The sequence below is a fragment of the Pelophylax lessonae genome, assembly GCF_965119305.1.
Source record: "Pelophylax lessonae genome assembly, chromosome: 4".
NCBI lineage: Eukaryota > Metazoa > Chordata > Amphibia > Anura > Ranidae > Pelophylax > Pelophylax lessonae.
Window position 1 is genome coordinate 585,854,104 of NC_138771.1, and position 144,179 is coordinate 585,998,282.

The window sequence follows — 144,179 nt, forward strand, 5'->3', positions numbered from 1 at the left end:
GTCTTGTAGACCTTACTCCCTTATTGGGTTATACTGGCCACTGGGGGATCTCTCCTGACCCCGGTATTTTTTCACTCTATAGCCCACAAGGTTGCATAAATAAGTCGGGTAACCTCCTATATATGTGTAGCACCCTCCTAGGTAGGTGCTAATAAGAGAGTATATAGTTTTGAGCTCTGTTTGCTTACCAGAGAAGCTGCAGGTAAATCTATATTGCTTTCTGCTTACCAGAGAGCAGGATCTATGAGTGAGGTCTGCTCATTGTGCTCAGTATGTGATTCATTCAGTCTAAAGAGTGTTTCATGCTGGTCCAATAGGGAGGCATGTTGGGACAGTGGGAGGAAATCTGATGAATGGGTGCATAGGCTTTTGATACAGTCCTGATGATTGGCAGAGGGCAGGTTGCCTCGGTGCATTCTGGGATACTGTATAAAAGCCAGGAGCACATGTGCTGCGGGGTCTTTGGCGGGAGAGCAGAGTCCCGGAGGGAGTGGGCAGCTGCCTCCTCCTCTGTAGAGGTGTCATGCAGTGGCAGAGGGTCGTCCTGAGGAGCGGTTGGGAGGAGCTGAACCTAGAGGTCCAAGGAAGTTGACTGAGAGGGCAGACACTGGAGACCCTAGGACTGCAGTATCGTGAGTACAGGGACTCGTGTCAAGGGGCCTGACCTGAGGGGGCCACCCCTGCTAGTAAGACAGTCAGTAGACGGGTGTCAGCGGAGGCTGAGAGAGAGGGGATACTAGAAAGAGTGTCCTGAAGACAACTAGTTGTTCCCCAAATTATCTTAGGGATAATAGACTTAATCCACATTCATCCGAAGTGGCAGGATGAATCAACAGCCTGGCTGTTCTACACCTATAAAGAAGCAGAGAAGATAGGAGTCCTCAATCACTGTGAATAGTTAGTCAGAGTATCCCACTATTTCCTTCTCCTATCCCCATTTTACAATAAACTTTAAAAACAACCAACTACTCCTGGATTGATTATTGGAGTGTGAGCGAAGGGGAAATAAAGGACCTGTCTTTACTTATGGCTGGGTGCTGGGAACCAGGGGGCACCTACAGAGTGAATATCAAGCAGTCCCTACGGGGCTGCGGTACATTTGTTGGGAACCTTGGAGATGTCTCCACTGCGCCCCCTTAGTTACGTTTACACCTGTCCAACTTGAAACTTGTTTGTTTTGTGTACTCTCCATTTTGTTGAGCTGCTTTTGTAGCTCTGATGCTGTTTGTTACCAGTATACCAATGTAAATGTATCTTGCATTATCCTTGTCTTGGTTTGAGTAATGCAACTTTTGGTACTGTCAGGCCGTGTTGTAACGGAGAGCAAAAGGCCTCTTCTACGATCGGGAAATACTCCTCTGTTCTTGGCACATCCACAGCTGAGCGGAAGCCTTCTTTCTGCCACTGCATGCCAGGTTTCCAGAATCTGGTGAGTTTGAGGGGGAAGGTGGTCTTCAAGGAGGATGGGCCTGTACTGTGGGGTTGGCTGAGGGGGCCTGTACTTAGGGGGTGGTCTGCACTTGGGGTCTGTACTGAAGAGTTGCGCCAGGTAGGGGGAGTGTCTCTACTGATGAGGTGGGCTGGGAGGGTAGTCTGTGGTGGTGGGGGAGGCAGGGGGGGTTTAGGGCTGTGGGGGGAAATCTATACTGTGTGGAAATTGGGGAAGATCTGTACCGTATGGGGATTTGGGCTTGGGGGGTATGGGGAATGGTGATTTTTTTTTTTTTTTTTTACTGGGAGAAGAGGGTCATTTTTTATTGTAATCGGTCATAATCCTGTGCATCATGCAGTCCTGACCCCTGCACTCTGTATTATGTACCCCAACCCCTTCACTCTATGCATTATGCACTCTTGAGCCCTGCACATTGTGAAATAACCACTCCTGAGCCCTGCATTCTGTGTGTTATGCACTCCTGACCCCAGAACGCTATGTGCCATGCACTCATGACTCTTGCACTTTGCATTGTGCACTTCTGAGCGCTGCAATCTGTGAGTTTTGCACTCCAGACCCCTGCACTTGGTCTGAAATGCGATCCTGAGCTCTTTACTCTGTGCATTATGCACTCCTGAGCCTGCAGTCTGTGCATTATGCACTCCTTTGCTCAATTGCATGCCATTCCTTATTTTAGGAATATATAATCCCCCACTGGCTACATTAGACATTATTAAAGAGGCTATGGTATTTGCAAGCTCCTGAAGCTGCTGTGTTATGCATTGGGAATTTTAATCTTTTTATGGATCCCCTCATGGGGCACCTCTCTCTACACAACGTTCCTCTACATTTAACATTTAGGTGGAAGAATTCGGCTAGCAAGACCTGTGGCGCTCTAACCCTCGGACCTGTGCCTACTCGTGGGCCATCCCAGGTAGGGGGTGTCTGTCTAGAATAGACTTGGCACTAGACAACAAAATTATTGTCATTAGAATACCCTAAAATATCATCCATAACTTGCCTCACATCATTCTTTCTCTTAGATCAGTGTTTTTCAACCTTTTTTGTGCAAAGGCACACTTTTTTCATGAAAAAAATCACGAGGCACACCACCATTAGAAAATGTTAAAAAAATTTAACTCTGTGCCTATATTGACTTTATATAAAGTAATTCTCTTGAATAGGAATCAAATAAACACAAAGAAATTATTTTATAATTACTTTATTATAAAATAGTAAAGTATTTTATAATTTCTCATATTTCTGTTTACTTACTGCGAAACCTGGGCCTGTTTGGCTGAACACAAAGCTGATATTCTGGCTGGGACCATAGCACTGTTAGATAGCTTTTCACCACACACCACGCACAGTGGAGTTGGTTTGTTTGCATCTCCGGTGAAAGTAAATCCAAATGAAATATAGCTTTCGCTATATTGCCTGTGCCAGAGAATTTGCTTGAGCTAACCATCTTTGCTTTCTTTTGATCCCCACTCATACTTGGGCTCTCACCTGGCTCCGAATTTTGTTTAGAGTCCAGTTCTTTCCTTTTCAAAAACTTGTCCATCACTGCAGTATCTCACTGTCACTCAGTACTTACTGCGCTTGTCTCCTCCAGATAGCCGCTGTCCGTCACACTCAGCACTCTTCTGCGCATGTCTCCATCCAGATCCATCAGTCAGCGCTCTTCTGCTCTTCTGCTCATGTCTCCTCCAGATCCATCAGTCAGCGCTCTTCTGCTCTTCTGCTCATGTCTCCTCCAGATCCATCGGCGCTCTTCTGCTCATCGGCGATCTACTGCGATGTCTCCTCCTGTCCTCCTCCTGTCAGTGTAACCGTGACACCGGAGCTATTTATAGTCCTTAACATGCGCTTCGGATGAAATTGGAATTTTTCCCACGGCACACCAGGCAATATCTCACGGCACACTAGTGTGCCGCGGCACAGTGGTTGAAAAACACTGTCTTAGATCATGTTTTCTCTTAAAATTGACACTGCTGGTGCAAGGCAATCTTGGAAGGTACATCCATTCTGGTTAGCCCTGATTGGACCTCATAATAGAATTCTGGATCAATTACAAGTGTTTTTGGAGGCCCATGGTCCTCTCCAGGGGTTTGTTTTTTTTGGACACCCTCAAGGCTTACTTGAGAAAAGCCCTTAGATCCACTATCTCCTACATTAAACGCTCTGCCTGCCAGGAAGATGAGTTAGAAAGGGCATGCCGTACAGCAGAAGCTGAATTTTTGACTTCTCCATCTGACTCTACTCAGGCAAGATGGGAAGTCTCGTCCATGTACATGCTGAACGCATGTCAACAAACGCTAAACGCAAGACCTTCTATTCACAGCAAAAAATATTTCGAACAAGGCAACCAGTCTAGCCACCTGCTCGCCCCTATGGCTCAGCAATAAACCAGCAGCCTGGTGGTGACTAGTATAAAACATACGAATGGTGACTTTGTGAGAGATGCAGAAGCAATATTGTCTTGCTTTCATTACTTTTATACCAACATGTATGCCACTTCACTTACATATAACTCCAAGGAGATAGACATGTGTTTACATGACTTGCAGTTCCTATCTCTGATGGCTGAGCAGATTACACTACTAAAGGGAGATTTCACTGAAGATGGGGCACGAGAGACCATAGCCTCATTGGCTGCTGGTAAAGCATCCCAATGTTTAAACTCTGTGATCCTTAATAACATCATCTGGACCAAACCAGATTCATGCCAGGGAAGTCCACCTCTATAAATCTCCGTAGGACACAAATTATTGCACAACTTAAAGACCATCTACCTAACACCTGTGCATTGGCCACCCTTGACACGGAAAAGGCCTTTGATTCAATAGAATGGCCATTTCTACAAGCAGCCCTGTGCGCGTTTGGCTTTGGAGAGAAATTTCCTAAATGGATCACAATTTCCTCAATGGCCTATTGTCTGATCCCATACAGCTCCACAGGGGCACGCTCCAGGGTTGCCCCTCATCCCCGCTTCTGTTTATAATGGCTATTGAGGCCCTGGCTCTACGACTGTGGCAGTCCCCCTCTCTCGCTGGCATTACATTAGCCGATGGAACCGATGATTGATAAATGTACAGATATTAATTTAGATCTACCGCTGTGGAGAAACCCTATATTCCCACATTTGATACAATATGTGGACTATCAAAAACCACAAAAAAATCTGCGCTACTAAAGTGATAAACATAAAAGAGTGAATGAATAGATAAACCGTAGTAAGTGGATCAGCAGCTTTCACCGGTCAATAGAAAAACCAAAACAGCAATATAACAATAAGTGTAGTGTAAACGAAATGTGATACAAACATGTCGCTAATATAACTGTGATAAAGAATAAAGCATAAGTAACCATATTTCTGATCATGAATAAAAAATAGTGTTCAAGTCCAAACAAAAAAGGAAAACCAACTCCAGTGATGAGCAAGAGTAAAATTTGGAGGAGGAACCACAAGTCCCAGCATGCACAGTGATCCAAACTTCCTGGCTTTCTGACTACAGAGGAGCACCAATATGTGAGAGAAAACAAATTTGCCGCTTACCAGATGGGTGTGAAGTTTGATGTCAAGACTATAACGAAACGCGTTGGGTGGGACCAGACGTGATGTCACCACGCCCCTCGGGCGAATTGTATTGGAACGCTGCAGACATTTTCTACTATCAGGATCTTTTACCCATGCTCGTTTTTTTTTTTTTTTTTTTTTTTTTTACACATGAGTGCATCTCTTTTAATAAATACTAGCTTTTTGTACTGTATTAACCGCTTGCCAACCGCCGCACGACTATTTACTGTGGCGATCAGCCCCGTACAGGCAAAGTGACGTAGGACTACGTCGCTAGCCTGTGAGCCTGTAGGGGGCGAGCACGCGCCGCCGGAGGCGCGCTCCCGTTCCCGCTCATTCCCTAAGAAGTCCATGCGTGTGACCGGCGGACCCGATGTCCGCCGGTCACTCGCGATCTCCCCGTGGAGAGGAAGAAAGGCAGGCGGCTAATGTAAACAAAGCCGCCTGTCATTCTCCCTGATGTAAGAACAGAGATCATACGATCCTTCTATATAGGATCGTATGTCTCTGTGCTTACATCACTAGCCACACCCCTTTACAGTTAGAAGCACGCCCCTAGGGACACACTTAACCCCTGCATCAACAATAGAGTTAACCCCTTCCCTGCCAGTGACATTTTTACAGTAACAGTGCATATGTATAGCACTGATTACTGTAGTAATGTCGCTGGTAACCCCAAAAGTGTCAATTGTCAGTCAAGGGTCCGATCTGTCCGTCACAATGTCGCAGTCCTGCAAAAAAAATCGCAGATCACCGCCATTACTCGTTAAAAAAAAAAAACACCAAAAATGACAGAAATATATCCCTTAGTAAACGCAATAACTTTTGCGCAAACCAATCAAAATACACTTATTGCGATTTTTTTTTTTTTTTTTTTTACCAAACATATGTAGCAGAAAACAAATTGGCCAAAAATGTTAAAAATTTTTGATTTTTAAATTTTTTTTTGGGGGGGGGGGAGAATTTCATATAAAAAAATTAGAAAAATGTTGTTGTTATTTCAAAATTTACGCTCTTTTTTTGTTTATAGCGCAAAAAGCAAAAATCACACAGGTGATCAATTACCACCAAAAGAAAGCTCTGTTTGTGGGGAAAAAAAGGACATCAATTTCATTTGGGTACAGCGTCGCAAGACCGCGCAATTGTCCGTTAAAATCACGCAGCGCTGAATCGCAAAATAGGGCCTGGTTCAGGAAGGGGGTAAAATCTTCCGGGGCTTAAGTGGTTAAGCTATGAATTTCCTTCATTTATCTTTATGGTATATGGAGCATATACATCATGGATTTCCTTACTGAACACTATGCCTGGATGATTTTCACCTTATGAGGCTTACTTTTTAAAAGCGCTTAGAGGCGTATCCATTAACTCGGAAGCCACACCCATCTGGTAAGCGGCCAATTTGTTTTATCTCACATACTGGTGCTCCTCTGCTGTCAGAAAGCCGGGAAGTTTGGATCTCTGTGCATGCTGGGACTTGTGGTTCCTCCTCCAAAGTTTCCTCTTGCTCATCACTGGAGTTGATATTTCTTTTCCTTTTTTGTTTGGACTTGGACACTATTTTTTTTCATGATCAGAATTATTGTTACTTATGCTTTATTCTTTATCACAGTTATATTATCGACATGTTTGTAGCACATTTCGTTAGCGCTGCACCTATTATAATATGTTGACTATCACTATTGGGAAAACATGGGCACACACACCCTAGCTGAAGTATTTATTAATAATGTCCTCTACTCGTTTTCAGAATCACAGAGTAAACATGATTTGGCACATACAACCTTTTAGTCCCGGCTCACACTTGTGTGATGTGGGAAGGCTGCGAATTCGCAGTGTGTTCCTGCATCGCATCTGCAACCCTGGCAGTTCACACTGCCATATGCGATACGCTGGGGGGTGTCAATTAAATATTAACGACACCCCCAGTTTGATCGCATATCGCAGTGCGATCTGACAGTTCGCACAGAATCGGATTGCACAAGTGTGAACCACTGTGCGATCCAATCCTGATGCGGCTGTAAAAAAGGGTCCTGTGTGTCTTTTGTGCGGGTGCAGTGCGAATTTCAGCCATACAAAGTGTATGGCTGAATTTGCATTCCGCACATCCGATCGCATGTAATGAAGGAACAGTGCGCTCCGAATTACATGCGATCGCCGCACTCGCAATAGTGTGAACCGGCCCTTATAGGTACTTACAACTGCGCCATGCGCTGCACGCACAGGTCGGTAGCGTTGGTATAGTAAGTTTTCCAATTACCCAATGATAGGTATACTAAGATCACACCGTCCCAAGGGGCTAATATCGGATATATACTCTCACTTGTTAAATGCCACCTTAACAACCACCCGCCTGGAGATCCGCTGTAAATGGCAAGCACTTTTCCCCGAATTATTAGATGAGGACTGAGATAAACTGTATTTGTACACTTTGCAATAAAAATAATAAAAAAAAAAAGTGATAGTAAACGTTCACCTTATAACACAATCCATACAGTTTTAAAATAGAAAGGCAAAACATCTATGTGTATCTATGTATGTGTATATATATATACATGTATGTGTGTATATATACACTCACCGGCCACTTTACTAGGTACACCTTGCTAGTACCGGGTTGGATCCCCTTTGCCTTCAGAACTGGCTTCATTCTTCATGGCAAAAATTCAACAAGGTGTTGGAAACGTTCCTAGTGACATGCTAGACTCATGCAGTTGCTGCAGATTTGTCGGCTGCACATCCATGATGCAAATCTCCCATTCCACCACATCCCAAATGTGTTCTAATGGATGAGATCTGGGGACTGTGGAGGCCATTGGAGTACAGTGAACCCCTTGTCTTGTTCAAGAAACCAGTGGTGAGATGATTTGTGACATGGTGCATTATCCTGCTGGAAGGAGCCATCAGAAGATGGGGACACTGTAGTCATTAAGGGGTGGACATGGTCAGCAACAATACTCAGGTAGGCTACGGCGTTTAAACAATGCTCAATTGGTTGCTCAATTGGTACTAAGGGGCACAAAGTGTGCCAAGAAAATATCCCCCACACTATTACACCATTGATACAAGGCAGGATGGATCCATGCTTTCATGTTGTTTATGCCAAATTCTGACCCTACCATCTGAATGTCGCAGCTGAAAGCGAGACTCATCAGACTAGGCAACGTTTTTCCAGTCTTCTATTGTCTAATTTTGGTGAGCCTGTGCAAACTGTTGTCTTAGTTTCCTGTTCTTAGCTGACAGGAGTGGCACCCGGTGTGGTCTTCTGCTGCTGTAGCCCATCTGCTTCAAGGTTCAATGTGTTGTGAGTTCAGAGAGGGTATTCTGCATACCTTGGTTATAATAAGTGGTCATTTCAGTTATTGTTGCCTTTCCATCATCTCGAGCCAGTCTGGCCATTCGCCTCCGACCTCAACAATATATTTTCCTGCACACATCTGCCGCTCACTGGATATTTTATCTTTTTTCTGTAAACCCCAGAGATGGTTGTGTGTGAATATCCCAGTAGCAGTGTTTGAAATACTCAGACCACCACCTGACACCAACTACCGTGCCACTTTCAAAGTCACTTAAATCCCCTTTCTTCCCCATTCTGATGCTCCGTTTGAATTCAAGCAAGTTGTCTTCACCACGTCTAGAGGCTTAAATGCATGGAGTTGCTGCCATGTGGTTGGCTGATTAGCAGTTTGTGTTACCAAGCAATTGAGCAGGTGTACCTAATAAAGTGGCCGGTGAGTGTGTGGATATATATCTATATATACAGTATATATATATATATATATATATACATATAGAGAGAGTTTTTTTTCCCCTTTTTTTTTCAATAAATGATTACATTCCCCACTGTTCTCAGCTGCGTAAGAGTTGGGGGGAAAAGAAACAGCAGTACACTTATCTTCCCAGTGAGTGGCGGTGCAGGGTGGGTGTGTCAGGACAAGTCTTATCATTGGAGGAGAGCAGACTGAATTTCTGGCATAACTAGAGAACTGACCATGGTATGTTCTCATGCTTGGTGTGGTCAGTCCCAATTGGAAAGCAGAGTGTCTGGCAGGATCACTGGAGATTTCACAAAAAGGAAGCAATACAAAGTAAGCAGGATGCTTTCTCTTATAAGTACATGGTACAGCAGGCACAGATCAGTAATATGAAATATTGGGTTTACATATTCTTTAAGCTTGTTGAGTAAAGTTTTGCCTGTGAAGACAGAATTGGTGGGCGGCTTTTGCCATAACCTGAGCCGTGAGTGTCGGTTGTTCTAGTTGTCTTTTAAATCTTGAAATAATTAAAAAATATAAAGTGCCTAAACATATTAAATGTGACGGCATGTTTCTTCCTGACTTATGTAGCCACAATGTTGCGTGTCACTTAATCCTCTTGTTTGTCTGTTAGTTGACAGTAGCAGCTGCAGCTAGGTCAGCAAAAAAACTTGTTTCCGCCCGGTTTCGAACCGGGGACCTTTCGCGTGTGAGGCGAACGTGATAACCACTACACTACGGAAACTGCTTGGTGGTTGTGGCCAGAGAAATGAAGGAATATCAACACCATGGTAAAATAGGACACCATTTGTAGATGCAAATCGGGCAGTTAGCAATTACAAACTGGAGAGTGAGTATTCCCACATTGATAGCAATGGAAGGTTCACAGCACCTGCAGCTATGTGCGGCCGCTAGCATTTAATCGCTCAAGCAGCGAATACATACGAATGATCGCCCTGGATGCAGACTGTCTGCTTCTAGGGCTGATCAATCCCAGGTGGTCACTCCATAAGCAAAACAAAGGGTGACCTCTACCCATGCCACATCCCAAAACGTATACACAAAAAAAAAAAAAAAATGCTCGTCCTACACCTTATTGACTTTACTGGCAGCAATATGATGATACAATTTTTTGTATAAAAATCTCAAATGTTTTATTTATACACATATTTTAAAAAGGACGCTTGCAAAGTATCTAAAAAACGCAAAAAGGAAAACACTTAAAAACCATGCATGTGACATATGGATGCACAATGTGACCCTTATACAGCACCTCCCCAACTTGATACAACACGGGTTACAGTATGCAAAGAAGGTGTCTGTATATTGGGTCACCTCCGCTGGTCAACGCGTTTTGCTTTAGTGCGTAGCTTCTTCAAGACCAACGTTGGAGGAAATGTGATTGGGTACACTCCATAAGAAATGACATGTAAGTGCTAATTATTAGTTGTGGGAACTGTTAGCTTCCAGTGGCTGTTAGTGGGGGTTCGTTCTGTAGCTAAAGTTGACCATAGACCATTCATATCCCAGCAGGAACCAACCAAGATTCGAACCCTGTGCGGGCAGGCTGAATTTACCAAGTTGATTGATCAACTTGGGTACAACCAGCTTGCCGGATTCACTTGTGATTCTTGCTAGCGGCTGCTATAGCCGCTAGCAATAATCACTGTCTTCTCCCAGCGGGGACGGCTTCAAACAGTAATATGTATAAAAATATTTGTACAACCACATAATTGGGGCTTATTTGCCTAGATACATTTAATGTGGATACAGTACTGATAGTTCCTACGCATTTCGCAGACCGTTCTGCTCATTCAGTTGCTTCCTCAGGGACCGCATATAGTATTTCTACAGGCAATAATGAGAAGATCACTCGCCAAGCATGCCAGACACTCCAAACAACCCATGGTCCAGGTAGTGGGTATACCTCCAATGGCTCAACACCCCCCACACAAAGGCACGGTACCAAATGGCCACCACAATGGGGGTAGGCCCATTGATGTGCACTGGACCGCGCCGGTAACTCTCAAATAAGCAGGGGTGATGGTGAGAGTAGGGACCTAGCAAATGTTCACTCTTACAGGGAGTCCGCCTCCAATATGATATATTGTAGCCAGGAAAAACTATCCCAATCTCACTGATCTGCAGACTCTGAGGCCGCTGGTCCTTACCAAGATACGGATCTTCAGTTACAGGGCTATAAGAAGTGTCAATGGACTGCAAGCGTGGTGACGTTGCAGAATTGTGCTCCATTGAGACTTCCAAGTCGCTCGGCTGCAGGGGCATTTGGGACTCAGTTGCTTTGTTCACATATTCCTGTGAATAAATGAGGGGGCTGTGCGGGCCACACTGGTTTCAAACTTGACATTGGCCAGTGTGGAGAAGCACCCCAGGCTTCTGTAAGAGAGGGTGGCGGTTTGATGGTGGGGGGCTGCACACTCTCACCATACTTCATGTCTCATCCTAAATATGGGTATAATATGAAAGGTCCTCAGATAGATGGACTTATCCTTTAGGCCTTATGCACACAGGACATTTTTAGGGCATTTCTGGCGTTTCTTTTCTGCCTCTAAATGTCCCCTGCATGTTAGCCTATTTAGAGACAAGGGCATGTAGGCAGGTGTATTACAGCCTCCCTGCACAGGCAGCGCTGTGACGGCTGTCGCCATGCAGAGAGGGCGGAGGACAGAAGGAACTCTTGTTTCTCTGAGGCCTCTGTCGGTGTCATCAGGAGGGCAGCTGCCTGATTGGACACTGCTGCCCTGGATGAACTTAGTAGCCATCTTTAGTGTGGGCAGTGCTAATAAATATCACTGTTCCACAGCAATAGGCGCGCATTTGCGAAGTGTCTAGGTCAGGGACATGAACCTGCTGGTCAGGGACAGCATGTCAAGCTTAGGGAAAGGTTCCAGTGGAGGGGGGGGGGCAGAATAGGGACAGCATGCCGGTGTCTCCAGCAGGAGCTCTTCCCATCTTCAGGTGCCGTGTTGCCAGACCGCCTTCCAGCCGCTTCCTTCGTTAGAATTAGTCATTTAGAGTTTCCTCTGTAATATTGAGATTATGCAAGATTTTCTGTAATGTACTGCAAGTGCCATACTCATAGCATCATCGGCCCCTGAGCACAAGGGCCCCTATTAGCCTGCATTGGGTGTCCCCATGACAGTGCCTCCATACTTCAGGTTCCCCCTTCACAGTATCCCCATATATCATTTGTCCCCATCACAGTGCCCCCATACTTCAGGTTCCCCCCCTCACCCTGTCCCTATACATCAGAGTTGTGTATTGTCGTCCACCCTGTACTCACAGATCACAAATGCTGTCCCCACCTGCAATAAAGGCAGCTCGTTCTTCCTCTCCCACGCTGAGACTGAGGTGAGTTCTCAGTCTCAGTGCCTACTCTCTTCCACCCCCTGCAGGAGGGAGGAGAAAGCTGAATCCTCTCTCCAGCAGAAGCCAGCTGCTACTCCTTCTGACAGGAGTGACATTGCAGTTACTCCTGTCAAAGAAGACCCTAGCACTAGCAGAAGTACACTAGCAACCAAATTTCCAGTGCACCCCCAACACAGCCCCCTTTTCTGGGCCCCTATGCACCTAATCATGGACCCCCTATGTACCTGGAGCCCCTGGGCAGTGCCCATGTGTGCCTATTCATTAGGATGACCCTGTGTACTGCTTTGTCTGCCTCGGCCATGTTACACAGATCCTGTTACCACGTTGTTGGAACTTCTATATTAATACACTTTATTGCACTCATGTGCATTCTCATTTCGGGTACCAACCGTCTGGCCCCACCTACAGGCATTTAGAGGCAAAAAAATAAAAAATAAACCCACTGCCAACGTTATTAGGAGCAGCTGCGTTTTAGCAGAAAAAAACGCTTGACACATACAGTAAACCCTTCTAAATGCACGTCAACTCTAGGCGCATCAAGCGTTGATGGTTAAGTCATTTCAATGGCCAGAATATATTGTTCTGCCCAATTAAATGAATTAACGCCCAAGCGCACCAAAACTTGTAACAGGCATTTAAAAGTCTTAGGGGTCTTTCACACGGTCCGCCTCCGTAGGCGGATCCGTGTTGCTCAGCGGGGATCGATCCGCGATCCCCGCTGAGCCGGCGGATGACAGCTCCGTCTCCGCTTGCAGAGCGGAGAGGGAGGTGTCTCAGCCCCCGCTGCCCTCTATGGGGGATCGGATGAGAGCGGACCGCTTGTCCGCTCTCATCAGATCCGCTCCGCTCCGATTACTGAACGGATGGAAAAATAGGGTTTCCATCCGTCCAGATTTCACGCACAGGATCGGATACGGATGGCAGCGGGTGTCAGCGGAGGTGTCTCCGCTGACACCCACTGCCCCATAGAGCTGCATGGAGGATCCGATCAGATCCGCCTAAAAAACTGACAGGCGGATCTGATCGGATCGCCCGTGTGAAAGAGCCCTTAAGCGTTTTTTCTGCCAAGGAGGAAAGGTGTCTGGGAGAGATGGGCAAATGTCCAGTCTGCATGAGGCCTCAAATGGTCAAATACATTTTTTTCTTTTATACCTCAGTGTCCTTCACCCTCTGTGGATAGGACAGCCAGTGAAAACAATGACTAAACTTGTAGCCTGTCAGGGACTTACCAGGAAGGTGAAAATAATAAGCACTAGGACATTCACTAACAATTTACATTTATTTTAAATGAAGTAATGTAAAGCACATAGACATTCTAAAGGAGAACATTTCGGGGTAATTTCTGATTTATGGTGTATGAAAATGATGAAATGCAACCACAGTGTTGTGTATCACTTTATCCTATTTTTGTCTGTTAGTTGACAGTAGCAGGTGAAGCATTGCCCTGGAACTTAATACTCTGACATCATAAGGAAAAGTTGTTTCCGCCCGGTCTCGAACCGGGGACCTTTCGCGTGTTAGGCGAACGTGATAACCACTACACTACGGAAACTTCTGGTTGGGGGCTGGAAGGTAAAATAAGAGTATTTTAAAACTACAATAATGATCAATACTATTATGTAACACAAAATAATATCTTTATTCTCTAAAAATAATTCATACACATCCACTACTTATTGGCCCTGTAATCTATTTTTCATGTAATTGTTTCCTACTGTGTTTTTCTTCTTTCTTGTAACTTTCTCTGTGAGCTCTTGACCCTCTCCAGTGCATGTTAGTTGCGGTCATGTGCACTCCTCTATGCACAATATAAATCCTATAGTCCATCTCAACAAGACAAGACAAGAGAAGGTGGCTACGTTCCTACATACAGTGGAACCATGGAGAACAACCGTAGCCACCCTCCAATAGGAAGTCAGATCACAGCAGCAAGAAAAAAAAAAGGAGGCTGACTTTTTTGAGTTAAGAATACATCAGGGGTCTCCAAATTTTTCAGTCTGAAGGCCACATCATATATTTTATAAATATTTGCAATTGAATGAATAGGTTTTACTTTGAGGTTCTTTGCAATCAGCATGATATGATTCAGAACAACAGAGAGAGAACTTCAGTAAAAGCAATGAAATTGATAATAAATGTGTGCCACAGTCTGCTCCTTTCTCACCAGAGTCCTCTTTACATCAAAATCCTCCTTACATCAAGGTCCCCAACCGAGTCTTACCTTACATAAGAGCCCCCCTTACATCAGACTACACATCAGAGGACTCCCTTACAACAGGTTTCCCATCAGAGTCCCATTTATATCAGGGTCTCATTAGAGTACCCCCTTACATCAGCATCCCCTCAAAGTATCCCTTTACATCAGGGTTCCCATTAGACCCCCTCTTACATTAGGGTCCTCATCAGAGTCCCACTTCCATTGGGGTCCCTATCATATTTCCCCTCATATCAAGGTCCTCTTTAGAGTCCCCCCTTACATCAAAGTCCCCATCAGAGTTCCCCCTTACACCAAAATCCCCATCAGAGTTCCCTATTACATCAGGGTCCCCATCAGAGTCTGTCCATACCTCAGACTTACAGCATCGCTGTAGCAGCAGGGCAGACGTCAATAGCATGGCTGTAGCTGCAGGACAGGAAATGGGAGACAGAACAGTTCCCTGGTATACATACTTGAACAAAAGTTTTCTTTTTTTTTTTAAATCCAGAGTGTGGATCCTGTCTGCTCTCTCCTTCCATTGCTATCTGCGTGAATCACTTCTGAATTTTTTTTTTCCAGACACCAGGCAATCCTTGGAGACAGCCCAACCCTCCACTAGCACGCAGCAGGTAATTGACAGCCTCAGATGTGCATCAGTGTGGTGGGTGTGTCCTATGACTCCACTCAGACCTCAGATTACGCTCAGCTCTGTGCAGTGTGTGACATCTGATCCCTGCCTACTGCCAGCAGGATAAACCCTTTGATCTATGTATTTGGAAGGCTGCAGAGGAGAGAGGGCGGCAGATAAACAATCACTTTAGTAGGCTTACATAAGAATTTATTAACAATTTAAGGAATGCCATTGTGTCTAAACAGAACTCTGGAAAATGTATGTCTTGTCTTGAATACCTCCTCAAAAATAGCAGTGCACTTCCTGGCATGCAATGTTCTAGCTCTGCTATACCTTTTGCTGGGGAAGAATCTGTACCCGAGGACCTGCAATGCAAGACTCCCTTGACTATGCTTCATCCATTCTGCAGATCTGTGCCTCTTCCAACTTACCTGCTACGGTTTGAATATTCCCCCACCAGTCATCAATTTACCAATCATACAGGGAGCAGCTCTGACAAGAGCAGGTGAAGCGCTACCTCTATCAAGATGGTCAACTCCACACAGAGACACAATGTGGAACAAGACATGGTACTGAAAGTCAGTAATGGGGGAAAGATCATCCTAGGGAGGTCACTGGTTACTAGTTTTTGTTCTCTGCTCCCCTTATTTGGGAACAGCTTCTACAGATCAAGTCCTCTTTAAAACCATTTTGCTAGACAAATTAATTCAATATAAAGTATATTGTTGCTACGGATATTATAAATATATATATATATATATATATATATATATATATATATATATATATATATATAATTATTTCTAGTTCATTCTGCAGCCAACTATTATTTTCAAAGACTGGCAGAAAATGTAGACATCATTTTCTTGGGAAAGCTCAACAGCAGTCATTTCTTGCTTATAAGATTTCCTCGATATTGTTCCCAGAAGCAGGGCCGGTGCTACCACTAGGCAAACTAGGCGGCCGCCTAAGGTGCACTGCCACCCCTAGGGCGCAGCCATGGCCTGTGCCCCATTCCTCTCCTGTCACCTCCTCATCCCCAGGGGTGGTCACCTCTAGAGAGGGGGGCACTTTGTATATGAAGGGGTGCGCAGGGTTAAAGGGGGGCAGTGTGTATAGGAAGGGAGGTGTAGGGTTAAAGGGGGGCAGTGTGTGCAGGAAGGGGGTGTGACATTAAAGAAGGGCAGTGTGTGAAGGAAGGGGGAAGGGGCAGTGTGGACAAAAAGGGGTGTGTAGGGTAAAGGGGGGGCACTTTGTATATGAAGGGATGTGTAGGGTTAAAGAAGGGCAGTGTTTATATGAAGGGGGTGTAGGGTTAAAAGGGGGGGCAGTGTGTAAATGAAGGGGGGTGTAGGGTTAAAGAGGGGCAGTGTCTACAGGAAGGGGACAGTTTTTTTTGGGGGGCGGTGCAAGGAGCTGGTCTTGCCTAGGGTGCAAAATAGTCTAGCACCAGCTCTGCCCAGAAGGTTTCTCCTATTACAACACTTGGACTGATCGTGTAATTATAGCAGGAACACTATCTCAGTCAACTCTTAGGAATTAGGAAGTGACTGCAGGAAGTGAGTGGAATCCACGTGTGGCTTCTAATACAAAAAGCAGCAATAGGGATGAGCAAACTTCTGAAAACTTCGATCACTTGCATTTCAGCCAGATTTCCAAAATTCTGAATTTCTGAACCAAAAGTTAAGTTGAAGTAAAAAGTTGTGTAATACAAAGTGGTAAATGATGCAAAATTGTAAAGAATGGTTTGGGAAGCTCCAGACAGCCCTGCCTGATGAAATGATGGGGCAGAAAACAACTCAAGCCACAGAACTTTTACCATGGGTAATAAGATAGAAGTGTGGGACCTGGTGACACTGGTGACAGTCAAGCTATGGTTGCCCAGGCAATGACAAAAGTAGATATAAGGCAGAAACAGCCCTTGGAATAGCATTTGGTCCATTTCTTAAAAAGCCCTTGGAAATCCAAATTGCCAAACATAACACTGAACAGGGGAGTTTCTTTGTGCCTAAAAGATCTGGGGCACCCCTGGAAACCTAGACTAAAACGATGAAGGGTGTGTAGTATACCATAATAAAAATTGGGTGAAGTTGTGTCTCATACCTCATGACTGAACATATAAATCAAACATATAAAGAAGAAAAAATACATTAACTAATACGTTGATAAGCGAAAAGATGTTCTAAAAAACTCTAACGAGCAGGGCCCTCTAAATCCTCCTGTATTAAATTGTATTGTAACTGTATTGTCTTCCCCCACATTGTAAAGCGCTGCGCAAACTGTCGGCGCTATATAAATCCTGTATAATAATAATAATAAAAACATAATGTGCATATAGATTGTTCATCAACGGGCTAATATTGTTATAAAAAAATAAACGAATATGCATTGTGAGGTTTACCTAAAGTACTTAAAGTATAACTAAAGGCAAAACTTTTTTTAAGTTTTGCCTAAGTGGAGAGAGATTTGAAAACCTGTCAGGTTTTTATTGCTGTCTGTGCCCCAGCTAAGGAGATTCACCCTCTCTATTTGTCCTGTTTACAATTATCATTGAAAGTGAAAGTAAAAGAAAATCCCTAAATTTTGGGTTGTCCCCAAAAAACGAATATTGGGGAAATCTACCAATGGGGACACTTGTTCTGGTGACCTTGGGGCTCCAATAAATTCCTTCCATTTGCAGTGATTTCCTCTTACTTTACTTTGGCTTTGGGACAGGAAGTGAAGGGAAATCTACGCAATGGGACACAGATGGTGAAAAAAAAAAAAATCAGACAGGGATTATAACCCTCCCTTGCTTGATCCGCAATTAAAGTTTTGCCCATAGTTCTACTTTAACTAAAACTGGCAGGTTCTTTAATTTCTACCCAATAGGACTGTAAATAATTGTAAGGGGAAAATACAGTCAATGGCTGCAGTCAAAATGGATTACTAAAACTAAGCATACTTGGGATGATGGCAACTATTGTGTAGGACACTTGGGAGACTCAGGAGAAGATCTGGGGCATGTACCCTGGGTGTCAGTGTCTAGCAACACCTCTGAAACTGAAATTTGGATTCAACTCAGGACATCTGAATTCATAAAACTATAAAATGAATTCCAAATATAAAGTTATCTAAATGTCTGGATCAACTCTACGCACCAAATAGGACTCTGAAAGGATGTTTACTCTTTAAAATGTAGGTAAGTAATCAGGGGAGGAAGATTTTTTTTTTCTTTCAGGAGAACAAGCATTATGTGTACCCGGTGTACACAGGCTTTAGAAACACTATCTGAATGACATTTAGTTGGCTAAAGCTCTGCGTATCATAAACAACTGCCTTTATTTAAAATGGCTGTAAAGGCTGAAGGTTTCTTACCTACATGCATTCCATGCACGAAGGTTAAAAACCTTCAGTGTTCAGCTGCCCTCTCAGCCCCCCTAATACTTACCTGAGCCAGATCCTGATTCTAATCCAGCGATGTGCACGAGAGCTGAGGCTCTCCCGGGTCTCTCCTTTCTTATTGGCTGAGATGCAGCAGGAGTCATTGTCTCTTGCTGCTTTCAATCACAGCCAGTGAGGTGGAAGCGGGGTGTGGGGCTGAGCCACACTCTCTATGTCCTATGGACAGAGAGAGCCGGCTCAAGAGTGAGCATGCACGAGTGCCCCCATAGCAAGCGACTTGCTATGGGGGCACTCGGCAAATGGGGAGGGGCCCAGAGCACCGGTGGGGGACCCAAAAAGAGGAGGATCGGGACTGTTCTGTGCAAAACCATTGCACAGAGCAGGTAAGTGTGACATGTTTGTTACTATTATTTTTTATTTTTTTTAATTTTACTTTACAATCACTTTAAATAAAATACTTGTATTCACCTTTTTCCATTCCTTCATTAAATCTCAGTGCTGCTGATCACCTGTACCTTCTACAGCCACTTCCTGTCCATATGCAATCCAGTGATGGCTCCATGGCATTTTGCATGGTGGGTTTCCTCATGGTGGCAAGAGTGGACCATACCTGTGTAATGTGTGTTGAAAAAGCCACTTGTAGTCTTCATCGGAAAGCCTGTATGACTGGGTAACCAGGCAGGAACACAACTTAAACATAGGGACAGAGCAATGTCATCGTATAACAAGAAGTACTTGCACAAGGATCTTTGTAACTGGATCATCAAGTAAATTATTTTAATGAAAGCTGCAGGTTTAAAATTTTTAATTCTTACATTTAAATTTTCTTTAACATTGCTACAGCTGAGATTTTAGTGGTTGGGTTTACATCAAATTCAAGATAAATATGAGATCAGTTTGTGCTTTTTCTATTATTTCTCCATTCAATTCATTGTGAATGCATGGTAAGGTAAGATTATGCTAAATTAATCTCAAATACATCACCAAAGCCCCTGCACACCAGCTGCAGGCTGGGCAAGGCTTAAGTAAATGTGTCCACTGCTCCACATTCAGGATTCTGGGGACTCCACACATTTTCCTCTACTTTATGGAGATCAACAGAAGCAACCACAAGAATATGCATAGAGGCTTCCAATTCTCTTTATCCATGGCTACATCACAGGTGCAACATGGTGATGTCATTGCCCTATGGAGTGATTTTATCTTTGCACCATGCAATATAGGTACAGCAAGTTCTTGGGCTAAATAGAAATTATTACTAAACCTAAAACAGACAAATCTATTGATAGTATAGTTCATGTTTCAAATTTGAAAATATTTTTCCAGTACACCATCTGAAGCATCCACAAATCACGTCATTCATCATGTCAGGAGGCAAAATAGGAGCTCTGCATGGAGTACAGGCGGTCAATGGGTCCAATGCGGGCTTGTATGTTGGTGCTTTCCGAAGATGTCAGCAAAGATCCTCCAAGATAGTTCAAACCTTCACTGTCCATGTCGTGGAAAACACTATCTGTGTCTGTCGAAATAAAGCAATTCATTTAGAAGACTGTATGCACATTCTGATGGCAACTTCATTAAGGGCCATATAATCATTCTTTGGTAAAATTACCATTATTTATGGTAGGAACCCTGCCGATGGAACTGTGGTTCCCGGACCTGAAGGGTGTCGTCCCGGTGTCTGTCCACTAGCAGGTGTCTCCCAGCAGCCAGCAGATCTGAGCAATTTGTCTTCACCTGATGCTGGCTGATGGTAGGGTATTAAGTCTTTCCTCTACTATTCCATAATGCCTTAGTGTTTTACCTGTGCATCCCATGTACTTTGCTCCCTGTGACCTGTGATTTGGTTCCTGCCTCCGTTCCTGCTCCCGCTCCTGCTCCCGCCTGCTCGTTCCTGTTCCCTGTACCTTTTCCCCATTTTGGCTTATTCCTTGCTCCTCAGCCTGATCCTGCTCTTTCCTATTTATCCTGCCAGATAGTCTAGTTAAGTTAGTTAGTTTAGGTAGGTTCCTTAGTTGTTATCACCTCCACTGATTAGGTACAGTATTTTGGGGTTTACTGGGTTTTGTATTCTTTGGTGTATTAAATGTTTGTATTTATTGTGATATTTATAATTTTTTGTTATTTTCTTTAAAAAACACATTAACTTTCATGAGTTTCAGTGTGGAGTCTTGTGATCTTTGTGCAGATCCTTACATATTTGGTTACGCCTGTTTTACAGGATACCAGCACTTGGTTTCTTGACACCCTGCCTTAAGCAATGGCGCCCCTAGTTCATTTGTGTCTGCTTGACACAGTTTGGTCCCTTTCACAACAATGGACCGATTGGGTCCGCCTGTCTGTTTTTCAGGTAGACCCGATCAAACCACCCATTGTTCTCTATGGGGACGGCGGCAGGGGCATATCATGAAACCCGTGGGTCCATGTGCAGGATCAAAAGTGGGCCGTAGGCATCAAGTAAATGCGACAAGCTTTGGGCGCCGTGGTGAAAAGTGGGCGTGGTTTAAATTGTGCTAAATATTGGGTGTAGTTTAAAGGGTGTTGTTTAAATAATGTCTCCAAAAGTAATTGCCTGAAACCTGCTGACAAATATTTGTTGTGTCCAATCACAGCACAGGTTAGCAGGAGTCCCCAGTCTAACATCAGAGTCCCCCGTATACCATCAGAGCCCCCCCCGTGCCTTCAGAGCCCTTCCTGTACCTTCAGAGTCCCCCCATACCTTAAGAGTCCCCTCTGTAACATCAGAGTTTCCCCTGGAACATCAGAGTCACCCCTGGAACATCAGAGTCCTCCAATGGTGCTGGAACTGTACACGGCAGGTAAGGAGAGGAGGGGAGAGATTGTAGCTGCAGTGAGAGCACCGAGATTATATACCGGTCAGATGAGACCCAGCGTGACAGGAAGTTAAGGTTGGCACAGTGGCACCCTGTTCACAGTGCCTGCAGCACATGTCCCCCACTATTTTCAGCCTCGGCTCAGTGAGTGCCCCTGTACAGCGTTGGATACCGAGGGAGGAGGGGTGGGGGTTATGTAGGAGGCGGCGAGGCAGACTTACTGGAGGAGGGTGGCAGGGAGACCTGAAGACAGGTACATATCCCTCCGCCAAGGCAGCCAGTAGCTGTGGGCGGCGGCTGGAACTATAGTTGTACTATTGGCAAATGCGGCTGGCCGCTGCCACCTTACAGGACAATGAAAAAAAGTTCCATGGCTACAGTGGTAGCCACTGCATTTTGCTCCATTCTCCTGCAATACTGGGGCCAAGGAAAATGTTGTGGCTCTATTCACTCCTTGTGTGCAGTGTGTGTCAGGGCACCCTTGGGGGCCCGCATGCACCGAACACTCTGCACACATGGATGATACGCCACTGGGTGGCGGATGTCAGCCAACATGTGTCTGCTGTCACCTGCTGGCATTCCGACATAAAAACAGATGGATGGTGATACGTTCACCATACATCTGGCGGATCAGATCGAATGACAGATGGAAACAGACATGCAGTCCGTAGCCCTAGAGAACAGTGTGCTGTGTCTGCTCTGCATACAGAGCAGACTTGGACCTATCATCCGCCTGTTCAGTGGGGATCAGCGGAGAGATCCCCTGCTGAGCAGATGGATCTACTTGGACAAATTCCACTCTGTTTGAAAGGGGCCTTATGCTGTAAGTAGCCTAAGCTCATGCAAAAGTGAAGACAAACAGGTTAATCATTGCTTTTGGCCGCTGCTGTTCAGTAGTCTGAGTAAGAAGGAATTTATAGCTTGGGTTATGAATATTTATACTAGCAGCCAAATTTTGATCAATGTGTGGCAGTCCCTGCTTGACAGAAACCAATCCTTTGATCGACTTCTGTCAAAAGAACACATTGGCAAATTTTTCTCAACCAGTGGCGGCAGCCAATCAGGGTGCTGCTGCTGTCAGAATACAATGGGGGGGGGGGGGATTTCTCCATCCACCTTGCTTGTCTGCACGGGGAATCGAAAACTAACTATGTAGGCAGCTGTGTAAATGTTACTTGTTTTTTGCATGTAAAGGTTTAATGTTTGGTGACTCAAGGGTTAACAGTATGTGCTGTGGTGTCTGGTGGCTGTATGGTCTACCCTTCTTGCAGGATCCCTGTGTTAAGGCAACTGTATAACGCAATCCTCCTACGAACTGGGCCTCGCAAAATATACAGCAGCTTTCCTCCATGCCTTTGGGCTGCACAAGTGTGTCGGATAATGAGTGTGTAGCGCTACCCCAACAGGAGCCGCTTGAATTTTTGTGTGCCCGGGACTCCCACTGAATTATCCACAGCCAGTCAAAGGGTATTTTCACACAGCCAGGTTCACACATTCTTCCGCTCGTTGTCTCCAATGACAAGTTTAGGGGATTTGTTTTTGTGTTTTTATTTGGGAACTTGGATAGAAGAAGGGATTTAGTAGGATACTCCAAATAACTTTTCACAGGTGAGGACAACTTTCTCAATAGCAGGTTATCAGTAGGACCATACAGCAGCTGTACAGAATAAACAAATCCCTATGTAGCAGAAGTAACTCAGTGAACTTTGCCTCTTCAAGACACTCGCCAGTGTCCCCTTTAGATTGCACCCAGCAACTGACTTCTAGCACCAGCAGGGGAGTTTCCCAGGAATCCCCTGTGGGGGTCGGTACTCACAAATCTCCTGAAGCACCAGCGGCAGCCTTCCTTAGTAGTACCAGACAGGATCCATGGACATCCTCAATCAATCAGCTCTCATAAGAACCATAGATTGCAGCTTCAATGTTTTAGGCGCTCAGGTCACTGACCTGAGGCTGTATGGCAGCCTGTGCCTGAGGAGGGGCGCAGCCCACTCCCACCTTGACTTCTTTCTCTAGAGGAAGACTCAGAGCCCATGTGCTCATCAAACATAAATACAGTCACCAGGCATGCCTTGGGGCACCTCCCCTTCAAATTGGCCAGGGCTGCAAAGACATTCATGCTCTCATCTTCAGGGTTTCCTCCCACTGTCCAATACATTAAATAGCTACAAGACCAGTGTGAAACTTCTCAAGACAGCATGAGCAGCACCAGAGCACACTGAGCAGACTCTGCCAAACAATCACAGCCTTTCTTAAGCACATAAATCCACCTGCTGTCTCCCTGTTAAGCAGAGAAACCAAAACCACATACACTCACTCTAGCACCCACCTAGGAGGGCGCCATAAGTGTAAAAGAACTGGTGGAGGAAAATCAGTGTTCTACTGTTCAATTTTAATCAAAATAACTCTGTAGTCATTGCCGGGACAGGTGACACTAGCAAGTGAAAAGACAATATCATTCTGGTGTGAGGCCTGGTGTAGTAATTTGACCATTAGCCAAGAGCGGCAATAACTCACACATGCAAAAAATTGGGGGAGCAAACCCTGAACATGTATATCTAAAGCCGGTGCAGCTATGGACCAAGCAACATGTATATTAAAAAAGAATAGCGCACACATGCAAAAGAAATGACTATCAAATATGGAGACAATCCATAAATAAAAATGGGGATTTAGTCCCACCATATGGCCATATCGTGCTCAAGCCCACCACTGCGTCAAAGTACCCCATTATCAGTGGGTCCTACACTATCCATAAAAAGGGGTGAATCCAGCCTCTCTAACCCTTGGAGACAACACTCCTTGCTGGGATAGATGTGCTAATGCACTACAAAGGACTCCTCCTATATCTACTTGATGGTGGACTCTGATAGAGTACAGGTGTGTGTGGGGGGTGGGTTGCTCAACCTCAGAAGTCTGGTCAGACCGAATACATAATAAACAAGCAAAAAATTGGGGGAGCAAACCCTGAACATGTATATCTAAAGCCGGTGCAGCTATGGACCAAGCAACATGTATATTAAAAAAGAATAGCGCACACATGCAAAAGAAATGACTATCAAATATGGAGACAATCTCAGAGTCCACCATCAAGTAGATATAGGAGGAGTCCTTTGTAGTGCATTAGCACATCTATCCCAGCAAGGAGTGTTGTCTCCAAGGGTTAGAGAGGCTAGATTCACCCCTTTTTTATGGATAGTGTAGGACCCACTGATAATGGGGTACTTTGACGCAGTGGTGGGCTTGAGCACGATATGGCCATATGGTGGGACTAAATCCCCATTTTTATTTATGGATTGTCTCCATATTTGATAGTCATTTCTTTTGCATGTGTGCGCTATTCTTTTTTAATAACTCACACATAAGCTGTACCATCATGCTAACATTTGGCTAAAGTAATCATATGCAGTAAGTCCCCTACCTACAAACAAGATCTGTTCCGGGCGCTCGTTCCTAAGTCCAACTTGGTCATAAATCCAACAAAGATCAGGACTTGCAGACAAAGGCTGCGAGAGCTGATTAGTATGTTCTGGTGGGGGGGAGTCCACCTGTCAGAACCCAATAACACAACACGGAGATCACTGCAACAACATTTTTTTTTTTTTCGTTCAGCCTGCTGGGTGCCGAGTGTGTGTACACAGCTTTACACTATTGGATATGCAAACACGTTTGCATCTTTGAAAGTTTGCAAATTAAATTTTCGTATGTAGGGGACTTACTGTATACGCTGACAGCTTGCAGTTCCCCCCGTATATCAGCAATTGTGTATGGCCAGCTGGCGTGAACTGGGGGAAGTTGATAAATGTATGTAGCCTTTCAGAGTTTTCTTTTTCAGAGAGATCTGTGATATGTTTTTTTTCTCTGGGATCCTGTCCAGTGTGTGCTGGATGTTCTATCTCTGTTTTCTCTATTGTGTTAGCTAACCAGAAGATATTTGCCTGGGAAGTGTCAAATTTAGGAAAGTGGTCCTGTAGACACTCAATACTTTCCTCCTTTTCATCTCATTACCACTAGCGAAGTTGCCAAACTCCTTTCGGAGGCCCACCTTACCACCAGTCCCCTTGGTCCTGTCCCCTCACAATTACTATGACCCCCTTCCTGTTCTATCTTATACTCTCTAACCCACATCTTAAACCTCTCCTCTGGCACCTCTCCCTTCCCGCTCAAACATGCACTGGCTACCCCCATACTTCAAAAACCCTCACTGGATCCCATCTGTATGAATAACTTAAGACCTATCTCCTTTCTCCCGGTTGCCTCCAAGCTTCTTGAATGCCTTGTCCACAACCGTATGAGTCACTACCTCACTGACAACAACCTCCTTGATCCCCTACTGGCTTCTGTCCACAACATTCCACTGAAACTACCCTACTAAAATTTACTAAGTAACGACCTGCTAACTGCTAAAACCAACAGCTATTACTCCATACTCATACTCTTAGGCATTTCCACTGCCTTTGACACAGTTGACCACTCGCTCCTTCTCAATAAACTCCATTCCTTTGGACTCCGCGACTCTGCTCTTTCCTGGTTCTTACCTATCTTAGCGCATTTTTGTGTCACATACAACACCATCTCCTCCGCTCCTCTTCCCTTCTCTGTTAGGGTACCCCAAGAGTCTGTCCTCTGCCCCTCTTATTCTCTCTCTACACCTCTTCCCTGGGCCAGTTGATAACTTTCCATGGGTTCCAGTGCCACCTCTAGGTCGATGACACACAGATCTATCTCTATTCCCAAGTTCACACCCTCGGCCTCCTCACTCATCACAAATTTACTGAGCAACATCTCAGTATGGATGTCACACTATTTCCTCAATCTCAATCTTTCTAAAACTGAGCTTGTAATATTTCCACCTCCCCATGACTTTACTATTAAAATCAACAGCACAACCATTCGTCCATCCACACCTGCCACGGTGCTAGGTGTAATCCTAGACTCTGACCTCTCCTTATGCCTCCACATCCAATCACTGGCTAAATCTTGCCGCCTCTACCTCCGCAACATGTCCAGAATTTTCCCCATTCCTGTTTATTGACACCACAAAACAACGTATTCACTTCTTGGTTATTTCCCGCCTTGACTACTGCAACTCCCTCCTTACTGGCCTTCCTTTACACAGTTTATCCCCCCCTTCAGTCTATTATGAATGTTGCTGGCAGGCTTATACACCTTACTAACTTATCCATGACTGCTGCCCCTCTCTGCCATTCTCTTCACTGACTTCTACTAGTCCAACACATTAAATTCAAAATACTAACCACAGTGTACAAAGCCATCTGCAACATCGCCCCCAGCTGTATCACTAACCTCAAAACAAAACAGAAGGCGCTTCGACCTTGTGCATTATCCTAAAATCAAGGTTTTTATAATTTAAAAAGTGGTACGTACTTTACTCTGTTTTATGGTTTCATTGATTGCAGAATTTGCCAGTCTAATGAGGGCAGCAAGACAAGACTTATCCATGAAAGGCAGGATGGAAATATAGCCTACTAAGTATCTTTGGGCCCACTCTCAAGCACAGGAGACTTAGTGTTTGTCATTATTTGGAATATCACCAACCTGATCTGCAGATATGACCCAAATTCTCCTCTCCACTCTTCCCAGGACGTCTTTCTCTCTAGCTCCCTTGTTACCTCCTCTTACACCCACTTCCAGGACTTTTCCAGAACCTTCCCCATCCTCTGGAACTCCCTGCCCCAATATGTCCAGTCAGCTCATACCCTGTCGGCCTTTAGGCAATCCTTGAAAACAGATTTATTCAGGGAAGCCTACCCCACCTCCACCTAAAAAGCCATACCTGAGTCACCTCCACTAGATCATCCCCTGCAGCTATTACCCTTTATACCATCTCCCTCTCCTTCTCCCTTTAGATTGTAAGCTCCATGAGCAGGGCCCTCCTATTCCTTCTGAATTGAACTGTATTGTAATTGTACTGTGCCGCTACTGTAAAGCGCTGCTCAAACTGTTGGTGCAATATAAATCTTGTATGATAAAAATAATAATAATGATAATAACAATAATAATGTGTAGCTACTGACCTATGAAGCTCGAGGCTGTCCTTGTAAATTTCATAAGATATGGGACTTGGGGGTAACATCTGATCGTACTATCTCACCAAATTCATAGAGTATTTAGAAATAATAACAGAGTCTTTGCTGCATCTTTTTATAATTTTTTTCTGGAATGTTGTATTTTTATACACTGTTTTGAAGATGTTTCTTATTGTAAACTGGCAAGTGAATATACAGTATGTTCCATATATGGTCCTTTCACCCGTGATCCTAGCAACCAATCAGTTTACTTGGGTAGCTCCCGCCCTCTGTCTAGCGCTGTTCTGTCTCCCGATGTCAGTTCTGAAAAGATGAAAGTACAAGTAGTGGCTTAGGGAAAGAACCGGCTTCTAAATGACGCATCTGCAGCGGGTCCGGATGGGACAGTGACTTGGTCCGCATCAAGACCACGGTCCACCTTTAAGTGATACCTGTTTTATAGGGTAGGTGGACTGGGGCATTTAAAGTGGGTGATACTTGGGGGTTATTTCACTTGAGCCTGGGGTAGTAGTGATAATTATGTATTGTCTGTTTCTGAACATTAGATTTGAAATACAGACCTAATACATACAGTGTTTCTTTTAGATAGATAGATAGATAGATAGATAGATAGATAGATAGATAGATAGATAGATAGATAGATAGATAGATAGATAGATAGATAGATAGATAGATAGATAGATAGATAGATAGATAGATAGATATTCTTTGTGAAGTTTTGTTTTTTAAATTCAGTGTAACCTATATTAACAGTATGTCTCAAGTTGTGCAGCTGGGAGGGCAGTTCTTATGTGAATTAGACAATCCCTTAAAGAGGAGTTCCATCCAAAAGTGGAACTTCTGCTGATCTGCTTCCTCCCCCCGCCAGTAAAACATTTGGCACCTTTCAGGGGGGAGGGGGAACGGGTACCTGTTTTAGACATATACCCTTCCCCACTTCGGGGAGATGGTGCAGCGGCGCCATCCCTCGGAAGTTCCGGCCCCCTCCTCTTTCCTCCGCCGCTGGGACAATTAGAAAGCGTCGTAAGGCTTTACTGCCGGTTTCCCTTATGGCGAATGGCAGCAGCAGCACCTGACAGCCGATCTGAAAATCGGCTGGGGTGCCGACATCACAGGCTCCCTGGACAGGTAAGTATCTATATATTAAAAGTCAGCAGCTACAGTATTTGTAGTTGCTGGCTTTAATTTTTTCCCCAGGCGGAACTCCTCTTTAAGCCTGTAGTATTGTCTGCACCTGTCATTCTTAAACCTCTTGCTGCCCTCGTATTTGTGCAGCAACAAAGAGGGTGGGTTTTAATGCCCACAAACTGCACATACGTGTCCATGGGTGGAACATCTTTCTGTGCTGAGAGCTCCAAGCACACTTACTGAGCTGCCAAAGACAGCTCCTGGTATCTGCAAATAATCAGTAGCAAGCAAGAATGGCTCTCGATTATGTGACCACTGTGACAGCCAATCATGTTCAATCCTTCCTGCCCCCAGGGAAAAGACCCTGTTAAAGGGACGCTGAGGTTGGATGGGAAGGGGCTAATGGATAACATAACCCAAAAAAAACAAAAATGTAATTTATTGCAGCTTACTAGTCTTTGAATGTGGTGGCTGGCTGCATTAGTTTTCATTTTTCAGGATAAGACCATTTTCAACAAGTACAGAAAATACCTGTCTCCAGAAATGTGTCCTTGTCACTGAAATAAAAAAAACAATCTTATCATTTTCTTATGCTACTAATGTCCCCACCTACATGTAAATGAGATGCTCAAAGACAGACATGTTTGAAGTTCTGCTTGTGTTACAACCATTCCTGCCTCCAAAGATTCAGTGCAGGGGTTATGGAAGACACCTAGGGACAGGGAAGTGCGTTTTCTGCAAGAATACCACACTAAATAGAGTAAAAAAAGGCCCAAAGAAAAAAAATGAATGCAGCCACAAAATCTAAAAACTGGTATTCTGCAATATTTTACATTTTTGTTTTTGGGTTTAGATATGCTTTAGGATCATTAGATGTCTAGGGGGGCTATGCTGTATTTTGGCCCATTCCCTCCCCCATTGCATCTTCATGAATTATATAATATATAAAGTGATGAATGCGGATATTTTTATTGTTCTTTATTTAGAGTTGGTCACCAATAACATCCTTAGAAAGAGTGACCCAAAACAGGTATTTTTTTGTCAGGTTTGCTGTTTCTTTGACATAGATACTGGTTTATTATTTGTAGCTAGTTTGAACACAAGTAGATTTTTGTGTGTCATTGCTGTTCTGTATAGTTCAATAAAAGAACTGCCACTTCAAAATACTCACCATATGGATGAAGGTGGTCCCCGGGCATTTGTGGAGGTGTTAGGCCATGTCTGTACAGGTCTGTATTGAAGACACTCTGATCCAATGGAAGAAGAGACTGTTGGACCATTCTGGAGTATGGCAAAATAACACCTTCTATACCACTGCCACCATCTAATAAATTAAGCAAAGAACACGAGATAGGAAAAGAAAAGGGAAATGTAGTCTGTCTCTGCAAGCTAAAGCAAGGTCCCACAGTAGCCATGCAACGGAATAATAATTTTGTTTTTGTCTGAATAACAAAAGCAATTAATAGTAATAGTTATAGCTAATCATAGAGAATATCATAGCATGCCCAATCTCCCATTGTCACGCTGATAAAATGCAGAACCCAGAAATGTTATTCCTGGGAAATTTGGAAGGGTTCGTAGGGGTTAACTGCTCGTTAAGTTTTGAACAGACTTAAAGTACTTTTACTTACTAAAGCCTCGTACACACGCACCGATTGTTGGCCGACCGATCGGCCGACTTTTGTCCAGTGTTGTTGTGTTGGTTGAAATGTGCTCTAGACTGCACACAAATTTTTTCGGCCAACAACAACCAACTTCAGAAGTGATGTCACGTGATGGTTTACTTTCCGTGTGTTTTTTCTTCTCTGAGCATGCCCAGTCTCGCTCATCTGATTTTTGTCGGCCGAAATCTGTACTGACTGACGAACAATCGGCCATTCTGTTGACGGCCAACAAAAATTTTATAGCATGCACAACAGATTTTGTTCGGCCGAAAAGTCGCAGTCGGTTGTCGGAAGCATCATACTAACAAGCCGACAATCGGCCGATCGGACGTTGGCTGAAAATTTACGGCCAACAATCCGTGCGTGTGTACGGGGCTTCAATCATCTGCTGTCCTGGCAGACTGCACTCCCTCACATTCAACAGTGGACTGTCGCTCTGCATCCTCACATCCAGCTAAGGACCCTACTTCAGTCTTGATGATGTCAGGACCTTAGACCATTAGAGCACGGGGGAGAAGATGCTGCGGGGTCTAGCATCAGGAAGGAGCGGAGGATTGCATTAGTAGATCTATTTTTTATATTTCCTGGAGTTAAGCTTTAGGTATGCCTGTAGATTATTTGAGGATGTTAATCTACCTATTAAGCTAGGTGCTAGTCTGGATAGCAGATCTGGGCAGGTGCATGTTTACTTGTCACTGCTAGGAGGTCTAGATATAACTTTATTCCATTAGAAGTCAGCCAAAAAAGCTGCTGAAAAGACCTGTGCTTATATTTCACACTGAAAAAAATACCATTGTAGGTCCAGTTCACTACTGGTGTGTTCACATTGAAGTCAGTCAAGACCTGATGAAAGGCATGCTCTTGGATGCAAAAAAAAAAAGCATTTGCTTCTTTTTGGATTGCACCCCTGACTTTTAATGGAATAAAGTTGTATCTGGACCATCTAGCAGTGTTGTGGCGCTTCAATTTAAATTACACTACAAGCCAAAGAGACTGTGGAGATCCTCTGGAGTGTAGAAGCCGCCTGCCCAGGAATCAGATCATTTACACCAACATCAATTCCCTAAGATTAAGATAACAGTACCAGCAGGATAACCCTATGGGTCCAGTGCTATCTGTCCACTTTCCTCAAATGCTTCGTTTCTAGGAATGCTAGCAGCACTAGATTACAAGGGAATATTCTTTTAAGGCCTCATTCACACAAGCGTACCTATCCGTACCTAAGTAAACAATTGACTACAAGTGCAGTGAAGACACCACAATTGTGCTACATTGAGAATTATAAGTCCCTCTGCGGTGGTGGCAGATGGGATTTGTAGTATTTCATTCATAGATCCCTGTAAATGGATTTGAAAATGGACAATGCAGAGGTGGTTGTTGAACAGAGCCAGGCACAGTTACACAGCAATAAAAAAAACAACAGAAGAGTGCAAGGAGAAGCACCCTGTGATTCATGAGTGAGGATGGGAGACTGTGTTGTCACTGTTTTGGCACAGTTTTTCATGGGGCACCCTAAATATAAGTTTAAGAAATACAGTGCCTTGCGAAAGTATTCGGCCCCCTTGAACTTTGCGACCTTTTGCCACATTTCAGGCTTCAAACATAAAGATATAAATGGGAAAACCCCCAGCTAGTGGGGATAATATAGCGCTTGCTTGCTTTTTGGAAAAAAAAAAAAATATATAGCGCTTGCTAGTAAAATGCAAATATATAAATCTAAAACCATAGGATAAAATAATTGCCCTTAAATGCACAGTAAAATGCAAATGTATAAATCTAAGACCATAGGATAAAATAAATTAATATAAATGCCCTTAAATGCACAGTAAGACCATATAATAATATTAAGAGCATATAAAAAACATTGGTGCAAAGTGAAGTCCAAAAAATGTGCAAAAGTGACTGTATAATAAAAGTCCAAGGAGAAATTGTGCCAAGAAAAAAGTGCGAGTGCTTGAGGCTAAATCCTCCAGTGATCCAGGTGTGCTGGTTTCTGGAAGAGGAAAGAATTGTCTGATGGTGCTAAAGCCAAGTTGGTCCGATCTGCCATCAAATAAGAAAGAGAAGAGACGCAAGGAAAGAAATAACAAGAAAACCAGAATAGCACTGAAAAAAAAATCTATCCTCCTCAATCTGCTCCTGAGGATTAGCATAAGAAGGGGACCTTGGGAATTCGATCCATATTTGGGGAGTACCCGGTCTAGAGGGACCTGAGCCTAGCAGTCACCTTACCCCTGACCTGGATGGTCACAAAGCAATACTGGCCTCATTGTCATATGACATTTGAGACCTATCGCATCTGGTGAGTGTACATCTAACCTCCCCTTTGAAAGTCACCTGTGTGATTGGATCTCCTGGATCACTGGAGGATTTAGCCTCAAGCACTCGCACTTTTTTCTTGGCACAATTTCTCCTTGGACTTTTATTATACAGTCACTTTTGCACATTTTTTGGACTTCACTTTGCACCAATGTTTTTTATATGCTCTTAATATTATTATATGGTCTTACTGTGCATTTAAGGGCATTTATATTAATTTATTTTATCCTATGGTCTTAGATTTATACATTTGCATTTTACTGTACATTTAAGGGCAATTATTTTATCCTATGGTTTTAGATTTATATATTTGCATTTTACTAGCAAGCGCTATATTATCCCCACTAGCTGGGGGTTTTCCCATTTATATCCACTTTTATCTATAGCAGCTGCTTTGTTATTTATACCACTACACCATATATTAGGTACTCCTAGGCGCGAGGCATATTCTTTGAATATATATTTATCATAAAGATATAAAACTGTAATTTTTTGTGAAGACTCAACAACAAGTGGGACACAATCATGAAGTGGAACGAAATTTATTGGATATTTCAAACTTTGTTAACAAATAAAAAAACTGAAAAATTGGGCGTGTAAAATTATTCAGCCCCTTTACTTTCAGTGCAGCAAACTCTCTCCAGAAGTTCAGTGAGGATCTCTGAATGATCCAATGTTGACCTAAATGACTAATGATGATAAATAGAATCCACCTGTGTGTAATCAAGTCTCCATATAAATGCACCTGCACTGTGATAGTCTCAGAGGTCCGTTTAAAGCGCAGAGAGCATCATGAAGAACAAGGAACACACCAGGCAGGTCCGAGATACTGTTGTGGAGAAGTTTAAAGCCGGATTTGGATACAAAAAGATTTCCCAAGCTTTAAACATCCCAAGGAGCACTGTGCGAGCGATAATATTGAAATGGAAGGAGTATCAGACCACTGCAAGTCTACGAAGACCTGGCCGTCCCTCTAAACTTTCAGCTCATACCAGGAGAAGACTGATCAGAGATGCAGCCAAGAGGCCCATGATCACTCTGGATGAACTGCAGAGATCTACAGCTGAGGTGGGAGAATCTGTCCATAGGACAACAATCAGTCATATACTGCACAAATCTGGCCTTTATGGAAGAGTGGCAAGAAGAAAGCCATTTCTTAAAGAAATCCATAAAAAGTGTTGTTTAAAGTTTGCCACAAGCCACCTGGGAGACACACCAAACATGTGGAAGAAGGTGCTCTGCTCAGATGAAACCAAAATCAAACTTTTTGGCAACAATGCAAAATGTTATGTTTGGCGTAAAAGCAACACAGCTCATCACCCTGAACACACCATCTCCACTGTCAAACATGGTGGTGGCAGCATCATGGTTTGGGCCTACTTTTCTTCAGCAGGGACAGGGAAGATGGTTAAAATTGATGGGAAAATGGATGGAGCCAAATACAGGACCATTCTGGAAGAAAACATGATGGAGTCTGCAAAAGACCTGAGACTGGGATGGAGATTTGTCTTCCAACAAGACAATGATCCAAAACATAAAGCAAAATCTACAATGGAATGGTTCACAAATAAACATATCCAGGTGTTAGAATGGCCAAGTCAAAGTCCAGACCTGAATCCAATCGAGAATCTGTGGAAAGAGCTGAAAACTGCTGTTCACAAACGCTCTCCATCCAACCTCACTGAGCTCGAGCTGTTTTGCAAGGAGGAATGGGCAAAAATTTCAGTCTCTTGATGTGCAAAACTGATAGAGACATACCCCAAGCGACTTACAGCTGTAATCGCAGCAAAAGGTGGCGCTACAAAGTATTAACTTAGGGGGCTGAATAATTTTGCACGCCCAATTTTTCAGTTTTTTATTTGTTAAATATGCAATAAATGTCGTTCCACTTCATGATTGTGTCCCACTTGTTGTTGATTCTTCACAAAAAATTACAGTTTTATATCTTTATGTTTGAAGCCTGAAATGTGGCAAAAGGTCGCAAAGTTCAAGGGGGCCGAATACTTTTGCAAGGCACTGTAAATGATGAAAGAAAGTCAGAAATGTGGAATAAGCGTTTAGGAACAAACAGGGACATCAGGTGTGAGGTGCTAAAGGCACTGTTCATTAAATTGGTTGTAAAGTTAGGATGATAAAACTGCCATCCCCTCTGTTCAATCAAGATGTACAGCACTATGTGTCTGTATTTTAAAACATTCTAATTGTAAATACCTTATCTCCCAGCAAGGACTTGTCAGTGACGGGCTGAGATAACCCTCTGATATCAGCCTGCCAGCAGAGGAAGGTCATGTGACCACTGTGAGATAAGGCATTTACAATTAGGCTCCGTTCACATACTGGCAATTCGGATCGCGGGTAGAATCGCCACGATTCTGCCCATGATCCTGAATCATTGCAAATCGGGGGACGCCTGTGCGATTCCTATGATTTGCAATGGTGCCCCAAACGCGGCATGATTTTGCCGCAATTGTTGCCCGATGAATCGCTGTAAAATTGCGCAAACAGAATCACCGGACACCTGTCACCCAAAAAAAGTACAAGAACTTCTTTTTGGCGACAGGCGTCCCACAATTCTGTTTGTGCAATTTTGCCTCGATTGAGTCGCAGTGGGGCATGCACAGCCTGCCATACAACTGAATGGCTGGATGCAGCGCTATCCTTGTAAATACCAATGCATCTTTGCATTGGTGTTTACCTGCATGTGTGCTTGACATATTTCCCAAACGAAACTCTTCCATGTTCAGGGCATACAATGAGCATGCATGTGCAAGTGGAAACTTATACCAAGAAGCATCAGCGTTTAAATGAGCGCACAGCCATTCATTTGTATGGCAGGCTGTACATGATGTGCTGGAAATTTACACAATATAAATCACCTATAAATCTCTGTGTGCATGAACTTTTGTAGTGTTTTGACTTTTCTCACCTTCACTGTCTTCATTGCTTTGTCTGCTGTTCGTACGGTTCCTGCAGGTGGATCCCAGGCGTTGTGTTGACAGCTGCTCGTGATCTTGTTGTTGCTGCCTCCGTGCTATCTTCTTCATCTAAAAAGAAGTGGTTGCACAGAAAGTGCATCAATATGAGCAGTTAAATCCAAGGCACTATAAAAATGATTTTTGGCATGTATAGGCAAGTATAATTGAAGTGTATTTAAAGTTAAAACGTTTTCAAATGTATTTTGGATAGAGTAAAGAATAGTTCAAATACATATGCATGTTTTTGCTATCCCGGTCCAACTGGGGACATTTCCCTTCACTTCCTGTCCTGTAGCCACAACAGGAAGTGAGAGGAAATCTCTCTAAAGTAAATGCCTTTTTAGTCCGTTGCCCCAATATAAAATTTTCCCCTATTTCTGTGCTAGTGCTAGCTCAAAATTTTGGATTTTCCATCATTTCCAATCACAGAGACAGTTGTCACCAAGTAGAATAGAGATTGTGGATCATGCTGGCAGTAACACAGACAGCAATACACCTGACAGGGGTTTAACCCCTCACCTTTCTATCCAAACTAAAGAAAAGGTTTGGTTTTAGACACACTCTAAGTTTAGCTCATTGAGAATTGGAACGGCAAGTTTTGATGTTCCAGTGCACTGGGATTCCTAGTGTAAATTTTGCCCTTTCTTGGACCCAAAAAGATGTGTGTCTGACTGAGGATAATGAATTGCATGGACTTCAAAAACTTATCTTTGGGTCCCAGTAGGGTCTTGACTCACAGAAGGTTTCTCTCTGGTCTAATGCACCATGGTCACTGGTGCTTTGACATGTACAGCATATGCAGGACTAGGGGAACAAGTGCTATTTTGCTCACCCCGTCTGAGGTCAACTATTTTGAGAACATTACAAATCTCCTATGCTCTGAGAGATGACTAGTTACAACAGACTTTAAAAATCTTTCAAGAATAATGGAAAACCAAGGAAAGGTAGAACTGGACTGTTTTTCTCAACCTCAGTGGCGGCTGGTGCTCAAAATTTTTGGGGGGGCGCAAAAAGAAAAATGTAATAGGTATTGCTTCGCGCCAAAAAACGCAGTAAAAAAATTGCGTGACTTTGAAGCTGTGCCCCCTTCAATGCAATGAACACTGTGCTGTGCCCCCTTCAATGCAATGAACACTGTGCTGTGCCCCCTTCAATGCAATGAACACTGTGCTGTGCCCCCACAATGCAGAGTTCAGCGTGCATGCCCCTTTCAATTCAGAGCGCCACAGCATTGTCCCCAATCACTGCAGAGCGCCACAGCATTGTCCCCAATGATTGCAGAGTGCCCACAGCATTGTCCCCCAATGATTGCAGAGTGCCACAGCATTGTACCCCAATGATTGCAGAGTGCCCACAGCATTGTACCCCAATGATTGCAGAGTGCCCACAGCATTGTACCCCAATGATTGCAGAGTGCCACAGAATTGTACCCCAATGATTGCAGAGTGCCCACAGCATTGTACCCCAATGATTGCAGAGTGCCACAGAATTGTACCCCAATGATTGCAGAGTGCCCACAGCATTGTACCCCAATGATTGCAGAGTGCCACAACATTGTACCCCAATGATTGCAGAGTGCCACAGCATTGTACCCCAATGATTGCAGAGTGCCACAACACTGTAACCCAATGATTGCAGAGTGCCACAGAATTGTACCCCAATGATTGCAGAGCGCCACAGCATTGCCCCCCAATGATTGCAGAGCGCCACAGCATTGTCCCCCAATGATTGCAGAGTGCCCACAGCATTGTACCCCAATGATTGCAGAGTGCCACAGAATTGTACCCCAATGATTGCAGAGTGCCCACAGCATTGTACCCCAATAAATGCAGAGTGCCCACAGCATTGTACCCCAATGATTGCAGAGTGCCCACAGCATTGTACCCCAATGATTGCAGAGTGCCCACAGAATTGTACCCCAATGGTTACAGAGTGCCACCAAATTGTACCCCAATGATTGCAGAGTGCCACAGCATTGTACCCCAATGATTGCAGAGTGCCACAGAATTGTACCCCAATGATTGCAGAGTGCCACAGCATTGTACCCCAATGATTGCAGAGTGCCCACAGCATTGTACCCCAATAAATGCAGAGTGCCCACAGCATTGTACCCCAATGATTGCAGAGTGCCCACAGCATTGTACCCCAATAAATGCAGAGTGCCCACAGCATTGTACCCCAATAAATGCAGAGCGCCACAGCATTGTACCCCAATAAATGCAGAGCGCCACAGCATTGTACCCCAATGATTGCAGAGTGCAACAGAATTGTACCCCAATGATTGCAGAGTGCCACAGCATTGTACCCCAATGATTGCAGAGCGCCACAGCATTGTACCCCATAAATGCAGAGTGCCCACAGCATTGTACCCCAATGATTGCAGAGTGCCACAGCAATGTACCCCAATGATTGCAGAGTGCCACCGCATTGTACCCCAATGATTGCAGAGCGCCACAGCATTGTACCCCAATAAATGCAGAGTGCCCACAGCATTGTACCCCAATGATTGCAGAGTGCCACAGCATTGTATCCCAATAAATGCAGAGCGCCACAGCATTGTACCCCAATAAATGCAGAGTGCCCACAGCATTGTCCCCAATTAAATGCAGAGTGCCCACAGCATTGTCCCCCAATAAATGCAGAGCGCCACAGCATTGTACCCCAATAAATGCAGAGTGCCCACAGCATTGTACCCCAATAAATGCAGAGTGCCCACAGCATTGTCCCCCAATAAATGCAGAGTGCCACAGCAATGTACCCCAATAAATGCAGAGTGCCCACAGCATTGTCCCCCAATCAATGCAGAGTGCAGCGTGCGTGCTCCCTTCAATTTAATGCACTTACCTGGCGGCGGCGGCTTCTTCCCTCCTCGATCCATCCGTCCTCTCTGCGGCGGCGGCGGGAAGGAGAGCGGCTTCTCCCTCGTCCTCCGAGCGGCGGTGACGGTGAGTGACTGACTCACGCACCGGCACCGCCCCCATTGTGACGTCAGGGATCGGATGTCCTGGATGATGATTGGTCCAGGCTGGAGACTGGACCAATCACAGCCAGGATATCCGAAAGTTGGGGTGTCCAATCGCAAGGACTTGCGATCGGGTTACGCCCCCAGAAGGCTGCCGATCGGCGCCTCTTCTGGGACGTAACCCCACCCCCCCCCCCCCTAGCCACCACTTCCATTACAAAGGCCGGCGAACCCAATTTTTTTTTTTGTAAAACTTTATTTGTTCGCTTTGTCATTTTTTATTTTTTTTCTTTTTTTTTTTTCTTTTTTTTAGGGGTAGGGGGGCGGCGCCCTGGCGCCCCCTATGCACGGGCCACCACTGCTCAACCTGCTGCCTCCTTAGTCCCCAATTAGAGAAGTAGAATGATGACGTGACAATGGTAGCGATGATGATGATTGATGAAAAACTGGTGATGGTAGCAATAGGATTCCTGCAGTGACAGGCCTGTTGGGTTTTCTGGATGTTCGACTGCATTACGGTCAAAAGGCTGGTGATGATGTGTGGAAGGTAACTAAACATTTCAGAACATTCAGTGCAAGTATATATACAGGTAAAAAATATCAGTACACCCAAAAGTGATATTTTAGTGGATTTACAAATAATAATAATAAGGTTTAAAGGGTCAGTCCACTCAAAAGTGATCTTTTAGTGACAAGTGGTGGGCCATGTCAACCCCTGGTTCTTATACTGTATGTCTTTGATGCTTTTAACCACTTAAGCCCCGGAAGATTTTACCCCCTTCCTGACCAGGGCCTATTTTGCGATTCGGCACTGCGTGATTTTAACGGACAATTGCGCGGTCGTGCGATGCTGTACCCAAATGAAAGTGATGTCCTTTTTTTCCCACAAACAGAGCTTTCTTTTGGTGGTATTTGATCACCTGTGCGATTTTTTGATCATGCGCTATAAACAAAAAAAGAGCGACAATTTTGCAAAAATAACAATATTTTTCACATTTTTTTATATGAAATTCCCCCCAAAAAAATGTAAAAATCAAAATTTTTTTACATTTTAGGCCAATTTGTTTTCTGCTACCTATGTTTGGTAAAAAAAATCGCAAAAAGCGTATTTTGATTGGTTTGCGCAAAAGTTATTGCGTTTACTAACTAAGGGAAAGATTTTTGTCATTTTTTTTTTTTTTTTAACGAGTAATGGCAGCGATCTGCGATTTTTTTTGCGGGACTGTGACATTGCGGCGGACAGATCGCACCCTTGACTGACATTTTTGACACTTTTGGGAGTACCAGTGACATTACTACAGTAATCAGTGCTAAAAATATGCACTGTTACTGTAAAAATGACACTGGCCGGGAAGGGGTTAACTTTATTGGAGAAGGAGGGGTTAAGTGTGTCCCTAGGGGCGTGATTCTAACTGTACAGGGATGTGGCTGTTTGTGTAACAACAGAGAAATACGATCCTGCATAGCAGGACCGTATGATCTCTGTTCTTACACAGGGGAGAATGACAGGCGACTTTGTTTACATTAGCCGCCTGCCTTTCTCCCTCTCCACCCGACGATTGCGAGTGACCGGCGGGCATGGGGTCCGCCAGTCACACGCGCGGGGGGGTCCCGCGAACGAATGGGCGCGTGCTCGCCCCCTAGAGCCTCACAGGCTACTGACTGCCGCCGTATATAGTCGTGCGGCAGTCGGCAAGTGGTTATATAGATGAGATTTTCCTGCCACAATTCCTGACTCTGTTCCTGTCCACCTGGGAGTTTTGGGTTTTGTCCTAGCTCCTCTTGCTTCATTCATCAAACTATAAAAGAAATGCTAAATTCAACTGAAGAATGTGAGCCTCTTATATTGGCCACAGCAGGTGTTCCGATCCAGGACTTTAAGTGGAAAGATCTCACCACTAGAGTCCTGTGAAAGATATAAAAAATTGTCAGGAGCTTTATCTTTCCAGCATCAACCAAAAAACTGAAGTTTTAGTTTTTAGTGGACTATTCCTTTAAAGAGATTCTGTTATAAAAACAGTCATATCCTGACTCATTAGTTCCAGGATAGCAGGCCAATGAGTAGGCAGCCGCTCACTATTAAAAGTCAATGTGAAGTTTTTTGAAACAACTAATGCACCATATAGTCCACCTTATACAAACAAAACTCTAATGTGTTTTATTTCTTCATGCAGCTTATTCTTAAAAGGATGAAGAAGCTCTATGTAGGAAATGCGTTAGGATTGTTTGTGTTAGGTGAACTATATGGTGCTTTGGTTATTTGAATAAATTTCACATTGGTTTTTAACATGAGCAGCTGCCTTCCCACATGGAAGAAAAATATATTTAAAATATATTTTTTAAAAAAAAAATCATTTTTTATTTTTCCCAAATATATTGGAAATATATTTAAAATGCTACAATTTTGGCCATATTCAATATATTTCAAAATATTTTTTCCCTAAATATATTGGAAATACATTTTTCTTCCATATGGGTTTCCTCTTTTCTAAGGACTGGAGTGATGAATGTGGAGCAGTTCATAGCCAGGTTAAGCCTGCTCCTAATGCTAGTGGACTGTAGAGAAAGGGTAAGCCTGTAGTGGAACAGTACTTACTGTACAAGCCAATAAATAGGTTTAAAGTGGTTGTAAACCTCAGTCTTGGAATCTGAGCAAAGCACATATATCTGTAGTGTTTTTTTTTATCTCTCGCTAAAGCACTACGTGTCATTTCTCTCTGATGCTTCATTTCTCTGTCATCAGCATGAGCCATTTCTGAGAAGTTTTCCCGACACATGAGATAAAGTTTGTGGTGTGGGGGGGGGGGGGGGGGGGGAGCTCATTAGACAGGTTGTCTACTCAGAACAAAGTTCTTCTGCTATGTGGAGGGGGGGAGTGTGCCTTTCCTCCAATCAGCTCTCACACACTGTAACTGCAGCCTATCCGCCCCCTCCTCTGTACTCCTGACAGATGAAGAATGATTTGAACACTTTTTTGCCCTTTTGAAGGTGTGTAGGAAAGGGAAGATTGCAAATAAACAAGCAAAACCTATGTAGAAGGGTTTGTTTAACCTCTGTGTATAATTTGAGGCTGTTCACTTCATTGGGTATATGTGAGGGTTTACAACAACTTTAACTTTACTGCCTCATTAACTATTAACTAGTATGTGCTACATAATATACATGTGCACTACCGAAAAATTTGTTTTGTTTTCGTTTCATTCGTTTTTTGTTTTTTTTGGTTTATCGGATCATTCGTTATGATTACTATTCGTTACTTTGGATCATTCGTACCTTTGGATGCATTCATATTCATTCTGTTCCATTTGTTTAGATGCAGCATTTGTTACTTCTAATAATTTGTAACTTTGGAGGCACTCATATTCATTACGTTCCATTTATTTAGATGCGGCATTCATTACTTCAGATGCATTCGTATTCATTCCATTCTATTAGTTTAGATGCGGCATTTGTTACTTCGGATCATTCGTAACTTCGGATCCATTCATATTCATTCTTTTACATTTGTTTAGATGCAGCATTTGTTACTTCGGAAAATTCGTAGCATCAGATGCATTCGTATTCTTTCCGTTTCATTTGTTTAGATGTGGCATTTGTTACTTTTCGGATAATTCGTAACTTTGGATGCATTTGTAACAATTTAGCTCTCACTCTCTGTGTCACAAGAGACTCATAAATCCAATCACACAATGCCACCATCCAGAGTCCCAGTCTGGACTCTGGATGGAATGCAGTCTGACACAGAAAAACATACAAGGGAATAAGGGACAAGCTCATTGGCCGTAGATAACACACTAACACTGGCCGTCCTAAAATCAAATGAATCTGAATATATCCAAAAGAAATACGAATATGAATGCATTAATTAATTATTTTTTATATTCAGCAATAGCAAATAGTCAGAAAGAACAAAAATTAGAAAAATGAAATTATCCGAATGTAATTGATTCATTAAACTCCTAGGTTGAATCGTTTTTAGTTTTTCATGTTTTAGTTCTTTTGGATTTTTGTTCTTTCTGATAATTCGTTTTTGTATGCATTCGTCAAAAGAGTCTTTTGTTCATTTGGATGCTCCTGAATGAACGAATATGCCAAATTTTGTCCAAAAACAAATTTGTAACAAAACGAATTGCACATGTCTAATACATAGGTACCGGAATGTTTGGTTCCATCTAGTCTAGATTCAATTTTTTGATTTGATACATTTCCTTATATAGAAGGAAAAGTGGAATTTTAGGGTTACGCTTTGGTCCATTGTACCTTGGCTCTCTGGTTCTGGAACCAAACCTGAACAACGCGAACAGTCAGCCCTGTCTCTGCTGCCAGTGTCTCCCTCACCTGCACAGAAAAAAAGAAGTATTTTGGTATCAATGATAGATACATTTATGTATATCGATACAAATCAAACACAGCATTTTGTACAATATATAAGAGCATGTGGTCAACATGTTTGCTAAACACTAAAAACAAACATCAGGAGAGCCAGTATTTTTGATAACATAAATGGCTAAAAAACAAAAATGTTGATTTACATTGATTAGGTGAAGGTAAAGACCTTATACGAAAGGCTTCATAAAAGGCAAAATCTTTCCAGTTTTTCTGTTCTTTGTTATTTATGCCAGCAGCTGTTAGTGAAATTGTGGTTTTAGAACTAAGAACACACACAGGTGCATGCTCCTAGTTTAAAATGGAAGGTAGAGTGACATTCTTTCTGCACAGGAGTGTTAGGCCGAGTTCACATATATGCGACTTGGATGCCCCCCAGATTGGTTTGAAGAAGGAGAGACTGGACATGTTCCAAAACATGTCCCGCCCATTCTGACATCACTTCCGGTTGTCAGTTGGAACTTCCACCCGCAACTCTCTTAACTCTCAGGAGGCAACCCGCTGGACGTTATGGATTCATTAAAATACCTGTTTTTCACTTCCATCTTGTAAGTGTTTTTAACCCTTTCTTGTCATGAAAGTGTTTTATTACTGCACTTAGAAGCGCCTTCTTCTCTGCTTTGTATCCCCTGAATGGTGCATATTCAGGAGATATTCCTTGTATCTACAGGTAAGCTTTATTAGAAGGTTACCTGTAGATAAAAGTGAACAAGCAGTGTTTATAACCGCTTTTAAACCCCCCAGGGGTTCCTGTGCACATAGTATTTGTTCACATGTAAATTTGTGCAGGTTTTTCTGAGCTAGGTTATCAGATTCTAGCCCCACACACTTGCCTAGGTATCCAACGAAACTGATCAACAGAGCCAGAGTTCTGAGTGGCAGCTCAAGAGGAAAAGTGGCAATGACATGCAGTCCACACTGAGCCCACACATCCATCTGCCCCTTCTCCTTCTAAGCCGCCAGACAGAACTTTGTTGTACAGTGTTGTCTATTCATCTCTCATCTTTAATACATACAGAGTATGAAGCTGTAGCCTGCTATTTAGGGTAAATGGGAAAATGGAAACTATTAGCTTGTGTTGTGAATGATTGCAGCTCGAGAAAATGGGCGGAGTCTCCGACGTCATACGTCACTTCCGGTTGTCGGCCGTGGAACGCGGAAGCATCCCGGCGCACACTGTACTTTGATCTCGATCATCTTACGAGTGAGTTATCTACGCCTTGCTTTATGCTATGTATGATTTGACTATTCACCATGGGGTTTCTTCTTCTATGAGCATCTAGGCCTCCCGCCAGCGGCTATTGATTGCATCATTTTTCGAAGGGGAACCCCTCATCATCATACAGGTTGTATTTGCAAAAACGCCACCCAGTGGCCACTACGGATTTTACACAACAAAGTTTTTTTCAGTTTACTATCACACTTTGTGTGGCACGTTTATTTACCTATCACCAAGTTCTTTTCACACAATGTATGGTAGTGGGTTTATTACACTCACGGTATCTGTTTATAGCACTGTTTAAGATTTAATTTGGAATAAGCACTCAGATTTGCATTTCTGACTATCATTTTATAATACTTTTTGGCACATTTCACCATTTGTGGGTTTTTACACCCTTTTTATCCCCACTCACGTTATTTGGGGTATTTATAAAGGTAGTGCCAACACCAATCGTCACATTCTTATTTATCAGCTCGAGAAAAGCACTTTCATTAAAGAAAAAACACAAGCTGATCACAGCCAATCCTGCTACTGCACTGTTTTGGACAAGTGTAGTACCTGGCTTGTGCTGTTGTCAGCTTGTGTTTTTGTCAATGAAAGTGGTCTTCTTGAGCTGCAATCATTCACAATACAAGCCGACACATTCCACTCTCTCCCCTGAATAGCAGGACTCTGACTGGCTTTGGGAGGGGGTGGAGCTACAGCCCATAATGATATTAAATAAATATACATATTTTTTTAACATCCATTGCTTGGTTTTTAACAGGGACAGGTGCTATGTGCTCAGGGACTCCTGGGAGACATTTTTTTTATTCCTGGTAATAGATCTTCTTTAAGCTTGTGTAAGCTCTGATGTAAAATTGACCATAAACTTACACAGGGACTTTGGAGGAGCCCTTGCAGGTGAAACAGGGGAGTGAGTTTAGGTGACAACAGTGTGGTGTATGCTAGAAGTAGAGCAGGCAAACCATACTCTGACTCATGCTGTAAATTTGTGAATCTACAATTGGATCAGAGGTATTAGAGTTTAGGGCTGGATGACTCATCTCAGCAGCTCTCTGGTGCCTCCCCCTGTTTCCAGATTGTTAGAGAACATTCTGGAAGACAGTGGGTGGAGACTAAGAGGGGCTGCTCAGCATATTTATCGGTCTCTGGCCAATCACCGGGAGTGGGCCTGGCAGGGAGCCTTTTAATATTTATGAGTCATGCCAGCAGGGGCAGTCAGGTGGAAGATGGAGAAGCAGTGTTGAGGAGGCTGTCAATGGCCCTGAGGGGTACCCCCTAGTCTAGGGGGGGGTGTCTTGCCTTGGTCCAGGGCTCTGGTGCTGGAAGTATCTTGCAAAAAACATGGAGGAGGCTTTCCTGGAGGCATGGGAGCAAAGAGAGGGCAGAGTGAGTAATTCAACACTGATGGGGACTAACAAAGGGGGGAGACTGCCACATGTATCCAGTCTCCCTTGAAGACAGCGGTGGGCTTAAGTATTCTACCTTTTCCCTGGGAGATCTCCGAAGAGTCAGCCGGGTGGGCTGGTGAAGAGTCAGCCGGGTGGACTGGTGTAGAGGCAGTCTGTATATAGGAAGTTGTCCCTGAAGTTCCTGTTAAAGTCAAGTGGGCACCCCAAAAACTCCCTATCCTCATCCAAGTTGATAAACCCCCTAATGAAATAACGAAAAAAAAAAGTACAGACTGTTTTCTGACTGTTGTATGCCTGTGAAGAATTATTATGCCTGGCTGTGCCGGGTGGGGGATCCCTGTTTATTTGCAGTTTCTACGTGGGGTGTGCTACAAAAGAAACCTATCACTTTACCTTGAATGAAAAAGTACAGTTGTGCATTAATTCTTTAAATCCTCTGAAATAAGTTATATAGTAAAACAAACATTTGATGACTTACTAAGATTTTTTTTACCTTGTACTATACTCCAAAATAATTAATTGCATCATTCAATGAAAGGCATACATTTATTGCAAACTGTTTATTGATTGTGGAGGTAAAAGGGACAGATGGATTAGTTCCCAGCTCTTGGATGGGGGTGCCTTTTCACCTTGGATGCTAAAGGACTTTGCCCTATTGCTAATCAGCTCCTGTGTTTTCTGGAAATCATCATGTGCATTTTGCACTTATTTAGCAGATAAAACAAAACTATTTCAATAATATCTTTATTTGTACAATAATATGTACATTTGTTCTGTGCGAATGGGGGGCAAAAATCAAATGTAATTATACTATTAGGCTATTTTCTCCCCAATTCCCTCCTCCAAGAGAGAATTTGTTAATCCATAAGAAGGATCATTTTGAACTGCTTTAGTTTCAAGCAGCAGCAGAGGCAAGTAACACCTAGCCTGGGTAATACAAATGTATTTTTCACAACTCTATTATAACAGATATTTGCTAGATTGCATCTACCTTTCTGCATGGCTTGGAAGACACTTCAAATGATGCTTTGAATGCCCTTCTCTGTTGTGTGGTCAGTATTGTCCTTGGTCTTTTTGAGCGTTTAACATCTTTTGCATCATCGCTTCCTTTACCATTGGTGTGACATCCATCTTCATCCTCACTTTTAACTGAAAACAAAAAATAATAAAAATCACAGGTGAAATGGAACATTTGTTGCATAGTCATGTCTTTCTTTCCCTGTTTTTTTTTTTTTTTTATCCTCCTATATAATATGTTCCTACCTTCACCTTTTAACATGACAACACAGCTCTAAATTTCTAGGCACATGGTGTCAGCCCTGCCTACTTCATTTCTGATAGATTACAAAGAACACAGACCTCTCTTCATCTCCACTCCTTCCTATCTCCATAACAACTCCTTGTTCACAGACAAAGAAAACAGAAGTTATCAGCACAAAGGCTAGACTGAGGGGTAGGCAGAAAGGGCAGCCACCTTGGGCATTTCAGCAGGACAGGAGTGTAAAATGGGCAGGGCCTGAACTCTATACTAGACATGTGCAGAACGAAAACATTTGTTTTGTTTCATTTTGATTCATAATTTACATAAATACGGTTAGTTAAATTAGTTTAATTCGTTTTTGGAATTTGTTTATTTGAATTTTCCTGATTTCGGTCAAATTAAACTCAATCAATTCTTAGAAATCAAATTGATTCTATTCGAAATTCAAATATTGGAAGATGGATAAATTCTTTCTATTCTATTGTTTTTTTAATACCATTCCAGTCTTTTATTTGCTATTCTATTATTTTCTATTCTATTCAAATTTGAATTTATTCCATTCGAAATTCAAATTTCGGAAGAAGGAGATATTCTTTCTAGTTTATTCTATTCTATTATTATTTTTTTCCTATTCTATTCTATTCAAATTCAATTTTTAAATTTGAATTTCAGAAGATGGTTATATTCTATTTTATTCTATTCTTGTTTTATTATATTCCTTTATTTTCTATTTTATTTTATTATTTTATTTTATTTTTATTGTACTCATTGGAAAGCGTAGGGTACGACTTGTCATGCGACTTTGCAGTCCCAAGACGCAGGAGAAGTCGCACAAGTAAGAAAGGGGCCTTAATAGGTTGATATAACTCTCTTGGGTCTGTTATACCTTTAACCACTTACCGCATACTAACGTAGGGCTACGTTAGTAAACTTTGCGGTGTTATACCGGGATGATGCCTCTAGCTAGAGGCACCATCCCGGTACTGTGGTTTGGAGCCGACGGTTGGCTTTCCGTCGGTACCGACCGATGCGGCTCGGGAGCCGCTCGATTGGTACCCGGGGGGCGGGAGGGGACATCCCCCCCTCCCGCCGCCTTCCGTGGCTTTGCTCGGGGCTCCCGTTACAACCGGGAGCCCCGAGCACCCAGCCGGCACGTCCGCCGTCTGGATGAAGTCCCGATGAATGCCGGAAACGGCATCGATCGGGTCTCCGATGACGTAACCCGGAGGCGGCGTCCATGACGTCACGTCCGGGTTACTGTGCTGCAAAATAAAATAAAATAAATGGGAAAAAAAAAAAATGTAGCCGCCCCCGTCACCGTTAGCTCGCGCACAAAAAAAACGTATACGGAAGTCGAGCCGCAAATGAAATCGCTGTTCAAACCACACATGTGAGGTATCGCCGCGATCGCCAGAGCGTGAGCAATAATTTAAAAAAAGAGCTACACTCTAACTCAAAACTGGTAACCGTTAAATAAATTTAAAGCGTCGCAGATTGAGATCTCTATTGACCATAGTTTGTCGCCATCCCACGGGGGGCGCAATTTTAAACCGTAACATGTTGGATATCTATTTACTCGGCGTGACATGTTCTTTCACAATATACAAAAAAATGGGCTAACTTTACTGTTTAGTATTTTTTAAAATTAGTGAAATGTGATTTTTTCAAAAATTTTCCAAAAAAATGGCGCTTTTAAGACCGCTGCGCAAATACCGCGTGATAAAAAATATTACAATGACCGACATTTTATTCTCCAGAGTCTTTGCTAAAAAAATATATATAATGTTTGGGGGTTCTAAGTAGTTTTCTAGGAAAAAATACTGGTTTTAACGCGTGAACAAAAAGTGTCCGAAATAGGACTGGGGCTTAAGTGGTTAAAGTGGTAATAAATGTTACTTTTTTTATTTTTACCTACAGGTAAGCTTATAATAAAGCTTACCTGTAGGTTAAGTGAATATCTCCTAAACATGCATCGTTTGGGAAATATTATATTGAAAAGCATTAACATAACCATTAACAGATTTATTTAACCAATCATTAGTAACAGGAGTCGTCCCGGAAGATTGGAAATTGGCAAATGTCGTGCCCATTCACAAGAAAGGTAGTAGGGAGGAATCAAGCAACTATAGACCAGTGAGTCTGACATCAATAGTAGGCAAATTAATGGAAACCCTATTAAAGGATAGGATTGTGGAACATCTTAAATCCCATGGATTGCAAGATGAAAAACAACATGGGTTTACTTCAGGGAGATCATGTCAAACAAATCTTATAAATTTTTTTGACTGGGTGACTAAAATAATAGACGGTGGAGGTGCAGTAGACATTGCATATCTAGACTTTAGTAAGGCTTTTGACACTGTCCCACATAGAAGACTTATCAATAAACTGCAGTCAATGAGCATGGACTCCCATATTGTTGAGTGGATTAGGCAGTGGCTGAGTGACAGACAACAGAGGGTTGTAGTCAATGGAGAACATTCAGAATAAGGTCATGTTACCAGTGGGGTACCTCAGGGATCTGTACTGGGGCCAATTTTGTTTAATATCTTCATAAGTGATATTGCAAAAGGCCTCAATGGTAAGGTTTGTCTTTTTGCTGATGACACAAAGATATGTAACAGGGTTGATGTTCCTGGAGGGAAACGCCAAATGGAAAAGGATTTAGGAAAACTAGAAGAATGGTCAGAACTCTGGCAACTGAAATTTAATGTGGATAAGTGCAAGATAATGCACCTGGGGCGTAAAAACCCAAGGGCAGAATATAGAATATTTGACACAGTCCTGACCTCAGTATCTGAGGAAAGGGATTTAGGAGTAATTATTTCAGAAGACTTAAAAGGTGGGAAGACAATGTAATAGAGCAGCACAAAATGCCAGCAGAATGCTTGGATGTATAGGGAGACGTATAAGCAGTAGAAAGAGAGAAGTGCTTATGCCGCTGTACAGAACACTGGTGAGACCTCACTTGGAGTATTGTGCGCGGTACTGGAGGCCATATCTCCAGAAGGATATAGATACTCTAGAGAGAGTTCAGAGAAGAGCTACTAAACTAGTACATGGATTGCAGGAAAAAAACTTACCAGGAAAGGTTAAAGCAGTGGTCCTCAACTCCGGTCCTCGGGGCCCACTAACAGGCCAGATTTTAAGTATTACCTTGGGGGAGATGTAGACTAGAATACTGCAATCACTGAGCAGCAAATGAGATCACCTGTGATGCAATTTAGTTATCTTGCAAACCTGGCCTGTTAGTGGTTAAAGGACCTTAACATGTATAGCTTGGAAGAAAGAAGAGACAGAGGGGATATGATAGAAACTTTTAAATACATAAAGGGAATCAACTCGGTAAAGGAGGAGAGCATATTTAAAAGAAGAAAAACTACCACAAGAGGACACAGTTTTAAATTAGAGGGGCAAAGGTTTAAAAGTAATATGAGGAAGTATTACTTTACTGAGAGAGTAGTGGATGCATGGAATAACCTTCTTGCAGAAGTGGTAGCTGCAAATACAGTGAAGGAGTTTAAGCATGCATGGGATAGGCATAAGGCTATCCTTCATATAAGATAGGGCCAGGGACTATTCATAGGATTCAGATATATTGGGCAGACTAGATGGGCCAAATGGTTCTTATCTGCCGACACTTTCTATGTTTCTATGTTTCTAAGCAGCCGATTATGTCACCGGCGCATACACTCTGAAGGAACAGCATACCCGTGCGGCTCCTTCAGAGGCCCATGTGGCAGCCATGACTCCTGCATGCATGAGTGGCATTGACGTCATTGCAGCTTGGCCAGCCAAGCAGTTGCAACTTGGGAACCGGAAGGAAGACCGGTTGAGGTTTGGAATAAACAATAACTCACCCTAGCTCCAGATGAAAGCCTCTGTAGTGATGACAGCGCGCCGCTGAAGGACTTTGTTTCAAGGTAAGTCTTTCATACTGTGCTAGTATGCTATGCAAACTAGCACATTATGATGTCTAGTTTTTAGATTTTTTTAGTTTAAAAAAAAAAATGTTAATAAGTTTACTACTTTAATATATGGATCTGCAAACATTACCTGATCCAGCGGGCGTTAAGCTAAATGCACTGAGCATCTCTCTTTCCCTCTCATAGTCGCTGCGACATAACAGCTGTCCTTCTTTTAAAACAAACTCATCTCCTCGCTCCAGTTTCTTCTCACACTCACAGCAGTAGAAGCAAGCCACGTGATAGACATTGTCAAGGACCCGCATAATGAGCTCCGATGGCATTACTGCTTTCAAGCAGCTGTTACATTTAGTGGTGAACAGCCTGAAAAGAAAAGAAGCTTATTAGTCTTTAATGGCTTCTTAAACCTGAATTATACTTGAAATTGAGTCACTATCAAAAACTGGGCATTAATATCTTGGCCAAATGATTGCAGACTACACCGCACACTTATATTGACCATCTGGGCAATTGTAAAGTCTCAAGGTTTTTGTTTAGTCCATAGGGTGCAATATTGAGTTGACCCACCCATTGCAGCTATAACAGCTTCAACTCTTCTGGGAAAGCTGTCCACAAGGTTTAGGAGTGTGTCTATGGGAAGGTTTAAACATTCTTACAGAAGCCACATTTTTGAGGTCAGGCACTGAGGCCTGGCTTGCAGTCTCCGCTCTAATTATGCCAAAGGTGTTCTGTCTGTTTGAGGTCAGGACTCTGTGCAGGCCAGTCAAGTTCTTCCACCTGTCAGAACTATTGTAAGAAATTGGCATATTTTTCATATCGCATATGGAGAACTAAGAACTGAATGAGCCCCAGACAGAGTTAAACTCGAGGCCTTCAGAAATTCCTTAAGATAGACGTCAGGTTTCTTCTCCCATTGTTTTTTTTTTGGAAGAGTGGTAAGCTGTTGTTGACTAACCCTTGAAATAACAAACTATATTCTATGGTTATTGAAAGATAATATATTTGAAGAACCGTGTATATAATACCTGACAACGAAACTGCTGATTCCAGGTGAAGACAACGGTGGGGGAGATTTACATACAAGGGCATCTCCTCACAAGTCCTCAAAGAGACAGGTGTAAAATGGGTTACCTAACTAACAGACCATTGTCTCAGTTTCTGGGAAAGTAAACAACAGAGAAGCCATCACCAGAAAGCTTATATATTTTTCTGGTTATCAACTTATAATTACACAAACAGTATTTTTAAATGAATTCAATATGATCATAAGCATCTACAACTTCCATGGTCCATCATATACCAAGAGGGGATGTGGAAATGATGGTTATATGGACAATACTCTATTGAAAATTATATTATATCTGTTATATGGTAGTATATGACGATCAGATTATATTACATATTTTAGATCCTATACCAAGTCATGATTACATTGTTTATTAGCATAATAATTCTCTAGTAGATAATCTTCTGATTGAATATATCACGTGTCAAACAGTTATAGTTACAGGTTATTGTGTATCAATCTAGATATTATATAGGTAAATCAATTATTCTTAACCAAGATTATATATATATATATATATATATATATATATATATATATATATATATATATATATATATACGGTATTAATATGCATACTCATTAAACGGCGTGAACCAGAACTAAAACTTTCAAAGATAAATAACAGAAATATCAGATGGCCATGCCTGCACCATGATAATATGGACATATTTTTATTTATTTTTTACTACAAATTAGTATAGTAATTTCTATCACATAGTTTCGCTCCCTGGCATACATGGTGGTTAGAAGAGGTAATTGCATGATTACATCACAAGTTAATGGTTATCTACCCCAACCAATGGGAAGAAGTTCCAAGTTTGGCTTATTATTATTTTTATGGCCTTTTTGTCCTAATACAGTATATAGGAGAACCCAGACAAGACAGATGGACACACACACACACACACACAAACACACACACACACACACACAGACATTCATTGACATTCACTCATACTCATCCACACTCATCATACTCCATCATACTTCACACCCTCATTTTACACCTGACACTCTGAAAAACTTTAAGGACGCCAGAAGCAAGCTCCTCCTTATCTAGCCACCATTTTGCAGCCATCTTAGGGACTCTGGTAACGACCATTGTGAGCCAGCAGCCATTTTGGAATGGTAATTATGTCTTATTGATTGCACTGATTTATGATTCTTTGTATGCTATAAATATTGTATGTTTAGGATATTTAGATTTCCTTCCCCAGTTGTAACAACCATTGTATATTTTTCTCTAACTTTATTTTTGTTTTTTTTTAATTTTTCCTTTCTTGGTTTAGTGCTATATTAGCGAATTAGTCTCACATTTTACGTAGTCAAACTCTCACTCCAACTGCAGTAACTGTTGGCTACGCAAGTCGCAGACATTTTTGTCTGATACATAATTCTTGATATATGGTTTTTACTATTTCTGGGAAAAAGTAATCCTTTCATTTGATTTACATTGCTGAGCAAAACCAATTGAACTAGTGTTATAATTAAAGTTTGTATTTTATGTGATATTATATTTTTGTGTCACCCATATCTAACTATTTATTGTGAATACATGTCTTGTGGACAAACATAGATATATATTCCCTATTTTGTCTGTATTCACTATGATTGGTACAGTATATGCTGTTAAAAAGAAATTAATCGATTAAAAAGAACTCCATATAATAAATCGTTCAGGAATTATTCTCAAACGTATAAAGCACAACACACCCCAAACTTGCTCATCCATGTCTTTATGGACCTTGCTTTGTGCACTGGTCCAAATCATTTGCTGGAGGAGGGGTTATGGTGTGGGGTTGCCTTTCAGGGGTTGGGCTTGGCCCCCTAGTTTTTTTGAAGGGAACTATTTAGGCATCAGCATGCCAAGACATTTTGGACAATTACATGCTCCCAACTTTGTGGGAACAGTTTGGGGATGCCCCCCCCCCTTCCTGTTCCAACATGACTGCACACCAATGCACAAAGCAAGGTCCATAAAGACATGGATGAGCGAGTTTGGGGTGGAGGAACTTGACTGGCCTGCACAGAGTCCTGACCTCAACCTGACAGAACACCTTTAGGATGAATTAGAGACTGCGAGCCAGGCCTTCTCATCCAACATCAGTGCCTGACCTCACAAATGGGCTTCTGGAAGAATGGTAAAACATTCCCATAGACACACTCCTAAACCTTGTGGACAGCCTTCCCAGAAGATTTGAAGCTGTTATAGCTGCAATGGGTGGGTCAACTCAATATTGAACCCTTACAGACTAAGACTGGAATGCCATTAAAGTTTATGTGGGTGTAAAGGGAGATGTCCCAATACTTTTGACAAATAGTTTATATATATATACATATATATATATATATAGATATATATATACATACATTTTGTAAATATTTTATTATATCTTTTCATGTGACAACACTGAAGAAATGACACTTTGCTACAATGTAAAGTAGTGTGTGTACAGCTTGTATAACAGTGTAGATTTGCTCTCCCCTCAAAATAACTCAACACACAGCCATTAATGTCTAAACTGCTGGCAACAAAAGTGAGTACACCCCTAAGTGAAAATGTCCAAATTGGGCCCAATTAGCCATTTTCTCTCCCCGGTGTCATGTGACTCGTTAGTGTTACAAGGTCTCAGGTGTGAATGGGGAGCAGGTGTGGTAAATTTGGTCTTATCACTCTCATTTTCTCATACTGGTCACTGGAAGTTCAACATGGCACCTCATGGCAAAGAACTCTCTGAGGATCTGAAAAAAAGAGTTGTTGCTCTACATAAAGATGGCTGAGGCTTTAATAGATTGCCAAGACCCTGAAACTGAGCTTTAGCACGGTGGCCAAGACCATACAGCGGTTTACCAGGACAGGTTCCATTTAGAACAGGCCTCGCCATGGTCGACCAAAGATGTTGAGTGCACATGCTCAGCCTCATATCCAGAGGTTGTCTTTGGGAAATAAACATACAGGTATGAGTGCTGCCAGCATTGCTGCAGAGGTTTAAGGGGTGGGGGGTCAGCCTGTCAGTGCTCAGACCATACATTGCACACTGCATCAAATTGGTCTGCATGGCTGTCGATCAGAAGGAAGCCTCTTCTAAATATGATGCACAAGAAAGCCGTAAACAGTTTGCTGAAGACAAGCAGACTAAGAACATGGATTACTGGAACCATGTCCTGTGGTCTGATGAGACCAAGATAAACTTATTTGGTTCAGATGGTGTCAAGCGTGTGTGGCGGCAACCAGGTGAGGAGTACAAAGACAGTGTCTACAGTCAAGCATGGTGGTGGGAGTGTCATGGTCGGGAGTCGCATGAGTGCTGCAGACACTGAGGAGCTACATTTCATTGAGGGGACCATGAATGCCAACATGTACTGTGACATACTGAAGCAGAGCATGATCCCCTCCCTTCAGAGACTGGGCCAGTATTCCAACATTTACTGCCCAGTTTGGACATTGTCACTTAGGGGTGTACTCACTTTTGTTGCCAGCGGTTTAGACATTAATGGCTGTGTGTTGAGTTATTTTGAGGGGACAGCAAATTTACACTGTTATTCAAGCTGTACACTCACTACTTTACATTGTAGCAAAGTGTCATTTCTTCAGTGTTATCACATGAAAAGGTATATTAAAATATTAACAAAAATGTGAGGGGTGTACTCACTTTTGTTAGATACTGTATATATACAGTATCTCAGAGAGTTCTTTGCCAGAGTGTGCCGGAACCACCATATAGAGCAACAAATCTTTTTTTCAGGTCCTCAGAGAGTTCTTTGCCATGAGGTGCCATGTTGAACTTCCAGTGACCAGTATGAGAGAGTGAGAGCGATAACACCAAATTTAACACACCTGAGACCTTGTAACACTAATGAGTCACATGACACCAGGGAGGGAAAATGGCTGTACACTCACTACTTTACATTGTAGCAAAGTGTCATTTCTTCAGTGTTGTCACATGAAAAGATATAAAATATTTACAAAAATTTGAGGGGTGTACTCACTTTTGTATGTATATATATATATATATATATATATATATATATATATATATATATAAATAAATGTGGCAGGCAAATTTGTTAATTCTGCTAAATCTAGATTGTCTAAACAATTGGATCTGCTAAAATATGCATTGGATCTGCTAATTGGATCTGCTAAAACATGGATTGTCCGGTTGAAAACAGTAGATTTTGTGTCTCTGAAGTTTGGAAGAAATGAGGTTCTGCACATGATTTAGGCAGAAATAAATGTATTAGTTTTTGTTTATTACTCAAGACTGTATTTGGATTTTACAAATGTATTATAGGTGAAAAAAGTGACTGTCAACACTGGTCTGATCGACTGGTCTGGCGGACAAATGGTTAAGAGATGAGAATGCATAGATGCCTTCCCAAGCTATAATTAGACAACACAGGCAGCTCCCAGCTAATAAACACCATGTCAGCCTACATTATGCCATAAGGCCTCTGTACTGGCTATGGTGTCACAAGCGCCTGAACAGCCTCTCTTTTTAATATTGCTGGAATCCAGTTAAGGCGATGTAATAACGTCTGGATTACCGCAGCCTGCACATAATAAATCTCTATGGTGTAACCCTGTATCAACAGGAAAGCACAATGACATTATTGCTGGATTAAACACTAACAGGAATCTGACAGCAATATATTTACTATGTGTGGATCTTCCGTATATATGATTCTACGCAAACCACATAAAAATAGTGAAGAATGAGGGAGAGGAAAGAAAGAAAGAAAGAAAGAAAGAAAGAAAGAAAGAAAGAAAGAAAGAAAGAAAGAAAGAAAGAAAGAAAGAAAGAAAGAAAGAAAGAAAGAAAGAAAGAAAGAAAGAAAGAAAGAAAGAAATGCAGTAAAGGAGAGAATGAAGGAAGGGAAGGAAGCAAAAAGCATAAAGGAAGAAAGGAATAGATTAAGGAAGAAGGAAATGAAAAGAAAGGAAATAATGAAGGAATAAAGGAAAGGAAAAGAAAAGGAATTATGAAGAAGGAAAGGAAAGGCAAAAAAAAGGCAATAATGAAGGAGGAAAGGGAAATGGAAAGGAACCTCTTATGTCCCCCAGGAATAGGTAAGGAAAGGAAAAGTGAAAGAAAAAGAAAAGAACTTTTATTTCTCACAGGAATAGAATCTCCAGTTAGATTCCACTAGTGGCTTCATAGGGATTCAGGAATATGCACTCCCTGTTACTTTTGAAGGAGTTAAATCCTTTAAATATTTCCAAGAAAGCAATTAGGGTCCTAATTGAGAGCTTTATCAATATATACAATTGCTTCCCTTGGACTAAAACTCTGCTTGTTTTGACAGCCTTTGTACGTTAGTGCCGGTCTGACCCCTCCCACCGAGTCTTATCTCTTTATTAAAGGCCCCCATCTATTCCTCTAAATCCTATCCTAAAACACATTGCATGTTCTGTTGGGAGGAGGAATTTGGTAAATCTGAGGGATTGGACTGAGATACGGGCTTCCACAGCCAAAAGCTCATTCAATATTTTTGGTATATAATGTTCTCTTTCACCCCCTCCAGATTTGCCAAACTGTGCTCCAATATTCACACTTACGTTTTCGTACTTCACTGTAATTTACGTAAGGATCCAGTAGAAGCTTTACTGAATATTTCTCCCCAAAATGTCCCACGATCAGTGGTAAAATTAATTATTTTTATCTTTAATGCCACCAAGCAAACATTTACCTGGTCTTGGAAGTCCCCAGTATTCCTTTTTTCTATAGTCATTCTCCATTTGCATGAAACCATGTTTATTGAAAACAAATTGGCCCTTTCTCCTGATGCCCATGACAAATTCCTGTAAAGTCGGTCCCCATGGATATCCTATTCCGTACAAGATCATAGGGTGTTAAACTTATGCTCCATGTAGGTACCTGGACTGCACATAGGATTTGGAGTTAATTGCCCCTCCCTCTATTCCCCTACCTCCCCACCCTTACCCTGCTCCCTTACTCAGCTTCATTCTTTTCTTACTGATTCTTTTTTTCTTTCTTTCTCTGATTCTTTCTGCTGTCCTTGTCTTCCTTTTTCCTCATAAATTCATATGACACTGTTGCGTTACAGTGCCTTGAAAAAGTATTCACACCCCTTGAAATTTTCCACATTTTGTCATGTTACAACCAAAAACGTAAATGTATTTTATTACAATTTTATGTGATTGACCAACACAAAGTGGCACATAATTTTAAAGTGGAAGGAAAATGGTTTTCAATATTTTTTACAACTAAATATGTGAAAAGTGTGGCGTGCATTTGTATTTAGCCCCTTTGAGTCAATACTTTGTAGAACCACCTTTCACTGCAATTACAGCTGCAAGTCTGTTTGGGGATGTCTCTATCAACTTTGCACATCTAGAGAGTGATATTTTTGCCCATTCTTCTTTGCAAAATAGCTCAAGCTCTGTCACATTGGATGGAGAACATCTGTGAACAACAATTTTCAAGTCTTGCCACAGATTCTCAATTGGATTTAGGTCTGGGCTTTAACTGGGCTATTCTAACACATGAATAAGCTTTCATCTAAACCATTCCATTGTAGCTCTGGCTGTATTTTTAGGGTTGTTGTCCTGCTGGAAGGTGAATCTCCGCCCCAGTTTAAAGTTCTTTGCAGACCCTAACAGGTTTTCCTCTAAGATTGCCCTGTATTTGGCTCCATCCATCTTCTCATTAACGCTGATCAGCTTCTCCCTGCTGAAGAAAAGCATCCCCACAACATGATGCTGCCACCACCATCTTTCACGGTGGGGATGGTGTGTTCAGGGTGATGTGCAGTGTTAGTTTTCTACCACACATAGCACTTTGCTTTTAGGCCAAAAAGTTCAATTTTGGTCTCATCTGACCAGAGCCCCTTGTTCCACATGTTTGCTGTGTCTCCCACACGAGTTCTCGCAAACTGCAAACTGGACTTCTTATGGCTTTCTTTCAACAATGGCTTCTTGCAACTTTTGGATAAAAGCCAGATTTGTGGAGTGCACAACTAATAGTTGTCCTGTGGACAGATTCTCCCACCTGAGCTGAGGATCTCTGCAGCTCCTCCAGAGTTACCATGGGCCTCTTGGCTGCTTCTCTGATTAATGCTCTTCTTGCCCGGCCTGTCAGTTTAGGTGGACGGCCATGTCTTGGTAGGTGTGCAGTTGTGCCATACCTTTTCCATTTTCAGTTGATGGACTGAACAGTGCTCTGTGAGATGTTCAAAGCTTGGGATATTTTTTATAACCTAACCCTGCTTTAAACTTCTCCACAACTTTATCCCTGACCTGTCTGGTGTGTCCTTTGGCCTTCATGATGCTGTTTGTTAATTAAGGTTCTCTAACATACCTCTGAGGGCTTCACAAAGCAGCTGTACTTATACTGAGATTAAATCACACGCAGGTGGACTTAATTTACTAATTAGGTGATTAATGAAGGCAATTGGTTCCACTAGATTTTAGTTAGGGGTATCAGAGTAAAGAGGGCTGAATACAAATGCACACAACACTTTTCAGATATTTATTTGTAAAAAAAACTTTTAAAACCATTTATCATTTTCCTTACATTTCACAATTATGTGCCACTTCTAATACATAAAATCCCAAAAAAATAATATTCAAATAAATTTACATTTAAGTTATAACATGACAAAATGTGGAAAATTTCAAAGGGTATGAATACTTTTTCAAGGCACTGTATAGTTCAATGGCGCATGTATTCTGTCTCTAACTTTAGTGAATGTTGTATTTGTGATAACTATTTGTGATAAACTGTATTTGTGATAGTTATGTGTTCATAACTGTGTTATGAATTTGTATGTATAACTGTTTCTGGAGGTACCCAACTTTTGTATTAAAAACTTTCAATAAATTCTTTTGAACAAGAAACAAACATCGAAGAAATGAAAGGAAAGGAAATGATGAAGGAATAAAAGGATGAAGAATGCAGGAAGGAAAGAAAAAGAGAGGAAATTATATAATGAAGGAAGGAAAGCCAGGGATGAAGGATGGAGGAAGGACAAAAAATTGAAGAAATGAGGGGAAAGAAAATGATGGATGTCCAAACTGAAGGGTGGAGGAAGGTATGAAAAAGAGACTAAATAAAACAAATGGAAATAATGAAGGAAATAAAAGATGCAAGAAGAAAGGAAAAAGAGAAAAAATTAGAAGAAAGAAAATATGGAGGAAAGGAAAAGCAAGGATAAAGGATGCAGGAAGAACAGAAAATAAAGGAAAGCAGAGGAAAGAAAATGATGCAGGAAGTGAAGGATGAATGGTGGAGGAAGGAAAGAAAAAGAGAGGAAATGAGAAGAAAGAAAATGATAAAACGAGGAAAGAATTACAGATGCAGTAAGGAAATTAAAGAAAAAATGAGAGGGAATGAAATAACAAAAGCAGGGAAGCAGGGATGAAAAGCAGGGATGAAGGATGCAGGAAGGATATAAAATAGAAGAAATGAGAGGACAGAACAAAATGAGGGAAGGAAAGGGTTAAGAATGCAAGAAGGAGAGAAAAATAGAGGAAAGGAAATGATGAATGAAGAAAAGGATGAAGAATGCAGGAAAGAAAGAAAAAGAGAGAAAATAAGAGCAGAGGAAATAATAAAGGAATGAAAGGATTAAGGGTGGAGAAAAGAAAAAAAAGAGAGAAAATTAGAGGAAATTAAATAATGAAGAAAGAAAAGGCAGCGATGAAGGACAGAGAAAGGAAAGAAAAAGAGAGGAAATGAGAGGGAATTAAATAAGGAAGGAAGGAAAAGCAAGGATAAATGATGCTGGAAGGATAGGAAATGTAAGAAATGAGAGGACTGACAATGATGAAGGAGGTAAAGGATTAAGAATAAATGAAAGAATGAAAAAGAGAAAAAAAATAGACAAATGGAAATTATGAAAGAACTGAATGAAGGATGAAAAGAAAAAAAGAGAAAATGACAGGAAAGGAAATGATGAATAAAATAAAGGATGAAGGATGCAGGAAGAAAAGAAAAAGGTAGATAATGAGAGAGAAGAAAATTAGGAAAAGGAAGGGAAGGATGAAGGGTGGAGGAAAGAAAGAAAGAAAGAAAGAAAGAAAGAAAGAAAGAAAGAAAGAAAGAAAGAAAGAAAGAAAGAAAGAAAGAAAGAAAGAAAGAAAGAAAGAAAGAAAGAAAGAAAGAAAAAGAAGAAATGGCAAAGATTAAGGGTGGAGGAAGGAAAGAAAAAGAGAGGAAATTAGACAAATGGAAATGATGAAGAAAGTAAAAAATGAAGAATACAGAATGGGAAGAAAAGAGAAAATCAGAAGAAAGAAAATAGTCTACTAGTTCAGTTTTTTGTCCAAAGAGAACTGTTAATCACAAGCTGATGGCTGCAGCAGGCACCATTAGCTTGTGTGGATTTTATTCGGTAGGCTCCCAGCTTCAAAGTGAAAGTGATGTGGAAGTTGTATAGCCACCAATCATTTCTAAAGAGCGGGCAGTGCAGTGCCCCCCTCCCCACCAACGGCGTCCAACCCTCCCCTGTGGTTCCTGGGCTGCCCCTCTCCTACCGGGAGCCAAAGACCACAACCGCAGGCTTCAGCATGGAGAGCAGTGTGACAGCCAGACATATCCATGCCTTGATCTCACATGTAAACAAAGAAACTGGAAGCAATGACGATTTTGTCAACTCCGCTTTCAGATCAACCATTTCCTTGCCAGGAACACATCTAACCGCGCAGATCTGTGCTCGGTTAGATGATGTGAAGGTCAGGGGAGACACTGGGGTCTATTAAACCCCTAAAGTCTTCAAAAAGAGTAATTGTCACCTGCCCAATGTTATCATATAGGGGTTTTAACCCCTTGTGATATCAATCAACTAAAAATAAATAAATACCAGTAAAAGAAAAACGTTTTTTTTTTTAAATATAATAAAATGTATTAAAAATGTTTTTCAAACTGATGTAACCCCCATTGGCATGCACACATGTGCAAAAGCAATCGCAAACTCATGCCCAGGGTACACAGGGTTATGTAAACCGCAGACGTGCTATACGTGTGACATATCGACAGAAATGTCAGAGTAAGAGTAATAATTCTAGCACAATAGCTCCTGAAGAGCTGTAACTGTAAACTGATCAGCTGTAAAGGCTTTTAAAGCATCATCAATGGAGACCTTTGGGTACCTTTTTCTTTTAGATATCAAAGGCACACACAATTTTAAGATAATTTGCATGTTAGGTATCCACTGTATTTACTCAATGCAACCTCATCTTTTCAATTTTACCAAAAAAATGGGTATATTACTGTGTGTGTTTGTTCTAAAATGAATTTTATTACATTTTTTCCTGAAAATTTGCATTTAATGTTCTGTTTGTTATTCTTACTTGTAAAATCAATAAAGATTTATTGCATCAAAAAAAAAAATTTGCATTCAATAAACAGTTGCGCAAATATCACGTGACAAACATTTGCAGCTATCATCTTTTTATTCTACAGGGCCTATGCTTTCAGAAAATATATAATGTTCTGGGGGTATACGCAATTTTATTGCCAAAAATTAAAAAATAATGACTATAAAGGCAAGGATGAAGGATGCAGTACGGACAGTAAATGGAGGAAATGGGAGGAAAGAAAATGATAAAGGGAGTAAATGAGGAGAGTGCAGGAAAGAAAAAAAAAAGGACATGAGATGCAGGAAAATGATGAAAGAAGTAAAGGAGGAGGGATGCAGGAAGGAAAGAAAAAGAGAGGAAATGAGACGAATGGAAATGATGAAGGAAGTAAAGGATGAAGGATGCAGGAAGGAAAGAAAAAGAGAGGAAATGAGACGAATGGAAATGATGAAGGAAGTAAAGGATGAAGGATAGGCAAAAAATTTGGGGGAGCATACCCATGTATTTCTAAAGCTGCTGCAGCTATGAACCAAAAGACATGTATATTAAAAAAGAATAGCGCGCAAATACAAAAGAAATTACTACCAAATCTGAAGACAATCCATAAATAAAAATGGGGATTTGGTCCCACCATATGGCCATATCATGCTCAAGCCCACTACTGCGTCAAAGTACCCCATTATCAGTGGGTCCTACACTATCCATGAAAAAGAGATGAATCCAGCCTTTCTAACCCTTGGAGATAATACTCCTTGCTGGGAAAAATGTGCAAATGCACTACAGGGGACTCCTCCTATATCCACTTGATAGTGGACACTGATTGAGTACAGGTGTGTGTGGGGGGTGGGGAGGGTTGCTCAACCTCAGTGGTCTGGTCAGCCCACTACTGCGTCAAAGTACCCCATTATCAGTGGGTCCTACACTATCCATGAAAAAGAGATGATAATGGGGTACTTTGACGCAGTAGTGGGCTTGAGCACGATATGGCCATATGGTGGGACCAAATCCCCATTTTTATTTATGGATTGTCTTCAGATTTGGTAGTAATTTCTTTTGTATTTGCGCGCTATTCTTTTTTAATATACATGTCTTTTGGTTCATAGCTGCAGCAGCTTTAGAAATACATGGGTATGCTCCCCCAAATTTTTTGCCTGTTTATTATGTATTCGGTCTGACCAGACCACTGAGGTTGAGCAACCCTCCCCACCCCCCACACACACCTGTACTCAATCAGTGTCCACCATCAAGTGGATATAGGAGGAGTCCCCTGTAGTGCATTTGCACATCTTTCCCAGCAAGGAGTATTATCTCCAAGGGTTAGAAAGGCTGGATTAATCTCTTTTTCATGGATAGTGTAGGACCCACTGATAATGGGGTACTTTGACGCAGTAGTGGGCTTGAGCACGATATGGCCATATGGTGGGACCAAATCCCCATTTTTATTTATGGATTGTCTTCAGATTTGGTAGTAATTTCTTTTGTAAAGGATGAAGGATACAGGAAGGAAAGAAAAAGAGGAAATGAGACAAAGGGAAATTAAGGAAGTAAAGGATGAAGGATGCAGGAAGGAAAGAAAAAGAGAGGAAATGAGACGAAGGGAAATGATGAAGGAAGTAAAGGATGAAGGATGCAGGAAGGAAAGAATAAGAAAGGAAATGAGACGAAGGGAAATAATAAAGGAAGTAAAGGATGAAGGATGCAGGAAGGAAAAAAAAAGAGAGGAAATGAGACGAAGGGAAATGATGAAGGAAGTAAAGGATGAAGGATGCAGGAAGGAAAATAAAAAGAGAGGAAATGAGACGAAGGGAAATGATGAAGGAAGTAAAGGATGAAGGATGCAGGAAGGAAAGAAAAAGAGAGGAAATGAGATGCAGGGAAAAAATTAAGGAAGTAAAGGGTGAAGGAACGAAAAAAAAAAGAGAGAAAATTAGAAGAAATTAAAAATAAAGTAAGGATGAAGGAAAGGAATACAAAAGTTGCAGCGGTTCACGGAGCTGCCTCAATCCTGTGTAGGTTTTTGGAGTTAAATTGAAGAATTAAAAAAAATTTATTAAAATGGAGTGGCATATGACATATTTATTAGATACAGCAATTTTACTTTCCATTTTCCTCTCCTCTCTATCCTTTCCCCCTACCCTCTTTTCCTCTCCTCTCCTTTCCTCTGGTGTCATCCTATTCCTTCTCCTGGTTTCTCTCTCCTCTCCTCTGAGCTGTGAAAGGTTTCAGTGAAGCCATGAAGACCTCAGATTTTCCTAAGGGAACATCACTGTCTTTGAAGTGGGCAATTCTATTCAGAGAGCCAGGCCTCACTTCCTTGTTGGGTGTTTGAGTAAGTGACGTCCCTGCAATTTTTATGAGATCTGTGACTCTGAGGCATCAGGTAATCTGATCAGACATTTGATTACATTTCACAGCCTTGTCTCCTTTATTAAAATTTCCCAGAATCCTTAGCGGCTGTCTTATTGCTGCTCAATGCTAATAAAAGTCTCTCCCCCCTGGGACAAACAATAAATGAAAAAGCTCTACTACCAAAACATACCACCCTCGGCTTATACCTCCACATGGATTCAATGCTTTCAGAGTTCTGCTCTAATGAAAACCACTAGTAATGCCTATAACAACAACAAAGATTTTACATTGCTATTTTCCATTATATAGATAGATTATACCAAATACAGCTTGTATTCATAGAATGTATATATTTTATGTTAGTGGTAAATAGCACAACAAATGTTAATTAGGATTTACATTTCAACATCAAAACTGTTTGTCAAAGAATGCATTTTATGATCAAAACCAAAGCGGATAGCTGAAGTTACAGTATGCACATTGGGTTAAAGTGGACATAAAAGAAAGTAAAGATTTGTTATGCTATGCCTTGAAAGGGTAAAGCACAGCTGTGCTTTAAAGTGGAACTATGGGCAAAAAAAAAAAAAAATGACATATATCTATATATATATATATATATATATATATATATATATATATATATATATATATATATATATAAACACTATATTGCCAAAAGTATTGGGACACCAGCCTTTACACGCACATGAACTTTAAAGGCATCCCAGTCTTAGTCCGTAGGGTCCAATATTGAGTTGGCCCACCCTTTGCAGCTATAACAGCTTCAACTCTTCTGGGAAGGCTGTCCACAAGGTTTAGGAGTGTGTCTATGGGAATGTTTGACCATTCTTCCAGAAGCGTATTTGTGAGGTCAGGCACTGATGTTGAATGGCCGGGCTCGCAGTCTCCGGTCTAATTCATCCCAAAGGTGTTTTATCGGGTTGAGGTCAGGACTCTGTGCAGGCAAGTCAATGTCCTCCACCCCATCCACGTCTTTATGACCTTGCTTTGTGCACTGGTCAAAATCATTTGGTGGAGGGGGGGATTGTTTTTAGGGATTGGGCTTGGCTCCTTAGCTCCAGTGAAGGGAACTCTTAAGGCTTTAGCATACCAAGACATTTTGGACAATTTCAAGCTCCCAACTTGTGCGAACAGTTTGGGGATGGCCCCTTTATGTTCCAACATGACTGCACACCAGTGCACAAAGCAAGGTCCATAAAGACTTGACTGGCCTGCACAGAATCCTGACCTCAAACCAATAGAACACCTTTGGGATGAACTAGGGCAAAGACTGCAAGCCAGGTCTTCTTGTCCAACATCAGTGCCTGACCTCACAAATGCGCTTCTGGAAGAATGGTCAAACATTCCCATAGACACACTCCTAAACCTTGTGGACAGCCTTGCCCCAGAAGAGTTAAAGCTAAGACTGGGATGCCATTAGAGTTCATGTGCATGTAAAGGCAGGCATCCCAATACTTTTGGAAACATAGTGCATAAAAAAAAAAAATATATATATATATATATATAAATATATATATACTGTATAGTCCCAAGGGTAGCCACAGCACTCTGTGTTTGAGATGAATACCTAGGGGCTCACCCACAAAGAAATCCATACAAATCCAAAACCAACATAGAAGCACTCACGGTCATGCAGAGGAGGTAGAAAAAAAAAAAACACCAGTGTTTTGTTATTGTCAACGTTTCAATGAAGCTCAGTCTTGAGAAAAATGGATCGCAGGTGCAATGCTTTCCAGGCCCCTACCAAAAAAAAAAAAAATAGCGAATGCACATTTTTTACCTGCAAAAAAATGTGCATTTATTATTTATTTTTTTAAGTTGAATTTATCCTTTAATAATCCTGCTGTTTAAGAGTGGCTACACTGCTCCGCCATAGATATAGTTGGCATAGCAACTCTAAAACAGGAGGTGAATTACTGGCCAGATCACTAGGTGAAAATAGAGAAAAAAATCTTTAAAAAGAAAACGTGTGCAGCCACCACTAAGGACTGGTGATCTGCAATATATTACATTTTTGTTCATAGTTACATAGTTAGTCCAGCTGAAAAAAGAACATCTAGTTCAACCCTAAAAAAGAATAATCATACAATCCTATATACACAATCCTGTTGGTCCAGAAGAAGGCAAAAAAACCCAGCAAAGCATTACCCAATTTGCTCCAGCAGGGGAAAAAAATCCTTTCTGATCCCCGCAGGGCTGTCCAAACTACGGCCCTTCAGCTGTTGCAGAACTACACTTCCCATGAGGCATTGTAAAACTCTGACATTCACAGACATAACTAGGCATGATGGGTATATTAGTTCCTGAACAGTTGGAGGGCCATAATTTGGACACCCATGCCCTAGAGCAGTGTTTCTCAACCTTTTTTCAGTCAAGGCACCCTTTAAAACTATGGACAATCTTGAGGCACCCCCAAAAATTCTGGACAGTCTTGAGGCACCCCTTTCTAAAATGTAAAAACTATTCTAATAGTGTTATATAATGTAGCAACATCAATACATGTAGGACACCCAACATAAATGGTGATTTATTCTTCCATTTTGCAAACTGGTACTGACTATTATTCCAATGTTTCTCTTCTTCCTTAGTTTTTCTCTATAACTTAGCTAATAAGACCCCAAAGCTGATGGAAAGAGGCAAGGGAGGGTCAAGCAAGGATGGTATGCAGGCAACTGACATCCTCCTTATCAACTGATAATGTCATTGGTCATTAGGAGGTTCACAGCTAGAGATGTTGCAATGGTGTACAATGAAAACCTGTGGCTTTGTGTAACTAAAAGGCAGGTTTCATCCACCCACTGGCTTGTATACAATTTTAGGGCAAATTTTAGGAATTTTGCCAAGGCACACCTGAAGAAAGCTCAAGGCACCCCAGGGTGCCTGGGCACCCTGGTTGAAAAAGGCTGCCCTAGAGGCAATCAGATATTCCCTGGATCAATTTTACCTATTCATGGATTTAGAAAAGAAATAAAGAAGACTGTTTGCAGTCTTCTTTAGAATGTACACTGAGCTGAGCATGCACAATGGTTGTGTGCTGGGACAATTGTACTGGAGAGTGATGTCATCCCATTGTGGCCAATCAAGAGGGCCAAAGACCTGCACCCTGAAGAACCTAAGGAGAAGATGTCAACACATGTGAGAGAGCCCAGACCATTGAAGCAGAGGTAAGTATCATGACTTTAGTTAAATCACTCTTCTTGGTGCTTAGTCTAAAATCCCTCTTCTTGGTTGCTTTAGGTCTTGGTCCTTCATAGACAGAATTAAACATATTTATTTTTAGTAGAGTAGAGGAAGGATTGACTTCTTGTAAGATTTTTGTTGCAGTCTGTGTCTCCGTTGAAGATCTTATCTCACTTCCTGTCTGGTCACCATGAAAAAAATTTAGATGAAAGCTCGCTAACAAAGCCCTGGAGAGCAGTAAAAACCTGGTATAGTCTGTAATCTGTTCCCACTCTTTCCAACAAAAAGAATAATAATTGGTTGGACATACACTATAAATTGGTGATTGAATTAAAGCCTTAATTAGCCATTTTTCTGCTGCTTAACTTGTGCTGGAACTTCGGTAAAACTCAAGCAACCCTGGTTCCTGCTCCAGTTATTATATGATTCACAATATCCATCAATGTCCAGAACTCTAAAGATAGGTGTCCCCAAGCCCCTCAAAATGCATTGGAACATTGGAAGTATTTTTATGGAATTACAAATAAGAATTGGAAATAAACATCAAGTTTCATGACTCTTTATACCTCTCACCCAACACTACCAATGCCAGTTTGCTGAGGAACCAACACCTAGAGGGGGTCCTGGAGGGACTCTCGATATTTTGAAACTTTTTTCTTATACATATATATTTTTTTGATTATTTCAGTCCTAAGAAATTGCAAGTCTGAGCCCGTATCTCTTTTGTGTCACCACATTTGGACCCCATGTGAAGTCCTGGCGTCATCGCCCCCCTCTTTTTGCTCGCCATCGCTGTTCACATTTGGAACAACGACACTCATTTGGGTGCATGGTGAGGTGCAGGCAGTGTGGGAGTGTGGAACAATCTGTGGCATACTCCTTTCGGTTGGTCGGACAGTCAATGCTTTTATCTAGGCGACTTTGCTCAACAAATGTGACGGATATTATGGTATATTTATCTATGTTTCAAAAGATATGTTTATGTGTGGCAACCTATACAATGGTGCAAAGCTAAAGAACTATACTGTTTCTTGAACATGTTTGTCTTTTATCATAGATTGTATATAGTGGAACTATGGTCTAAGACCCCTGAGGAAGAGACTTTATACGTTATATCGAAACGCGTAGGGTCTTTTGGACCAAAAGCAAAGGTTCCTCCAAACCAAGTCTGTCACACCAATTTCTTGTTCAGTCGCCATTATTTTAAGGTCACTTTATGTATTTGAACATGTTTGTTTACTGTGTATATACATTTTGTAATAAAATGTATACTTTTTGATACAATTTTGAGTTATTACCCGCTATAGTCCCACTCATGGGGTCCTTTCTTCTTTGTGCTAACCAGGGCTTTTTTTCAGCGGGAACGCGGGGGGAACGCATTTCCGGCACCTCCAGAACTGAATGTATGTAATGGCAAGGGGTGCTGGGGTGTGCTGGAGGGTCTATTGATGCTGGCTAATAGGGAATCTATTGCTGCAGAGGATGGGGGTCTCTTTTTCTTGGGGAGGTCTTCTGTTGCTCATAGGGATTTATTGTTGCTGGGGTGGGTCTTTTGCTGCTGGTGGGTCAGTTGTTGCTGGGAGGGATTTATTGTTGAGGGAGGGTCTTTGTTGCTGGCTGCTGGAGGGTCTATTGATGCTGGCTACTGGGGAATCTAGTGTTGCTGGAGGGGATCTATTTGCACAGAGGGTCTATTGTTGCTGGGGAAGTCTGTTGTTGCTGATGGGGTATCATGTTGCAGGGAATCAATCTTTGCTGGGAGGGATCTACTGTTGAGGGAGGGGCCTAATGCTGCTGGCTGCTGGAGAGTCTATTGATCCTGGATGTTTGAAGTACATTGTTGCAGGGGTGGATCTATTGTCGCTGGGGTGTCTGTTGTTTCTAGATCTATTATATTGCCTTTCTTGTTATCATTAATTCTCTAAAAGAATTACTGGGAGGTGGGTAGGAGGTGAAACCAAGGAATGGTGCTCGGGGGTGGATAGGGAGGGAGTCAAGGGGTGACTTAGAAGGGAGGAGTTCCTGCACCTATTCTCTGAGAAAAAAAGCCCTGGTGCTAACTATTCAGTTTAGGGATGAGGGTCATCTAACTCATTTCTCCCCTTCCTTTGAATCCAATCCCCATACCAATTTGTGTAGAGGGGGTCCAATGTGGGGCTTTGCTTTGCATGTGTCCAGAACAATAAAGTTTTATTACAACATTGAAATTTTTGGTGTGCACTTGGTTTTTACGGTCGGGCTTCTAGAAGTTGAACAGCCAAGGTCCAATCATGGTCTTTACACACGGCTACTATTTGGGATATATCAGTATGACATAGACTGGCTCTCAAGCACTACTACATGCTCCCAGATTTATACACTTTAAAAAGAAATATTTTACTTTTCTACTTTTCCACATTCAAAAGTTTTTAACCTGCTACATTTCTAAGTCACAGGACTAGAAGTAAACCCAATATCCTGTGCACTAGGTGTATTCTACTGAAATGCCAGGGGCTATTGCCACAAGGAATGAATGATTCCCATGGGGCCAGTCTCAAAATTGTCTTTTATTACAGCTGTAATATAGTGAGCTGGAAATGCAAGACATTAAACATGTATGAGGAGACTTTAATTACATTTTGAGGCTATGGATTAATATTATGAAAAAGGGTTACATAGCAAGTCAAACAAAAATTAAGTCAGATGAAAGGCGATATTTAAATATGAAGCCTAAGAAAAGGAAATGCTGCAAATTTATGAAAGTAATTAGCAGGTGGGAACAGGAAAAAAAAAACACCTACACACTTACACATTAAAACAAAGAATAAATGTACTTTTATTACTGTTATCTTTTAAAAGTCCCCCTGGACCCTCCTCAAGCTTAACATTTACCCATCCCCATTGCACCAAGCTACCCCATACCCAAAAGATCTGGGTATTTTCTTCACTCCCTGTGGCAGAAAGAAAGGAGTATGTGTTGCTGGGTGGGTGGGGGCATTATATTAATCATTTTAAATCATCCTGTAGAGACAGTTTTTTTTTTTTTTATTGAAAATTAAAAGGATGAGTGGACAGACAGGGAGACCTGCAGCATTCTGGGGATCTCCTATAAAATGCGTCACTATAAAGTGTATGTGCAGGTACTACCCAAGTTACCCCAAAATGTCACTCTTTAGATCATGCCTGAACATTATTATTTTCTTTTGCCTTGTTCCTGTAGTGAGAAACAGCCTTAAGGCTCCATTTACATCTATGCAATGTGCGCATTTGTTTTTGCACAAATGTGTCACTTTTAGGGCAGTCCATTCGTTTCAAAGGGTGCCTTACGAGTGAAATTTGCACATGAAAAAAGAGCACGAAGCATTGTTTTTTTGTGGTATTTTGGTACCAGGTGTTTTGGCGTGTGCAATAATAAGGTGCATTGGGGTGCCATTAGGAAATAATAGCACCGCTGCACACCCCAACAAAAGGGATGCATGTTTTGTTGTGCAATGAGGGGACCTTTTGTGATTTTGCAGACACTCCTGCAACTCCCAACTGTGAACCTAGCCTAATTACCTCCTGTGACATCATCTTCAGGCTTATGGAATTCTTGCAGGAGCTGCAGCTGAGAGGTCAGTTTCTACTGCAGGCATGTCCCCAGAACTACATCTCCCAAGAGCCCTTTACTTACACACATATAGGTGAATTCAATAAAGCTCTTTTCTGTTGGTAGCTCCCTTTTAGAATGTGATCGGGCTCTTCCAGGTAGAAGGTGTACACGGTGACTCGCACAGGCGTGCGCACAGGGTGTGCCGGATGTGCCTGGGCAAACCCTAATCACATAGGGCACATTAGCATTATTGCTCTGTTTGCCAGTGAGGAGATGGGAAAGATCTCCCTCTGACTTGCTCTGCCATAAGAGAAGTGCCTACACACTTCTATTTCACTGTGCCAGCAGGGAGAGTAATGTACCGGGGCCATATAGATGTAGGCACACACATGCATGTGTATTAAAAATGTGGGGTGCACACCCTAATGCAATAGGCTGTGCATACCTATGGTGACTCGCTCTGATCACTGCGGGAGCCCAGCGGCGGGTACCGCAGACTCAATGTCCACCAGCACCCACCGATGATCCAGCAGAGAGTCAGAACTACGGTCTGCCTATGTAACCAAGGCAGATTGCCGTTCTGACAGGAGGGAAGGCATAGGTGCTGTGTTTCTGCAAAGTAGGGACAAGGATCCATGTCTTCCCCTAGTAAAAGGATCACACACACTTTAGAAAAACACAGGCTAGGTACATAGTTAACCCTTTGATCGCCCCTGATTAACCCCTTCCCAGCCAGTGTCATTAGTACAGTGGATGTGCATATTTTTTTTAGCACTGATCGCTGTATTCGTGTCACTGGTCCCCAAAAAGTTTCAAAAGTGTCAATCAGTGTCAGAATGTCTGCCGCAATATCGCAGTCCCGTTATAAGTCACCGATCACTGCCATTACTAGTAAAATAAATAAATAAAAATATCCCATAATTTGTAGACGCTATACGTTTTGCACAAACCAATCAATATACGTTTATTGGGATTTTTTTAACCAAATAATATGTAGCAGAATACATATTGGCCAAAATTTATGAAGAAATTAGATTTTTTCTATTTTTTTATTGGATGTTTTATAGCATAAAAGTAAAACATATTTTTGTACCAAATGCTACTTATAAGTGTTATACATTGTATTTTTCCCTTTTTTTATTTTCAATAAAACATTTTTGTAAAAAAAAAAAAAAAAATGTTTTTAATTGTCTGTCTTTTTTGTTTATAGTGCAAAAAATAAAAACTGCAGAAGTGATCAAATACCACCAAAAGGAAGCTCTATTCATGGGAAAAAAATGGACACACATTTTATGTAGGTATAGTGTCGCACAACCGCGCAATTGTCAGTAAAAGTAACACAGTGCCACATCGCAAAAAATGGCCTGGTCATGAAGGGGGGTAAATCTTCTGGAGGTCAAGTGGTTAAATGAAAAATAGATTACAGGGCCATTAGGAAGTGGATTGTTATGAATTATTTTTATTAGTTATTTTATTTTTGGAAAATAAAGATATTGTTTTGTGTTACTTTTAAGTATTTATTTTTATTGTAGTATTAAAATTCCTTTATTTTATCATGTGAGCCTCACCACAAGTTTCCGTAGTGTAGTGGTTATCACGTTCGCCTAACACGCGAAAGGTCCCCGGTTCGAGACCGGGCGGAAACAAATTTTTCTTTTGATGTGAGAGTATTAAGGTTCAAGGCAATGCTGCACCTGTTACTGTCAACTAAAATAATCTTCCAGAGGTTAAGGCAAGCATTTGCGTCTGTTTTAGTAACATTAGCGACATGTGCACTAAATTCAGTTAAGTTCTAACTACTGCCACTTTAGGAACTTGTCGCTATGGCAGTAACAGATTCTTAAAGCACTGCCATCAGTTTGCCGATTGGGAAACTGTCATTAATTGAGACCAGCTCTGCCAGCTCTGACCCTGCATTCAGAGGTATGCCAGTGCTCAGAGTGGGACATTTCTGTGCTGGGAAGCTGCCATTAATGTGACAGTTTCCTGCACAAGGTCTTATTTCCAGCCCCATTCAGCTGTTGGCTAGAGCATTCTCGGCTGAACTTTAAAAGTAAATAAAGGTACTGGGGATAGTTACATAGTGGTTGAGGTTGAATAAAGACAATAGTCCATCCAGTTCAACCTGTGTAGGTGTGTGTGGCCGTAATCATTTCTCATACCCCTGAATGTTTTGATCCTTGAGATGTACGTCCAAGAGTCTTTTAAATGTAGCCATACTACCCGCAGTTACTACCATTTGTGGTAGAGAGTTCCACAATTTTGTAGCCCTTACAGTAAAGAACCCCCTGTGTAGCCTGAGGTTAAAACGCTTCTCCTCTAATCGCATTGTATGACCTCGCGTCCTGACGCAATCCTTGCGATTGAATTGTTTTTTTTCTATGCTGAGATCACCGTTGAGGTATTTGTAAATTGCTATCATGTCCCCTCTCAGGCGTCTCTTCTCCAGGGAGAATAAATCAAGCGCTTGTAAACGTACTTCTTAATTAACCACTTGCTGACCGCCGCACGACTATTTACTGTGGCAGTCAGCCCCCTACAGGCAAAACGACGTAGGGCTACGTCGCTCGCCCACCCCTGCTCGTTCACCAACATCCCCGCACGAGTGACCGGCGGCTTCGATGTCACTCGTGATCTCCCGTTGGAGAGGGAGAAAGGCAGGCAGCTGATGTAAACAAAGCCGCCTGTCAATCTCCCTGGTGTAACTGCAGAGATCATAAGATCCTGCTATGTAGGATCGTATGTCTCTGTGGTTACATCACAAGCCACGCCCCCCCCCCACAGTTAGAAGCACGCCCCTAGGGACACACTTAACCCACTGATCACCAATAAAGTTAACCCCTTCCCTGCCAGTGTCATTTTTACAGTAACAGTGCATATTAATAGCACTGATTACTGTAGTAATGTCACTGGTACCCCCAAAAGCGTTAAAAATGTCAGTCAAGGGTCCGATCTGACCGCCGAAATGTCGCAGTCCCGCAAAAAAAATTGCAGATCGCCGCCATTACTAGTAAAAAAAACACTATAAAAATTACCTAAATCTTTCCCGTAGTTAGTAAACGCATTAACTTTTGCGCAAACCAATCAAAATACGCTTATTGCGATTTTTTTTGTTACCAAACATATGTAGCAAAAAACAAATTGGCATAAAATGTTAAAAAATTTTGATTTTTACATTTTTTCTGGGCAATTTCATATAAAAAATTTAGAAAAATTTTGTTATTTTTTCAAAATTGTCGCTCTTTTTTTGTTTATAGCGCAAAAAGTAAAAATCGCACAGGTGATCAAATACTACCAAAAGACCAAAAGAAAACTCTATTTGTGGGGGGAAAAAGGACATCAATTTAATTTGGGTACAGTGCCTCAGGACCGCGCAATTGTCTGTTAAAGTCACGCAGTGCCGAATCGCAAAATAGGCCCTGGTCTTTGAGCAGCCAAATCCTCCGGGGCTTAAGTGGTTAGGGTCCTCCAATTAGTTTAGTTGCCCTTCTCTGGACTCTCTCCAGCTCCAACACATCCCTTCTGAGGACTGGTGACCAGAACTGGAAATGGAAATGACCAGTGATGATGTCATTATTTAAAGTTGGTCATATTTGGTAATTGACTTCAGTCACTGGGTGGGCAGATCTGTATGAGGAACTGAGAGACTAGTTCTCCATCAGGTCCACCATACTTTTGATTAACAGCAGATGGCAGTGAGCGAATTTGAAAGCAACGTTTAGATTGAATAGCGGCTACAGGTCTGCCCACTGCCCCGCACTGTCAATCAACAACAAGATTAACCTGATGGGAACTAGTCTTTCAGTTCCCCATCAGGCTCTGCCCATTCCATACTGCAGAACTGGTCCTGTTAGTGTAATGGGCGAAGTGGCTGGAGTGGGGGGGAGCGTACTGAGGAAGGAGGATCCAGTATGGATGGACCTCAGTGCCAGACTCTGACAAATTCATGTTCCTATTTTTAACAGGTACATGAATCAGGTGAAAGCATCAGCAATTTTAGTATGGTGCTGCAACGGAATTCTAAAGTATGTCTATGACACTTTTTATGATTTCCCCCAGTGTTTGGACACGCTCTTGGGAGCCAAGACAGCAGCATTGTTTTTCTTAGAAAAAAAATCAATGTATACAATTAGCTTAATTTCCTAATTACAATTAATTACAATAAAGGAATTGCTAGCGGGCAAGGAAAGTGCTTTAGTTGCAGAAGAGACATACTGGGGTTGGTTTACTCATAGGCATGTGCAGGGGGTATGCCAGCTGTGCCTCGGCACACCCTAATCGCTATGTGCGGTGCCCATTCCCTCACTGCCTAGGTTTCTCCCCTGTGTTGCCCCCCGGCTTCCTTCCTCTCCTCTCCCCCAGCTGCTGCAGGGAATGTCTCAGGATGGAGAGCAGGAAAAGGGCTAGTGAATATGTCATTTACCCACTCCTTCCTTTTCTACATGAACGGAGCGAACACACTCACTTACTGTGTTCATTCTAGGGATAGACCAATATGGTTTTTTCAGGGCCGATACCGATATATTGGTCACAACGTATCAGTATCGGCCGATATTTTGTACATTTAAAGTTTTAAAAAATAAAGACAATTTTTGACACAAATGTGGTACTGAACATGTTAATTTTTGTTTAATGTTTAATGGCTGGCTTGCTGGCACCCTGTGGTGGGTGGCTGGCTGGCACCCTGTGGTGGGTGGCTGGCTTTCTGGCACCTCGTGGTGGGTGGCTGGTTTGCTGGCACCCTGTGGTGAGTGGCTGGCTGGCTGGCACCCTGTGGTGGGTGGCTGGCTGGCACAGGGGCTGTGGGTGGCTGGCTGGCACCCTGTGGTGGGTGGCTGGCTTGTACAGGGCCTGTGGGTGGCTGGCTGGCTCATACAGGGCCTGCGGGTGGCTTGCTGGCTCGCTGGCACAGTGCCTGTGGCTGGCTGGCTGGTACAGGGCCTGTGGTTGTGGGTGGCTGGCTGTGATACACTCCCACGAGACTAGTCCTGACTCCAGATGAGGCTGTCCAAAGTGAGGGAGGCGGTCTAAAAAGGCAGAATGACGTCACAAAAATATCGGCCAGTTCCCAGGTGGATACAGATATATAGGGGAAAGTGCATATCAGCCTTGCCGATAATCGATCTATCCCTAGTTCATTCATAAGGGAAGCATAGTAAACTGTGTTTACTATGCTTCAGTTTGTGAATGAACAGGAAGACGCTCAGCACAGAGCACTTCCTATTCATTAACTGCTCAATGCAACTAAGGCTGCAGAGAAAGGCAAGTGTGTTTGAGCTTTTGGGTGCACACCCTAATGCAAAAGGCTGTACATACCTATGGATTTACTAAAGGCAAATAGGCTGTGCAATTTGCAATGTGCAGTTGCTCCAGAGCTTAGCAAAGGAGGTAAAGTTTCACTTAACAAAGAATTCCCAATCACATGCAAAAAAAAAAAAAAACAGCATTTTTGCTATCGCCTGATTGGATGATGGAAGTCAGCAAATCATCTGCTCATTTACTAAGCTCTGGAGCTATTGCTCTTGCAGAGTGCTACTACATTTTGCAAAGTGCACAGTTTATTTGCCTTTAGTAAATCAACCCCACAGAGTCTATTCTGCCAATAATACATACCTGCAAGCCATTATTTTAAAGCTTCAGTTTCACTTTAAACCAAAAAAACATTCTGAATGTCCTTAGCCTTTGAAATCTCTATTAAAGGTTCATCTAAAACCAGAAATGTAAGTAAATAAGAAATAACTTGGCATATATAAATAAAAGAAAAGAAAAATGACTTATTGGCACAACACTGCAAATAGTTTGGCAAAGGAAACCCCAAGGAGTTGGATTGCCTCTAATATTTATTATCATCGCAATTACCATAGTGTATTTATAAATCACCAACCTCTCACATCTAATTATATGCATTAGCGGATACAATATATTCTATAGATACGCTGGAAGAAAAATATGATTATAGTTACTTTGTGTGAAATGGTATTTCTTGATCTGATCAAAAAGTAGTGTTCAAAGTTTCTGTATGTGGAGGAGGGCTGGACAGTCCAGGGTTTTCTGACAGTCCGCCATCCCTTCCTCGTTTGAGATAAGGTCCAGTCGTGCGTTCAAGGATCTTACTCTTTATATCAAGTGCCAAGAAAAGTCTATGGACTGAGAGAGGAGGAGGGGAAGGGGGTATGAGTATGGGATTAAAGGATTTCATTACCCTGTGTTACATGCAATGTCCTATGGCCCTACTGCAGCTGTGAGATTATCTTCCTAGTCCTCCTACATGTCTTCATTCAACCACAGTTTGGGAATAACAAGACACCACTGCTGTGAGTGCCATGGGCCCACTAAACTTTTCATGTGGGAGTACATCACTTTAGATAGGAAATATATTTTGCTGTAAAATAATACTAATATTTACAATAGAAATATTCAGATACTATGTATGCAGTGCTGAACCTATAGCAATGTAAAGGGTATGTAACACCTAACAATAAACTTGTTTTGCTCCCTTTTGGTCCGGTAAACTTTATAATTGCAAGTGTTTTGCTATATATGTCAATAAGTGCAAAAATACATGTCAAGGGAGGAACAGGATTTAGAAGGAGGTGGAATGCGGGTGAAAAAGAGCTTAAACTTGAAGGCCTAGACATTACATCAGCTAGGACCAAAGTAGAATCAAGTTAAAGTTCTCAAATAAGTAATAATATCATTTTAAAAACCTTTACAAAATGAAAATGTATGTTCAAGACAATTAGAAGCCTGCAAACACAATGAATGAACTAGAATTTCTGTTATTGGGGAGCACTGGTACAGATGTGTACCAGGAAACTGCAGACCAGTCAGTCTAACATCAACAGTATGAAAGGTATTTGAGGGAATGGTAAGGGACTCTATACAGAAATTTGTTTGCTATAAAGGCATGGTAAGTGACAAAAGGCATAGATTTATGAAAAGCCGTTCTTGTCAAACCAACCTGTTATCGTTCCTCAAGGAAGTAAGTCAGAAATTGGATGGTGGAAGTAGTAGATGTAGTTGATCTAGATAAGGGTTTCTTAACCAGGGTTCCTCTAAAAGTTGCTTAGGGTTCCTTGAGCAATGAGCAATTTCTGCCTCTCAGAAAGTTCCCACTGACACCATTGATCTTTTTAGCGATCTGTAAGGGTTAATTCTTCCCTATGACCACAAAGATAAGGAGCACTCTTCTCACTGACCATCACACTAATGTACCATGAGTTGTAGATATAGGTCATTTTTAGCAGGGGTTCCCTGAGACCAGGAAGTTACTTCAAGGGTTCCTCTGTGTTGAAAAGGTTGATAAAGGCTGATCTAGAAAGAGGCCTGGAGATGGATGGGCAGCATTAGGCAGAAGGCCGGACATGACTGGGTTAGCAGGTTTCGGATGGGAACATTGCAGGGTTATTAACCACCTCCCACCCGGGCCATAGTACATATACGGCCGGGTGGGAGTCTCGTCCTTCTGAATGGACGTTCTGGAACGTCCTTCAGAAGGAGAGAGATCGAGCCGCCGCGGGCACGCGCAGCAGCGCGATCTCAATGTGACTGTGTCCCTAGGACACAGAGCAACAAGACTCGGCAGGAGGGCCCTGTGAATGGCCCTCCTGATCACATGACGGCTGTGACCAATCACAGCCATCATGTAATGTCAATACAGCCGTTTTAACGGCTTCGATCTCTTCTCCTCCTGACAGATCCTGTCAGTGAGGAGAAGATCAGAGGATCGATTCTGCAGCCGGGGTGATCAGTGAGTATTTCTAATTACTCACTGATCACAGGGGGGGTCTGTGCTGGTAATCAGATGATTGATTACCAGTTCAGCCCTGGGGGGAGGGGATGCCACTAGAGCCACCAGGGATGCCCACCCATGACCACCAGGGATGCCCACCATGACCACCAGGGATAGCAAACAGCGCTCAGAGAGCCTGCCAGTGGTGCCCCCCTATCAGTGCTGCCCACCAATGCCATCTATCAGTGCTGCCCACCAGTGCCCGTTATTGCCATCTATCAGTGCTGCCCACCAGTGCCCATTATTGCCCACCAGTGCTGCCTATCAGTGCCCATCAGTGCCCCCCATCAGTGCCGATCAGTGCCGCCCATCAGTGCCACCCATCAGTGCCCATCAGTGCCGCCTATCAGTGCCCATCAGTGCCCATCAGTGCTGCCTATCAGTGCCCATCAGCGCTGCCTATCAGTGCCCACCAATGCTGCATATCAGTGCTATCTATCAATGCCACATATCAGTGCCCATCAGTGCTGCATATCAGTGCTACCTATCAGTGCCCATCAGTGCTGCATATCAGTGCCACCCCATCAGTGCCACCCCATCAGTGCCACCCCATCAGTGTCTCCTCATCAGTGCCTGTCAGTGCGGCGTCATCAGTGCTCATCAGTGCAGGAAAAACGTATCTATTTACAAAATTTTATAACCTAAACAAAAAAACTTTTTTTTTTTTCAAACTTTTCGGTCTTTTTTTATTTGTGCACCAAAAAAGAAAAAACCTGGCGGTGATCAAATACCACCAAAAGAAAGCTCTATTTGTGGGGAAAAAATGACATAAATTTGGTTTAGGTACAGTGTTGCATGACCGCGCAATTGTCATTCAAAATGCAACAGCGCTAAAAGCTGAAAATTGGTCTGGGAAGGAAGGGGGTTTAAGTGCCCAGTATTGAGGTAGTTAAAGTATGGTATAAGTTCAGGTTGTTTTGATGTGAGTTAGGAAGTGTGAGGCAGGGTGGGGCAAGGTGGAGTCACTGGGTTAGTTTAAGGGGTGGTACTAGGGTTCTAGAAGCCAGTCGGAGCCAGTACAACGTGGGGATAGCTTCTCCCGCCCTCCCTCCCTAATTTATTGCTGTTAATTTGGTTTCATTGGTCTATATTTATTCAGGGTGAGTGTTGAAATTCTGGTGTTTATCGTAGCAGTTAGCAGGGGACTCAAGGTCTTAGAAGGCTGTGACAGTTTAAAAAGGTGAAAATGGAGAGGTGGGGCCCATCTCAGATATGGGTGTACCTACCCTGGTAACAATTGAAGGCAGTAATGGTTAAAGTGGAGTTCGGCCTCCCCCTCCAAAAATACATAATACATATAAAAATACACATACTCTAGCTGCTGACTTTTAATATTAGGACACTTACCTGTCCTGGAGTCCCGTGATGTCGGCACCGCAGCCGATGTTTCCATCGGCTGCCGGGTGCTGCCACCGCCATTGCCGGTAAGGGAACCCGGCAGTGAAGCCTTGCGGCTTCACATGCGGGTCCCTACTGTGCATGCGCGAAGAACGCTGCGCATTCCTATTGGCTCGGCGGCGGAGGAGGTAAGGGGGCCGAACTTCCGAGGGACGGCGTCGTGGCACAGTATCCGGGAAGTGGGGAAGGGTACCTGTCAAAAACAGGTACCCGTTCCCCCCTCCCCCCTTAAAGGTGCCAAATGTGGCACCGGAGGGGGGGAGGAAACAAAAGAGTCATCTGGCTGTATCAAGGGTATCTTAATAGTAATAGTCCTCGAGCTGGTGTCGTTGTGGCTGAGGGCCTGGATGTCTATTTTGATCGGAGATACAGCCAGTTGTTTAAGACAAGTTGCCTTCCAAGACTCTAGACGGTGGCGAGGTTAGTTGACAAGGTTTAGTCACTGTACCGATTTTGGGTCATTACTGTTCAATAATTTAAAAGAACAGTATTATGTATTGTTATAATAAAATGGTAATTTGTTTTATTTGTTTAATAAAATGGCTGATATGGCCTTTCAAAATCCAAAAATTATTTGTGTCGTTTCTTATGGTTAGCAAGTCTTCGGTTGGGTTTTAAAAGGTAAGGCAGCCGTAATATCTGCAATACATCAGTTAAGATTTTGCTAAAGCATTGGATACTGTACCTTATAAACATTTAATCTATAAAATAAGGTCTGTTGGAGTTGATGAAATTGTATCTACATAGCAAGGAAACCGGTTACACAAACAGGTCCAGAGAGTGGTGATAAAACCATCTTTTGATGGTCTAAAGTTGTGAGTGGCATACCCAAGTTATCCAAGACCAAATTATGCAGGGAAATAACTTTGGCACAGGATATAGCATCATTACAAGAAGACCATGACAGAATAGGAGGTTAGGCAACTCCACAGAAGAAGAGGTTCAGTCAGTGGCGTACTAACGGGGGGTGCGGGGGGCGGCCCGCCCCGGGTGCCACTTACTGGGGGGGTGTCAGGCCGGTGTCCTGCTCGCATCTCAGTGTGAAGGCAGTTGCAGTGGCAGCTCCTTCAGTCCACGCTGCTTGCAGGGGAGCTGCGGCTGGAAGAAGGTGAGTGCCCGAGTGTGTGTGTTTTATAGGAGGGGGATGGGGCAGCTGCATATGGAGAAATTGATATTTCCCTATTCCTCCTGCAGCCGCTGAATGCCTGATTCTCCTCCTCTCCCTCCTGCAGGCATTCAGCGGCTGCAGGAAGAATAGGGAAAGATCAATTCCTCCATATACAGCTGCCCCATCCCCCTCCTATACAACTTTTTTTGCTGGCCCCCCAGTGCTCTCCAGCCCTTCCCCTCCCTCATTGCTCTTAACCCCCCCCACTCAGTGCTCTTAAGCCCCCCCCCCAGTGCTCTTAACCTCCCACCCCAGTGCTCTTAACACCCCCCAGTGCCCTTAACCCCCCCCCCCCTCAGTGCTCTTAACCACCTCTCAGTGCTCTTAACCCCCCTCAGTGCTCTTAACCCCCCTCCCAGTACTCTTTAGCCCCCCAATGCTCTTCAGCTCCCCACAGTGCTTTTCATTTCCCCCCTATGCTCTCTTGCTCCTCCAGTGCTCTCCACTCCCCTGTGCTCCCTGGCTCTCCCCTCAGTGATTTCCAGTTCCCCCAGTGCTCTCCAGTTCCCCCCCTCCCCCCGTGCTCTCCATCTCCCTGGTTTTCCATGCCCTACCCCCCCCCAGTGCTCCCTGTTCCCCCCCCCAGTGCTCTCCACCCCCTGCGCCTTCCAACCCCCCTGCAATGCTTTACAAACCCCCCCTTAATTCTCTCCAGTCCCCCCCATTCCCCCCTGCCCTTCAGCTCCTCCAGTGCTCTCTGCTTCCCCTGTGCTCTCCGGCCTCCCTAGTGCGCGTCTATCTTTTATCATGTCTGTAGTCTCTGACCTTCTCTTGTATCACGTCCGCAGTCTCTGACCTTCTCTTGTATCGTGTCCGCAGTCTCACCATCTCTTGTATCATGTCTGCAGTCTCTGACCATCTCTTGTATCATGTCCTCAGTCTCTGGCCATCTCTTGTATCATGTCCTCAGTCTCTGACCATCTCTTGTATCATGTCCTCAGTCTCTGACCATCTCCTGTATCATGTCCTCAGTCTCTGGCCATCTCCTGTATCAGGTCAGTAGTCTCTGACCATCACTTGTATCATGTCTGTAGTCTCTGACCAGCTCCTGTATCATGTCTGCAGTCTCTGACCATCTCTTGTATCATGTCCTCAGTCTCTGACCATCTCTTGTATCGTGTCCTCAGTCTAAGACCATCTCCTGTGTCAGGTCCGTAGTCTCTGACCATCTCTTGTATCATGTCTGCAATCTCTGACTATCTTCTGTACCATGTCCGCAGTCTCTGACCATCTCCTTTAGCAAGTCTCCAATCTCTTACTCAAACTTAAACACATTGCTAATAATATTAGCTATCTGTTTATGCCAAAGGTAGGACTGTGCAGGGGAGGCAGAGAGTGCAAAAGGGGGAACTGTGATTAGAGAGACGGAGGGCAGACTGCAGGGGCAGGCCAAGGGGCACTGTGATTGGGGGGGGGGGCTGTTAAATGTGTGCAATAAATATTCTTGAAAACATTTTTGTGTGGGTGTTTTTACATTTTAAAGTTGGGGGGGAGGGGGGTGCCAGATATAGGATCCGCCCCGGTTAAACTTTAGATTGTGGAAAGGGTTCTTTACTGTTAGAGCAGTAAAAATGTAGAGCTCTCTCCCCCAGGAAGGTGTACTATCTGAAAGTGTCGAAAACTTCAAAAAACTTTTAGATGGCTCTCAGGAAGCATAATACATACAGGGCTGTAGGAATTGTAAAAGAATAATGAAAAAAAAAACCACACACATACGTTGAACTAAATAAACCTTTGTCTTTTTTCAACCGTATAAAATATGTAATTACGTTGATCCTGCCAGAAATCTTTTGAGCTGGTAGTGTTCTAGGGTGACAATGTTGATTCTTCATAGATACAGTACACTGAGGGAGTGTTGTCACCCTAGGACAGAAAATGTGTTATTGGCAGGATCACCAGTAAAAGATAAGAGAAAAAAGGCATGCAAAAAACACTAACACAAATAGACCTTTTAGTAACTTTGAAGCTGAAGTATGTCCAAAATGATTTTTGTACATTTGCACAGTATTTATACAGTATATACTGTACATCTGCATTGCTGAATTAGCAGTCCTCCATACCTGGAGATGGCGCCAGCGGGGGAACCAGACGATGAAGTATATCTTTGTTCACAAGTTAACAACTCGCGGACCGCCACCATACATTTACTGCAGGAGGACCGCCGCTATGTAAGCAAGGCAGATTGTCATTCCATCAGAAGGAAAGATATTGATCCTGTTAAGCAGGAGCACGGCTCTTTGCCTTCCCCTAGTCAAAGCACCTCCACACAGTGAGTAGGCACAACCTAGGCACACAGTTAACCCTTTGATCGCCCCTGATGTTAACTCCTTCCCAGCCAGTGTCATCAGTATAGTGACAGTGCATATTTTTTAGCACTGATCATTGTATTAGTGTCACTGGTTCCTAAAAAGTGTCAGTTAGGTGTCTGATCTGTTCACTATAAGTCCCGCTATAAGTCACTGATCATCACTGCCACTAGTAAAAATAATAAATAAAAAATAAATAAATAAAAGACATCACATAGTTTGTAGATGCTAAAACTTTTGTGCAAACCAATCAATATATACGCTTATTGTAATTTTTTTTTTTTTTACCATAAATATGTAGCAGAATACATAGTGGCCTAAATTGATGAAAAAATTTGATTTTCCACCTTTTTTGCAATTGGATATGTTTTATAGCAGAAAGTAAAAAATATTGGTTTTTGTTATCAAAATTGTCGCTCTTTTTTTTGTTTATAGCGCAAAAAATAAAAAAAACTGCAGAGGTGATCAAATACCATCAAAAGAAAGCTCTATCAGTGGGAAAACAGGACAAAAATTGTATTTGGGTACCGTGTCGCACAACCGCGCAATTGTCAGTTAAAGTAATGCAGTGCCGTATTGCAATAAATGGTCTGGTCAGGAAGGGGGGTAAAACCTTCTGCAGGTGAAGTGGTTAAAAAAAGGAAATATGTAAGGTGAGTTAGAGGGGGCTGTGAGAAGGGGTTATATTTGTCTAGAGATGAGCTTTGACTGATGTGTCATCTCTGATCCCACATCCAAGTCCAGGTGGCGCTGACCCAGGATGATGCCTAAATAAAAATGGCTTGGTTCTTCAGGAGACAAAAGCAGATGAAAACATTGCCAGGTGGGGGGTACTTTTATACAGGTGAGAGGGAATATTTACCTGGAAGTGTAGCGCTAACACATTACTTAGCATTAGGGTGACCACCTCATCCCAACAATATTTTTCACATTCTGCTATATAACATTCCCAAAAAAAAAAAAAAAATTAAAAATCAAAATTTGTCATCCTTTTAGGCCAATTTGTATTCTGCTACATATTTTTGGTAAAAAAATTTCAATAAGCGTATTTTGATTGATTTGCGCAAACGTTATCACGCCTACAAACTAGGGGAAAGATATATGTCATTTTGTTTATTTATTTTTTTATTAGTAATGGCGGCAATCGGTGATTTTTAGCGACACTGGGGCAGATCAGACCCCTGACTGACATTTTTGACACTTTTGGGAGTACCAGTGACATTACTACAGTAATCAGTGCTAAAAATATGCACTGTTACTGTAATAATTAATGACACTGGCAGGGAAGGGGTTAACCTAGGGGTGATCAAAGGGTTAAGTGTGAGCCTACAGGACTGTTTTCTAACTGTATGGGGGATGGGCTTGTGAAATGACCATAGAGACCTGTGTTCCTATACAACATCTAACCACTCTTCTCTCTCAGCGGGGAGCGATTACGGGTGCCCGGCGGCAATCGTGGCCACCGGCCCCGTGCATCGGAGTCCCTGCTGCCTAGTGGGGCTACGTCGGTTCACGCAGGAGAGGCTGTCTGCTGCAGTAAATGTGTGGCGGGCGGTCATAAAGGTGTTAATATGTGTCCTGGATTAAAGGGACGAGGTGGCACTGGCAACCCTACTTAGCATGCATACACTTAACATGACAAATTTACCCCATGCAAGGTCCATGATGATTTAACCAGCTGCCAATTTAGTCAGAGGGATAAAAGACGGGTAGCTATGGGTAACTGCATGTACTCTTGGTTGGTTGCCCTGTTAAAAATGCTACTCTTTTGCTGTGGTATAAAAATTAGGAAACCGTTTCTTGTAGCTCAGAAATACCAATGCAAAGCGTGTGTTCAAATATTACCAAATGTATCAAATATTGCCAAATGTTTCAAAAATTGGCAAATGTATCAAATATTGCCAAATGTATCAAAAATTGGCAAATGTATCAAATATTGCCAAATGTATCAAAAATTGGCAAATGTATCAAATATTGCCAAATGTTTCAAATATTGCTAAATGTATCAAATATTGCCAAATGTATCAAATATTGCCAAATGTTTCAAATATTGCCAAATGTATCAAAAATTGGCAAATGTATCAAATATTGCCAAATGTATCAAAAATTGGCAAATGTATCAAATATTGGCAAATGTTTCAAATATTGGCAAATGTATCAAATATTGCCAAATGTTTCAAATATTGGCAAATGTATCAAATATTGCCAAATGTTTCAAATATTGCCAAATGTATCAAATATTGCCAAATGTATCAAAAATTGGCAAATGTATCAAATATTGCCAAATGTATCAAAAATTGACAAATGTATCAAATATTGGCAAATGTTTCAAACATTGGCAAATGTATCAAATATTGGCAAATGTTTCAAATATTGCCAAATGTATCAAATATTGGCAAATGTATAAAAAATTGGCAAACGTATCAAATATTGCCAAATGTATCAAATATTGGCAAAATGTATCAAATATTGCCAAATGTTTCAAATATTGGCAAATGTATCAAATATTGCCAAATGTTTCAAATATTGGCAAATGTTTCAAATATTGGCAAATGTATCAAATATTGGCAAATGTTTCAAATATTGGCAAATGTATCAAATATTGGCAAATATGTGCTTAAATGTTTTTACAAGGGCAAAAATCATAAAATCTTGGTGACATTTTGGTTTTGTAAAAAAAATAATGCCGATTCATTCAGAGTTCATTTTAATAAAACCTCATCTCATTATTATTATGGCTCTTGCACATGGCTCGGCTGAGCCCATTCACTGTAATATCCGGCGTATTTCCTCTACACAGGCAGCCCAGGTGCAGGGTGCAGCTCGTTAATGGATATGAAAGGATGTGTGCCGCTTTACTCGAGTTTATGATAGCACCGCCATATACATGGATACAGCAGTGCAAAGGCATTCCTGTAAGCCCCCGTTCACACCAGAGCGACTTGTCATGTGATATGACAAGTCTAAAATCGCATGACAAGTCGCACCCTATTGTCGCCAATGGCAGTGTTCAAATCAATGCGACACTGAGGTGCCGCATCGATTTGAAAAAGTAGTTCCTGCACTATTATTGGCGATTTTGGGTATGACTGGCAAAGACATCTTGCATGAAGCCACACAGATGTCTTCCAAGTCGCACCTGAAGTGGTAATGATATGCGGCCTTGAAATTGTGCGATTTCAGATGAAGTTGCACGATTTCAAGGCCGCATTCAATGTGTAAGAGGGCTAAATGAGGGGTTGTATGTTGGAAATTGGAACAGGCTCAGCTGGGCCATGTGTAAGAGCCTTAAAGTGGTTATAAAGGCAGCATTCTATGCATTAAGGTAAAACACCTTCTGCATGCAGTTCCCCCCAGCCCCCCCCCCCTAAATACTTACCTGAGCCTGATCTCAATCCAGGGATGTGCACAATAGCAGAGGCTCTCTCTGCTCTCTCCCTCCTCAATAGCTCAGACACAGCAGCTATTGCTTTGTTATACCTTGTATACCAGATCAGACCCTTTGTGCTGCTTCTCTTCCTTCCTTCTGAGCTCTGCTGTACAGGGACTGCTAGAAGCTGGTTCAGGTATTTACACTGTTTCCATTTAAAACATACATTTAAAGTGTAAGTTCACCTTTACAGAAAATCTGAAAGGTGAACTTACACTGTACCCCATCCCCTCTGTCCCGCTATACCGGAGTACCGCGATCAGCCGCTGTAAGACATCAGGTCGCTGCTTTACTGGTCCAGGGATTTGAAATCCCCGTGGCTTTCTCTCCTCTTCTCCAGCACTGACAGGACGTGCTAAGCGGGTTCTGATTGGTCAGCACTGTCCATGTGGCGGCGCCGACCAATTAGAATGCCTCCTATCCGTACGTTTACTAGGAGATTAGGCCGTGGTGATTTCAAATCCCCAGACCGGTGAAACAGCCACCCCATGTCTCACAGCGGGTGATCGCGGGACTTCTATATAGCAGGAGGAGGGGGGGGGGATATGGCGAAGGGGGTCCGGTGTAAGTTCACCTTACAGACTTTCTGTAAAGGTGAACTTACCCTTAAGAGCCCTTTTACACTGAGGTGCTTCTAAACTGCCCATAAAACGCTGAGCGCTTTTGCATCGCTTTTGTGGCGCTTTTAAGGTGCTTTTGAGGCATTTGCGGTGCGCTTTTTAACTATATATATATATATATATATACGGCGGCAGAGTGGCTCCTACAGGCAAAACCAAGTATCCGTATGTTGGTTGCCTGGTGGCAGCTAGGGGACGAGCCCCCCCACAGTTAGAATCATTCCAGTAGGGCCACATTTAACCCCTTGATCACCTATACTGTTAACCCCTTCCCTGCCAGTGTCATTATTACAGTAACAGTGCATATTTTTAGCACTGATTACTGTAGTAATGTCACTGGTCCCCCCAAAAGTGTCAAAAATGTCAGTTAGGTGTCCGATCTGTCCGCCACAACGTCGGAGTCCTGCAAAAAATCGCAGATCGCCGCCATTACTAGTAAAAAAAAAAAAAACAATAAAAATCTTTCCCGTAGTTTGTATGCGATAACTTTTGCGCAAACCAAATCTAAATACGCCTATTGTGATTTTTTTACCAAAAATATGTAGCAGAAAACAAATTGGCCGGAAATGTTAAAATTTTTTGTTTATAGCGCAAAAAATAAAAATCGCACAGGTGATCAAATACCAATCCAGAGCCGCACGATCGCGCAGTTGTCCGTTAAAAAAACGCAGTGCCGAATCATAAAATAGGGCCTGGTCATTAAGGGGGCAAATCCTTCTGGTCTTAAAGTGATTAAAGGACACTCCCCGTTCATTTCAATGGACAGGGGCCTTTTCAGGCGCTTTTTTTAGCTTTCCAAACATGCTCCAAAGATGCTGCATGCTGGATTTTTTTTCACTACCCCACCAGTGCACTGCCCCAGTGTGAAAGCATTCATTGATTTTAATGGGAAACATTTCTTATGAGCTTTTCAGGTGCTTTTTTTTTAAACACCAAAGTGCATGAAAAACTCCTCAGTGTGAAAGGGCTCTTAGAGCTCTTTCGCACTGAGGCGCTTGAAGACTGCCCATAAAATGCTAAGCACTTTTGCAGCACTTTTCAGGAGCTTTGCAGGCATTTTTGAAGCGTTAGCGGTGCGCAGGGGGTGTGTCCTAAGCTTACATAGCTTTGCTAATAGGTGCGTTTTTTGAAGGACACGTAACTCAAAAAAAACTTCTCTATTGCAGGATCCCCCCTGATCCTTACCAGAGCCGATCTGTTCCAGTGACGTGCATGAGAGCAGCGGCTCTTGCCGTTGTCTCTCTCCTCATTGGGCAGATTGATAGCAGCAGGAGCCATTGCGTCCCACTCCTGTCAATCAACTCCAGTGATGAGGGAGCGGAGAGCGGAACCGAGTTCAACTGTCTGTGTCAATGGACGCAGCAGTAGGGCTCTGGAGTGAGCATGCACGTGTGCCCCCATGGGAAGCGGCTTCCTGTGGGGCCACTGGACAGGGAGGAGGAGCCAGGAGCGCTGGTAGGACCTAAGAAGAGGAGATTCAGGGCGGCTCTATGCAATTCCAATGCACAGAGCAGGTAAGTATAGAGATGTTTCTTTTTTTTCACATTTTTTTTTACAATCACTTTAATTTGTCAGTCAAGTCCATCTAAATCTGCTAGCTCATCTAACACTACCCTCTCCACAGACTGACAAGGCTGCTGTTCACGGGTTGCTCCATTGCTCCTCAGCTTGAGGTATTGGCATTGCCAGGTAAAAAATAAAGAAAAATACCTAAAAAAAAGAAAAAAAAGGAAAATACATTCAGACATCAATTTAACCACCTCAATCCTGCAGTACATATTTATACGGCCTCTTATTGAGGTGGTTATAGCGAGGAGATGATTCCTTATCTTCTAAAAGTGATCCAAGTGCACCTGGACCTGTCATGGCACATGCTATCACAAGGGATGTTGTTGATCCCTTGTGATAGCAATAAAGTTGATAAAAAATAAAATAAAAGTAAAAGGTACAGAGTAATGAAAAATAACTTAAAATAAATACAATAAATAAATAAAATAAATTTAAATAAAAATAAATGTTTAAAGCGCCTTTGTTCCCCTGTGCTCACATGCAAAGGCGAACGTGCAAGTAGGTTCTGCATCCATATGTAAGTGGGAATTTCACCACACATGTGAGGTATCATTGCAAATGTCAGAGCGAGAGAAAAAATTCAGGTGTCAGACCTCCTGTGAAACTCTAAACTGGTAACCTGTAATGGCTTTTAAAGCATTGCCTATGGAGAATTTCAGGTATCAGGTTTATCACCGTTCCACGGGCATATGCAATTTTATTTGTGACATGTTAGGGATCTATTTACTCAGTGTAACGTATTTTATTTTTTACACAAAAATCAGGTATTATGTTGTGTTTGTGTGCACCAAAATTCAGTAACTATTTCTTCCAGAAAATTTTCATTTGATAAACCTCTGCACAAATATTGTGTGACATAAAAAGTTGCAACATCTACCATTTTATTCTCCAGGGCCTCTGCTTGAATTAATATATAATGTTTGGGGGTTCTAAGTGATTTTCTAGCAAATAAATGTGGATTTTTTACATATATGCGAGAAATATCAGAATTGGCCTGGGGTCAAGTGGTTAAAGCGGAGCTCCAGCCCCCCCCTTCAAAAAATTAGAAGTCAGCAGCTACAAATACTGTAGCTGCTGACTTTTAATATTAGGACACTTACCTGTCAATTCCTTGTAAGGGAAACCAGCAGTGAAGCCTTGCGGTTTTACAGCCGATTCCCTACTGCGCATACATGAAGCGCGCTGCGCTTTCCCGATGGCCTGGCAGTTAGAGGAGGGGGGGGGGGGGTTCAGCGAGGTCCGCGGTCAGGTCTCCTGGAAGTGGGGATGGGGATGGGATTTTTACAGGTACCCACTCCTCCCAAAAGGTGCCAAATATGGCAGCAGAGGGGGAAGGAAGCAAAAATGCAGGGCTTCCCCTTTTGGGTGGAGCTCTGCTTTAAGGATTGGTAAGTTGCAATATATTGCTTTTGGGTTTATAGGGATCTGCTGCCCTCTACTGTCTGATTTTGTAAATGCCTGTAAATATATTATGTATACACATCCTGTCCCTGGGTTGTTGGCTTTGTAACCCTGGAATGAGAAAGTGGAACGGGAGGGAAACCCTCAGCCACATGTTCTGCTTCTATGCTGCTAAACCCCAAGCCAGAAGGGACTGTTATGCAAGTATTCCTATGATCCAACAAATTAACTGCAGCTGCTAAGTGTATATCTAAATCCTTGTGACAGGCAAAGTATTTCTACCCTGTCCTTGGTATTATTTCACATTCAGAGTGCCATATAGCCAGGTCTATACTACTGTATGAGTATTGGTCACTTTCCTGGATATATTGGTAGATGAGCCTGTTTATTGCAATATACCTGTAGATTATATGCAGCTCCTGTTTTTGTTAACACTGTTCCTTTTGGACTGAGATTATATATAGCTAGTTTTAGCTTAGGGCTTAACAACCAGCATAGGCTAGAGCTAGGTTAGCCTTCTGGTGGCCATTCTAGGCTCATTAGCTTAGATGTCCAGTTGCAAGGCAGATTAGAAATTAGCAGGGAGGGACTAAAGTGCAAAGTAGATAGGCTGGGTCTGAGTTCCAGTGCCACAGTTCCAGTGCCACACCACAGTTCCTGCCAGTGAGAAGCTGCATTCCAGGCTGGTCTCCGACAAAGACAGATGCCACATCATGCTCAGGGGTCCCTGCAACTGGACTTTATTGCAATATTCCTCTAGAGGTATGTTTATTAATAACTATATATACCCGGGTATATGTGCACAATTCCACCAGGACTCCTATCAGGCCATTTCCTCATAATGCCTGTTTGTATGTACTATCGAAAATCTCTTCCTATACAAAACTTGTGTTATATCTATTCTGATGTGCATCTATATACTTACGGTTAATGTTATATGCTGGTTGCAGTAATTTTTCCTATCCCAATTACTTTGTTTAGATTACTGATTATTTCCAGGAAGAGAATCCTTCTGTTCACAGAGACCCTGTCCTGGGTGGAGGCACTACCAATTTTGGTATCAAACCTACTCTTCCACCTAGCGAAGGTTCTGGTTCTCCTATTTACCTACAGGTTTTGTGCAATATCCAGTTTGGGGAGGGTAATTTCTCATAACCACAAAAAAGGGTTTTAGGTTTAATACCACTTTAACCACTTCAGCTCCGGAAGGTTTTACCTCTTTAATGACCAGGCCATTTTTTGCGATACGGCACTGCGTTACTTTAATTGACAATTGACACTGTACCCAAATAAAATTGATGTCCTTTATTCCCACAAATAGAGCTTTCTTTTGGTGTTATTTGATCACCTCTGCTGTTTTTATTTTTTGAGCTATAAACAAAAAAAGACCAACAATTAAAGAAAACCAAAACAATATTTTTTACTTTCTGCTATAAAAGATATCCAAAAGTGTATATTGATTGGTTTGTGCAAACGTTAGTGCGTTTACAAACTATGGGATAGATTTATAGACTTTTTATTTTTTTTATTGTTTTTATTAGTAATGGCGGCAATCAGCAATTTTTAGCGGGACTGCGACATTGCGGCGGACAAATCTGACACTAAGTGACACTCTTTGGGGACCAGTGACACCAATACAGCGATCAGTGCTAAAAATATGCACTGTTACTGTATAAATGTCACTGACAGGGAAGGGGTTAACACCAGGGGCAATCAAAGAGTTAAGTGTGCTCCTAGAGAGTGCTTTCTAACTGTGTGGGGGAATGGACTGACTGCAGGAAGACAGAGATCTGTGTTCCTAATTAGTAGGAACACAAGATCTCTCTCTCTTCCTGTCTGACAGAACAGCGGTCTGCCTTGTTTACATAGGCAGACAGCCTTTCTATCATTCTTCTTAACAATCGTGGGGGGCTGGGGGCAGCTGATTGGCTCCTGCTGTGTCCAATAACAGCAGGAGCGTAGCTCCGGTGGCGTGCGAGCGCCCCCTAGAGCCTTTTTGAAAAATCATGTACAGCTACGTGATTTTACGCCAAAAGGCTGCCCTGCCGCAGCAAATGTACGTAGGGCGGTCCTTAAATGGTTAAATCTGATCTCCAGTCACACAACAAATCTCCTCATACCTAAAATGTATTTTGGTGTTAATTTTATCCAAGTTTCTATGATATGGCCAATCATGGCCGAAATCCACTGAACATACTCTGTATGACCACACCAGAGGAAGAAGGAAAGAAGAAGAGGAAGAAGCAAGGACAACATTTAAAAAAGAACTGTGGCCAGGCTGTGGCTACTCAAATTACCAGATTTCTAACAAGCAGTAAATGCGCTTTAAAATAAGCCATCACTGACCTCTGTAGCTGCAGACACCTTGGAGCAATTCTAAATAGGAATGTAAATGTTGCACTTACTTTTCGTAGTCTTCCTTGCAGTAAAGTTGACGGTTGCGGTAGTAGCAGGTTCCAGAAAGAATCTGTAAACACACTGCACACTTTACACAGCATTCGTGCCATAATCTGTCATTTACTCTCAGAAGGAAGCGATCAGAAATGGGATTACTGCAGCCGGCACACATCTCATTCACTTTTTGATCTGAAAATAATAGAGATTTCTTTTTAAACCAATGCATGCATCCGAAGTGGTGCAGAGGGTGCACATGCTACTCGGTCCAGATCTAGGGGCCCATGTATAACTTTATAACTGCTACTTCTCTTTAATCTGAAAGGCAGATTCCTTTTGTGAAATCAATGACCTTATTTTAGATTGTAATCTCTCACAAACAGGAGCCTCAGATATTAAATTGTTTCGCTACTGTTCTGTCTCCCTTTTTTTTTGTAAAGCACTGTGCAAACTGTTAGCACTATAGTACAGTAAAAATCATGCATACTACTACTAAACACTGTATATCACACATTACGTGTTGCTTTGGTTTTGAGAAAATGATCACCTGGTATCACAGGGAAAAGGGGAAGATAGAGCTAGAAAGTATGCAGGGAGAGGGAGAAAAATCTCTCAAACAGAACAGAGATTGTGAAAAACAGCTTTACAACCATTACCTTTTCTATAAAAAAATAAATAAATAAAAATAATTTTAAATATTCTTTAACATCTTTGCACACCAGGACAGATTTTGCTGCAGTTTTCAGCTGGGCTATTTGCATTTTCTAGCCATAATGATACACAAGAATCTCAGTGGATATCATGATTAATCTATGATTAAGCTCTTTTTGGGTGAAACGCGTTAGTATGAAGTGGCATCCAAAGAGAATGATTTTACAGCTAGCACATTTTTTGAAATAAAGATTTTAATACAGTGACCATTCCGGAGAGCAGCCTATTACTCTTTGGATTAGTCTTGTGGAAGGGGCGGGGACGTGCTTGTGGGCAGGCAGGCACCCAGAGCTGTATTTTAGCTTGGTGGGGAAGACATGTTCCTCTATATTGTCTACTATGGGTGGTGTTAGGTTTCAAAGAGATAAAGAGAGTCAGAAACATACCACTCAGTTAACTCAGTTTCTTTAATCCAATCACCATAGAATGTGTTAAAGGAGATTTCCATCCAGGTGATTTGACGTTAATTCACACCTTCAACCATGTAACTGGAATGATGAACACCTATCCCAGACTGCATGGGATCATGGGCTTGCAATTATCTAATTAGAAGAAGACAGCTTCAAAAACCTTTATACCTCTCATCACGTTCTTGACAATCATCATCTGCCTGGATTAAGGTGACTGAGATACCCATGTGGCTATAAATGCTGAGGTATGTCCCTGACACTCAGCAGAACAGAAGACCTTTACACAAGAAGCAAAACATCTTCAGCATTACATGACAAGTCCAGTTGGATGTGAGCATCTTCTACCAGTTAGTTTATCAAATGCTGCCCAGATAAATCAATATGCAGCCAAGCAATACTTTCTCACTTGACCCCATAAAACTAACTGCATGCTTTGTATTGGGTAGTTACTGTGCACATGAACTTTTTATGTGTTAAATGGACTTGCAGCCACATTTAAATGTAGCTAGGTGTTTGGCTTAGAATAGAAAGTGAGTAAAACACTGGCTGCAGCTGCTCTCTGTAGCTGCTGTCCTGTGGTGCTCAACTGGTTGACAGATATATCAGCAAGAGGAGGGAGTTGCTGAGCAGGAAGAGTTCAATAGATGGAGTCAGGAAGCACTGCACTGTGAGTACTCTAGCCTAGAGGAGAGAGACTCTACTGTAATCAAGAGCTTTTGAACTGCATTTTTCCAGGGGGGAATTGCCAGAAGGAGGGGAAAAAGCTGCATTTTTTCAGGCTGTACAAACCACAGCTTCCCTTTTGCCATGACGGAGACCAGTGAGTGCACATTGCTGTCCAGTGGGCAATGTCACTGCTGCATGTCAGCTGCCTGAGCAGGATCCAGAGTGCTGATTCCAGGTGTGAAGACAGCCAGAGTTACCTGGTAGCAGAGCAGAGAGTGAACTAATCGCTGTGTGACTGAATGGTGAGTTGCAATAAAGCTGGGACTGGTGAGCTGCTGCTGTGAAGATTTACTATCTGCTGATAGAGAGACTGAGTCCTTTAGGAACTGGCCAAACAGCCATCAAGTAGCCCCTATTGCTGCCTGCAGGCTTGACTGGGACTATTCTCATGTGTACCAATGGTACAATCAGGCATCAACGCTAGCCGGCTAAAGAGTTAGGACAAAAGACTGCCCTTTCACAAAGACCTTTGCTTATCACCTATGCTAAGAGTTACTTTTTATGGGACTTTGCACCATATACTAGCCATCCTCCTAGAGTTCACTCTAGACTAGTCATAGTATTATTATTCACATTGCAGTTAATGCTTATATGACTGTATATTGATGATTTTGCTGATCCAGGAGTTATTTCCAGTCTAGTGGTACAGAACACTATTCTAAGTTACTTGGGCCTAGTGTTTATACGGTCTAGCAGACTGTGTCTTAACCTACATTCTGCATGCTCATTTATGCTCAAACCACCTTTTACTCTAACCCATACCAATACATTGGGTTTATTTACCATAAAACTTGTGTCTATATCCCTGTGCTAATTCACAACCAAGTTAAAGGTATCTATACTAGTGTTCCTATAACTGAGTAGGGTAACTTTCATCTAACCAGGTGTGCCAGAGGAGCTGAGATTGTTCTGTGAGTCGAGGCGCAGAACAGAAAACCCAAATTACCAAGGGGCTCCTTCGGGGGTAGCACTACATAGAAAATGTATATCTGTAGTTTCCTTTGTTCTAAATTAGTAACCTTCAATGTCACCACCCGATTCTCTGTTTTTAAGTGTAAAATTCAAACACATCTGTTTACCACAGGAAATCAAAGTTTGTAGTTTTGAATCTGATTTTATCTAGTAGCTCATCTCTGGCATACCTTCAAAGTCAGTGATGAAGCATTTGAAATGTGGAGGCAGAGAGACTATCCATCCTATGTACACATGGCTAAACTTGACCTTCATAAAGTCAATCTTCTGTACAAACACAACTGCAAGGAGTTTCAGCTTTGTATCCTTGGCAGTGTTAACTCCTTGAGGTGTATTTTTATTTTTATGACTATTCTCAATGGCAACCAAGACAAAAAATTTTAATACTGAACACTGGTTTTTGCCAACAGGAGCCGATGCTATTAGTTCTTAGCGCATACTTTAGAGCTGACAACAGGAGTGAGATCTTCCTGCCATAATTCCCATTTTTTGCGCACCTTTGTTTGGTGTTCCTGCTCACTCTTCTGTGTTTCAATTTCCCCTAAGAAAGATAGGAAGAGTGAACAGGGGGAGTGGGAGCCGCTCTTAATACTCTGCAGGTGTGCAGACTCTCAAATTTAAAGAGACACTAAATAATATCCCTTTTCTCCAAAAATAATCATTACACATCCACTACTTGTTGGCCCAGTTATCTATTTTTCAGGAAATTGTTCCTTTCTAGACATGTGCAATTCGCTTTGTTACGAATTTGTTTTCGGACTAAATTCAGCATATTCGTTCATTCAGGAGCATCTGATTTAATGAAAGACTCTTTTGACTAATGCGTACGAAAACCAATTGTCAGAAAGAACGAAAATCAGAAATAACGAAAATCCGAAAATACAAAAATTTGAAAGAACAAAAAACGATTCAACCGACGAATTTAACAAATTGATTACATTAGAATAATTCCGGTTTCATATTTTCATTCTTTCTGACTATTCGTTATCGCTTAATACAAAGAAATAATTGATGAATGCATTCATATTATTTCAGACTGCATTCCATCCACGGTGTAGTGGGCCGGTGGCACTGTTTTGTTGGATATGTTGATTACGAATACAACCACCAATGTCCAAATGAACGAAGGGTCTGGGCTTGAAGTAACGAATGCCGCATCTAAACGAATAGAATGTAACTAATATGAATGTATCCGAAGTCACAAATTATCTGAAGTAACAAATGCCGCTTCTAACCGAATGGAACGTAACTAATTCAAATGCATCCAAAGTTACGAATTATCTGAAAAAAATGAATGCCGCATCTAAACAAATGTAACGTAATGAATACGAATGCATCCAAAGTTACGAATTATCTTAAGTAACGAATGCCACAGCTGAACAAATGGAATGGAATGAATACTAATGCATCCAAAAATACAAATGATCCGAAATAACGAATGCCGATCATAACAAATAATCCGATAAACGGAAAAAAATACAAATGAAACAAAAACAAAGTAAAACAAATTTTTGGGTAGTGCACATGTCTATTCCTTACTGTGCTTTTGAATTTCTCCTTGCAAAATTCTCTGTAACTTCCCAAACCTCTTCTTTTCTACCTCACTTCAGTTTGTTTGGAAAGAGCAGTGCAGGTAGTTGCAGTCATGATCATTTCTCTATGCACACTGCAAATCCCAAAGTCCATAGCCCATCTCTGTATTGAGTAAGAGAGGTTGGTTAAATTTCTTCTTACAGTAGGACCATGGAGAATGAATATAGTAACCCTTGAACAGAAAGTCAGATTACAGCAGCAAGAAAAAAAAAAAAAAAAGAAAAAGACTTTGGAGATTGGGAAGGGGCTGAGAACAATAGAAGGTACTTTTTTGAGTAAGGCCTCATGTACGCTGGATGTTTCAAAACCTCTTATGGACAATGGAACTTGACAGCTGGTGAACAAAGTTAAAAAATGTCCGTTTGACCACTTTTTCCGCACCAAGTTTACCTGCATTAATCAGCGTTTTCGTTTAGAAGCATTTTTGCAGATTGCTTTCAAGAAAATGCCTCTAAAAACCTAAAAAAAACCCTGGTCAGATAGGATAATACAGAAGAGAGTTCAGGGACTGCTGAAAAAAAGCCCAACTGCTCCTAACCAGCCGTTTATCAACAGCAGTGTACTTAAAGCGAAGTTCTGGTCTCAAAATTCGAAAAAATCGATTTTGGGCCATCCGATTGCTGAGGGTCACCTGAAAAAGAAATGGATGCTCCCGATTTTTTTTTGTTCACTTACCTTGTTATAGAATAACTATTATTATAGCATTCCCTGCTAAACAGCTTCTCCCCCCACCCCCCCTGCCCACTACCTAGTGGCATTTTTATTTAGTTTTTTTACTAGTAATGGCGGCGATCAGTGATTTATAGCGGGACTGCGACATTGCGGTGGACAGATCGAACACCTAACTGACATTTTTGACACTTTTGGGGGGACCAGTGAAAAATATGCACTGTCACTGTACTAATTAAACTGGCAGGGAAGGGGTTAACACCAGGGGCGATCAAAGGGTTAAATGTGTCGCTTTCTAACTGTGTGGGGGATGGACTTATGGATTAAAAAAGGAGGAACACAGGTGCCCTGTGTGCATTGCTGACCACCGTTCTGTCTCCATGGGGAGCGATCTCGGGTGCTTAGTGGCAATCGCGGCTGCCGGACCCGCAGATCAGCTTTCCCTTCAGCTTAAGCATGTGCGCTTGCCTCCCGAGGTACGTGCGCGCCCCCACTCGTCGTCCCACTAAGAAACGTACAGTTACGTAGTTTTGTGGGACAGAGCCGACCTGCCACAGTATTTGTACTGCTGCCAGTCAGCAAGTGGTTAAAAAGGACACAGGACTCTTAAAGAGTTTAACCACTTCAGCTCCGGAAAGGTTTTACCCCTTAATGACCAGGCCATTTTTTGCGATTTGGCACTGTGGTATTTTACCCAACAATTGCGCGGTTGTGCAACGCTGTGCCCAAATACAATTGATGTCCCTTTTTTCCCAGAAATAGAGCTTTCTTTTGGTGGTATTTGATCACCTCTGCGTTTTTTCGATTTTGCGCTATAAACAAAAAAAAGAGCGACAATTTAAAAAAAAACACAATATTTTTTACTTTCTGCTAAAAAACATTCCCAATACATTTTTTTTTAAAAATCAAAATTTTTTATCAGTTCAGGCCAATTTGTATTCTGCTACATATTTTTGGTAAAAAAAAATCCCAAAAAGTGTATATTAATTGGTTTGCTCAAAAGTTATAGCGTTTACAAACTACAGGATAGATTTATGGACTTCTTATTTATTTTTTATTTTTTATTAGTAATGGCGGCAATCAGCGATTTTTATCGGGACTGCAACATTGCGGCGGACAGATCAGACCCCTAACTGTCATTTTTGACACTTTTTGGGGACCAGTGACATTACTACAGTAATCAGTGCTAAATAATATGCACTGTTACTGTATAAATTACACTGGCAGGGAAGGGGTTAATACTGAGAGTGATCAAGGGGTTAAATGTAAGCTTAAATGTGCTTGCTAACTGTGGGGGGGGGGGAGGAGGGCTCTGTGACAGGCACACAGAGATTGGTGTTTCAGCTAAGCTGAAACACATGATCTCTGTGTTCCTGTCTGACAGAAGAGCTGCCTGCTTTGTTTTACATAGGCAGGCAGCTCTCCTGTCAGTTTCTCTGAAGATCCGGGAGGCCAGCAGCGATCAAGTCCGCTCCTTCCGTGGTCTGGCTCTTGCTGTGTCTAATCACAGCGGGAGTGCGGCTCCAGCGGCGTACGCGCACCGCAGAGACTGCGTGCACATAATCACATACATGTACATAATTATGCGCAGCCGAGCCGCCCTAAATCTGCGTGGGGCGGTCGGCAAGTGGTTAAGAAGCAGATGTTTTGTGAGTAGAGAAAACTGCTTTTTTTCTGGATCTGGCAATTCCAGATCAGGGCTGGAAGCTTGAAGGTTCCAAACAGTGTTGTGTGTGACGGAACCTTCAATCCTGTGTCCGGCTTTGCTAGTTGCCTACGGCCTATGTGAGTGCATGAAGGTAAAAAACCTTTAGTGTGCAGCTCCCTTTCAGCCCCCCTTATACTCACTTGAGCCTGATCCCGATACAGTGATGTGGATGAGAACGGGGGCTCTCCTCGGTCTCTCCCTCTTCATTGGCTGAGATGCAGCCATTGGTTCCTGCTGCTGTCAATCACAGCCAGTGAGGAGGGAGCTCGACTGAGCCATGCTTTCTGTGTCTTATGGACACAGAGAGCTGGCTCAGGAGCAAGTATGCACTAGTGCCCCCAAAGCGAGCGCGGGGGGGGGGGCCCAAAGCCCCGACCAGGGCTCGAGAAGTGGAAGATCTGGGCTGCTCTGTGCAAAACAATTGCACAGAGCAGGTAAGTATAACATGTTTGATATTTAAAAACAAAATTTCCTTTACAAACCCTTTAAATCGTTAGTTAATCTTTACAGAAAAAAATGTAAGGGTGAACTAACAATCAGACAACCTCCCCACCCACGGTCCCCGCTGTACTTCATTGTAGGGTAATAAGGTGTTATTTTCATGGAGATTTAAAAATGACTGAAAATTATTTAAACATTACATTAATACCATATATATTTTTTTTGTAATATAATAATATTATATAATAATATTATATAAAAATCAACATGATATATTATCACGAGATATTATGACAATAAAATGCATTGTAGCATAGTAATAATATATATATATATTAATATATATATTAATATAATCATATAAAATATAAATATATTATTTATATATATATATATATATATATATATATATATATATATATATATATATATATATATATATATATTAATATAATGATATTAAGCTTGAGATTATAGTGACTATGTTTAGATCTCCCATAATTGCTTTGTGAACCATCACTGGCATATGTACGGCATTGAAGTGGGATAAAGTTTGAGCCCATTACGGACAGCAATTTGAATTCGTCATTTTAACAGTATACTTCAGGCAAACAGGATTTGTAATTCTGTACAGCCATCAGGGAATCGTTTTGTGATATCTGATAGCTCCAGTCTCAACTAGTAATCAGGAACCAAAACAGCTATGACATGATGATCACATGAGGTTTATTAGCAAACAATCCTCTCCCAGCGCCAGAAGTCACAGAATTTCTTTCTGTGTGTGTAAAAAATAAAAATATAAAATATTAATTGAAAAAAAAAAACAAAAAAAAATTTTCCCCACGTATCAATCTATTATCAAAAAACCTGAGCACTGTATTTACTGTATTAAAATAGTGTACAAATAAAAACCTTAGACTTGTCCTTACAGTGAACCTGTGCCCAAACCATGCACCCTTAAAGTAGTTGTAAGGGCAGAAGGTTTTTTATCCTAATGCATTCTATACATTTGGATAAAAAACCTTCTGTGTGTAGCAACCTCCCTCAGCACCCCTAATACGTACCTAAGCCCATCTCTATCCAGCGATGTGCACGAGTGCCTCAGCCGTCCAGTATTCTCCCTCCTGATTGGCTGAGACACAGCAGCGGCGCCACTGGCTCCCACTGCTGTCAATCAAAGTAAGTCACCTAATCGTGAAAAAGAGGGGGCGGCTTAGTGTTTGAATGGACATAGGGAGCTGCGGCTAGGCTCAGGTGCCCCCATAGTAATCTGCTTGGTGTGAGGGCAATCGACTAGAGGGAGGGTCCAGGAGCACCGTAGAGGGACCTGGAAGAGGAGGATCTGGGCTGCTCTGTGCAAACTCACTACACAGAGCAGGTAAGTATAACATGTGTGTTATTTTTAGATAAAAAAAAATGAGACTGTAGTATCCCTTCAACAATTTACAAATGCTGAACGAGCAGAGAAAGAACTGTAAAACTTGTTCTCCTCTCTCTATAGCTATAAGCACTGTGAAGAAATGTGTCTTCAAAATTCACAACAGAGGCAGTTGACTGCACTCAGGATGCTGGAGTGAATACTGGTAAATGTGCACAAGATTTACTGTATGTTCCTCTCACCTCTGAGCATTGTTAGAGCATGGCAATAGGCAACTGGATGGGCCCAGAGTTTATGAATGGATAAGGAAGTGCTGCAATTTTCAGGTGCTAATACAGCTGGGGAGACCAGCCATAGCGACTGAATAGCATTGTCGACCCAGACCAGAAAGAATATTATTAGCAAGTAAATTATACTTACCTGCTGTGTGCAACAGAGCAGTCCCTTACCTTCTTCTGAGGTCCCCTGCAGGTGCTGTCCTCTCCTCCTCTTCTTTGAGTGCCCCCTTAGCAAGCCATGTGCTTAAGGGGCCCTCATATGTGCGCGCTACCGAATCAGGCTGTGTGCGTCCATAGACACACACACACCGTATCCTGGCCCTCCCCCCCGCCCCGTTTTCTCCTCATTGGATTTGACTGGCAGCCGGAGTCAATGGCTCCCATTGCTCTCAGAGCCTCCAGTGAATAAAGGAAGAGGGGAGAGAAGCTGCAGCAGATGGGCACAGCCGTGGTTTGACACAGGACTCACGTCAGTATTCAGGGGGTTGGGGGAACTGCTATTGAAAGGTTGTTTATGTCAATTCAGGGAATGCATTGGGGTAAAAAAAAAAAAAACTTCTGACTTTAGAACCACTTGAAGCTAAAAAAACAACCATGTACAGTATATAATTTATTTTAGACTTGCATTAGAATTTGTTTAGCGTTTGCTTGAAGAGACACTTTAAAGTGTATCTTAAGTCACTCCTTTTATTTTATTTTAGGTTTGGATAGCATACAGAAGTGTATTAATTCCAGCCAGGTTTTATTGCTGTCTCTATCCCTATAAGGGACATTTACTGTCTCTATTTGTCCTGTGACTATTCCCTGGAACTGAAAGAGAGTAATAAGTCAGATTTTTGATTATCTGAAGTCCTTTTTTTTTTCTCATCACAACACAGAGCATCTTCAAATTCATAACAATGGGGACATCCTAAAGAAATGAAATAAGGGGAGGGCACACGGGAACCAACTACCAACCACAAACCACAAAAAGGTAAGAACCTCACTCAGCTACCTGCAAGACATGCCAACTGAAAGAAGCATTCTCAGCAGTAGGAACATCTACTTGATAAAACCTAGTAAAGGGATGAACCAAAGCCCAGGTGACAGCTTTGCAAACCTGAGCTACAGAAGCCCAATGATGAGTAGCCAAGGAAGTCCCAACAATCCTAGTAGAATGGGTTTTAATTGAGAAAGGTAGAATCTCACCCTTTAAGACAGGCATGTCCAACCTGCGGCCCGGGGGCCGCATGTGGCCCGGAACTGCAGGCAATGCGGCCCACTGCCCCCTGACAATTTTTTTTTTTTTTGCTGGGGAGGAAGGAAGTCGGCTCGGGGGCACGGTCACAGCGGCTCCCAACTAACTGTAGGCAGAGGCTGCCTCGGAAGGGATCATCCTCTAGTTGTGTTAAATTAGTGCTGAGGGGGGGGGGGTGCGGCAGCGTGGGAAGGGTGTGACGGCGTTTTATTACTTATATACCTTAACTATAGTATATATTTTATATGCGGCCCGAGAAAATTTCCCTACACTCAATGTGGCCCGAGAAGCCAAAAGGTTGGACACCCATGCTTTAAGACATAAACCTGAGAAATACAGTACATTGTCAGATCCATCAGGAAATGTAAGCTGTGTGACCATTCTTTGGAATTCTGACTACTGAATAGTAGCAGTTGGTAAAACCTTAGACCCTAGCATATGAAATGTAGCCTGGCCTAGTGGGAGGAGTTATATAGAGGGGGGGGGACTTCCTCACTTTTCTTTTTTGCCAGTGTCCAATCACCTGAAGGTGCCATCATAACAATGTTGTTATGATTTTGAAGATGTGTCCCTGGATGTAGGAAAAAGAAATCTAAAATTTCGAATTGTCACCAGAATATGAATAGAAGGGAAATCTTCCAAAAAAGACACTTGTTCCGGTAACCACTGTCTAAAAGGGCATTTCCATCACTTTGGAGAGCTTCTACAGGAAAGAGAGTGAAGCAAATTCTACAAAATAGAACATAAATGATGATAAAAGGCAATGGCTCTAAACTCTTTTCTTCTACAGTATATCCAAAAATAAGTAAACTTTTGGGTTGAAGTTGGGAATAAGATTATACCCAATCAGGCAGGCCCTCACAAAAAAAAAAAAAACAATTGTTAGATGATTATCTAACAGATCAGATCTAAAAAAAACCTTGCTGTGTGTGGCCAGCATTACCTCAAAGGCATATATTGATTTCTAATTTATTCAAAACAGAGCTGTGCCTGGAACAATATTCTAAAGGTCAATCTTCATCTTGTACAGAAAAAGTCTGAACCCATGGCTTCAGGTCTGGGGCTAGTGGTGCAGGCTCCATATTTGGTGTTTGGAAATAAAGCTATCTTCAGCACCATCTGAACCTCTTCCAAGCTACAGTTTTTGTGTTTCATTTTAAATGTTCATGTTAATTGGAATTTATTGTTCCTGAAAATGGAGATGAACTCATGCTATTTTACATCATACTGATAAAAAGCTATCCATTGGTGGTGTCCCATCCCATTTTCAGCTTTATGAGCTTATTTAAAGGAAACATATGCTGAGAAAACTAGGTAGACTCTCATTGATGAACTCAGAATGTGAATTGATTAGCTACATCTGAGTTTAATACTTGTAACAGTAATTCAGGAAATGAGACCCCATATATAAAAGGATCAGATCATATATAGGGGCTAGATCCAAGTCAATATTTAAGCATATGTAAAGCCAAACGTTTTTTTTTTTTTTTTTTTATAGTCTTGGGTTGGGAAGGAATGGCTTAGATGTGGAATTGCTATTAGGAAGGTAAATAACTTTTTGTATTGTGAATAATAAAAACTCCCTTTGGCTACCAATGATTTCCAATAAATTAGCTACATTAAAAATCAGATATAAATAAAGTAATTTATGTCAAGTTCAGAATTGCCTGTATAATATATGGAGGGTGCTATTGCTGACCTTCATCTGAAAATACTAGTTTCCTAGTTATCTTTGAGTTAAATACTTCCTGAGACACTATCCTGGAACAAGCGCGCAACTCAAAAAAGGTATAACTCCTGATCTGTGTAAGTCAGTGACTTAAAAAGTACAGATGGCAATGGCTTGGCATTCAGTAAACTGGCATGTTTTTTTTTAGAGAGCAAGGTCAGCAATGGCAGCCTATGTATTTCCTCAATTCAGGATTCCCTAACAAAAAAAAAAAAAAAACGAGTTATGCAAATGCTATTGCTTCTATAGCAAATCAAACAAATTAGGGCGTTATGCTTCATTTAAATACATTTTTATATAGTGGGATAACATTCCTGACTTCCAAATAAAAAAGCCAGCTACCTGGCTGTTAGGCTGATTCTGTGTTTATCATGCTCGTTAAGTCCCTGGCCCAAATAAGTATGCAACAAATCAGAACCCTACAATCTGGGTCACTTACCAATTCCAAGGAATGATGTATGTTCTCGGCACGAGGATGGAGTGTTTTCTGTCTTCATTCTAAATGTTTTTATTATTTAAATTTAATACCTAAAAAAGCAGAGGAAATTGTGGGCTAAAATTCTTTAAATTCACAAATTAAATGTAATTGTATGTTGGCATTTTTCACTTTTATGTCAACATTTTACAAATGTGATAAATGATAAAAAGCAGTTAAAATGCTCAGTAGCACGAGATTAAATGCTCCTATGTTGATTTGCCCTTAGGCTAATAGGAGATAGGGTTAGATCTGATTTACAAAAGATATTAACAATTTATATGCATATTCTTTTCAGCAAAAAAATGTATGCTTTTTCACTGAGGAGACACCTCCAGGGCCAGCCTTATCTAGGTAAACAACAACAATTCCCCAGGAAAACCCATATCCGTCAAATGGTCTCTCCCCTGAAATTGGTCAAACAAGGGGTGTCTACAGAGGTCACAATGTGACGAGGGACACATGACCATTTCCTGTTCCAATCATGTCATATATGTGGGTAGTCTCAAAGAATATGCAAATAAGAAGTACAATTAATGGTTCAATTTATTTTTATAAAATGTATTATTTTCATTTAATGCTCATTTTCATTTAACAGGTAGGAGTAGCCTACTATACTGACCAAAGTTAGATACACAATAAAAGTGACAAAGGTGTGTACAACTAGAAATACATTTGTATAAAATGTTAAGTTATAAGGAGAACTCAAAAAATAAAGAGGCGCAAAGCTGCAGAAATACTGCAAATGTCAAGAGCTAGATATCATGCAATCTCATGGGAAAAAAATAATAATGATTTTTAATAATCCCTGTATCCTTTTAATGAATTACAAACAGCGGTGACATTTGTTTTTACAAGAAACGCAGATCACAGTATGCAATAAATACTCATATATAAAGCTACACTACATTATTGGTATTATTATTTGTTTTTTCGTGTTATCATTATTATTTGATAAAATAATTGCTAACAATTTTAATAAATATTAGCAAATAGAGCTGACATTTATATTTATTGGTAGGGCAGACCACAAATTGCAATACATACTCATACAGAATAATACAATACATTATTATTACCATTGGTTGCTGTTGTTGTTATTATTACTTAAAATACATAAGTATAATAATAATAATATTTATTATTATTATTACTATAACAAGTTTATCTTGAGTTTAAATATTTAATCCATATACTTTATTATTTTTGCACAAGATTCACACACTTTCTAATTGTATTCAACTGGGAAAATGTGTAAATCCTAGGTATGTATGAATAGACCGGTTTTTATTTTTTGTGATAAGTTATTACAACAATATTGGAATTAAACAGTAAATTTAGGTGCATGAAAAATAGACTTTATTACTTAAGTAACTGATAAGAACATACATTATATATTTTTCCACACACTGTTTCATTTAATATGTAACCAAATGAACAAGTTATATTTCTATATTTGTTTTCTTAAATGTACATTTTAAAAAAATGAATGCAATATGAGTTTTATTACATATATTTTGCATTGTACTTGCTATTTCTGTGGTAATATTATGTGGTAAAATATATTATTTTGGTAAATCCTAAAATGTTAGCGATATCAATTTAAACTATTAACAGAATACAATATTACAAAATGATCCATTTATATATGTTAAAAACAATGTACATAATTTAATATAATATATGATGAACTTATAACAATGTAGCACATACATTTTAGGTTAAAAAAACACATACTGTAGGCAAACACAAGGATAGCATATGATAATAATAACAACACTTTAACAGTTATTAGAACAATGATAAATGGATTCCCATTATCAAACCTAAAATATGCATAATCATTTTCTTCTTTCTATTTTTATCATATAGAAGTTCTGAATAATTCTATGTTAATACTATCATTATTTTTGTTATTAGATCTAGGAGTAAAAGTGTCAAAATATTTATTTTTTTCATTATGTTAAAAGCATTTATCTTATATGTTCTAGTATTTCTATAGTATTCTACATTAAATATAACATATACAGTAATATACATATGTTGTAAAACACAGACTGTAAATAAAAAGTCCCTATGTGTACATTAAATTATTACATATCTACCTTATCAATAAAAAAAATACAAAGAAAACAAATTGGGTAAAATAATATTAATACTACTACTACTACTACTACTACTACTAATAATAATAATAATAATACTTTATTGTTGTAATTTTTTTTTTTAAATAATGCTCATAGCACATGGAATATATAAAGAATTCTGATTTCTAAACCTCTATCTCTATTTATTCTGCTATATGTTTATATAAATCACATATTAAAAGCATCCTGTTCAATACATTTGTTATATTGTCTCTACCAATTAAGACATATTGGTCCATAGGGAAAACAAAGATCTCAAGCTTTATATGAAAAGTAAGTGAATGGCTCTCTTGTTCTGGTGCATGGGTGATTTAAATAGTTACGATTTATGAAGGCAGCTATCATCTGACAATCTTAGCAGCTCATTATAGTTAATTAAATGATGAATGGTAAATATGTGTATCTTTTTGCCAGATATAATTTAAAAAAATTGATGTGGTAGGGCTAAAATTATTTCAGCAATGTAATAAGTTAAAGTTCAATATATAATCCAGCACAAGTCAAAAATACGTCAATTTATTTAGAACTGATAACCCTTTTCTTACCTGATCTGTATTTTTCTGCTCCTCCAGACACTCTATTGTATTCCACTATTTCTGTTTTTATCTCTATGCAAGATGTTTAATTTCTTCTCAAAAGCAGGAAGATTCTTTCCCAGTTCATCATGACAACTTGCAGCATCCATCATCTGAGGGTTCTGAAAAGAGAAGAGAAAAGGAGAGGGAGGGGTGGGAGATAAAGGAGGGCCGGTCAAATATTCTGTGTCTTGTGGAATATAGGTAGTTAATCAAAAAGATCCATCATTGCTTATTGACAATGGGTTAATCATTTTTTTTTTTTACCGATTACTTTAGTAAAAAATATTTTAGTAAATTTTTGCTACTAAGAAATATAATTTTTAGTAATAGTTATGTTCTTATAGAACAAACATATTTAAGTATTTAAGTATTAAACTGTAAAGTGTAAAGGCCTTATACACACTCAACATTTTTGATGCTGCTCCTAGGGGTATCTGGTGTTTTTTTCTAAGCCTCTAAACCCCTCTGCATGTTAGCCTATGTGTCCATGCACACATAAGCATTTAGAGGAGTTTATAGGCAGGAGCATTTAGAGGCAGAAAAATACCCACTGCCAGTGCATCCAGGAGCAGAGGGGGTTTTGGTAGAAAAAACATCTAAGCATGTAAACACGTGTAAAATGCGTCTAAACACGCTTTAATGCTAGACATGTTTAGTGCTTGAGCGTTAATTCATTTCTATGGTTAGAATAAATGATTATTCCGCACAGTAAAATTAATTAAAGCCTAAGCGTTTTGCCTGCCTAAACACGCCTAAACGCATTTTTCACGCATTTACAAGCTTTAAGCATTTTTTCTGCCAAAATACTGCTGTCAGGAGAAAAGGCATCTAGCAGAGAAAGCAAAAACCTCCTTTGTGCACGAGGCCTAAATGTTGTCTTAACGTGGTTGTGAAGTCACTAATCACAAAGCCTGGAATCTCCTCAGTTAGAGAAAGATATACTATGCAATATCTGTGTTTTTTAAAAATTATGTTGCAAAATACCTCATTTCAGAGCGCTGCTGAGCGCTCATGTGACCTCCTGGGGCTCTCCTTCCCCGTTCTGAGGACTACAGTGGGAGGGGCTGAGATTCCCAATTGACATCAGCAGTAAGGAAAGGAGGAGAGCAGCTGGAGGTCACGTGAGCACACAACGGCGCTCTGAAATAAGGTATTTCGCTGCATAATTTTTAAAGATACTGCACAGTATATCTTTTTGTAGCAGAGATGCTTCCAGGATTTGGGATTAGTGATTTTACACCCATATTGGCAGGAGGAGAGGGGTGGGGAGGAGATGGCTCACACACAGACTCCCGAGCTGACAGGCAGGAAAGGAAGGAGGAGAGGGAGAGACTACGGGCTGACGGAGGCATGAAAAATGACCATGGTATCATGGATCAGCAGCCATGATTACCATGGTCAGCACACTAAAAAGGACACAGGAACAGGCAGGATCAACCAGGTATTTTATTAAATAGTGAGGGACAAATGACACCACACAAGCACTATGCTGTATAACCTGTTTTAAAGGAACATGATAATTTTTTTTTTGAGGGGTTACACCTACAACCCCTTTAAGTAACTACTAACAGAAGTCCTAAACCCACCCTGTTGCAAACATCAACTTTGTCCTACAATAATTATGGAGCCAGCAGAGGAAATCCCAATGCTTGGTAGGGACTATGAATCCAGTACTCTCAGTTGGGTGACAGATGAAAAGGATCCTTCAGCCACCATAGCTCTTAATGAAAACAAAGATCAGTGCTGTAGGCAGCATTACAGATAAGTATAATGTATTTCTTACAGCCTAGACTAGGATTCACTCCAGTGTTTTGAGACCATCACTTTTTTTCTCAGGAAGTTCTCAATGTTAGTGTACTGTGAACAGGACTGTGCAATGCCGTACAGCCTGATTTGTTCCTACGCAATTGTCCGTTAAAATCACGCAGTGCCGAATCGCAAAATACCCCCTGGTCAGGAAGGGGGTAAAATCTTCCGGGGCTTAAGTGGTTAATATGCCAAGAAAAAAACACTAAGCAGTTTTGTTAATGTTGAAAATTAAACAAAACCTTTCCTGACCACTGACTTTTAACTGATTTAAAGGTGAAAATTGGGGTAGATCAGTATTGTGACTTGATTTGTGACTTGACCATAATAAATGACTTGACTTGACTTGCTTGACTTCTAGCAGGGACTCGACTTGACTTGCTTGTTTTTCACCACAGTAACTTGGGACTTGCCTGAGACTTGAAGGTTAAGACTTGAGACTTGCTTGTGACTTGCACATGTGTGACTTAAGGCCCGTTCACACGTACCGATCGTCGGCAGACAAGCGCCGGCCGACGAACGATCTGCCGATTGTACGCTTGTTAGTATGATGCCTCCGACAGCCGTCAGCGCACATTCTGCCGACAAGAATCTGTGATGCAAGCATTAAAATTTTTGTATGCCGACACCAGAACGGCCGATTGTTCGCCAGTCAGTACAGAATTCGGCCGACACACAGCTACAAATCCCAACACGCATGATCAAACCAAATGAGGTCCCGGAAGAATTTTCTCTAGTAAACTCCACATTTTATCCAGAAAGAACTTTCGGCTCGCGGCACTCCAAAAAATATGTGAAATGCGGAGCACATGCTCATCTTGATAAATGTGAGAAGAAGGAAGATGCTGCTCATAATGCCATACTTTTCTAATAAAAAGGCATGTTTTCTGTTATGATGAAGATAATGTTTGTCTATTCTATCTGTTCTATCAAATTTTATAATTAAATAATTTTAACTCTTCACCATTATTTTTGTATTTTCACACCAAAGATCTAACTATTGATATGACCCTTTATTCTTTTATGAAATAATGTATAAAACATATTTTTCAGGTTATGCACAATATTAAACATGTTAAAAAATTCAGATAGGCCATTTTTTTTTCCAATTTTCTTTATTTTTGGATCTCAGAAACAAACAAAAGTAAATATTAATACTCTTCGTATTTAAAAAATAAACATAAAAAAGGTCCATTTGGACTAAATTAAAATAGAAAATGACAAACAGGGGTAAAATAAATAATATGGGGTTACAAAAATTATAACTGCTGATAACTAATCAGGCTGCCATGAGGGCAGGTTTGGATCCTGCTGGCCATATTGCCACTGGCCATGTGGCATTTGGCGAGGTGGTGGGTGTTGTGGAGGTGGAGGGCATGGGTGCTCCTCGCATGCGTGGCTGTGCTCAGTAAGGACGCCGTTTTCCGCCTTTTGCAGCACATCGAGAATAATTTTTCGGGCATACTGACACTGCCTGAGGTCCACCTGCCCTAAAATTTTGCCCGCCATATTCCCGAAGGACTCATTTGCCTCCGGTTTCCTACGTAGGGCTATGGTGGCCTCATGTATGAATTCGTCGGTGATATCATCGACGTGCTTCCTCTTTTGCCTCCGTTTGGCAGGAGGAGGTGGTGCTGGAAAGAGTTCCAAGGGTACCGCAGGCTCCCCAGGCTCCTGGCTGCAACCTGGCTCCTCTTCAGTGACACTTCCCTGTTGATGAAATGAACAATTGATTAGAATGTTATAGTGTATATAAAAATGCATGTTTGTTATATTATTGTGAACAAATAGCAGACTTTACATACAGTGGCGTATCTAGGGTCTCCAGTGCCCTTGTTGAGGAGCTGTATTTGGCAACAACCCCCCCCCCCCCCCAAGATCAATGTAAAAATGTAACCCCCCCCCCAAAAAAAAATCTAAAAGGGCATTAAATGTTTCTCATTTGTCCCTTGTTTGCCCAGTGTAGAGCTCTCTAGTGGGCAATCATTGTCTCAGGTGTGAAAAACAAGAAAGAGAGGGGTGAGAGATAGAGAGAGGGAGAGAAAGAGGGGGTGTGAGAGAGAGAGGAGGGGGTTGCAGAGAGAGAGGGGCCTGAACTTGCAGAGGGCTTGATGTAGGGCATTGAGGGTGAAGCGTTGCAGGAAAACAGGAATAAGGAAGCCACCTGCCTTGCTGACCCGGAGTGAGAGACCAGAGACATGGAAGCAAGGATGGATGGATCATTTGCAGGAGCTGTTAGTTTGTTAGTTTTCTTTTAAAAAAGGTTGAGCCAGAGGAATGCTGAGGCTCCAGCAGTGTTTGTTAGGACCAGAGGTGTGCTGGGGATGCAGCAGTGTTTGTAAGACCGGAGGTGTGCTGGGGATGCAGTGAGAGGCAGTCTCAGTCTCTTGGTCTTTTGGCTCAGCTGCTCTCAATGTTTTACACCTGCATGAAGCAGCTCTCAATGTTTTACACCTGCATGAATCCGCCTGCAAACTGGGGGTTCTGGGGTGTGCAGGCTGAGTGGATTGTTAAAAAAATCACTAAAACAATGCCAATGTTTTTGCGACCCACCCCCCTTGGCCTGCGCCCCTGGCGGTTGCCTGTCATGCCAACCCCTTGCTATGCCAGTTTACATAAAGGGTCAATTATGGTTTAGCTTATAATTTTGTTACATGATTACATTTTTAGCAGACAATATATAGTGAAATGCCATACCTGAGTCAAATTGCCCTCTAGGATATCTTCATCCTGGCTGGGATCAACCGACACTGAGCCCTCTGCTGAAGTCGAAGGCAGTGTGGAAATGGATGGCCTCGATTCCAATGTGTCTGCCAGGAACCTGAGGTTATCAAAATACCACAGCCGTGGTACATGAATATTTTCGGCAGCTGCTCCTGACCTTGTGGCATCCTCAATTTTTTTAACCTCCCGCCTGTAGGTACTGCGAATGCTGTTAATTTTTTTGCGGATATACTCGGCATTTGCCGCAGGACAGGCGGGCTTGTAGAAGGCCACTAAATGTTCAATGGCCTGTTTTTTTAGGTGCTTGTTTTTGTATTCAGCCGACTTTACTTTCCACAAACAGGGCAGTTGCCTGAATTCATCAATGAAGCTGATGAGGAAATTATGGCTGGTGAAATTGTCCACCATTTTGCAGGACAGTATATGCCTGCAAGACACAACACAACACAAAACATATTAAAATAGCATGTATTTTGGGACATAATAAAGATATTCCTAATAAAAGCTGTATAGGGCCCAAAACACACACTTTCTAATAAAGTAGTCGTACCTTTGTTTGTGGGGAAAAGTCGTGATTCGCCGTTCGATTGTGCTCCAACCATCGATATGTCCGCTAGCGAATCGTCGGCCGAAAGATCTGGCGTCCTTTAAATACAGCGCATGCGTCAACTCCTCCTCCAGTGACGGGCTTGTGCAGGGGTGTGTATGTGCCGAATATCAGGCCTACATGCGACACTCACACACCTGAGGCAGTGGAATAATCGTTTTTTAATTAAGAACCATGTCTCAACGATCTGAGAGCTCAATTAGTGTGGGCAGAAGTGATTGGGCCACCAGAAAATCAAGGGCTACACCCATGACCAAGGCAGAAATGGTGGAGATGGTCTCCATTTTAGAAAAAATGGATTACGATGGGAAGTTGGCAAATTACGATAGGCCCAATGCCAGGAAAGATGGCATCATGGATAAGGTGGTGGCCTGTTTGCAAAAACAATTTGGTGTGGAGCGATCGAAAGATCAGATTAGGAAACGATGGTCCGACCTGAAACACCGTGAGCAGGATCAGCTTTCCCAAATCCATCGGATTCCGAAAAAAAGTAAGTTTTATATTTTTTTTTTTTTAACATGCAATATGTTTTTTCTAATTTTGTGTATGTTGTATTAACATGTCTAGATTACAATGTCTATGTAAAAAGTTAGATTACTCATTTTAGTTGTCATGTCGTGATTAGATCGATCTATTGTTGATGTTTTAGTATATGACATTAAAAGTCAGGAAGCCATAGTTAAAAATATATGTATTGTGTTGCAACGAACGTTCTTTCCTGCACGAATATTCTCTGCAAACATTCCTATTAATCACAGATTATTATTCAAACCTTTAAATAGGAGAAAAACGAAAACTCTGTGCCAAACAATGGGAATGGAGGAGGAGAGGTTTGGCAGCTCCATCTGCAGTTGTAAGAGAAGATGAGGACATGGGCCCAGATGGTGGCACAGATTCTACTAAAGGTAATTGGTTCCTATGCACTGTCAAACATTAATGTACCATATTTTTCGTAGATAACCATGTACATGTATTCATATTTGTTACTAAAAGAGCTATCAAACAGGGCACCATGTCCTAACAAATGTACCTCTTGTGACTTTTATGATCTGGCAACTTTTTTGTATTATGTAGATGAAGGCATTATGCCTGAGGTTATTCTGGTGGAGCCAACAAGTGACCAGACACCAGAGCAACAAGAAGGTTGGTAGGCACAGATTTTTGTGTAGTGGGATCATAGAAATATGTGTATTTGCAATGATTGTTTAACCTTATATTCTTGTATTCCCTTACAAATTTACATTGCAGATGTTGCGTCATGCGAGGATGTGGCATCCCCAGCCAGGTCAGAACCAACATCTCCTGGCAACTTGCCAAGCAGCGTGGAAGCCACATCCGAAAATGTGGAGGATCCAGGAGAGCCAATTGTGTGCCCACGTAGGTTTTTTCATAATGATTTTTATCAGTGTTATTTTTAGCCTCCAATTGTCAACACTAGTTCCCTATGGGAGCCTCTTTATTTGAATGGAAGTCGCACCGTAAGTCGGATCAGGATGCTCTGACTTGCGGGGCCACTTGCGCTGTGAACATTTTTGAGGGGGAACTACACAGAAATATTGAATAACCCACCGTGGGTGTCCCCCCCAAGTTCCCAAGCAGGACTTTTGTGTGTGGTATTGAGTTTGAGGGTAGGCCCACAACAAAAAGACAGCATGGGTTACCCCCAAAACCCATACCAGACCCTTATCCAAGCATGCAGCTTGTCAGGCCAGGAAAGAGAATGAGCAAGCAGACCAAACACCCCCTGGACCACAGCAGGACACATGCCCTCAACATGGGGGGGTTTTGTTGCTTTGGGCCAGGGGGTCTCTGCACCACACACCCAAAAGCACCTTGCTCCCATGTAGAGGAGGACAAGGGCCTCATCCCCACAACCCTGTCTGGTGGTTTTGGGGGGTCATGCGGCCAGGGGGTTCCTAGGACTTTGGAAACAACCTTTAACAAAGGGTGGCCCCCAGATCCCAGACCCCAATCACTATGTGAATGGGTATGGGGTACATAGTACCCCTACACATTAAACACATAAATGGAAGTGTATGTGAATAATGACAGGAGACGTTTATGAAATGTTCTTAAATATCTTCATCCGGTCTTCTCCACTCTGCTCTTTGGATCTTCTCCTCTCCACTCTTCTGCTGTCCAATCTTCTGCTCTTATGTTGTCTGCTCTTTTGCCCTAGGCTCTTCTTCTTTCTCCTGTCCTCCTCCGATGCTGTTGCCATGCATTCTGCCCGTCTCTGGTCTCTGCAGCTTAATATATATACATTACGACCATGCCCTCACAATGACGTCATCATGCGTTCACACCCCTAATGAATATATAGTAAGCTCAGGAGACCGGCAGAATCATCAGCAACAGGATCAGAAGAGGATAGGAGGAAGAAGAAGAGCCTAGGGCAAAAGAGCATAAGAACAGGGTAGGTATTAACTCGAGAGTAATTTAATATAACCTGGACACCAAATGTTTCTCTATTATGACCTCATGTAGGTGATTCACATTGACTCAGTTGTATATTTTTTTACAGATCATGATTTACCTACTTGCACTGCAAAATTAACACGTGAGGCTCTCCAATGTTGCTCAGACCTCGAGCAAATCAAGGAAACAGCAACGGCATTGCAATCCAAAATGCGCGATTTTGTGGACATGATTGCCAAATTTTAAAATTTTTTTACAACGTTTTTTATGTTTTTATTCGTTCCTTTTATTACAAATGTTTAGTAATATTTTATGATATCTTGATGACACTCAGTTGTTAAGAGTGTACCCACGTTTGGGAAAAACACTTGAAAACACCCTAACCCTAACCATATGAATGTTTCTTAAAAATTTTTTTTTACATTTAACAATGTGTGTTCGATTCTTTATTTGACTTTCGTTGGGGGGACCAGGTCTAAAGCTGTGTAAAGAAGCATTAAATGTATGATGGCTGTCCTATTCCCATATTTACATGTTAATGAAAGCATTTTGGACACTGCCATATGCGAGTTGCTGGAGGTGTCAATGAAATGTTAAAGATCACAACAGTTTAAACGCATATCACAGTGTGATCTGACATTTCATACAGGATCGGATCATACAAGTGGGAACGACTGTGCGATCCTATCCTGATGCAGCTGAATAAATGCATCATGTGCGACTTTTGTGCGAGTGCAGTGCGAATTGAGACATACACTTTGTATGGCTACATTCGCACTGAACACGCACACAAGTCGCACATGACCCTTTATTTGTGATGTATCAGGATTGGATGGCACAGTGCTTCACACTTGTGTAATACAATCCTGTGGAAAAAGTTAGTGGCGGGTCACCCTTATGCGATGCAGGAAGGATGCAAAGTCGCAGACTTCCCGCATCGCATAAGTGTGACTCAACACTCAAGGTACTAGCAGTCCTAGGATTCAATATGGCATTGATATTGCCATTAGCAATCAGTGTAGGGAGATCAGTGTAATCTATAGTGTATTGCTTGTTCGTTGCTCTAGTTCACTTTCCATTACCTATATATATAACACTTTGAGATAAACAATGATCAAGTTTCACATAACACTGACATATCCTAACATTGGTGGGCAGTGAGAAGGATGTCATAAATGAACACAACATAACAGGTGTAGGTACGTTGTTAATACCCTAATGTATTATATGAAATATATAGTATGGGCAACCTCTGGACAATGACCACCAATGTAAGGTGACATTAGATGAACCTTGGGTGTGACCTAGTTCTCAATGTGACAGGGTTTGTGGAAATTTTGTGGGGTGCAGAAGGCCCTTGTATTTACACCACTGGCTCAAAAATAACACATGGCCATCATCACTTTGGATCAGCTGTTGAGAGACTACAGTAAAGAAACACACTGATGAATGTATTAACCTTTCCAAAGTCACACATATATAACACATGATTTACCCCAAAAATTATGTTTGCCATATGTGCCCAAATGATTAGAATCCACAATACAGAATCATAGCAATTTTTGTTTAATGTGTTCAAAAATCATAGATCTATGACATTTATCTTGTTAGGAAATTATTTATGAAGTTTATTGGTTGTGTGACAGTGATTGCTGCCAGGACACAGCTCCTCTCCCCAAAAAATAGTCCAGATATTCCTGGCGGATCTGACGGGCCCTGTGTGATGCCAATCCTGACCATCCAACTTGCATTGACGTCATGGACTCCACTTGGTCAGGAGGTTGGGCCTCTCCACTTGTACCTGGCATAGCAGGGTCAGTATCCAGTTGCTGAAATACATAATTGTGTACATTCCTGCGTAGGAAGTTGTGCAAAATGCAGCAACACAAGACCACATTATCCACTTTGTACAGTGCCAGGTGTATGGACGTCAGGAATATCCGGAACCGGTTGGCCATTATCCCGAAGGCATTCTCCACAACTCTGCGAGCTCTGGACAACCGGTAGTTTTAAATCCTTTGGTCGGGGGTGAGGTTCCTCTGAGGGTAGGGCTTCATGAGATGCTCCCCAAGCGCAAAAGCATCATCTGCGATAAAAACAAAGCTCATACCCTCAACGGTTTGCTCCCTGGATAGCAGGTTCAGAGTGCCGTTCTGAAGACGACGAGCGAACTCCGTCTGCTCAATAACTCCCCCATCAGAATTGCGGCCATTTTTGCCAATATCCAAATAAATAAACTCATAGTTTGCATTAACTATGGCTAGCATGACTATAATAAAAAAACCTTTATAATTATAATAAAATGTGCCGGAATTCGGAGGGGGGACAATGCGGACGTGCTTCCCATCAATAGCACCCCCACAATTGGGAAAATTCCACTTCTCCAGAAATTGAGCAGCAATCTCCAGCCATTGCTCTGCGTTTGAAGGGAACTGTGGGGAAAAAAAAAGAAATTAGTGCTTGAGCACATCACATTATTAATTACACACACAGTTGTCTGTTAAATGCTTATGCAACTTGTTAAAAATATAAACAACAGGAAGGCAAACGTTTTGATTTGGGGATGTAACATCTACATACATTTATTTTCAACCTCCTATTGTTCTTATATTGTAAAGGGCCATACACACTATAAGATTCTCTGAAGACTTTTTCGTGCAGATTTACCTTTTCTATGTAGTGCAAGTGCCTGCCAGATTGCATAGGATTTGAAAGTGTTTGTTTGACCTCATATTATTTGGTTTTGGTAAATCGGAAGGATAAATTGTTCTGACAATCTTATAGTGTGTATGGCCCATTATACTCACCAGCTAGAGCTGAAATTTACAAACTACGGCCCTCCAGCTGTTGCAGAACTACACATCCCATGAGGCCTTGTAATTCTATGACATTCACAGACATGACTAGGCATGATGGAAATTGCAGTTCCTGAACAACTGGAGGGCCATAGTTTGAAGACCTCTGAGCTTGAGCTTTGGTATATGCTGACTTTGAGATTTAGCATGTGGGTGGGGGGATGGGTAAGTAAAACTGGGCATTTATACATCAATAAGGGCTTGTGGTCAGTGAAGGTTTTAACATCATTACATAAACATACACAATCATAGGTGGGAATGGATGGACTGATGTATTTAAGATAAATCATAAACTAGGTAATAAAACATTGGCCAAGGAATAATTGTTTGAGGGAAAGTAATAAAATGACACAAATTCAAAATACTGTTAACAGGCAATGCGTTTAGGGACACATAGGAGAGAATGGTGGGGTGGTTAGTGGGTAATTTTACAAATGGTTAAGATAATCTACATCTTTACTACTATGTGCATGCGGACAGAGGGTAGTTTACAAATAATGGCCTGTATCAATTGCTGTACATCCAAAAACCTAATAATTCGGGTGAAATGACTAATACATGTAATGTAAAAAATAAAACATACCTTGATATAGTCCTTCTGCAAGACCTTGATGATGGCAGAGCAGGTCTCAGGGATGATGACTCCAAGTGCTTGGGGGGAGATGCCTGTGGTGAACTTCAGATCCTGCAGGCTTCTCCCTGTTGCAAGATACCTCAAAGTCGCAATTAACCTTTGCTCAGGAGTAATTGCAAGCCGCATACAAGTATCCTGCTTCAGAATATAGGGGGACACCAGGGCAAGAAGACGGTAAAAGATGGGATCCGTCATCCTCAAATAATTCCTGAAGTCATCAGGATTATTTTCCTGGAGCTCCCTCAGCAAGGACATATGAGAAAATTGATCACGGTTAAGCAACCAATTTTTCGTCCAGGAGGTCCGCTTCTTCTTCCTATTGCTCGTACGTCGTCTCAGAGCCAAAACTCCAACACTAACGTCAGCAACGGTCGAATTCACGGTCGCCATAATAAATTCTCGATCGATGTCTCGGAAAATAGCGAAATTTCGTCAACCAAACAAATGCTACCGAAATCAGCGCGAGATGCCCAGAAGGGTCACGGCCAAACACTCACTTCCTCTTTTATAGCGGCGAACGTGCATGGAACGTACTGACGTCATTTTCTGTCGGCAGACAAATGTCCTGGGCAAGTTTTGAGCACTTTTCAACAGACAAACAACAAACACGCCAGCCGCGAACATTTGTCGGCCGTTCTGTCGGCCAACGATCGGTACGTGTGTACGGGGCTTTACTCCCATGTCTGCACAGCAGGGTCATGCAAGCCTGGTCAGTAACTAGCAGGCACGTCAGGAACAGAGCAGAAGGCAGCAGAGTAGTCAGGTTCAGGCTGGAGTTGGCAACGGCAGACAGGCAGACAGCGGGATAAAGCGGAGACGTTGTTGAAGAGCAAGCCAGGGGTCGATTCAGACAGAGTACAAGCGTGGTCAGACAGATCAGGACGGCAACAGAGTTTAAACACCAGGAACAGGAAGCAGAACGCTGTAGACCATAAGGCAAGGTTCTAGTGCAGCAGAGGTGTTTATATAGGCCATTTGGCACCACTTAGTGGTGGGCATGGACAGTGAACAGGAATTCTCTGTCCATAGGTTTGGCTAATAGAGTTTCTTCGTTGGCTAACAAACATTCTCTGTCTGCACATAGCTATGTGCCTGGGCTTTCTTCTTCTTCCCTGGTACAATCGCTCCCACTGCTGTGCCTCAACCAATAAAGAGAGAGAGAGACCCGGAACAGCCGAGGCTCCTGGGCATATAGCTGGATTGAAAAAGGGCTCAGGTGAGTATTAATTAGGAGGCTGTGGGGGAACAGCAAACAGAAGTTTCTTTACCTTCTGCATAGAATGCATAAAGGTAAAAAATGTGCAGCCTTTACAACCAACTTAAACTAAACCTGTGCCCAGCCTTTGAACAACAAACTATTTACACAGAACTTTAATGGTGTTTATAGTGGAGGGCTAATAGGCTGTATTTCAAGTTTCATTGCCTCTATTGTGAATTGTGAAGACAAATTTCTTTACAATGCCTATGGCTACAGAGGTGGATGGGTGGACATAATAAAGGATAAGTCCAGGCAAAACCTAACTAACACTTAACCTGTTCTGTGCCACATTCTATACCTAATCTATCTAACCCTGCAAAGCAAAAACCACTGTACTTACATTTTCTGGAGCTGATCCAGTCCGGTCTCCAGCGACGGAAGCTGTGTGCAGGAGAGGACCGACAATGGCTGTGAAATGAACGGGAAGTGACGTCACCCATAGGCTTACTATGGGGATTCTGTTGTCGAGTTCCTCTCCTGCACCCGCCTCCACGCTGAAGGAGCCGCTGACAACTCAGCATGGGACCAGACCGGATTGGCTGCAAAATAGGTAAGTACAGTGATTTTTGCTATGCAGGGTTAGATAGAAGTTCTAGTCTTAGAATGTGGCACAGAGCAGGTCTAACGTTAGTTAGGTTTTGCCTGGACTTAACCTTTATTATATCCTCTCATCCACCTCTGTAGCCATAGGCCTTGTGAAGAAATTTGTCTTCAAAATTCACAATAGAGGCAATGAAATCACAGCTTATTCCCCCTTTACTTGAAACATACATCCTATTAGCCCTCCACTGTAAACACCATGAGTTTGTAAGCTGTTAAAAATAATGGCTTGTTTTAAAGCTCTTTTAGGCTGGGTTCACACTAGTGCGAATTGGATGTGGGTTTCCCCCTGCATTCAATTCGCATGTCAGGAGACCATTTCAGGTCCGAATCCAGCCAAAAATGTGGGCCTGATTCACCCCAAAATGGAGAAAAGGAATGCACTGGACTCCTGCTGTGAGCCGCTCCGCACAGCAGTGTGAACCCAGCCTTAATCTCCATTGTCTGGCCACCAGGGCACATTTAAAGCAAACCTATAATGGTTTTGGGATAAAAATAAGTTCAATACCATTTAGAAATTCTATCTAGTATAACAAAACCATTATGGTTTAATTTTACTATCAGATATACAGCATAAATGGTACTTATTCCATCATTGCACCTCCACTGTCATAAAATATCCCCTTTCATGTTCCATTTCGTCGGTGCTCCATTGTCCAAGACAGAATCCAGTGTTGATCCTGAATTGCCAAAGTTGTTGTCAATCTTCATTCATTTAAATTCTTATTTGCTTTGAAAAGTAGCCCATGTATCTAATGTGTAAGGAAGTTATCAGATAAAATTATCACTTTGACAGGTAGCTAGTCTTTGCCTTGTATAACCATTGCATAACCATCACATTGCTATCGTCATAGCAGATCACATGTAAAAAAACACCCAGCAGCAAGCTCCCATATGGTCTAGCGGTTAGGATTCCTGGTTTTCACCCAGGCGGCCCGGGTTCGACTCCCGGTATGGGAAGTGTCTGTTTTGATTGGGAAATTAATAGTAAAAATTATCATAATTAACCACTTAAGCCCCGGAAGATTTTACCCCCTTTCTGGCCAGGGGGTATTTTGCGATTCAGCACTGCGTGAACTTAACGGACAATTGCTCGGTCGTGCGACACTGTACCTAAACGAATTTGACGTCCTTTTTTTCCCACAAATAGGGCTTTCTTTTGGTGGTATTTGATCACCTCTGCAATTTTTGATCATGCGCTATAATCAAAAAAAGAGCGACAATTTTACAAAAATAACAATATTTTTGACATTTTTTTATATGAAATTCCCCCAAAAAAATGTAAAAATCAAATTTTTTAAAAAATTTTTGGCCAATTTGTTTTCTGCTACCTATGTTTGGTAAAAAAAAAAATCGCAAAAAGCGTATTTTGATTGGTTTACGCAAAAGTTATTGTGTTTACTAACTAAGGGAAATATTTTTGTCATTTTTGTTGTTTTTATTTTTTAACGAGTAATGGCAGCGATCTGCGATTTTTTTTGCGGGACTGCGACATTGCGGTGGACAGATCGGACCCTTGACTGACATTGACACTTTTGGGGGTACCAGTGACATTACTACAGTAATCAGTGCTATACATATGCACTGTTATTGTAAAAATGACACTGGCAGGGAAGGGGTTAACTTAATTGGAGAAGGAGGGGTTAAGTGTGTCCCTAGGGGCGTGCTTCTAACTGTGCAGGGATGGGGCTGTGTGTGTAACAGCACAGATCAATGGTCCTACATAGCAGGACCGTTAGATCAGTGCTTTTACACAGGGAAGAATGACAGGTGGCTTTGTTTACATTAGCAGCCTGCCTTTCTCCCTTCACAGTGGACGATCGCGAGTCACGCACCGAGGTGTCCGTGAACGAGCCGGGGCGGGAGCGTGCCTCCGGCGGCGCACGCTCGCCCGCTATTGGCTCCCAGGCTAGTGAAGTACCGGTAGGTCACTTTGCCTGGCCGGGGCTGACCGCCGCAGTATATGTACTTGCGGCGGTCTGCAACCGGTTAAAGGGGTTGTAAAGGCAGAACGTTTTTTATCTTAATGCATTCTATGCTCTAAGATAAAAAGCCTTCTGTATGTAGCAGCCGCCCCAGCACCCCCTAATACTTACCTGTGCCCCATCTCTCTCCAATGATGTCCACGAGTCCCTCGACTGTCAGGGACTCTCCCTACTGATTGGATGAGACACAGCCATGGCACCATTGGCTCCAAAGTCAGTCAGTTAGCCAATCAGGAGGGGGAGGGGGTGGGGCCGAACAGCAGTTCCGTGTCTGAATGGACACACGGCGCTGCAGCTTGGCTTGGGTGCCCCCATAGCAATTTGCTCACTGTAAGGGAATTCGATAGGAGGGAGGGACCAGGAGCAGCATTGCGGGACCTGAGAAGAGGAGCATCCAGGCTGCTCTGTGCAAAACCAACTGCATAGGGTAGGTAAGTATAACATGTTTGTTATTTTTATTTATTTTTAAATGAGACTTTACAATCTTTTTAAGCAGAACGATTTCTGCCAAAGATTGACCATTATCAATTTACCATGGGTGGTCAGCAGCATCAACTTGAATTCACATCCCTTTTACTTCTATATAAACTTCAGAGGCTATAAGGAAACATCGGCAATTATTATTCTAGTTTTCAGGCAGGCATGTCCAAGCCGCGGCCTGCATGCGGCCCGGAACCGCAGGCAATGTGGCCCACTGCTGGCGGCTTACAGACACCCGCAAGTGCCAAGTGATCTCCCGGCTGCTGTAGGATTTCTGCAGTCAGTGACAGAGCCGCTGCTTCCTGTATAGTTCCGGCTCTGTCACAGGCGGAGTGATGTGAAAGGCACTCCGCCTGTGACAGGAGCCATACAGGAAGCAGTGGTTCTGCTCTCTACTGCAGCCGCTGCTTTCTCCAGCAGTACCTGACGTCATGACCAGCAGTACCCGCATGATCAGCATTACCCGCCAGCAGTAACCGCCAGAAGTACCCACCAGCAGTAACCGCCAGCATTACCCAGCAACATTATATTGAATATATATAAATTTATATATATTATACTGTATATAAATATATAATAACTATATTATATATTTTATATGCGGCCCAAGAAAATTTCTCTACACACAATGTGGCCCAGAGAAGCCAAAAGGTTGGACACCCATGCTTTCAGGGCTGTACATTCAGGCCAGTGTGTCCAAGCTACCACTCTACCTCACTCTCTTGCTTCTTAAAGCTAAATTCTAGCAATGCCTTTTTTTTGCCAAAATATATTGATCCAGCTTGGACCAATGTACATAAGCATGCATATACCATACAGTACTTGTGGGATGCCTGTGGAAGGTGACAGTCACTGTAGTAGTCACCACTACTACAGTGATCTTTTCCATCTTCTAGGTCCTATGCCTAGTGGCTGTTCTGTGGCAACAAGAGAACATAGGGAGTTGTTCACTTGGTCATTTACAAAATGCTATGCATTTTCTCAACAAATGCAAAACATTTTTTATCCACTTATTCCTCTCCTATATGAAAAGATCAGCATTTTGTTTTACTAGAATTCTACATAGAACCCCCAAACATTATATGATTTTTTTAAGCAGAGGCCCCAGAGAATAAAATGGTGGGTGTTGTATATTTTTGTTACATGATATTGGCACGACTTTTTAAACACAAATTCTTTGGAAAAAAATACACTTTAATGAATTTTAATGCACAAAAACACAATATAATACCCAATTGTTTGATAAAATGTAAAAGATGATATTACACTGAGTAATTTGATACCTAACATGTCATGCTTTAAAATTGTGTACGTCCTTGGAAGGGCACCAAACTACGGCACCTAAAAATCTCCATAGGTTACCAGTTTAGAGTTACACAGGAGGTCTGAAGCTAGAATGGTTGTTCTTGCTGTGACGTTCACAGCAATACCTCACATGTATGGTGCCATCACCATTTACATAGGCGTGCAGGACATGTGTGTGTGTTTGTTTTTGTGCGTGAGCATGGGGGGACGGGGCTCTTTAATTTTCTTTTTTCATTTGTTTTATTTAACTTTTTTTTACATTGTACATTTACAACTGGAAATAATGGTCTGCAAGACCTAGTAATCTCAAAAATTGAGGAGCTTATAACTAATCCTTACGGTATATAAAAGAACATCTGGGTAGTAGTGACCATAACGTGGTTTCATTTCATGTTAGTTGTAACACATAATAAGCACATAATAAGCACATTCTGGAAAGATAAAAACATGTAACTTTAACCAACCCCTTCCCACCGCCATCTTCTGGCCCTTTAAGCAGGAGGCAGAGGCAGGCATTCAGGTCATGTGACTTCTGTAATTGGCTGTCACATGATCATAAAGCTTCTAAATGCAAGTATGTATTGAGAGCTTTTTGGTCCCTCCTGCAACTGTGCTGGGAGAGCGCAGGGTGTGTGCTCTCAGCACAGAGGTGTTTTTACATAGGGCCACATGTATGCAGCCTCATGATGTTAAAGCTCACCCACTGAGAGGCCTCAGAAATGCCTCACATCAGCGGGAAGAGGTTAGGAGAGCTAATTTTCCAAGACTGAAGGCCCTCTCCAAGATTTAGACTATGAGGAAATGTTCGAATTAAAAAATACAGAACAGAAATGGGAAGGCTTCAAATTGACTGTTTGCAAACCCATTGCAAAATATATTCCCATGGGCAATAAGTTTAAAAGGCTAAAAATAAAGCCTGTGTGGCTTACGTTCAAAGGTAAATAGCTATTAATAATAAGAAAAGAGCATTTAAAGCAGTGGCGGCTGGTGCATTGGGGCAAAGGGGCACCACCCCCCCTAATTTACATGCAGGTCGCTGGACGCATGGATTCCAATGGTTTTTTTTTTTAAGCACGTGATTAGAGCCAGAGGCTCTAATAGGCTTCAAAAAAGGGTGGGCTTGGGGGGCAGAGCACTGCGCCCCAGCCCCCCTAGTTGTGTGACAATAGCGAATTAATATTCCCTATTGCCACACTGATTCTCCTCCCGGCCAATCAGGAAGCGGGTCCTGGGACCCGTTTCCTGATTGGCCGAAAGGAAACGCCATGCTATTGGCCAAAGCGGAGGAGGAGGAGGAGGGAGGAGACTGAGGGGGAAGCCGCCACCGCTGCTGCCTGCCCAGGGTAAGTGAGGCGGCGACCTGGGGGAGGACAGTGCGGGCTGGAGCTGGTGGGGGACGGGGGACAGTGCGGGCTGGAGCTGGTGTGGTGGGGGGGTATGGTGTAGTCCGTCTGACACCCCCCCCCCCCCCCCGCCCGGCCCATGGAGTGCCAGCCGCCACTGATTTAAAGAAGGATACAGTCATTATTCTAAAATTACAAAGAATAGAATAGAATATGTAAAAAGGAAATCAAGGCCATAAAAATTCATTAATGACAGGTTGAAAAACAGAATAGGACAGCGACAAACCACCCTAAATTCTTCAAATGTATTAATAAAAAAAAGGTTAAGTCTGAGCCTGTAGGCCCTTTAGAAGATGATTTTTAATTGGTGATTGGGGTCAAAGAGAAGGCAAATTTAGTAAATGCATTCTTTAGCTCTGTGTATACTAAGGAAAATTGGGAGCTTAAGTCCTTAATGGATATAGTATTGGCATAGTCACAAATAAACCACTATAGCTCAAAATTTATATAGTCTAGAAACTCTAAAGGCTCGTACACACGATAAGAAAATCGGAAGTAAAATTTAGTTTGACGATCGATCTGCCCATTTCCGGATTGTTAGTATAGTGCTTTCGACAGTCAATTACGGATTTTCGTACGACAAAACTGGATGTGCAGGCTATAACATTTTTATCATACCTGAACACAACAACCGATTTTCGTGTAATTAGTACAGTTTTCGTCTGAAAAAAATCATAAGAGCAAGACTAGGCATGCTCGGAAACTATAGAATACATACAAAACAATTCAACAGATGACATCACTTCCAAAGTTGAATTCTGTCATACGTGAATTTTTGTATGAAAGTAACCTCTTCACTTTCCATATGAGACTAGCATGCAATAAAAATTTGTCCAATAATCTGATCATGTGTACGAGGCTTTAGGCAAAATAAAGATAAAAAACTACCTGGACTAGATGGCTTACACCCATGTACCCAAAAGTCTTTATCTAGTAACTACAGACCAATTATTTTAACTTCTATAGTCAGGAAATTACTTAAGTGTGTAATAATAGACTACATGGATGATTTTATGTTAGAAAATAATATATTAAGCAACAGTCAGCATGGATTTAGGAAAGGCCGAAGTTATTAAACACATTTGATTGCTTTTTATGAGGAGGTACTGTAAGCAAAAAACTTAGACAGAGGGGTGGCTGTGGACATGGTATACTTGGATTTGGCAAAAGCGTTTGACACAGTTTCCCACACACAGCTAGTGTCTAAGGTTAAGTCTACAGGTTTAGAAAATTCTCTTTGTAAATGGAAAAAAACTGCCTAAATGACCTTATTTCGAGAGTAGTGATTCATAACCTCAATGGTCTAAGGTTGTTAGTGGTGTACTCCAAGGTACAGTGTTGGGACCCTTACTTCTTATTTTCTTTATAAATGATATAGGGTCTGGGATTAAAAGTAACATATCAGTCTTTGCAGATGACATCAAGCTATGCAGTGGAATAACGTCCTTACAGGATGTCTCCAATTTACAAGCCAATCACAATGCACTTTTTTATTGGGCAACTACTGTATGTGGTTTAATGTTGATAAATGCACAGCTATCTGCGTAAGGGACAAAATGAAGCATACACCTTTCTCTTTTGAGAAAAGGTGATTAAAGGAGGATATGATCCCCATGTATAAATATATAAATGGCCCATATAGTGAGCTTGGTGTAGATTTATTCCCTTTCAGGTCATTACAGAAGACAAACGGGCACTGTTTACATCTAGAGAAAAACAGATTTAACCTCCACATATGGAAAAGGCTTCTTCACAGTAAGAGCTGTAAAAATTTAGAATAAATTCCCTTAATAACTAGTTCCGTTTTTTTTTTTAAAAAAAGAGCTGGATGTTTTTAGATGCACAAAAAGTAACTAGATTTTAACATTTACAGGTAATACCACCATAGGTAGTTGATCCAGGCAATATCCAAGAACCTGAAGCTATGTGTTTGCATGTGGGCTAGCTGTTAGGTTTCCTGTTTTTTACCTAGGTGGCATGGGTTTGACTCCCAGTATGAAAAATGCTTTCTCTCTCATAAGTCTTTTAATCAATAATGTGAATTTAATATCACAGATGATCAGAATGATTTCAACTAAGGATAACTTTTATTTAAATCTAAAACTTCTAATATAATTTTACCACTGAAGCTTGGCTTCCTATGGAGCAAGCAGCGCAAATATATCTAATAGTGATCAGGCCAATGTAGTGTACATGCAATGCTGTATTCATTTGGAATTGGTTGCAACAAGATTCTATTACATGCATCTGATGTAATTTAGGCCCCTTTCACAGGGGCTGATCAGGTCCGCCTGTCAGTTTTTCAGGCATACCCAATTGGATGCTCCATTCCCCCCTATGGGGAAGGGGATGTCAGCGGTGGCAGGTCCACTGAAACCCGTTGCTATCCAATTAGATCCTGTCTGTGAAATTTAGACAGATGCTAACCCTATTTTTCACGGTGCATTTTGGCAGCATACAATGGGTTGTGGCTCCGCCCCCAACAACCTGATAGGACTGGTTAACTATCAATCAAAGACAGACCCAGTTTGCAGCATTCTTCTTTTTATCCTCACCTGATCAGGACTGGAGACGGTGGTATCCCTTACCTTTTGTCGCCACGGCCAGGTTTAGCCTCTCCTGGGTGGAAGTCTTTCCTATACAGTCTCTAAATGGTTAGAGCCCCATTCTGGTGGTCTGGGTGGCATAGCTCAGCCTCTCTTTTATAATTTACCAAAAATTGGGTATAATATTGTGTTGTTTTGCACTAAAATTCATTTTAGTGTGTTTTTTTTCCTGAAAATATGTGTTTGATAAATTGCTTCACAAATATAATGGAAAAAAATAAAATAAAAAGCAACTACCACCATTTTCTTTGCTTAAAGTAATTTCTAGCAGAAATGCAGATTTTACCATGTGTGTGAAAACTTAAAAACTTGCCTTGGTAGACAAGTTGTTAAAGTAGATTTGTTGGCTGCACATAAAACATTTATATTTAAAAAAAATCATACATTTTTAAAACTTTTAAAAACCACATAAAACATTTATATTTAAAAAAGTATAAATGTATAAAACTTTTTAAACCACTTGGATTTCAACTTTAAAGTCCAGTTGAGTTCACAAAAATACTGTACATATACAGTTATAAAAACATTGTACTAATAAACTCTACTTTCAAAGCTTTTCTGTTTACAGTTCCCTTACCGTTGTGCAGGGTGCGGATGACAATTAAATTAGACCCAGTGCACACTAGTTTTGAGAGGAGTGACTGTTACCTAGCTCTGCTGGCACAGATCACTGAAGTTGAAAAGCAAAGCTGCGATAATCATACTGCTAAATTTGATCATGCTTTAGCAGGGGAAGGTAGAACAGACATAATGTAAGCCAGACTAAGCCCCCGTTCACATTAGGTCGAACCGACTTAGGGGGCGACCTGTGAAGTCGCGTGCAGCGCGACTTGCACAGACTTCATAACATGAATGTCTATGCAAGTCGCCTCCAGGTCGCCCCGAAGTAGTACAGGACCCTTTTTCTAAGTCGGAGCAACTTGTGTCGCTCCTATTAGAACGGCTCCTGTACTACACAGTGGGAGCATGAGGACCGCGACTTGTCAGGCTGACAAGTCGCCTGACAAGTCGGATCAATGTGAATGGACACTTAAAGTAATATTAACAGTTTGTATTTGTTTTTTTATAACAAACATGTTATACTTACCTGCTCTGTGCAATTGTTTTGCACAGAGCAGCCCTGATCCTCTTCTTTTTGGGTCTTGGGACTTATCCTTTATTATGTCTTCTCATCCACCTCTGTAGCCATAGGTCTTGTGAAGAAATGTGTCTTCAAAATTCACAATAGAGGCAATGAAATCACAGCTTCTTCCCCTTTTACTTGAAACACACAGCCTATTAGCCCTCCACTGTAAACACCATGAGTTCTTAAGCTGTTAAAAAGGACTGAAACTGAATTTAGAATCTTCGTTGTAATCTTTGAGAGTTTTTGAAGAAAAAGCACTTTTTAGTACAAGCAGCTAGGAAGGCCAGGGGTGGCTTGTTTTAAAGCTTTTTTAGGCTGGGTTCACACTAGTGCGAATTGGATGTGGGTTTCCCCGCACTCAATTTGCATGTTAGGAGACTGTGACTGGCTCTCAATGGAGCCAGTTCACACTGCTCCGGGATGGCTGCGGAGCAGTTTGCAGAAGAATCCTGTGCGTCTTCCGGTCCGTTTCAGGTTCCAAATCCAGCCAAAAAGTGGGGCCTGATTCACCCCAAAATGGAGAAAAGGAAGGCACTGGACTCCTGCTGTAAGCCGCTCTGTACAGCAGTGTGAACCCAGCCTTAATCTCCATTGTCTGGCCACCAGGGCACATTTAAAGCAAACCTATAATGGTTTTGGGATGAAATCAAGTTTAATACCATTTAGAAATTCTATTTAGTATAACAAAATCATTATGATTTCATTTTACTATCAGATATACAGCATAAATGGAACTTATACCATCATTGCACCTTCCCCTGTCATAAAACATCCCCTTTCATTTTCCATTTTGTCAATGCTCCATTGTCCAAGACAGAATCCAGTGTTGATCTTGCATTGCCAAAGTTGTTGCCATTCTTCATACATCACATAAAATTATCACTTACAGACTTTGACAGGTAGATAGTCTTTGCCTTGTATAACCATTGCATAACCATCACATTGCCATTGTCATAGCCAATAACATGTAAAAAAAAAAAAAAGCTAGCAGGGAGCTACCATATGGTCTAGTGACCAAAAAACAATATAACGTACACAACTGCAACACAAATCATATTGTAATTGAATGTTATTAAAAATGACATTTCCTTTTCAATCTGCAGCGGTTGCAATTTTCTGAAAATGAAATGCAATATGGCTACCTGGAGGTGTTCTGTACACAGAATGTACTGTATACTGACCACACCCCAGAAACATAATTTCCTGCTTGTGTGATTGGCTCACCAATTTTCCCAGAAGTCTGCACCAAGATAAAAGTCAGATTTCTGGCATCCCCTGCAACAAAAATGTCATTTTTGGTTAGATACTCCCAATAGGAACACGTCTGAAGGGATGCAGGCCCAGCAGATTTCCTCATTAGAGCCCTGTAGCTGCCACACCTGATAGATAATTATGAAACCACTCCCATTAGACCCACTCAGCACAGAGGAACAAACTGTGATTTCTTCAGAATAACAAAAGGTAGGAAAATGCAACAAAGTTTGTTAAAATCCTTGTAATGTACAGAGATTACCCAGAGGAAAATGTTTTTTTTCTCTCAACAAAAGTGGAGTTACGCTTTAACCTGTCCTATCAGGTTGTGGGGGCAGAGCCATAACCCATTGTATGCTGCCATGAAGATGCACCAGGAAAGGAAAATTACTGAAAGGTGAGTATATAATTTTCAGTTTTCCATCCGTCTGGTGAATCAGATGGGATCGGATGAAAACAAACAGGCGGTCCGTTTTCATCCGATCTTCCCATAGAGGAAAACGGGGCTCTGACAGGTCCATCTCAGCACAGTAAGCAGAGATGGACCTGCCATCCACCTACTCAGCGGATCAATCCCTCCCGCTCAGCAAAGTGGAGTCCACCGGGCGGAACGCCCGTGTGAAAGGACCCTAAAGCCTTGTACACACGATCAGATTATCGAACGATCTTTCGTCTGTTTTTTTGTTGCATGCTAGTCTCATATGGAAAGTGAAGAGGTTACTTTCATAGGAAAATTCCCATATGACAGAATTCAACTTCAGAAGTGATGTAATGTGTTGAATTGTTTTGTATGTGTTCTTTTGTTTCTGAGCATGCCTAGTCTTGCTCTTACAATTTTTTTTGGACAAATACTGTACTAATTAAACGAAAATCGGACGTTGTGTTGACGTACGATAAAAATGTTATAGCCTGCACATGTAGATTTTGTCGTCCGAAATGTCGTAATTGGCTGTCGAAAGCACCATACTAACAATCCGAAAATCAGCAGATCGTCCGTCAAACAAAATTTTATTTCCAATTTTCGCATCGTGTTTACGGGCCTTTACTCTATAGCAGGGATCCTCAAACTACGGACCTCCAGCTGTTCGGGAACTACACATCCCATGAGGCATTGTAAATCTCTGACATTCACAGACATGACTAGGCATGATGGGAATTGTAGTTTCTGAACAACTGGAGGGCCATAGTTTGAAGACCTCTGCTCTATAGGGAGCCATTTGCTCCATCAGTTTAATTATCATTTGCTACAGCCAGTGCTTAATCACTAGAAATTATAGTAGCAGGATTAGGCCAAGACTGTGTATCTCGAGACCAGGGGTGGGGAACCTACGGCCAGTCATCTGATCCGGCCTCCTGTGCTAGGGTGACCAGACGTCCCTGGACTGAGGACACTGTCCCCACTTTGCATGGCCGATCCTGGGCAGGGGCTGCCTCCGGAGGGGAAGAGGAGGGCGAGCGCCTCCCGATTGCAAAGAGCAGGTTTCTTCTCCTTACCCGGCGCAGCCGCTGTCATACGAAGTCACGCCTCCTACCTATGATAGACAACACAGTGGTGACGTCTATCATAGGAGTCGGTCCAGGAGGTGTGACTTAGTATTAGAGCGACCTCGCCGGGTAAGGAGAAGAACCCTGCTCTTTGTAATCAGGAGGCGCTCTAATTCCCGGGCACCAATCACTCTGCATTAAGGGGGGCACTAATCACTCTGCATTAAGGGGGCACTAAGCACTCTGCATTAAGGGGGGCACTAATCACTCTGCATTAAGGGGAGCACTAATCACTCTGCATTAAGGGGAGCACTAATCACTCTGCATTAAGGGGGCACTAATCACTCTGCATTGATGGGGGCACTAATCACTCTGCATTAAGGGGAGCACTAATCACTCTGCATTAAGGGGAGCACTAATCACTCTGCATTAAGGGGGCACTAATCACTCTGCATTGATGGGGGCACTAATCACTCTTTATTAAGGGGGCAATAATCACTCTGCATTGATGGGGGCACTAATTACTCTGCATTAAGGGGGGCACTAATCACTCTGCATTGATGGGGGCACTAATCACTGTGAATTAAGGGGGCACTAATCACTTTGCATTGAAGGGGGGCACTAATCACTCTGCATTAAGGGAGCACTAATCACTCTGCATTAAGGGGGGCACTAATCACTCTGCATTAAGGGGGGCACTAATCATTCTGCATTAAGGGGGGCACAAATCACTCTGCATTAAGGGGGGCACTGATCACTCTGCATTAAGGGGGCACTAATCACTCTGTATTAAGGGGGACACTAATCACTCTGCATTACGAGGGGCACTAATCACTCTGCATTAAGGGAGCACTAATCACTCTGCATTGAGGGGGGCACTAATCACTCTGCATTAAGGGGGCACTAATCACTCTGCATTAAGGGGGCACTAATCACTCTGCATTGATGGGGGCACTAATCACTCTGCATTGATGGGGGCACTAATCACTCTGCATTGAGGGGGGCACTAATCACTCTGCATTAGGGGGCACTAATCACTCTGCTTTGATGGGGCACTAATCGCTCTGCATTAAGGGAGCACTAAGATCCAGCAGTACCAGCTAGAGCCAGCAATACCCACAGCAGAACCAGCAGTACCCACAGCAGTACCAGCCAGAGCCAGCAGTACCCACAATAGAATCAGCAGTACCCACATCAGTACCAGCCAGCAGTACATACAGCACAGTAGCAGGCACCAGTACTAGCCTGAGTCAGCAGTACCGTACCCACAGCAATATTAGCCAGCAGTACCAGCCAGCAGTACCAGCCTAAGCCAGCAGTACCCACCAGCAGTACCAGCCTGAGCCAGAAGTAGCCACAGCAGCACCAGCCAGCAGTACCTAGAGCACAGTACCAGCCTGAGTCAGCAGTACCCACAGCAGTACCAGCCTGAGCCAGCAGTAACCATAGCAGTACCAGCCTGAGCCAGCAGTACCAGCCAGCAGTACCCACAGCACAGTACCAGCCTGAGCCAGCAGTATCCACAGCATTACCAGCCAGCAGTACCAGCCAGCTGTACCCACCAGCAGTACCAGCCAGCTGTACCCACCAGCAGTTCTTTTCAAAACTTACCACCACAAAGAGTCGACTGCGCTCCAGACTGACCGAGGCAAACCTGGAAAACCAGTTGCCAGTAGCAACATTATAAATACCAGCTAACATCGTAAACTTCACCAAAGAGAAGCAGTTGCAGCCATCACATTAGGGGTGAGTTAATTAAATGTTTGACCAAATATAAAAGGCACATTTTTAAGTTAATAATTTTGTACGGCCCCCAAATGATTTTATAAATACCCAAATGGCAGTGGCGTAGCGTGGGTTGTCAGCACCCGGGACAAGGCAAGTAATTTGCGCCCCCTAACCCGCGGGATTTTAGCACTCGAGTCTCTGAAACCCTTACCCTCTAAGCACATGTATTGTTTGTTATGAAAATACTGATGCAATTACTAATTAAAGTAAAATGCATCTAAATACAGGTTTGAATGACCAGCATGCCCCCTTTCACTGCAGAGAGACCAGCGTGCCCCCTTTCAATGCAGAATGACCAGCGTGCCCCCTTTCAATGCAGAATGACCAGCGTGCTCCCCTTCAATGCAGAGAGATCATCGTGCCCCCTTTCAATGCAGACAGACCACCGTGCCCCCTTCAATGTAGAGAGACTTACCTGCAGCGGCGGCTTCTCCTCAGTTCCCCACGTCTCCTCGAGTCCTCCCGCCTCCTCCTTGGCCAATGGCATGCGTTTGCCTTTCGGCCAATCAGGAAGCGGGTCTGGGACCCGCTTCCTGATTGGTCAGGAGGATCCGTGTGACAATAGCAAATTTTCATTCGCTAATGTCACACAATGGGGGGGGGGGCTCGGGGCGCACTGCTCTGCACCCCGGGTCCACCCTTTTTTGAAGCCTATTGGAGCCTCTGGCTCTAATCAGGTGATAAAAAAAAAAAACCCACTCTGTGACAGCACCAGGCTGCTGACTTACTCGCTGCGAAATTGACCGAGCAGTGAGGAGAGGCAGCATAGGGGAGGACTGGGCCAGGGGGCAGGGGGACAATTGCCCCCCGGGCCACTCTGATGCCTCATAAAAAAGGCTGCATCGCTTCTGCCACTGAAATGCTGGTGGTGAAGAGAAGTAAAAAGTCCCCACTGCTGACCAACTGAGTGCAGGATAAAGTCAAGGACAGAGCGCTGACCCCCCCCCCCCCCCCAGCAGGGATGGTGTAAGCTGTGTCTGATCAGAGACCAGTTCTATGCCCCACTGGAGACTCTCCTCTTCCAGCCAGCCCTGACGGAACTGTCTCAGCTCCCCCCAACTGCCCCTGCTGGCCAGGTGGGGAAAACAGATTCGGCTGGTGAGTAGAGAGTACCTGGAGCGGAGCTTCAGCCTGGAATGGGGGTCAGGAGAAGGCCCGGGGGGGGGGGGCTGAGTCGCTGCACCATGGGCTTCTGGTTTGTACTAGCCCCCTGGGCTGAAAGTTGCCAGTCAGCCCCTGCTTGGCTTTCAATGCCATCCCACCCTACACCAATGGACAGGTGAGGCACAGTCCAGCCCCGACCCGCCATTTTCAGCCATAGGGCGGCCGCACTGGACATCTACCAGCCTAAAGATGGAGGCAGCCGCAAACAGTGTGTGAACTGTGTATGTCAGAGTCAGACAGACGTAGTGACACTGCAGATGCGCCCCCCCAGATGTTGCGCCCGGTGCGGCCGCCCCCCCCCACCTGCACCCCCCACGCTACGCCACTGGGCCCTTGGCAGAAAAAAGGTTCCCCACCCCTGCTCTAGACTGTGCTGGTGAATGCCACCAAGTATTTACAAATTCTTAGTATCAAGAGATGAAACCACACATGTACCTTAGTCATCCCTTACTTGGCAAAAAGGTAAACCAGAGTCAGAAGTTAGAAACTATATTGTCCTACAATGTCCCTCCATACTGACTGCAGAGGCTGTTGAGACCTCGAGTCTTGTACTAATTCAAGGAAAGAGTCCATATATACAAACCCGATTCCAAAAAGTTGGGACACTGTACAAATTGTTAATAAAAACAGAATGCAATGATGCGGAAGTTTCAAATTTCAATATTTTATTCAGAACACAAGATAGATGACACATCAAATGTTTAAACTGAGAAAATGTGTCATTTTAAGGGAAAAATAAGTTGATTTTAAATTTCATGCCATCAACACATCTCAAAAAAGTTGGGACAATGCCATGTTTACCACTGTGTGGCATCCCCTCTTCTTTTTATAACAGTCTGCAAACGTCTGGGGACTGAGGAGACAAGTTGCTCAAGTTTAGGAATAGGAATGTTGTCCCATTCTTGTTTAATACAGGCTTCTAGTTGCTCAACTGTCTTAGGTCTTCTTTGTCGCATCTTCCTCTTTATGATGTGCCAAATGTTTTCTATGGGTCAAAGATCTGGACTGCAGGCTGGCCATTGCAGTAGCCGGATCCTTCTTCTACGCAGCCATGATGTTGTAATTGATGAAGTATGTGGTCTGGCATTATCATGTTGGAAAATGCAAGGTCTTCCCTGAAAGAGACGACGTCTGGATCGGAGCATATGTTGTTCTAGAATTTGGATATACCTTTCAGCATTGATGATGCCTTTCCAGATGTGTAAGCTGCCCATGCCACACGCACTCATGCAACCCCATACCATCAGAGATGCAGGCTTCTGAACTGAGCGTTGATAACAACTTGGGTTGTCCTTGTCTTCTTTAGTCTGGATGACATGGCTTCCCAGTTTTCCAAAAAGAACTTCAAATTTTGATTCGTCTGACCACAGAACAGTTTTCCACTTTGCCACAGTCCATTTTAAATGAGCCTTGGCCCAGAGAAAACGCCTGCGCTTCTGGATCATGTTTAGATATGGCTTCTTTTTTGGCCTATCGAGTTTTAGCCGGCAACGGCGAATGGCACGGTGGATTGTGTTCACCAAAAATGTTTTCTGGAAGTATTCCTGAGCCCATGTTGTGATTTCCATTACAGTAGCATTCCTGTATGTGATGCAGTGCCGTCTAAGGGCCGAAGATCACGGGCATCCAGTATGGTTTTCCGGCCTTGACCCTTACGCACAGAGATTTTTCCAGATTCTCTGAATCTTTGGATGATATTATGCACTGTAGATGAGGATAGCTTCAAACCCTTTGCAATTTTTCTCTGAGAAACTCCTTTCTGATATTGCTCCACTATTTGTTGCCGCAGCATTGGGGGAACTGGGGATCCTGTGCCCATCCTGACTTCTGAGAGATGCTGCCACTCTGAGAGGCTCTTTTTATAACCAATCATGTTGCCAATTGACCTAATAAGTTGCAAATTGGTCCTCCAGCTGTTCCTTATATGTACATTTAACTTTTCTGGCCTATTATTGCTACCTGTCCCAACTTTTTTGGAATGTGTAGCTCTCATGAAATTCTCACTTTCAACATTTGATATGTTATCTATTTTATATTGTGAATAAAATATAAGTTTATGAGATTTGTAACTTAGTCCATTCCTTTTTTATTTACAATTTGTTCAGTGTCCCAACTTTTTTGGAATTGGGTTTGTATATATATATATATATATATATATATATATATATATATATATATATATATATATATATAAATCATTCACTGTAAAATGTGACCAATAGCTACAGAATCAGAACAAAAAATGTTGCTGCATTTTTTCTAATATGATTAATACCTACAAGGACCTGTTAATTGTATTTTTCAAGCAGCCAGCAAAAAGAAACAGATTGTCTATGACTGGGTTTAGAAGAAAAAACTGTCCCAAGGTGTTGGCAGCACTAGGTGTAATACAGTCAGGTCTGTGGACAAATACTTTCTTGAAGTTGGAGGAAATAATGATGTCCCAAGTTGTCTGGTGGTATTATCCATTGGTACAAATGAAAACTAGATTTTAAAGTGTTTCCTTTTCAGTGATCCAGATTAAAGAAGAAATAAACTCAAACTTATAATTTGTACCTATAGGTAAGCCTTATTATGTACCATTTAGGAGATATTTACATTACATGCAGCCGATGACATCATAGGCATATGCTCTCTGAAGGAACGGCCACCCGTCCTGTTCCCCCAGATACCTGTGCCGTAAATTATGGCTTTCCCGCGCATGTGCTGGAGTGACGTCACCGCGGCTCCGGCCTGTCACACAGCCGGAGACTGCTGACCCAGAAGGAAGAGCGGGTTAAGATTGATGCTGCCTCTAGCGTTTACATCATATCCCTGGAGGGCTTTCTTTTCAGTTAAGTTTCACATAATGTGGTAGTATGCAATATATACTACTGCATTATACTTTTACCTTGCAGGCCTGGCAAAAGAAAATAACCAGCAGTGTGCAGCAAAATTCATATGGTCCCATATGGTCTAGCGGTTAGGATTCCTGGTTTTCACCCAGGCGGCCCGGGTTCGACTCCCGGTATGGGAAAAATATGTTTTGATTCGTCTTTTCGTTTGTAATAGGAATTTATTATCATTGATAAGCATAGAAATATCATCTAAAAATACACTGACTTTAAATCTAAAACTTCCAATATAATTCTATAATAGGTAACTAACAGCATCAACTTGATGTCCCATTTACTTCTATACAGACTCCAGAGGTTTTTGAGGATGCAAAAAAACATTGGTGTAAAGCCGAGTTCCACCCATTTTGGTGTTGATTAAAAGTCAGCAGCTACACAAAGTGTAGCTGCTGACTTTTAATAAACACACACTCACCTGTCCCACGGTCCAGCAATGCGGCCGGCACCAGCCTTGGTTCTCTTTCTCTTCTCCCCGCGGCGCTGGCATCTCTAGTGCTGGCACCCGGCTGTCACAGCTTGGGGCTTCACAGGCGGGTGCGCATGCGCAAGTGGCGCTGCGCGTCCTGAGTGGATGGGCAATCTTCTGGGACCTGTGACATGTCCCAGAAGATTGCAGGGAAGGAGGGGGAGAGGAGAACTTCCGCTCGAGCCGCCTAGGCAAGCGGTAGTGGGAGCGGGTACCTGTCAAATCTAGGTACCCGCTCCCCCCCAAAAAATGACATGCCAAATGTGGCATTTTGGGGGGTCAGGAGGCCTTGAAACTAAAGTTCCATTTTTGGGTGGAACTCCGCTTTAACTTCTGGACCAGAAGGTTTTACCCCCTTAATGACCAGGCCATTTTTTGCGATACGGCACTGCGTTACTTTAACCACCTTAGCCCCGGAATGTTTTTAGGTTTTTAAGGTATGTATTTCATAATGTGCATTTTATGCTATTGTCTTGCAGGGTTTTTGTTTTGTTTTTGTTTTGTTTTTTCAGCGGTTTACTACTGCTTTAATGATCAGGCAATTTTTTGCGATACGGCACTGCGTTACTTTACCTGACAATTACCTAAATAAAATTGATGTCTTTTTTTTTCCACAAATAGAGCTTTCTTTTGGAGGTATTTGATCACCTCTGCAGTTTAATATTTTTTGCGCTTTAAACAAAAAAAGAGCGATCTTTTGGCAAAAAAAAAAAAAACAATATTTTTCACTTACTGCTATAAAACACAGCCAATAAAAACATTTTAAAAAATCTAATTTTTCATCGATTTAGGCCAATATGTATTCTGCTACAAATTTTTGGTAAAAAAATCCCAATAAGCGTAAATTGATTGGCTTGCTCAAACGTTATAGCGTCTACAAACGATGCAATATTTTTATGGAATTTCTATTTATTTATTTATTTTTACTAGTAATGGTGTCAATCAGCAATTTTTAGCGGGGCTGCAACCAGAGGTGGGGGACTTGAGTCACATGACTTGACTTAAGTCACCAGTTTGAGTACTTGAGACTTGCTTGACTAAAATTAATAAAAGACTCGACTTGACTTTGACTTGGTATTCATGACTTGAGACTTGACTTTGACTTGAGATATATGACTCGAAAGGACTTTACTTTTTTAAGTTATTAAATATTTGCATTTTCTCAAGATGTGTTGAGGCAAAATGAATGTGCCTGTTATGTTTCTGACACCACAGTCACTTAAAACGCCTCAGTGTGTTCTGATTTTTAGGACACCGGCTGTTTAACAATGGAAATAACATGTTTTTAGTGACTGTGTTGTTGAAACATGACCGGACGAAGGATTTTGAGCTGTTTGGGCATTCAAAGTGTTTCTTTAACCTCCCTGGCGGTATGATTATGTCAGGAATTATGTACCAAAAGCGGTACAATTTTTTGCATGGAAATCTGGCGTTATGTATTAAAGGCCTACAATTCTTAGTAATTACTGACTTAAAACTTACCAAAACAATACTCTAGTAGACATCCCAGATGTGATAAATTTGAAACACAAACACATGAATTATAATCTAATCAATAATATAATTTTATTCAATAATGCAATGAAAAATAATGAAATTTGTCAAACAAAGAAATTCAATACACATCCTGAGTGTGAAACAGTTGGAAGCATGGAACTAGACAAAGTCCGACGTTGCAATCAGGACAATAGTACCTTGTTTCCTTTTCGGACTTTTCTTCCATTGCCATCCTTCTTAAAACAGCAAACGACGCACATCCTGGTAAGCGCTAACTTTCTTGGTGTGGGCGGTACAAAGTCCACAAAATGACGGCCTGTCAGGTGTTCTGGATTGCCAACGTCAACAGCGCGTTGTCCGGGTCTGTTAGCAGATACTGATGGCGTCGGGTGGTTGACGAAAATCTGCTCAGCCACCTTCCAGATAAAGTCAGAATGAACCAGTGGTATGGTACTGTTTGCTTTGTAAAGGATATAGGCGTTCCAAAGGCACTGTTCAAGGAGATGCCTGAAAATCTTTTTGTAGTACTTTTTTTGTTGCTTCTGCATCGCGGGTAAAGTGTCATTGCCTGATCGCCTCGGTCAACACCTCCCATGGTGTGATTATAGACGATCACGACTTGCGGCTTCAGAAAATCTGTTTCGTGTTTTGTGCGGACCATGGCAGTGGAGGTGTTGTGCACGGTGCTCATGAGACACACATCCTTTTTGTCTCGCAACCTCATTGCCATAATTTTACCATTTTGAAAGGCAACCATCTCTCCTTTTTTTAGCTTTTTCCTGCTAAACATTGATGGCATGTCACGCCGGTTTGGCCAAACAGTACCATACGCATCTGTTTTGTTTAGGAGTAAAACCTCATAAAGTTCAGGAGAGGTGTAAAAATTGTCCGTTGTCACGCAATATCCCTGGTTCAGCAGTGGGTCCAGCAGTGAAAGGACAGAGGATGTGGCCATCCCATAGCCGCTGTACCTGGGATTGAACTTGGTACCTTTCCCGGTGTAAATTATAGCATTCCTTATATATCCTGTGGACGACTCACAGAGCATATAAAATTTGATCCCGAACCGCGCTCTTTTGGATGCAATAAATTGTATCCAGCTCAGGCGTCCCTTGTAGGCCATCAGACTTTTGTCCACACTGACATCCCTGTCTGGCACATAGGTCCGCTGGAAGTTGGGGACAATCATCATAGTGGCCAGAATCTTATTGGTGGTCCAATGCCATTTCTGGAGCGGTTTACCCACCACCCCCTGAAGGATGAGGAGTCCCAGAAACTGTCAGATGTCCTCTTTACTGACCGGTTCCCATTTTCTGGATCGGGAAAATCTGACATGCAGCGTAGCGGATTGCTGGTCATGGTAGCGGTTGGTTTCAGTGACTATTTTTAGAATTACCTCCTCAGTTAGAAATAACTTCAGGTACGCCAGAGGGTTGTCACTCTCCACATCAACCTTCATCCCAGGAGATCCAGTGAATCGGAATCTCGGGGGTGCTGCCTGGTCCGCATCGCTGTTTAGAGGGCACCAAGTGCGCACATCACTTAGGTCAGGTGCGGGATCATCGGCGTCACTTTCTGGATCAGTGTCGGTGTCAGAGTCAGATGAGAAAACTCCCCACGACTCACTGTCTATTCTGCGAGCAGCTCTGTGTCGCTGCCGCAGTCGCTCATCTCATCCAAAATTTTTATATGTTTGTGTTGGTGCAACATTTGAATTTCCCTCCCTAGTTCCGCTCCCATGCAGCATTGCTGCTGCAGGGAACGGAACCAGGAAGTCCTCATACCAACAGACGAACGGCGGGGATCTCGGCTGGCGATCACAGCAATGGGAGATCATCGCTGGATCGCCAGGAGAAGGTAAGTGATACCGCTGCTCGCTCTGCACATCCACCCCAAGCGTGACTCGGGGATACAGATAATAGCAGGAAAATTCTACCCCGAGTCACGCTGGGGGATACCGCTAAGCAGGTTAATATGCCAAGAAAAAAACACTGAGGAATCTTGTTAATGTTGAAAATAAAACAAAACCTTTCCTGACCACTGACTTTTAACGGATTTAAAGGTGAAAATTGGGGTAGATCAGTATTTTGACTTGATTTGTGACTTGACCAAAATAAATGACTTGACTTTCTTGACTTCTAGCAGGGACTCGACTTGACTTGCTTGCTTTTCGCCACAGTAACTTGAGACTTGTTTGCGACTTGCACATGTGTGACTTACTCCCATGTCTGGCTGCAACATTGCAGTGGACAAAAAAAATCGGACATCTAACTAACAATTTTGGGAACCAGTGACATTATTACAGTGATCAATGCTAAAAAAATGCTCTGCCACTGCACTAATGACACTGGCACCGAAGGGGTTAACATCAGGGGTGATCAATAGGTTAAGTGTGTCCCTAGGGAATGCTTACTAACTGTGGGGGGGGGGGGGTTACACTGACTGGGGGAAGAGAGAAGTACTGGTTCCAGCTTAGCAGGAACGCAAGATCTCCATCTTGTCCCCATGCAGAACAGTGATCTGCTTTGTTTACATAGGCAGATCGCTATTCTGCCTCTCCTGGGGATGATCGCAGGTGGCTGGCGGACATCAGGTCTGCCGGACCTGTTGATTGACATCTCTGCTAGCCTCCGACAGGGTGATGGCGCCATCTAGTGGCAATTGCACGAAATTACATACAGGTACGTTGTTTCGCGCAATAGTGTCACTTTGTCGCAGTATATATGCAGCGGTCGGTTGGCAAGTAGTTAAAAAGCTTCTATAAAGTATGCCATTTAATGCATTCTCATAATGCCTAAAGGTTAGTCTTCCTGCATTTCATCCTGGTTCTTAGGTCCAGATTGCTCTTGTTTTAAGGGAAAAAAAATCATAGTTTCATGCAGGCCAGAAGGTGAATTCTGTACTTCCAGTGCTGTAGGTATGTAAGCTATGATCGCTGTGGCTTTTATAGAGTAAAAGGATCCTGTCGTCTACCCATTTTCTCTTTCATTGTCCTTTTACAAACACCTTGTAATTTATTCTCAGAATACAAGGTGTTGTTTGAATGGAGAAGGGAAAGGGAGTGGTGGGTGAACAACAGGATCTCCTCTTGTCTGTGAAAAGGATACAGGGAGCTTTGTCAATAGAGAGGGGGAGAGGAAAGGGGCATGAATGAAACTAAATATGGAAACGTCTCTTGTAGTCCTATGGGGTAATACCGTCCCCTATGTAGAAATGAAAACTGTTGCCTCCTACACATAAATTCCTTCTCGTACAAGAAAAAAATCATTGACAAGACAAAATGCAGCCAAAACCTTAATTCCGCTACATTTTACAAAACACCATTCAGTTCACGTTATACAAGGCGTTCTGTGAATGGAGAAGGTGAAAAGAGAGTTGGGTGAACAGGATCTCCTCTTATTTATTCACATAATGCCTTACAGCGTTTTCATAAAGTATTCAGACTCCCCTCACTTTTGTTTTCAATTTTGTTATGTTGCAGCCTGATTCAGTACCACAGTTGTTCAACCACTTGAGCTCCAGAAGATTTCACCCCCTTCCTGACCAGGCCTTTTTTGCTATTCGGCACTGCACTACTTTAACTGATAAGTGCGCAGTCAGGCAAAGCTGTACACAAACTACATTTATATAATTTTTTTCACACAAACAGAGCTCTCTTTTGGTGGTATTTAACCA

The 144,179-nt window shown here is 42.1% G+C and overlaps 1 protein-coding gene across 2 annotated transcripts; it reads right to left on the reverse strand.

The window, feature by feature from the left end:
• Positions 1-19,169: 19,169 nt before the first annotated feature.
• LOC309553559 (LIM homeobox transcription factor 1-alpha-like) lies at positions 19,170-105,482 on the reverse strand. Of its 2 annotated transcripts, XM_082254827.1 has the most exons (9): positions 105,392-105,482; positions 93,112-93,292; positions 50,639-50,871; positions 46,313-46,470; positions 42,559-42,636; positions 35,288-35,405; positions 29,550-29,702; positions 28,831-28,935; positions 19,769-19,885 (listed from the first exon to the last, which is right to left on the reverse strand). In XM_082254827.1, exons 1-8 carry the CDS (start codon positions 105,447-105,449, stop codon positions 28,859-28,861), a joined length of 1,056 nt encoding a protein of 351 aa, XP_082110953.1. In that variant the 5' UTR covers positions 105,450-105,482; the 3' UTR covers positions 19,769-19,885; positions 28,831-28,858. The 2 variants fall into 2 exon arrangements, with proteins under 2 accessions (XP_082110952.1, XP_082110953.1); XM_082254826.1 differs by lacking the exon at positions 28,831-28,935 and having other exon boundaries at positions 19,170-19,885.
• Between the last annotated feature and the right edge of the window lie 38,697 nt (positions 105,483-144,179).

Bases quoted from the DNA above. Each gene is read 5' to 3' on its own strand.
- LOC309553559 (XM_082254826.1), bottom strand. From the start codon at position 105,449: ATGAAGACAGAAAACACTCCATCCTCGTGCCGAGAACATACATCATTC. The intron at 93,293-105,391 runs GTAAGTGACCCA...TATTATTTTCAG, and splicing joins TACATCATTCCTTGGAATTG to ATCAAAAAGTGAATGAGATG. The intron at 29,703-35,287 runs GTGAGAAAAGTC...TTAATTTATTAG, and splicing joins AAGCAATGAAGACAGTGAAG to ATGGTGGCAGTGGTATAGAA.